The sequence below is a fragment of the Pristis pectinata genome, chromosome 25 (assembly GCF_009764475.1).
Source record: "Pristis pectinata isolate sPriPec2 chromosome 25, sPriPec2.1.pri, whole genome shotgun sequence".
Classification (NCBI taxonomy): Eukaryota; Metazoa; Chordata; class Chondrichthyes; order Rhinopristiformes; family Pristidae; genus Pristis; species Pristis pectinata.
This window is the reverse complement of record NC_067429.1, coordinates 2,536,493-2,656,904: the sequence shown is the minus strand read 5'-3', so window position 1 is coordinate 2,656,904 and position 120,412 is coordinate 2,536,493. Positions and strand designations below refer to the sequence as shown.

At 44.9% G+C, this 120,412-nt stretch overlaps 2 protein-coding genes and 1 non-coding gene across 6 annotated transcripts; 2 read left to right on the top strand and 1 right to left on the bottom strand.

The window, feature by feature from the left end:
- Window positions 1-4,315: 4,315 nt before the first annotated feature.
- LOC127582913 (sorting nexin-11-like) lies at window positions 4,316-96,356 on the bottom strand. 3 transcript variants are annotated; one of them, XM_052038564.1, is made up of 8 exons: window positions 96,298-96,356; window positions 90,439-90,587; window positions 89,115-89,169; window positions 88,279-88,365; window positions 85,962-86,062; window positions 84,464-84,562; window positions 7,440-7,649; window positions 4,316-6,120 (listed from the first exon to the last, which is right to left on the bottom strand). In XM_052038564.1, exons 3-8 carry the CDS (start codon window positions 89,136-89,138, stop codon window positions 6,030-6,032), a joined length of 612 nt encoding a protein of 203 aa, XP_051894524.1. In that variant the 5' UTR covers window positions 89,139-89,169; window positions 90,439-90,587; window positions 96,298-96,356; the 3' UTR covers window positions 4,316-6,029. The 3 variants fall into 3 exon arrangements, with proteins under 3 accessions (XP_051894524.1, XP_051894521.1, XP_051894522.1); XM_052038561.1 differs by having other exon boundaries at window positions 4,331-6,120; window positions 89,115-89,258; XM_052038562.1 differs by lacking the exon at window positions 96,298-96,356 and adding an exon at window positions 96,149-96,296 and having other exon boundaries at window positions 4,331-6,120; window positions 89,115-89,258.
- trnas-cga (transfer RNA serine (anticodon CGA)) lies at window positions 49,872-49,953 on the top strand. The gene has a single exon. It is a non-coding gene; the product is annotated as a tRNA-Ser (tRNA).
- cbx1b (chromobox homolog 1b (HP1 beta homolog Drosophila)) lies at window positions 96,330-114,533 on the top strand. Of its 2 annotated transcripts, none has more exons than XM_052038565.1 (5): window positions 96,330-96,462; window positions 106,558-106,732; window positions 108,994-109,168; window positions 110,451-110,545; window positions 112,314-114,533. In XM_052038565.1, the coding sequence occupies exons 1-5, from the start codon at window positions 96,459-96,461 to the stop codon at window positions 112,453-112,455; spliced, it is 591 nt and encodes a 196-aa protein (XP_051894525.1). In that variant the 5' UTR covers window positions 96,330-96,458; the 3' UTR covers window positions 112,456-114,533. The 2 variants fall into 2 exon arrangements, with proteins under 2 accessions (XP_051894525.1, XP_051894526.1); XM_052038566.1 differs by lacking the exon at window positions 96,330-96,462 and adding an exon at window positions 97,337-97,470.
- Window positions 114,534-120,412: the final 5,879 nt, after the last annotated feature.

Here is a 120,412-nt window from a genome sequence, read left to right as displayed (position 1 = left end):
TTGATGGATAAGTGATTATGACGTCTTCATCGTAGGTCTAATTGCAAAATAATTTCCAGTTGATTACAATGAAAATTCTCCAGCTAATTTCTATTATGCAGGATTAACTGGCAGGGTAAACGGGGGAGCAGAGCTCACCACACCGATGTAGCATGGTGCCAGTCCTCATGTTTTAATGTGGAATTGTGCAGAGTTTACAGCACGATTGGTCTGGCTGCTCCATGCTGGTGTTTCTGCTCCACTCGAGTGTTCCTCCTCTTGTTATCAGCTGACATCTCCCTCAGTGTTTATTCACCTTCCCTTGTGGAACAGCTTCCATCATGTTGCCACTCTCTGGGTAGAAATGTTCCTCTTGAATTCCCCATCGGATTTATTCGTGACTCTCCCTTAGCTTCCATTTCTCTCACAGTGGGAACATCTACTCTGTCAAACCTTCTGTGAAGTTAAACAGGACCTGCCGTGAAGCCTTTCATTTCAAATGCTCTGTTACCTGCATCTGCAGATGTAGTGAACACAGATGTAGAACAGGACAGCACAGGAACAGACCCTTCGGCCCACCATGTCTGTGCCAACCATGATGCCAATTTAAACTGCACGTGGTCCATATCCCTCCGTCACCTGCCTGTTCATGTGTCTGTCTAAATGCCTCTTACACATTGCTATCGTACCTGCCTCTACCATATCCCCTGGAAGGGTGTTCCAGGGACCCACCACACTCTGCGTAAAAAAACTTGTCTCGTACATCTCCTTTAAACTTTCCCCCTCTCACCTTAAACCTATGCCCTCTAGTATTTGACATTTCCACCTGGGAAAAAGACTGACTGTCTACCCTGTCTATGCCTCTCATAATTTTATAAACCTCTATCAGGTCTCCCCTCAGCCTCCGACCCTCCAGAGAAAACAACCTGAGTTTGTCCAACCTCTCCTTTTGGCTACTACTGTTTGCCGCTCTGTGTCTCTGTTCCTCCACCCACGCTGTGTCAGGCTTGGATTTGTATCACTCCCATCCCGGCTTGTGTTCGAACTGCAGAATGAATGTCTGTGGAATTGCTACTCAACAGTTTAACCCATCACGTGCCATGTTGCTGCCCTAAGCCATTGAAAATGAAGTTACAAATGCCACACTCACACCCGTTAAGTGTGATGCTGTGCCACACTCACTTCCTGTGTCACACTGTGGTACAGCACACAAACAGGCCCTTCAGCCCACCACATCCCTGCCCACTCATCTACACAAATCCCATTTACCAGAACTTGGTCCGCAGCCTTCTGTCCCTTGACAATCAAGTGCTTGTCTACATACAGTTTCCGTGCTGTATGGCTCGAACGCTTGGTTGGAGCAAGCTGTGGAAATGTGGCTGCAGTGACCTCATGGTCCTGGTGTGGGCAACTCTTGACAATGGCCCTCAACCCTGCTCCACACTGACTACGGCGCCTATATTCACCGTTAGCAGTGATGCGGTGGAACTGGGTCACACACCGTGGGTAGGTAGCGTCTCCAACATTACAACAACGTCCAGGATTCATTGGCACTGAATGACTGTGGGAGAGAGATCCTGGGGACATTAATTCTTTCAATTTCATTGAACTCTTTATTAGCCGTATGATAAATATAGAAGATGGTGAAACAGTTTGTTAGGTGCCGAAGATTCTAGGATTCTCTCCGGCAAGAGAGGATGCAGAGGAGATGTACCAGGATGTTGCCTGGATTGGAGAGCATGTCTTGTGAGGATAGGTTGAGTGAGCTAGGGCTTTTCTCTTTGGAGAGGAGGAGGATGAGAGGTGACTTGATAGAGGTGCACAAGATGATGAGGCATAGATCGAGTGGACAGTCAGAGACTTTTTCCCAGGGCGACAATGGCTAACACGAGAGGGCATAATTTTAAGGTGATTGGAGGAAGGTATGAGGGGGATGTCAGAGGTAAGTTTTTTTACCTAGAGAGTGGTGGGTGTGTGGAACGCACTGCCGGCAGAGGTTGTGGGGACAGATACATTAGGGACATTTAAGAGACTCTTAGACAGAAAAATGGAGGGGTCTGTGGGAGGGAAGGGTTAGATAGATATTAGAGCGGGATAAAATGTCGGCACAACATTGTGGGCTGAAGGGCCTGTACTGTGCTGTAATGTTCTATGTAAGAGTTGGCAGTCCTTGGCATAGTGCCAAGACCTCACTCACAAGCATAGCTCAGAGCATGTCTGTCATACTCAATCTGCAATATACAAATTGGTTTATGGTTGACATAACCTATAAACATTATTTAGTGTGCAAAGCCAACCCTATCTCCAGACTCCTCCTGCTGAAGGCACTGACTTGTGTCAAAGGTTATGGGGAGAAGGAGGGAGAATGGGGTTGAGAGGGAAAAACAAATCAGCCATGAACGAATGGAGGAGCAGAATCGATGGACTGCATGGCCTTATTCTGCTGCTGTGTCTTATGACTCCCCAACAACCACCCTACCACCCCGCCCCCCCCCCCCCCCATTGTGCTCCTTTGGTCTCAGTCACCTCCCAGAATAAAGGCCAAACCAATGCTGGGAGGCAGGGGGTGGGGGTGGTGTGGGGGTGGGGGGGATAAGTGTCCACTTGCAATTTCACAATATTTGAAGGTTAGTGCGCAGGGTTAAAATCTTCGTGTGGGATTGTGTATAATTTCAGTTTATGTTTTTCATGTGAATGCTGCTTACCTGATGCTCTGTGCCCGTGATGCTGCTGCAAGGAAGTTTTTCATTGCACCTGTGCACACATGGACTTGTGCAGATGACAATAAACTCGACGAAGTGGATTTCTTTTGAGGAGCCAGGACAGGCGTAACTGACTGAATGGACTTCTATGCTGGCAGATTCCGTGATTTCCTCATCCCCCTGCTGGCTGGCTGTTCCAAGATCCCCTGACAATGTGAAGGAAAGCAATATCTTCCTTGGTGCCTGGACAACGTTCCTTGTGAAATCAAAGGCAGCTCACCTGGTCAAAGTCATTCATTTACTGAGATGCTGCTAGAGGGTCCGTGTAAATATACTGGAGGGCATGCATTTAAGGTGGCGGGGGAGGAGCTTAGGGAGATGTGCGGGGCAAGTTTTTTTACACAGTGGTGGGTGCCGGGAACGGGCTGCCAGGGGTGGTGGTGGAGGCAGATACGATAGTGGGGTTTAAGAGGCTGTGAGACAGACAAAGCAGGGTGTGACAGACATGCAGGGAATGGAGGGATACAGATCATGTGCACGCAGAAGGGACTTAGTTTAATTTGGCATCGTGTTCAGCACAGACATCATGGGCCGAAGTTCTCTGTTCTATATGTTCTTTCCTTCGATCGATATATTGTACTCTAAGAATTCTGTGAGAAGCAGAGTGAAGGCTGAAGACACTGGGATTCTCCATCTGGCAGGTTTCAGGGAGCTCAAATCCACCTCGTGAACTCGGTCAGTGAAATAAAAGCTCAAACACTGGCACCTCATACACCAACACCACCAGTGACTGGGCTCTCAGAAGGAGCTCAGGGTCACAGTGGGACAGGAGCAAGGTAGAGCCCACACTGACCATGGGAGGGAGGGAGAGCCCACACTGACCATGGGATGGAGAGGGAGGCCACACTGACCATAGGACGGATGGAGGGAGAGGCCACACTGACCATGGGACAGAGGGAGGGAGAGGCCACACTGACCATGGGACAGAGGGAGAGCCCACACTGACCACAGGGACGGGACTGCCAGGGCCAACTGTTTAACTGGTACATGCTGGATTACAGAGCTTTGACTGGAGGTTTCAGCAGCGGTGATGCAATGTCAGGACGCGAGTTATTGGGGGAGTGACATCCAGGTGTCAATGGAATCGGACATTGGAAGGGACAGGGGAACAGGAGCTAACACTGACACTTGCTGGTGACCAAAGTTGACTTTCTAAGCTGAAGCAGCAAGTCAACAAAAGATTGTAACCTGGGAGGTAATGAGGAGGAATGTGGGCTTTGGGTGGAGGTGTAAAAAGCTAAGGGCATTGGATCAACCACCAATTCCAGATCTCTCTCGGCTCCAGTGCAGTCAACCTCTGGAGCAGTCCTGTTGGGTGGGGAGATGCAGGATTTGGACCTAGCGCTGGTGAAGGAATGTCTGCAGCACCGTGGAGAATCAGGAGGTGCCCAAGCTCCCCATCCTGCAATTTCTACAGTCCTGTCCTGGGCAGAACAGATCACAGGACGGGACGTGTTGTCTGAGTAGCTCTGCCAAGTACAGGCAGTGCATTCTCCACACAGTACAATCTGCAGTCACGGTGCACCGGCAGTGCTGGGAGTGAATGTGGTGCCAGTCAAGTGGATCACTTTGTTAAATATTTGTGCAGGTTCTTTTTATTTAAGCAGCAGACTCATTCTCTGAAACAAAACACAGAAGCAGCATTTGTCTTCCACACAATTACAGTTGTAGTTGGATTAAACTGGCGATACCTTGTCAGCGAATACTGTGGATCCTTTTATGGATTTTGGTACAGTCTAGTTTGCTACAAGCTCTGTTGAAATCTGCTGAACTCTTGTTCAAACTGAAGAGGTGCATCAACCAGATCCTCCGTTGTGGTGTTTTACAACTCTACTTAAACTTTCATTTCTTCACACGATCGAAGAGTTCCAGGTGGGAAGGGAATGCAGCTGGTTCAGCAGAAACCAAGACAGGCACTCCCAGTACGGGACTGTCTCCTGGCCAATACAACCAACCTTACTAATGCCTTTTATCATATATTGTTTGTGGGATCTTGCTGTGTGCAAAGCGCCTACTGGGTCTCCTACATTACAACACTGACTACACTTCACCGGCTGCAGGGTGCTCTGAGACCTGATCTTTCTTCTACCAGCTGCCCTCTGTAGACCCAGCAGTGACAACTTGTCTCTCTGTTGTCCACATGAGTTCAGAACTACACGAGTCTTTGTGCTTCCAGTCTTCAAAGAGAAACAAAGCATTTAGCAAACAGAAGGCACCTCAAAGTGATTTTGTAAAATATCGTTCCACCTCACCCCCTCACACACACACACACGCACGCACGCACACACACACACACACACACACACAGTTGTACAGGGTTCAAGCATTTTACATTGCTAAACTCACAATTAGCTTCTCACAAGAACAGACAACTTTAATGCAACACATTTCAAGGTATTTCACAGGAACGCTGTTAACCTGTCATGGGATAGGAGGACAGGCAGCCAAAGTTTGGTAAAAGAGGTAGATTTCAAATAACAGAGAAACAAACCGGACTGCAGATGATTTCAAACAATGTCTGAAAGGGGTAGTGAGAGGCGGGGTGGTGTGGGGGGGAAATTCGGAACGTAAGGTCTCTGCAGCTGTGGGCACAGACATCAGTGGAATGATTCACATCAGGATCCATAAAAGCTCAGAACTGGAGGAGTGCAGAGATCTCAGTGGGTCTCTGGGCTGGAGGATTTGACAGCAATGGTGGGGGTTGGGGGGGGGGAAGTGTGGTGGGAGCTGAGCACATAGATGAACGTTTTAAACTGGAGGCATTGTTGGACCAAACCAGAGCCCAACAGCGAGAATGAGGAGTGCTGAGTGAAAGAAATGATGTAGGGGCGGGTCAGCAGGATTCGGCGTGAGCTGGTGTTTGCAGAGGGTAGAAGGTTAGCGGGAGTGTTCTGGGACCGTTCATCTTGGGAGGTGACAAAAGCAAAACGTCATCCTCCCTGGAATACGGGGCATCCGGCTTGTATGGTACCTCTCCTGGGAACTCCTACAACCATCACAAGCAACCTGCAGAAGAAGACGTTCTGGGACTTGCTGCAAATTCCTTCCCCAACTACTTTTGCTCCTCTGTTACTGAGACAAATGAATACCAATCAAGTCATAGTCAGTTTCCCAAGGTAACAGTCCAGTGTTTCAGTGCTGTGTTTCTCAGGGTCACACACACACAGCCGGTGTTTAATCCAGTCAATATTTTAAGTCTTTTGACAACAAGAGTGTCAGGACATCACTGCAGTCCGACGACTGGGGTGGGTTCACAATCATGCAGAATATTTCATTCCAACATGGACCTCATGTCCTTCCTGAGGCAGCTGGCTCTTCCAGAGACTCAGAGATCTCTGACGTGCTTTTGATGCTGTTCTCCACAGTGTGACAGGGTGAGCTAAACACAAGCAAAGGGCAAGTTAGTTCCTGAGACTGGCATCAGATAGCATGCAGCACTAATCCACCACAGATAACACGCACTCAGCTACCGGGCTGCAGTGTGAAAGACTTTAAACGAAGCTGCTATTTCACCACCCAGAGAGTTCCAATAAGACAGTTGGGTGCTTCACAGCGACTACACTTCAGATGTAACCTCCTTGGGACATCATAAAGTCATGACAACTGCCTTGAAGTTGTGAGACTTTCTTCCTTTTTGTCCATTAGGTGGAGAGGTTGTTCGTTAGGCTGCTGCCTGCCTGTGTCAATGTCTCTAGGATGGGGCAGATACCACCTATCGCTCATCTGGGTTGCGAGGCATTTGGTAGCTCAGTGGCTAGGGTGATGATAGTGGTCATGTCCCACACAAGAATCCAGAGTTCAAAACACAACAGAATGTGCAGAACTTGAATTCTTTTTCGGAACCTGAAATTAAAGTAGTCATAAAATTAGGATTGTTTTAATGACAAAACATGTGCATTAGGGGAGGAGCCTGCCTTCCTCATCTGCACTGGTCTGTAACTGACTGATGCCACGTATTGACTCTGACCTGTTCTGTGAAATTGCTCAATAAGTCTTCAGTTTTTTCCTCAGGTTCAGTGCTGGCTCAGTCCACTGTGTCCTCAAAGGAACCTGTGAATGTTTCCTTGCACAGTGCACCACACACATGTTTATGGGTCTTTGGAGATCATAGACATCCTTGGGAAAGAGGAACTCACTGACAGTGAGAATCGGGGAGATTACTGCTGATGTAAACTCAGTGGATAAAACTAAAACACTATCCAATAGTACCTTCAGCACAGAATCCACAGGAATAAACCTGGACTTGGGGATGCAGAATAGACAATATAACATCTTCTGCCCATTATATGACCTGTCCAATTGACTACAGTCTGTGGAACTAAATAACAGCCGGGTGTGGGACGCAGATAAACTGCTGGAAGATGCTTCCTTTGACTCTTGCTGCAACAAAGGAAATCACTCTGCCCACTGTGGGTCAGCTTTCTGAAAGAGTGATTCAATTAGTCCCCCTCGCCCATCCTCTCTCCCCACCCCACCCCACACCCCCGAGAAGGTCCTTCAAGTACACAATCCACTCCCCTGTTGGAAGTTCTAGGTGGACCCCTTCCACAGCCCTTTCAGGCATCTGTGTTACCACACCCAGAACGTCGCACTAAACAACTCCTGCTATGTTCCTGGTGATGGATGGATTGAATCCACGTGTACACATGTAACATATCACAGGACAAGCTGCCGTAGCAACCACAGGACACGGATCACCTTTCACACTCGTAGCCAATAGGCCCGAGCGCCTCTGCCTCCTCCCCGCGCGCGATGCTCTTTCCGCATTTGGCACTGTTCAGGATGGCTTCGTTGACGGAGAAGGAAGTGTGACCCTGAACACAAGCCTCGATCTGAGTTGTTGACAGCTGTGTCTGAAGGAAGAGGTGGAGCTGACTGTCGGACAGAAAGATTGTAGTGTGCAGAACCCTAAAACAACAAAAGACTTGCATTTATATAGAGCCTTTTATAAAATGAGTACATCCCAAGGGGCTTTATGGTCCATGAAGTGCAAGAACACAGAGACAGGAGCAGGAGCACCTTTGAGCCCAATCCACCATTCATCACAATTGTGGTTGATCTTCCACCTCAGTGCCACTTTCCAGCACCGTCCCCATTTCCTTGAGCCCATTAATGTCCAGAAATTTATCCATCTCTGGTAAACGTCACCAACAACTTATCCACATGGATACTACAACCAAGAAAGCGCACCAGTGCTTCTACTTCCTCAGAAGACTAAGGAGATTGGGCATGATACCGACGACCCTCAGCAATTTTCACAGATGCACCACAGAAAGCATCCTATCCAGATGCATCACAGCTTGGTATGGCAACTGCTCTGCCCAAGACCACAAGAAATTGCAGAGAGTTGTGAATTCAGTCCAGTCCATCACATAAACCAGCCTCCATCTATGGACTCTTGTCTACACTTCCTGCTGCCTCAGGAAAGCAGCCAACATAATCAAGGCCCACTCCCCCACCGCCACATTCTCTCTTCTCCCCCTCCCATCGGGCAGAAGATACAAACGCTAGAGAACCCGTACCACCAGGCTCAAGGACAGCTTCTATCCCACTGCTATAAAACTCTTGAATGGAGCTCTTGTACAATAAAGATGAACTCTTGATCTCCCAATGTACCTTGTCATGGCATTTGCACTTTATTTGTCTATCTGCACTGCACTTTCTCTGTAACTAACTATAAGACTACATTCTGCATTCTGCTTTTTTTTTGTTTTGTACCACTGCCTGGATGACATGCAAACAAAAGTTTTTCACTATCTTGGTATATATGGACAATAATAAACCAATTACCAATCGCCACAACAACTGAGCCACAGCCCTCTGGGTTAGAGAACACCAAAGGTTCACCACCCCTGAGTGAAGAAGTTTCTCCTCGCAATTTGAAACAGCCAATTTGTTCTGAAACTGTGACTCATGGTCCTAGACTCCTCAGCCGGGGGAAATATCCTGCATCTACCTGCCAAGCTCATGAAGATTTTTGTTTGGTTCTTCTCAGTCCTGTACCATGGGAAGTGCAAAAGCCAATTTGCGCACAGCATGCTAAGACAAACAGCAATATGATTACAACCAGGTAATGTGAATATAATTGAGTGATAAATTTTGACCCGAACACCAGCAGGAACTCCCTATCTCTTCAAAACAGAGATATCTTACACCTCCTAGAGAGACAAGCGTTCAGTTTTAAAATCTCATTGAAAGATAGAACCTCTGGCACTGCTACCAGACTGAAGGTTAGTGCTGAAGTATCTGGTGCTGGACTTGACCCCTCTAACTGAGAGGGAGCAAACCGCCCTTTGAAAGTACAGAAGTTTGCAGCTTGAGTAATGCACATGTTGAGGGAAGGTCTCCGTTCCTGCACTCCCTCATTTGGGGTACTGTTCCATGACCATTGCAGCACCAATGCCAAGAGACTGTTCTGTGGATTTGTACAGAAACTGTGATCCAGAGCTCAATTCATGGAAAGCAATGGAAGCAAGTTCAACAGTCTCAGCTGAGGATCTGAGTAGAGGTGATTAGAAAAAATTAGCAGAGCAATGGAGTAACAAGGGAAAGGGTCTGATTATTTTCTTGAAAGTGCGCAAGGGCTGAATGCATCGTGTCATTCAGTGTGGTCAAGATTATGAAGAAAGGAACAGAAATGACGCTAATGGGGTGAGATAAGGTAAGTTTGTGGGAGAGTGTACGGAGTGTAACATGGGTAACAAATCACATTTGTTTATTAAATCTGGTTCTTGTCACTTTGCTGCATGTGGGATCTTGCTGTGCTCACCCTAGCTGTGGAGCCGCTTCCATTACAACAATGGGAACACGTTGAAGGTCCCCTCCTGCCCTGCAGGTCTTCAGAACTTTTATCACCTGATGATGATTTCCTTTAGCAGACTAGACAACTGCTTCACCAAGCACCTGCACTCTGTCCGTAATGGCCATCTGAAGCTTACATTTGCAAACCATTTTAATTCCTATTCCCACACCAACCTTTCTGTCTGCCTCCCCCACTGCCAGGGTGAGACCCAACACAAACTAGAAGAACAGGACCTCATATTCCACCTGGGTAGTCTACAACCCAATGGCATGAACATTGAATTCTCCAGTTTCAGGTAACCTGCTCCATCTCTGTCTCTCTCCTTCCGATCTCCCAAGGTCCTCTCACACATGCTTCTTTCCAAACCCCACCCGCCATCACCCACTTTCCCCTCCCCTACTCCACCTGCCCTTCACCCACACACTCCTCCCACTGGGTCCCCTCCCCCCCCCCCCCCACTGTTCCCATCTGCCCTCCCCACCTCCCTTATTTGCTTCCATGCTCCACCTTCCTGTCCCATCAGATCCCACCATCTGCAGCCCTGTGTTGCCGCCGCCTCTCACCTCCCGGCCTCTGTCGCCATCCCCACTCCTCCCTCTCCCACTTGACTCCATCTGCCAAACAACATCTCCTCACCTGGATCCATGGGAAGACAAGATATACTGGAATATGTATACTTATCAACTGTGACTGTAATATGTATGATCACTTTTTTTTAAAGAATGATCTAGCTGTGAAAATGAGAAGGAACAAGGCACTTTGGTTCACGGTTGTTTGACACTACAGATAATGGATAGATCGTGCTGATGGCTAGCTGGTGGTGTCTTGAGTCAAGAGGCCTACAGTAATGCTCTGAGCTGGGAGTTGGATATACTCCTCATCTGACACCTCAGCTTTACGTTAATCACGACTGCTGCATCTAAAGCAGCAACCCTCATTCAAAATGGTGGCAAGTGGTTTGTTTTCTATAACTTTAATTAACATTGATAGGAAGTCAATGGTGCCAGAGTGTGGTGAATCACTGCAAGCTGCTCTCTACAGATCTATTCATTACTTTCATTATAATCGTTCTATTCCTTAAATCTAAATTCTATGACTCTAAGATGACCTGGCACCTTACTGTCTGCCTGCACTGCACTTTGTCTGTAACTGTAACACTTTATTCTGCATTCTGTTATTGCTTTTCCCTTGTACTGCCTCAATGTACTAATGTGATAAAATGATCTGTATGGTTGGTATGCAAAACAAAGATCTTTCACTGTGTCTTGGTACATGTGACTATAGTAAACCAATTTACCTTTCACTTGCCAGTTCCTGTCTCACCCCTCCCCCTCAGCTCCTTATACTGGCTATCTCCCTATTAAACTGTCAGTCCTGATGCGGAATTTCGACCCTTTGCCTCCACAGATGCTGCCTGTCCTGCTGAATCCCTCCAGTAGCTCGGTTTCCACCACCTCCAGCCTCATGTGTCTCCGTGATTTTCTGTACATGCCATCTCCTACTCCCACTGCTAGGGTGCTCTCGAATCTACCCCTAGATCTACGGATATTGCTGGTGTGCAAAGAAAAAGCTGGAAGATCAAGACAGTGGAAGGAGATGCTGATGAAATGAGGTAGACTGGGAAGAGGCTCATAAACATCATCATGGACCAATCAGACTGAATATCTTGTTTCTCTGAGTAGATTCCATAGAATGAGACATAATACAATGCAAATAAAACTTGACACCCAGCAGATTTGAATGCAGTGAATACTCTGAGCATCTGGTGAGACCGCTGCCAGTTTCTGAAAAACTGCAGTGGATTGGCATCAATAAACAGAAATCATGACCTTTATATGCATTATTTCTGAGGAATTATTTTAAGGTAAGTAGTCGAAAGTTGAGTTTATTGTCATATGCACAAGTACATGTGTGCACAGATGCAATGAAAAACTTATTTGCAGCAGCATCACAGGCACAGAGCATTAGAGGCACAACGTTCACAAAAACATAGATTAAATATAAATTATATAAAATTATACAAGAACACAATTCAGAACAAATATCCTGATGCAGGGTTTCGGCTCAAAACATAAACAATCCTTTCCCCTACAGATGCTGCTCACCCGAGTTCCTCCAGCAGATAGTATATTTTAAAGTAACCCTTGTCCGTGGAATTGCACTGAGGTTTTGCTGTGAATGCTGTGGATTTAAAGTGAGGTTTGTGCTGAGCAGCTGAATTAGCAGGGCTTTTCTGCGTAAGGAAGGGCACCAGGATAATGTAAAGAAGCAGAGCAGTACCTGGGTATAGTCCCACACTCCTGACTTGGTCTGCAGAAACAAACATGCATATTGCCCACTTCTGTCAAACTCAAAACTGGAAGCAAAATTGTGAATGTGTATAGATTTTTACCGCAATGACCAGTGACTTCAAAGGTCTTCTATGAGATATGTATGAAGACAGGGTGGCAAGAGGTCAGACAATACACCTTTCAACAGCATACTTTGCAACAGCCTACACATCAGTATTTAGTTTAATAAATTCACAGCATAAACAATACTCAGGCAGTAGCTGCTGCTCACATTTCTCCTGTTGCCTAATACATCTCCGCTAAACCTACCTTTGCTCCATCTTTCGCTTTGCGCCATCATCCCTTCCTCCCCACCACAGACCAGCCCCTTGCTTTCCCCTCTCTTTCACCTTTCCCTGCCTCTATAATTGTGACACCTTCAACTACTTCCAGTTCCAACGGAAGATCACTGGCCTGACATGTCAACTCTCTCTCTCTCCAAAGATGCTGCCAGACATCTGGTTTATATTTTATTCAGAGAAGCTAGACAATTTTGTTCTCAAATAGATGTGGAGAAATTGAGCAGACTGACACTTGACGGTGGCAACAGGATAGTGAAGAAGGTATTTGCCATGTTTGCCTTCATCGGTCAGGGCACTGAGTACAAGAGCTGGGACATCATGTTACAGCTGTACAAGACATTGGTGAAACCACACTTGGAGTATCGTGTGCAGTTCTGATCGCCCAGCTATAGGAAGGATATCATTAAGCTGGAAAGGGTGTAGAAAAGATTCATGAGGATTTACTAGGACTAAAGAGCTTGGGCTATAAGCAGAGACTGGATAGGCTGGGACTTTTTTCCCTGGAGCATAGGAAGCTGAGTGGTGACTAAGGTATATAAAATCATGAAGGACATAGATAAGGTGAAGGGCATAGATCAGGACGAAGGATCTTGGCCCAAAATGCCAACTGTCCAGTTCCCTCCATAGATGCTGCCTGACCCGCTGAGTTCCTCCTGCATTTTGTGTGTTGCTATCATTAAGACAGATGAGCTCGTCCCTATTATATTCCTGTTGGTGATATCTTGCTGTGAGACATACCTGCTGCATTTACTAGAGATCAACAGTTGAAGAAGTACTTCAGTTGTGAAGTATTTCGGGGCATCCTGTGACCGTGAAAAGCACAACATAAAGTATGTGCCTTTCAGGAAGGAATGTGAACATACAGACATAGCAAGAAAAATAAATTCCAATTCCGGTCCTTCCCATACACAATTCCCCCGGCAGGGTCAGCAGCAGTCACAAGTTACAACCCCTGGTCTAACTTTTATCAGACCAGTCCGGCAGAAGGTGGAGCAAATCTGCCTGAAACCTGCTTATATCAGATGATAAAAGAATGAGTTAGTGTCAGGAAACAGGCAAGGGAGGAGTGTCCTGATTATTAGGCCCAAGTTATCTTGGACCTTCAGGGTAATTGTATTAAGTATATAGTTTCAAAGTCCATGCACATAATCCACATTTAAGCAGAAGATTTAATGTCCCCTTCAGTCTTACTGCTCTAAGTATTAATCTACTGATGGGAACTAAGTACTCAGAGAGCATGCTATCAAGTGAGCCCAGATACACTGCATTCTCTAGCTACTGGATCATTAAGCCCTATTATTTTCCATTTCCTCTCCCCTATCCAGTAAATGCTCCCTCCTATTTCTCCCACTCCTGACTTTGCTGACCCTCTCTAGTCAACTTCCATTGACCTTTCCCACGTGACTACCCACTGCTTGTAAGATAAGATTTCTTTATTAGTCACATGTACATTGAAACACACAGTGAAATGCTTCTTTTTGCGTAGAGTCTTCTGGGGGCAGCCCACAAGTGTCGCCACGCTTCCGGCACCAACATAGCATGCCCACAACTTCCTAACCCGTACGTCTTTGGAATGTGGGAGGAAACCGGAGCACCCAGAGGAAACCCACGCAGACACGGGGAGAATGTACAAACTCCTTACAGACAGCATCCGGAATTGAACCCAGGTCGCTGGCACTGTAAAGCATTATGCTAACCACTACACTACCGTGTAAAAGTAGAAAGGAACATCAGTAGCTATTTGACCACATGAGCCACACAGGAACACATCCAGTGGATGCTACTGGATCACTACTGGTAAGGAAAGCTCAAGGCATTTCTCTCCTTTATAGCTCAGGTGTTGTATCCCATTCATGCCCAGCTGAAGGCGAGGCTAATGATATGGTGAGTCAGTTGCCAAACTCACTACTTCGAATACAATTGTACAGGATGCTCGTGAGACCACACTTGGGAGTACTGTGCATAGTTTTGGTCCCCTTTAGGAAACATTGAGTGCAGCCCAGAAGAGATTCATGAGGCTAATTCCTGGGATAAGAGGGTTGTCCTGTTAAGAATGACTAAAGAAATTGGACCTATAATCTTCCCTCTTAGCCCTGGTGCAGGGTCTTGACCCAAAACGTTGACTTACACTTACACCTTTTGCCTCCACAGATGCTGCTTGACCTGCTGAGTTCTTCCAGCATTCTGATTTTTTGTTCCAGATCCTAGCATCTATTTTGTCTTCATTGTCCGAGGAGTTGTGATTAGAAATGAACACAACAATCATCAGTGCCGAACTTCTGTCCTTATAATGAAGAAAGGTCAGTGATGAAGCAGGTGCCCTGTCACACTGCCCTGAGGAACTATTGCAGCATTGTCCTGGGGTTGATTGCAAAAACTGCAGCAACCTTTCAATGACATATGTCTCCAGTCATTGGAGTTTCTCCCCCAATACTGAGAAGATTGATTTTTACTAGGTTTCCTTGGTGTGGAATATCCAGCTCCTGATCGTTACAAATAGGACTAAAGCTGGAAAAGTTTATGTGTTGTGGCCACTGGGGCTAGATGTTGGGAAAAAGTCAGTTTGCGTAACACAGTAACTCCTCAGGATGGGGCCAGGAGCAGACAGAGTAATTAAGAACATACTGATTCAAGGATGCAATGGGATTCTGTTATACAAAACATCAACCAAATATGTTTAGAGACTGCAGCAAAAACACTATTTATTACTTATACAATGGGAGCAAACTCTTGCCCAGGAGTAAGCCTTGTAAATCTTTGAGATAGTCCTTTTTTTTTATGGGCTTGATTTGCTGGAGGCTGTTACTTCATAGGGTCACTGAAGGACTCTGGGCTGCCTGCTAGGCTATACAAGAACTGTACAAATTTTCTTCCAAGTTTATGTTGGCTTTGGCTGAGGTAACAGCTCTCACGGGATCGAGAAGTAGAACCAAATCACAATGCAGTTGTGTTATATATAAGGCAGAAATTCAACCAGCTTCGCATACTGCCGAGGATATTCAAAACAGTACAGCACCACTGAGTACCTTTGTTTAAAAGGATATAGTAATCTGTTGGTCCCATCAAAGGATCAACTCCACCCCTAATCACTGCTGAGCACCTGTGTGAATTACATCATTCCAAGGCACGCTAAACTCGACGGACATTGAGAAATGGTATGGAGATTGCAAAAAATAATTACAATATGTCAGCTGTTTGAATGTTGGGACAATGCTAACTGTGTTTTGCCTAAATATTCCAATGATTCTAGTATCTAACCAGTTAAACTTGTTGCAACACACAAAATGCTGGAGGAACTCAGTGGATGAGGCAGCATCTATGGAGGGAAATGGACAGTCAATGTTTCAGGTCAAGATCCTTCATCTGGACAGACCTGAAGTGTTGACTGTCCATTTCCCTCCACAGATGCTGCCTGACCTGCTGAGTTCCTCCAGCGTTTCATGTGTTGCTCCAGATTCCAGCATCTGCAGTCTGTGTCTCCAGTTAATCCTGCTATTCTTCTGCTGAATGCAACAGCAAATGGCTATCTCCAGTCTGTACCTCTAAAAGGGAGTTGTACTCTGGCAGCAGGGATACAGTGAAGAATGCCACAATGTGGGAGAGCACAGGCTCCAAGGTTTTTGCATGCTGTGCTGTAGCCTCAGTAGAGGATGTGAACGATAGTTTCTGTACGAGGATCTAAGGTGCACATTTAATGGATATAATGTGCCGACCAGGTGAACATTCAGAAGATAATGGAAGCCAATAACGATGGAGGTAACCACTAGGAATCAAGAGGGGTATTGTGCATTGCGGTTATGTTGCTAGACTAATAATCCACAAGTCTGGAGTTACAGCCAGCAAATAGACTCAACTCTCACCTCAATAGCTAGAGAACTTTCATTTAGTTAGTTACAGAGGATAAAGTAATATGGAACTTAAGAAAACAATCCTTGTAATGGTGACCATTAAATCATAGGATTGCTGTAAAAACCCACCTGGTTAAACCCTTTTTAGTTCACTCATTTAGGGAAGGAAATCAGCAATCCTTACCTCTTCTAGCCTGTGTGTGGATCCAGAAGCTTTCAAATGACCCAGCTCACCACAGTTCAAGAACAGTCAGTGATAGGCCTTCCCAGTGCTGCTAACATGTCCTGAAAGAATAAACACTCCATTCACCTTGGTGGAGTGCTGTAAGAAGCTTGGTGACATCACAGGAGTGGATGAGGTTAGTGACTGCTTCTTCAGGTGCCATATCCAACCAAATGTCCTATGAGCATCAGCTCCTGCTCAGTACAACACACCCACATCAGTCACCCTCCCCTCTTTCCCTCATTCCTGTGGCCCCCTCACCCCTTCTCTTTCCCCTCCCCCACCCTCATGACCTGGCCATCTATTCCCCACCTCCTTCCTTTTATTCCATGGTCTGTCCTCTCCTACTGGATTCCCCCTTCTTCAGCCCTTTGCCTCTTCTACCTATCACCTCCTTATATCACTCCCTTTCATCCCCCTTCCCCCACCCACCTACCTTCCCCCTCTCACCTGGACTCAACTATCACCTGTCAGCCCGTGCTTCTCCCTCTCCCCGACCTCCTTATTCTGGCTTCTGCCCTCTTCCTTTCCAGTCCTGGGAGGGTCTTGACCCGAAACATCGACTTTTTATTTCCCTCCATAGATGCTGCCTGACCTGCTGAGTTCCTCCACCATTTTGTGCGCGTTGCTCCAGATTCCAGCATCTGTAGAACCTCTTGTGTCCCCATCAGTCACCTGTCAATAATCTCTATTAATCAGGTCTCATCCCTAACAACCATGTGCTTCACTCCATATCATCACACTTAAACACTGCTACAAGCTTCACACCCTAACCTTGCACATTTCGCCAGCTCTTCAACCATGGTGTCCACATCGTCCAGTCAGTTGCACAATACTCAGTGATTTGTTTCCCTCTGCCTTGCAGGACAGAGTGACGCACAACAGAAGGCAGCAGGAACTAAGTGGAGGAGGCACGACTGTGTCACCTGCACCCCCCCCCACCCCCTCAGAGAGGAGACATTATAGGGGCTGCTGTTCCTGTGCCTGAGGCCAGTGTCAAGTCTGAAACCACTGAAGGTGACGTGACCCTCATGCCTTCATGTATATCATCTCCCCCTCAACCCACCCTCTTGTGATTTACAAACTGAAGATATAATATTCCTCTGCCTACATCACCCCGCCTTGTCCCCACCCACTACTCCACAACATAGCCTTACACCCCAACAAACCTGTACAAAGAACAGGGGGGGGGAGAAGAAAGTGGATGGAGCACTTCCACTGAACTTGGGCATAACAAAAGCACACTCACCCTGGTCTACCCTATAAAAGCGTACTGACTAATATTTGGAGATCAGTCCCAAAGTTGGAGTGACTACAGTCAAACAACAGCTTGATTTATAACGGTGCAGGAGATATTATAATGGACGATAAAGAGATGGCAGAGGAACTGCATGAGTATTTTGCATCGGTCTTCACTGTGGAGGACATCAGCAATGTGCTGGTTAGTCAGGAGTCTCATGAAATGGAACTGAGTTCAGTTAAGATTACTAAAGAGAAGGTGCTAGGAAAACTAAATGGGCTAAAGACTGAGAAGTCTCCCGGACTGGATGAGGTACATCCCCGGGTTCTGAAAGAGGTGGCTTTAGAGATAGCAGAGGCATCGGTGATAATTTTCCAGGAATCGATAGATTCCAGCATGGTTCCGGAGGACTGGAGGGTCGCAAATGTAGTTCCACTGTATAAGAAAGGAGGGAGGCAGCATAAAGGAAATTACAGACCTATTAGTCTGACCTCAGTGGTGGGAAAGTTATTGGAATCTATCCTCAAGGATGGGGTTATGGAATACCTAGAGGTGCAAGGCAAGATAGGTCCTAGCCAATATGGTTTTGTGAAGGGAAGATCCTGCCTGACCAACCTATTGGAGTTTTTTGAAGAAATCACCGGTAGGGTGGATAAGGGAGAGGCGGTAGATGTTGTGTATTTAGACTTTCAAAAGGCCTTCGACAAGGTGCCTCATAAGAGACTGATTAGTAAGATGAGAGGTCATGGCAGTACAGGCAGGATAACAGAACGGGTGGAGCATTGGCTGGTTGGCAGGAAGCAAAGGGTGGAAATAAAAGGATCTTGTTCTGGTTGGCTACCGGTTACTAGTGGTGTTCTGCAGGGGTCGGTGTTGGGGCCGCTTCTTTTTACCTTGTACATTAACGATTTGGATGATGGAGTAAATGGTTTGGTGGCTAAGTTTGCGGATGACACCAAGATAGGTGGAGGAGTAGGGAGTATTGAGGAGACAGGAAGCTTGCAGAGAGACCTAGATAGTTTAGGAGAATGGGCAAGGAAATGGCAGATGAGATTCAATGTTGAGAAATGTGCAGTTGTACACTTTGGAAACAGAAATAAACGGGCAGATTATTATCTAGAAGGAGAGAAAATTCAAAGTACAGAAGTACAAAGGGACTTGGGGGCACTCGTGCAGGATACCTTAAAGGTTAACCACCAGGTTGGATTGGTGGTAAAGAAAGCGAATGCTATGTTGGCATTCATTTCGAGAGGTATAGTGTATAAAAGTAAGGAAGTGTTGATGAGGCTCTACAGGGCACTAGTGAGGCCTCATTTGGAATACTGTGTGCAGTTTTGGGCCCCATATCTTAGGAAGGATGTGCTGACGTTGGAGAGGGTTCAGAGGAGATTCACGAGGATGATTCTCGGAATGAAAGGGCTTACGTATAATGAGCGTTTGTCAGCTCTTGGACTGTACTCACTGGAGTACAGAAGAATGAGAGAGGACCTCATAGAGACATTTAAAATGTTGAAAGGACTGGTCAAAGTAGATGTGGCTAGGCTGTTTCCCTTGGTGGGTGAGTCCAGGACCAGAGGGCACAATCTTAGAATTAGAGGGTACAGGTTTAAAACAGAGATGAGGAGGAATTTCTTTAGCCAGAGGGTGGTTAATTTGTGGAATTCCTTGCCAGGTACAGCAGTGGAGGCCAGATCATTGGGGGCATTTAAGGAAGAGATAGATAGATATCTAAATAGTCTGGGTATCAAGGGATATGGGGATAAGGCCGGAAATTGGGATTAGAATAGTTTTTTTTCCTCCCCCCCCCCCTTTTCTCATTTCTTTTTCTTTTTTCCCTTTCCGAATGGCCTACTTCTGCTCCCTTGTCTTGTGATCTTGTGATCACACACAGAATCATACCTATCAGCCAATGGCACAATATCCAAGAGTCACAGAGTTAAACAGCATGGAACCAGGCCCTTTGGCCCAACTCGTCCATGCTGACCAAGGTATCTTCCTGAGCCGGTTCCATTGCCCCATGTTTAGCCCATATCCCGCTAAACCTTTCCTCGCCATTTCCCATCCTGGATAATGATCCCTTGATGTGTGCCATCCTATCAGCAGAGCTGACCTACTATGGGTGGGGCACAATCATCAGAAGTGATGCTGAGAGACTCAACACTAACAGTCATCATGGAATCTCCTGGCTTCAGGTCAAGCACAAGCAAGCCGACCTCCTTCTATCGGTCAATCTCCATTAGCTGAATCAGCACTCTTCTACGTTGAAGACATTTGGAAGAAGGATTGAGAATAGCAAGTCTCTCTGTGTGAGGGACTTCATTGTCCATCATCTAAAATGGTCTGACAGTGCCATTGCCCAAGCTAACCAAGACATGGAGGACACAATTGCCAAGTGATGAGACAACCATGTCCTCACCAATTTACCAGCTGCTTATGCATATGTCTATTATTTTATCAGTGGGAGTTACTACAGCACCAAGCTTGATATGAAGTCTCTGAATATTAGTCAGTACACTTCTATAGGGCAGCCTCTGCTTCATATCAAGATGCCTCCCTCATGGTGTGTGGTACTATAGCAGTGATAAGAACTGAGGAATGTTTGCTCTGTTCTAAGTCCTGGATCAAGCACCTCATCAGAGATATTTCTGTCTGCCTAGATGACATAAAAATTGCATGGAAATATTTAAAGAGCAAGAAGTTACTTCAGTATCTTGCTCAGTATTCCAACTGACAACCAACATCTCCAAGGATAGATTAACTGGAGAATTACAGTTTGAGGGACCACATGGTGTGTGGATTAGTTGCTGTTTTTGGCTGACTAACAACATAGATTAAGTGATTTGTTGCAAATGAGCACTTTGAAAATTCCTAAGGGCATGATTTGGCAGCAGATTTAGAGCAGGATTAAGACTATGAGACAATTCCACACTGCCACAGCAACCTTAAAGAAAAGATGGCACAGAAACTGGATCGCCAGGCAACTGAGCCAGGAATTTTTCATTGAAATTTGATTAAATTTCCACATGATCCAACTTCAATGAAAAGCAAACAGTAAATGAAAATCAATTTCACAATACTTGCACCGAGTCCATGCATTTTATTCTTGGTTCTCTGCACGTCTAATAGGCATGGAAGACCCCAAATGTGCACAGTGGCATCCAACACCATGATCCTGAGGGACCTCAACAGGGTGGATGTTTCCTCTTGTGGGAGAATCTAGAACTAGGGCCATTGTTTAAGACAGAGGTGGCGACAGAGACAGAGAACAACAGGGATGAGGTGACTCTTTTTCTCTGAAGATTGTGAGTCTACAGATCTCTCTTCAAAGAGCAATGGAAGCAGGGTATCAAAATATGTTTAAGGCCGAGGTAGTTGGGAGGTTGATGAAAATGCAGTGATGATCAGATCAGCCAAATTCTCACTGAATGGTGGAGAGGTAGGAAGGGATGAGTGGTCTAATCTTGATCTTAAGCCACATAACACTTCCATAATTTTCAAAGGCATATATGTAGTTTGCACTATCCTCATTAACTCATGCAGAAGATGGAATCCACAGCCACTGCAAGACCTGCGTCTGTGTGACTTAGAGGATCTGATTCAAGGAGGTATTAGACAGGTGCTAATGTGGCTCCCCTTCAGATTCCTGACCCACCGCCAACCTCTCAGGAGTAATCACTGCAACCCAGCCGCCCCACAAGCTAGAATGCCCCTGCGATATCTACGCTACCAACCTCCAACCATCAGCTCTTGACCACTAATCCACCCCACCCATGACCACCACCCTACTGCCCCCAAGTGTACCTTCCCATTCTACCAAGCCTACCCCAGACTACTGATTCTACCTCCCACAAAGCCAACCCTTGCTCTGGCCTTCTACCCATCAACTGGCCTCTACCTCATGCCAGTCTCCAACCAGCCCCAAGCCCCTAAAGCTCCCCCATCCATGGGCTTCTCTTCCTTGCGTCCCTTGGCCAGATACAAGCTAATTCGCACCTGGCTTCTTTTGCGCATTCCACAATGGCAAAGTGTGCAAAAGGAAGGCTATTGAGTTACAGATAATGGCACGGGTCTTGTGTGGGACTGAATAGCCCAACAACATACCCATGAATAAATTATTCATTGACCCACAAAGTCAGAGGCATTACACAATTTCTGGGCAAAAATCTCTAAGTACTTTTTTTCTAGTGTTTTTTCAATGTTGACTTGAGGTAAATTTTTACCAGTTTAACTTAATGGTTTCAGTTATTGAGAGAAACAAGAAAGATGTTTTCCTTAACAAACTACTTATGACCTGAAGTCATTTGTATATAAGGACTTTAAATTATTCAGTAACAAGAGTGAACACCAGAATCCAAGCTACTTCTAGCTATGGCAAAGGTGGGAACCTGAACAGGAAATGAGCTGACAGCAAAAAACCAGAAATGTCAATGAATTGTTATGCATCAGTTCTCAGTGTTGCCCTTAGGTGTGTGAGACCTGTACACCTCTCAGGACGCTTTTGTATCTCCTTAATGAGACAACTCCATTCTCAGAGTGCTGCTGGTACCCTTTGGTTATTTCTGGGCTCCAAACTGTAACGCAACAGAAAGACTTCACCCAATAGCATCTGCATGGATTCACAGTCTTCTAACACCCTGGTCCCAAATCACCTAGGTGGTGGTGAATTTATGCAGCTTTGCAGGCATAAGCAATGCAAGTTGGCTGGTATTCCAGCACTGTACTGAAGGCATGCTGCACTGTTGGACACACCTCATTTGGATGAGGGAGGGGATGGGAAAGATAGGCAGGGGAGAAGAAATCTGGGTTTCTATCCCCTTCCCCATCTGGTTCCACAGACCATCATCCCTCCCTTATCTGGTTCCACTTCACCTTCCAGCCTCTGTCTCTACCTTCCCCCTTCCCTCCCCTCAATTCCCCCACATGGTCCAGCAGTTCATTTATTTTATTTATCTGTTTCCACCTATCACCAGCCATCCTGATGTCTCCACACACCCCTCTGCCCGCCCCAACTGGCTCCATCTGCCCATCATCCCCCCCTCAATCTGGTTCCACCTACCATCCTGTCTCACCGTTCCCTCTCACCTCTTTATACTGGCTATCTACACTCTTAGTCTTGATGCATGGTCACGATCGGAAACATCGACCATCCCTTTGGCTCCACAGATGCTGCTGGACCCGCTCAGTTCTTCTGGCAGTTTGTTTTTTGCACTGGATTCCAGCATCTGCAGTCTCTCTCATGTCCCTGTGTTAACCATTTCACTGCTGGGGAATGCCAGTAGAGGGCTGAGCCTTCAATTAGGCTCCAAGCACAGGGCCGGCAAGGGCAGAGATCCATGTCCATCATGTATCTCTGTGCACATAATGCCTGAATGACTCCTCTTAGTGCCGATTCCACTAGCATTCTCGTTCCTGGGAATCCTGAGCGCTAAACGAGGTAACACTGTATTTGACATTAATTTTAGAGGAAGGGAGAAAGAAGTGGAAATGGGAACTATAATTACAGGATGATTACTTTTACTGACAACACCACCTCAACTGAGTGTCATCCAGCAGAGAGCAGCAGTACAAAATGAAATTAATGATGCTTCACAATTCATTTCCAAACCAGAGACATGTAGCCATGAATACAGGGACACTGACAGCATAAATAAAGGATGGATTGAAACCTGACTCAATGGCAGCAAGGACACGCCATGTAACTTCTGCTTCAGCTTATTCTCCTTCTTGTTTTTTATTTGTCTGAACTTTCATTGGAGCCTTTGTATAATGATTCAATGCAACTTGATTTGTGACCTAACTGTAAGCACCCATTTTTGCCCACTAATAATTACGGTTAACAAAATCTATCTTTCTCATTAAAAATTAACGACTGACCTGGCATCAATTGCCACTTACAGAAGAGGGCTCCAAACTTTCACTACCCTTTGCACAGAGGTGTTTACTAATTTGAAAGCTGAGACGCCTGGCTCTAACCTTTAACCAATATCCCCCGATCATAGACTTGCCAATCAACAGACAGAGAAGGCTAGAAACTGCACTGCCATAGAAACACCTTTTAAACAGCGATGTGCTGGGGATCTATACCAATACCAATATGCACCCCAAGGTCCCTCTGTACATCAACACTTCTAAGGTCTCTGCCTTTTAGTGTACATGTCCAGCCAGTATTAGACAAAACAAAATGCATACCTCACACGTCTGGATTAAATTCCATCTGCCACTGCTCTGCCCAATTTTCCAGCTGACCTATATCCCTCTGTATCCTTGGCAACTATCCTCGCCATCTACAACACCAATCTTCGTGCTGTCAGCAAACTTACTTATCAGATCACAGACCTTCTCATCCAAGTCTTTAAATTAAATGACAAACAACAAAAGTCCCAGCACCGATTCCTGTGGTATACCACTGGTTACTGACTAGCACCCATTCACTACTACCTTCTGCCTCCTATCACCAAGCCGATTTTGGATCCAGTTTGCCAAAACCCCATGGATGGACAAGAGAATCCAAGCTTAGGATCCACCAGTCTAGCTGACAGTCAAGGGTATTGTGATTTTGATCCAATGCATGAATTTTGCTTAGACACTGGCAATGATCAGGGCAAATGCAATTCTAATCTATCTTTCCTCCTACTCAAGCAACAACTTGTTTCGACTTCCACTAATATAGCAGCAGCTTTACAGCATTAAACCATCCCAAGGCATCTCACTAAGCAGACAAAACATGACTTTAAACCAGCTAAGGTAATTAAGGTAATGGGTGATCAAAAGCTTGAAGGAGTCAAAGAGAGCAGTTTAAAAGAGAAATGGAGAAATTTAAACAGGGAGTTCCGGAGCTTTAGACCTAGGGACTGAAGGGCATGGGCTGCAGATGGTGATCAATGAAAAATCAGAGATAAACAAGAGCTGGTGGCAGATGGAGGAGGTAGCAGATAGGGGAGCAAGGTGATGCAAGGTAATAGTAGATTGCCTCTCTGTGCCCCAGCTATGTTTACTCAGTATAGGCCATTCATTAAACATGCAAGTTTACTCCGAGACTAGATATTAGCTCATGCATTCACCTCTCCACTCCTCCACACTGTGGTTTTAATTTTTATTTGTGTTCACATAACAGATACTGAGGCTGACACTTTTACTGGAAGCTTACCTTGTAAGCAAGGTCTTGAAAGGTTTCTAGATAATGCTTACTTGTATAAAGTAGTAATGTTTCTGTTCCTCACAGGCTACCTATTCATTAATTCAAGTGCCAGCACCACTTGAGCTTTCAGCCTCTCTGTTCTAAACCTGATTTAGGAGGTGTGTAGGAGGGAATAGATTACAACTATCACTGGGTTTCAACCAGATCCTATTAAATGAAGGTGATACTGCTGCAGAATGCAAAACAATTAACAAAATGCATTCAGGACAGGTTAGCTCTCCACAGATAAGGGGCTGCATTTTAAAAATATACTTGATAGGATGACAGCACTCCACTAATGGCCAAGGCCTCAGGTTTCATCTCTTATCAATGGAGTGAATCATTTCCCTTTATTCAGTATGTAATGCAGAGGAGTTGACACCCATGAGTTGTACAATATGGAGATATTGTTCCCTTTAACCCATGCAGACCTTCATTGATCTGCATGGGTTAAACTTTTAAAAGACAGTTGGACCGGTACATGGATAGGAAAAGTTTAGAAGGTTACAGGAAAACGCTGGCACATGGGACTAGCTTGGACGGGCATCTTGGTTGGCATGGACCAGTTGGGCCACAGGGCCTGTTTCTGTGCTGTATGTCTCTATGACCAGGAAAAAGCAATGTAAAACTAAAGTGTGACCATGCAGGATAATGTTCGGAAGCACTACCTCAAACAAAGGAGAGTGGAAGTCAGGAATTCCCTTGTCCAAAATGATAATGAGGTTAGGTGGCAAGTGAAAATGACAGAAGTGAGACTGATTTATTTGTTAAGTGGGAGTGTTAAGAGATGTAAAGTGAAACAAGGGGTGGGGGTGGGTAGTGGTCACCCCCTTGCAACTACCCACAGATATGACTGCTATTGGAACCATGGACCCTACCACCCAGCAGAATTCAGCCCCCCCACTGAAGGGAACCAAGGCATGTCGATGGAGACAAGATGTGTGTCAGCTAGGACACTTTATTTAAATGTTTGAACAGGCAAATTACATCCTTGTTGTGTTGCTACCAAGGTTTAATAAACTTCTAGAATGACATGATTTCAGTTTGCTTACTACACGATAGATTCTCAAAGTCAGCCAGGGTTCATTCTCAGAAGCCACTTTCTAATGACTCTGGTAGAAAAGTGAGACATGTGGGGTGACATTAGGATCTGTCACTGATGCCCTCTCTCCCAACGAGGTCAACTAAGCTTCTGTTTGAGCCCCAAACTGCCTCTCTGAAATCCCTTCTCCACAACTAAACGCAAGCATGTGAACGCCCTCAGCAAACTAACCAACAGCTGCTCACAATCCTTTAAAGGTATTTAAAAGTGGGTAATAGATGTTACATTTAACAAGAAGGGCCTCAGGGATTTCTGCTTCAATTGGCACCTTAGATTTTTCTGCCGTAACTCGAAAGAGAAATAAACAGTTCACCTTTGGGAATAAAATCTCCAGCATTATAGGGAGGACTGGTCTCTGTTTTTAAATGGAAGGTTGGAAAATAGATTCCTTTGTTTAACTTCACAGTGAATCAGGTGTGTGCTGCTGTGCTTCAGTTTTATCCTCCTCCTGGCAGGAAGATTAATTCTGTCTGTTCTAATTCCAGACAGGATGTGATCTAAACAGATAAAACAGACTCTGTGCTATTAACTGTGTGCACCCCTTTTGCAGTCAACGTACGGCAGCATCAGAACTGACATGACACAAGCACAAAGCACACAAAATGCTGGAGGAACTCTGTGGGTCAGGCAGCATCCATGGAGGGAAATGAACAGTCGACATTTCAGGTTGAGACCCTTCATCAGGACTGGAAAGAAAGAGGGGAGAGAGCTGGTATAAAAGGTGGGGGAGCATGAGCTAACAGGTGGCAGGTAGATCCAGGTGAGGGGGGAGGAGTGATGTAGGTGAGGCGGGGGGGAGAGTGGGAATGATGTGAGAAGCTGGGAGGTGACAAGTGGAAGTGACCACGGGCTGAAGATGGAATCTGATAGGAGAGGACAGACAACCATGGAATATAGGGAAGGAGGTGAGGGAGGAATGTGTGGGTGATGGGACAGGCAGGGGAGGGAAAAGAGGAAGGACGATGGGGCCGCTGGGATAAGGGAAAAAAGGGGGACAGAGGGGAGTGGTTACCAGAAGTTCAAGAAATCGATGTTCATGTCGTGTGACTTTACTGAGGTGAGTCACACAATTATTCCAACACTCCTGATAAACAGCTCAGAAACAAAGGGTAAGGGGGAGGGGTTGGGAATCCACAGACAGTTTGCCAATAAAAGCAGTCAAGTACAGGGAGGCGGAGAGCAGAATGGATTCAAGGAGGAGGGTGAAGAAAGCTGAATCCTGACCCTTTTGGTAGCTTTTGCCGTTTGGACAATGAAGGGGTTTTGATGAGAGTTTGGGGAAAGGGCACCTATTTACCACACTGGCAGATTTACCTCCAAGGGTAGCATTTTCTCCTCCAAGCCAGGACGTTGTGAATTCAGGTTCCACACCATGCACCTGAACTTCCGGTATCTTACTTAAAGGATTGTTGTTTTTGGATGTGACGTTGAACTGCCTGCATTCTATGGTGGGCATAAAAGACGCCATGCACTATTCAAAGTAGAACTCACAAGTTCTTCCCACTGTCCAACTCATTATTTATTCTTCATCCAAGACCACTGAGAACTGCTGTTTGTGGGAGCTTGCTGCATGCAAATTAGCTGCTGCAATTCTCTATATTGCAACAAGGGCTACACTTCAAAAGTAGAGACACAAGAGACTGAAGGTGCTGTAATCTGGTGCAAAAAGCACACTGCAGGAGGAACTCTGTATGGCAGGCAGTATCTGTGCAGGCAGAGGGATGGTCGATGTTTTGCATCGAGGCCCTGCATCAGTCCTGCAGTGTCTCGACCCGATGGCTTACTCTCAATCCTCCTACATTGTGATTTTTACTACACTTCAAAAGTTCTTGACTTAAAGAACTTCAAAAGATCTTGAGGTCATGAAATTCTATTTATAGATGTGAAACAGAGCAGTAGAATTTTACAGTATTTAATGAGGGCATCCAGTGCATTGTGGCAGTGTCATTTCTTCTGAAGGGCTATCCAATTAGCCCATTCACTTGCCCTTTCTCTACAGAAACACTAATTACCCCCTTCTATGCCTTTATCCAAGTTCTTTTAGAACACAGAACATGGAACAGTACAGCACAGAAACAGGCCCTTCGGCCCACGATATTGTACCGGACTAATTAAATTAGTAATCAAGTGCTCAACTAAACTAATCCCTTTTACCTACACAATGTCCATATCCCTCTATTCCCTGCATATTCATGTGCAAATCTAAGACCCTCTTGAACATCTCTATCGTATTTGCCTCCACCACCATGATGGCAAATTTTGTAAAAATATTTTACAAAACAAAATGTTGTAAATTTTTTCTTGAATCTGCTTCCACTGTTCTATCCCACTGTACATTCCAGATCACAGCAACATGTGTCATAATGAAAGTTCTTTTGCCAAACATATCCCTTGGTTCTCAGCCCTTCTCTCAATGCAAACCATTTCTCCTTATCTTTACCCTATCAAAGCTTTCATGGGTTTGAACATCTTGATGAAACCTACTTGTAACCTCTCACTTGTAAGTTACTATTATGATGAGAGAAGTTAAGTCTTCCTTTCTTCCTTCATAGAATAAGGAGGCTCCTCAGCAAGCCTTCTAGGTGAATGAACTACATTGTAAGGCGCTGACAAAACATTAGTAGGTTTCATATTCAATTTTCTATTACTTTACTAGTTGGTCATGATCTAAATTCCAGCTAGGATACAGTAACCAGAAACAGAACCCTTGGTTTTGAGAGAAGGGAATATTAATTAGCAGGGATGCTTCTGCTGATCAGAATGCAGTGACTCCAGTTGGATACTGAGGACAAGTTTAAGCCTGGATAATGACCTTCCACAATAGTCCAGTATGTTTGCTAACTCTCCAGGTTCATACATGAAACAATTTTGAAGGTCATCTCTGAGGGGACCTGATACTCCAGCGAGAAGTGTAATTAAGTGGGTGATCTTTGTATTAAAACTCAGTACTTCCAAATTGCCTGATGCTGACTTCCTGTTTGACACATCAAAATCATGCTCGCCAGCAAATCCTTCCAGCCCCCTCCCTGTTTCTTCAAACTCCTCCACCATAATCCAATTCTGCACCCTTCAACCTCTGACACTTTGGCTCCTAGCCTCAGCACAAGTGGTTTATCTACCACCTGCCTCAGCCCCTTAGGCAGAAAATGGAGACACAAGAGACTCCAGGTGCTGGAATCTGGAGCAACAAACAATCTGCTGGAGGAACTCAGTGGGTCGAGCAGCATCTGTGGGTGTAAAGGAATTGTCGACGTTTCGGGTCGAAACCCTGCATCAGGCAGAAAATGTAGAAGGGGCAAACACAGAGTGGAAAACTTTACCATGCATACCTGTGGGATGTCAGAAGATGGAGATGCACTGAAACTGTATTTACACTCACCCAGCCAGCTCAGCACTGATCACACAACCTCCTTGACTCAGTATGATTTAGCACCTGGAGAATACTGCATGAAAACAATTGGGTATCCTGCTCTCCTTTGAAAAGTATAAGTTTGTGGGGCTACGGGAAAAGTGCAGAGAAGTGGGACTCACTGACAAAGGTAATGATGATCTGCTCTGCTGCCTCTATGCTCTCCAGTTTAGACCCTGGGTTTGACAATTCCCTTACTAAACGCTCTCTCTCTCTCTCTCTCACTTTATATAAGACATTCAATTAAACCTATTTCTTTCACCAAGCCTTATGTCTTTTATCTAAAATGAATCCCTCTGTGGCTTGGTGTAGCTTTCTCTGGTTATTCTCCTGTAAAATGCCCAAGAGTATTTTACTACATCAAAGCTCCATTAATGCAAGTTGTTGTTGTTGCAAGTGGATTATTGTTTAGCCTGAAGTACTCCCTAACAACCTTGTGAATCCCTGTTACAAATTCCCCTTTTAATCCCTGACTATTAACCGACCAACATTTTCGGCAACAGCCATCAAGGTCTCTCAATATCGGCAGCGCTTAAGGCTTAAAAATGGAACAACATAAATCTGGGGTTATCTCAAAGCAGAGCTTTAACAAAATGTAATTACAACAAACAGAACTCTTTACTCAGATCTGAGGCATTATTAGTGATTGTGCTGTATAAGCAGGCTTTATCTCCAAGTAAAATACTTGCTACTCCAACCCCCATCTCATCTGGTTAGTTTAAGTTAAAGAACATATTGCTGTTTACAACACCAATTAGAACATTAAATCACAGAGATGACAGGGTTCAAACCAGCTGAATATGCACTGTGGTTTGCAAACTTACAGATACAATGCAGGATTATCTGAGGCAAAGAGAGTGGATTCAGCTTTGGCCCATTTAATATTCTCTTTTCCACTTGTTATTCTGTTCACTAGGCTATAAACAAAATATTGCTGGGATAGATTGGGAGGAGGTTTCCTCTGGGAGCCCAGAACAAAAGGGGTATAATCTTTACATTAGAGCTAGATCATTCAGGAGTGACGTCAGGAGACTGTGGGAGTTGTGGAGTGGGTGCACTACCCCGCAAGGTCATTTCATGGTATCTTAACTTGGGAGGATGGATGGGACCTCAGGATAAGGTCACATTGAAAGGATGGCCGTCGATCTAATTCTGTCCTCATCCAAGAGCCATGATGAGGGCTACCAAAGATACTGAGGGCAGAATCTTGCCTGAGAGACAAGAGATTCTGCAGATGCTGGAATCTGGAGCATCACACACAAAATGCTGGAGGAACTCAGCAGGTCAGGCAGCATTCATGGAGGGAGATAAACAGTCGACGTTTCGGGTTGAGACCCTTCATCAGGACTGAGCAGAATCTTGCCTGTTGTTCCACCTTCTCCAACCTGGAAAAATCTCTCACCCTCCTCCCTCCGGTTCCCCACCTCCTTCCCTTTATTCCACGGTCTGCTGTCCTCCCTTATCAGATTCCATCTTGTTCTACCCTCTGCCTCTTCCACCTATCACCTCCCAGCTTTTCACCTCATTCCCCCTCACCTGGCTTCACCTATCACCCACCAGCTTGTGCTCCTCCCCCTCCCCCCACACCTTTTATTCTGCCTCTATCTTTCCAGTCCTGATGAACAGTCTCAGCTCAAAACGTTGACTGTCCACTTCCCTCCAAAAATGCTGCCTGACCTGCTGAATTCCTCCAGCATTGTGTATGTGTGTGTGTGTGTGTGTGTGTGTGTGTGTGTGTGTGTGTGTGTGTGTGTGTTGTCTCTCCACATCTCTGTTGTGCTTTTATTATTTTCCATTGTTGCTCACTTAACAGAGTTACTGCCTTTTGTTGCAAAATTGCATGTGAATAGAGGCACTTCTGAACGCAAAATTGTCACGGTCCATTAGCAGACTTGTAAAGTATAAAACTAGGATTGATCCTAAGGCTAACACCTCCATTAAAACATGTTAAGCTTTTGTAAGTTGATATCAACAGCGTAATTCTGAACTATGGTTTAAAGGGAAATATAGAGAGAAGTCTGTTAATAACATTCTTGTCTGCAACAAATTTTTGAAAATTAATCTCTCAGATGCAATTCAATTTGCACAACTCAGTAAAAAAGCCTCTGTGAATGCACTGACAGCACCTTGTAATCCAAGGAACATTATTCTACACACAATGGTAACTGTATGGCCACAACCAGACTGACAGGCTCCAAGTCTCTAAACTTTAGCCCTCCAACAAAGAAAGGCTTGCATTTACACGGCACCTTTCACAACTTCAGCATGTCCTGAGGGATTGACAACCAGTGAAGTACCTCTGGAGTGCAGAAACTGTAGAAGCATATCCCATTTACAAAACTTGGAGTCTACTTGCTCACACCAAGTTCCACAAACAGTAATGTGATGACAACCAGATCCTCTCTTTGGTAGCTGTGAGATAAATATTGGCCAAGACACTGAAAGAAAGCTCCTCTGTTCATCTTCATAATGGTATTAGGGCAAAATTTATGTCCAATTGAGAGGCCTGCTTTAAAGTCTCTTCTGATAGACAGCATCTTCAAAAGATCAGTATCTCCTCTGTACTGTGCTGAGTCTTAACCTAGGCTTGCTGCTCCATTGTCTGGATTTAACCTGCAACCAACTGATTCAGATGCAAGGGGTCATTTAATCCGCAAGTGAGATGTGAAACCAAGGTCCTACTGGTTCTACCGATGTCCTGGTGCATGTGAAAGACTGTTCAGCACAAAGGCAGAGTATCCTTCTCATGTGCTGGACACCATGAGTCTCTCAATCAGCAGCATCACAAAATAAAATGAGTGCACTCCCACCCCCACAATCTGAGAGATCTTATTTTACACACAGAAGCTACTGTTTTTCCCTACATAAGTGGCACTGTACTTCTAAGCAATACAAGAGCTTTGAGATATTGCTGAAGTGGTGTACTATAAAGGTAAGTTTTTCTTTGTTCATATTACATTCTCTGCTGCAGGTCTGAAAGGTTCAACTGATATTTATAAAACACTGCCAAGGGCTGTGTGACCTCTGCAGTTGTACGGCAACATACTTCCAGAATTCTAATAGTTTATTACTTAAATGCCATCCCTGTTCAAGGAGCAGGAACAGCCAACTCTCTAGATGTGTCCCGGAGTATCCACTAATTTTCAAATTTACCAACTCTGGGTGATTTGGGGATTATCTCTAGGTCAGAAAGAAAGGAAACTTCCTGTAACCAAAGAGGAGATTGTGTTGGCTTGACAAGAGAACTCAAGCCATTTGGTGTATGCATGTGCCTAAGGCATCAAAAGTTTGTCCTGCCACCCCAGAGCACCAGGTGCTGTCTGAAACCATTTGAAACCTGCAGGACAAAGGGTCAGAGGTCAGCAAAATACAAAAATTCCCAAGTTGGCACTTTAACTACAATGAAAACATTTGAAAGCCTCTCTAGCTAAGGCTGCAGTAAGCTGACATGCTCTGTATAGGAACAGACTAGCCTAAGTCTGCTGACTGAACTCCAATGACAAGAAGGATTGTCCACTTTGATCACTCCAAGACTGCTCATCCTCAGAACAACACAACCTCAGTAAGCCTGAGGTAAGAAACATAAAGGGATCACTTTTAACAGATGCCCAATATTCAAACGTTCATTCGATCATGCAGAAATGCATTGGGCTTTCAAGCCATACAAATCTAAGTATATACAGAAACAGGGAAGATCTGTATAATCAGCCATGACTCGCACTATAATGTACAGGGAGCACTGCATTGTCAAATGAGCACCTTATGGTTGAGACTTCAACTCGAGGTCAGATCTGTCTTCTCAGGTGGTTAAAAGATCCCATCACATTTTAATGTTGCACAGGTAGTTCTCCCCAGTGTCCTGGCCAATATTTATCCCTCAATATCAATGAAACAGGTTTTTCTCCAATCACTAAAACAAATGATGAGGTCATTATCTATTGCCCTTTGAGGGATTTTGCCGTGCGCAGATTAGATATCCAGTTTTCTAAATTACACCTTCAAAAAGTACTTTGTTCATTGCAAAAGAGTATGGCACTTTCTAAGGCTGTGTAGAAATGCTATTCTTTCTTTCCTTGTCTATGATAACTGAATGAATGGCTCAAAGAAAACAGGAAAACGGCTGGATGCAGCTTTGGGTTTGAGCATTAACATATATTATCCATTAGTCACAACACCTGGATAGCAGGTGCTTTTATCATCATTTTCTCTACCTTCCTCAGTCTGTGATTTTGAATCAGGTTTGGCTGGCAGGAACCAGGATCAGTTTCCCGTGGGATCATTGGCAAGTTACCCCAGTGACATATTATAGACTTTTTAATCCCACTTCCACAACAACTGAAATGATTGCAGTTTATAAAAAGTTTACAGATTAGTTTGAAGACATTATGGAATGGTGAAATGGAACTGGCCAGAAAAATGTATAACCTATGTTATAAGATTCAAAAATATTATTTGTTGTATGGCTGGCAATCCTTCGGAAACGATAAATGTTCAAAAGAAATGAAGTGAGCAAATGGCTGGCGTATCAGATGCAATTATGTAGCTTGTTTTATTAAGAGATGCTTCATATGATAGCATTCACTTTCTGGGTTCCTACCAGAGGTGTACAGGTCCAAGATAATGTTACCTTTACCATGGCAACTAAAACAGACACTTCAATTTTATTCCCTCATCAGCACGAACATATATCAGTGGGTCTCAGCACTCCCGGGTCAGAGAAGGAGAGGGACTGAAGGAATAAAATGTGCCAGCACTTCACCCCTAATATACAGTAATATAAAAACTGGAGCACAAGCACAGATGAGAAACAGTATTTGGCCTTTCAACCCCTACTCTTCATTAATCCTTCAACCTGTATCACTAAATCTGATGATCTGGTCGTTATCAGTTGCTGTTTGTGGGACCTTGATGTGTGCAAGTGAAATACTGTTTTTCCCTACTCTGTCACAATGACTACACTGGCTGCAAAGTATCTGTGTTGTCCCAAGTTATGAAAGACACAATTTCGATACAAGTCCTTGAAATTGTCTTCATCAGTATCCTGGCCCTCCCATGTAGCTGGATCTGGAATTGCTCTAATAGGTCTGTCTCCAAACAGACAGATTATTCCTAATACTTGTTACGCTTTGAAAAAATAAAATTTGCAGTGATTGGTTTCACAGAATCTTTCCTCGAACTGTATTGAACTTAGTCCTGTTCCTCTTCCTCACTGTGAAACGATATTTTAAGCTACCGTATCTAAATCTAATATAAAATGAAGTCCCGGTGAAAAAAGTGAGTTTGAAGCATTTGAGGATGGGATTAGGTTTGACTGCGATAGCTTGTGATTGAATAGCCAACCAAAACTCATTGGTGGAGCTTACAGTTGAAGGATGTTACTCCATGAGGTCCCAAAGAGTCTGTGGAACATTCCCATGTCAGAGGGGGTACCTTCAACAGAAGGGGCAAAATATTTCTACTTTTGGTGGGAGTTCATGCCTAGAATCCTGTAATGAATTCAAGAGAAACTGATAGTTTGCCGAGAATGTAGTGAGAACATGGAAGTCACTCCATAAAGAGCGAAAGAGACAAATACCACAGATACATTGAAGGAAGGTGGATGAAGGTGGGGAAAAGGAATAAAGGATATGCGGATGGATGTGATAAAATAGGATGGGAACAAGCAGACTCGTGCAAAGCATGAACACCAGCATGGACTAGCCGGGCCAAATGGCCTGCTTATTTTACACAATCAATGGAATTCTGTGAAGCAGAGAGTAAATGAGATGAAACAAACATCTGTTTTCTGGAGGATTAGTAAAAACAGGGGCAATATTTCTTTTAATCATACTCACTTTGTGACATCTTGCACAGGAAATTGCCTAAATCAGTGGGTATACACATGGAATATTTCAGTTTTGTAAAGAAGGTTCACGAGAGATTGTAATCAATTCTGAGACTCAAATGGTTGCAATAAAATCTTGCAGATATACTAAGTGAGTTAACAAAGTGGTTGTCAGTTGCAGTTCAGTGGATTGTACTTCAACGTCTGAGTCGGACAGCATTGGGTTCAAGTCCCAATTCAGAGACTTGAACATATATTCCAGGCTGAAGCTGCAATGCAATGCCGAGGGAGTGCTGCACTGTCAGAGTGCGAGTTCCAGATAAAATGTTAGAACTCAAGGACCATTGTCTCTACATTTTGAAGATCCTAAAACACTATTTTGAGATGGTATTTTCTGCCAGTATTTATCCCTCAATCAACACCTTTAAAACAGTTTATCTGGCTGTTTTGTCATTGCTGTTTGTGGAATCCTCTTACACCAAGCTAGCTGAGTAGTGTCCCCCACTGCATCTGTGACTACACTTCAAAAGTACTTCACTGGTTACAAATCAATTTACGCTGTGAGCATTACTACAAAGGTTTTAGTCTTTCTGACTTTCTCACACCAACTGCTTTAAATGCCATTTAATCTGACTAAGGCAGTTGGGTACTATCTGTGCTGAGTTTGAGTTTTTTGAATGAATGTGATGTACATCGGTGCAGCTGCATGCCCTTTTGCTGTGTGAACTATGCCAACTCCTAGCATACAATTTTATAATTTTACTTGGCTGATAATATGGTTACTTAAAGTGTACTTTTGCCCACCTTTTTTGCTCTAAATTGATCCTTTAAGGTGCATTGCAAAACGTATTTTCACATTTAGCTGCAAAGCAGACCCAGAGTTTGAAGGGTTAAAACCACATCCTGTTCAGGATTAACTGGTTTGAAGCATTCCAGCTTACTTACATTAACCACTAATGATTAAAACTTTTTTTCCAATTCATGCAGCAGTTCAACAATATACAAATCTAACAGTAATGAGCTTCTCTGTGTGCATGTCTGCGTCTATGTGACCTTGACTTCTCTCTTACCTGTTTGTGTGTGTATAAAATTTGACTTTGTGTTTCTCTCCATTTGTTGTGCATGTCTCTGTATATTTATGCCTGTACTTTTAATGAGTACTTTTCATACACGTGTCACTATGACTTCAATAATTCCTGCGTTCTTACTCTCCCTCTTTATTGTTATTTGCTGTCTGTTCAACACTTTATAAAAAAACAAACATTCCTGTTCCTTATCCTAAACTATTTTGTACTTATTTATCTTTCGATGTTCAGTTTTGTCAATAAAATGCATGTGCCTTTCATTATTTCTGCATTTAATTATTATTCAGTACTACACTTCGTTCAGTACTGAGATGGTTAAGGCCTATTTAAAATATTCTTTCTGCCTTCTGACTGCTAATACACTGGGAGCCTGTTGGAGATAAGCTGCTGCATAGGATCAACTTAGTGTGTGCTTTCTTCCTCTCTCAATTACAATTTTTTTTATATAAAGAAACCACAATCCGCTTCCCTTACATACCACTGGTGGCTGATAAGATCAACATTTTCATAGTATCATAAGTGTAGGTCAGCAAGTTGGAGATGATCTTATCAGGGCTGAGCTGTGGTATCAAATTTCAGATGAGATCACTTATTTTACATCACAAAGCACATCCCTAAAGCCTGCTCAGCATCAACTTCACGTTTCACAGACCTCTTTGTTCCTGATCTGTGCAGCACAAGCTGAGAAGCACATTCTTTCTCCACACTCTGCAAGCAGCCACATTGGAGCCTGTTAGCTGCCATTATGCCTGTGCTGTAACTGCTGTCTGACTCCTTGCTCGTACAGAAAAAAGCATCCATTATACAAACGCACTGGCTGTCAGGCATTTTAAAAAAGGTGGATTATGGTTAAGAGTTTAGAAGCTCGCTTTGTGTAAACACTTGCTGCCATTTCTGTGCTGTTGCAGTGTGGTATGGAAACCCCGATCAAGATCAAACGGACCGCCATCACCCTGGCTCAGAAAGTCCAGATCATCTTGAAGCTGAATGACCCCTCCTTCAAGCAGAAGGAGATCGCTCAGGAGTACGGGCTCACTGCCTCCGCCATCTCCAAAATCGTCAAGAAGAAAGAGGGGATTCTGGAGGAATGGCTGCGTGGTGGGAACCTGGAACGCAAGCGGAAGCGCGAGGGGAAGAACCAGACCATCGACGACGCTCTGCTCAGCTGGTTCTGGATGGCCAGCAAGGAGGAAGGCCCCATCTCGGGGCCGGTGCTGATGGCCAAAGCCAAGGCCCTTGCCGATGAGATGGGGATCGAATTCAAACCCACCAATGGGTGGCTGTGCCGTTGGAAGAACCGCAATAACCTGGCCTACAGGCGGGTGCCGAGGGAGAAGGCCGAGTACAGGGCCACGGGCGACCAGAGGACCGGTACGATATTTCATTTTGCTGATCACCTCACCCTTCATCCCAGTAAGATCGTTACCTCTCCAAACTCTCACTTATCCTTTCCCACGCACTACTTGCCCTTTCTCTTCATGGGTCAATAATAAACGGCCAGAGCAGCAGAGTTTGTTTTATCTTGGGCAGAATAGGGTTACCACTTGAGAGAACCCTGAGTTTCCAGGGAGAACTCCCAATACTACTGCAGAAACCTAATGAAGAAGAGGTTAGTGGGAGGGTGGAAGTGGAGAGGAGGATCAACTGCAAACATTCAATTCATGTCAGTGAAACTACAAATTCCAACTCCTTCTGCATTCTGGAGCTACAGTACTCAAGTGTGTTTGGTGTGTAGAGCATCCAGTATGGAGGAGCTGATTAGCCCATATGATGCCTACTAATATTTATACTCACTAGCTTCTTGCAACTTTCTTTATCTCACCATATCTTTCTATTCCTTTCTCCCTCATCTAGTTTTCCATGAAATACAACGGTTAGTCTTCATGTGTTTCAGATAGTAGAGAATTCCAGACTCAATCTCTAAACAAAGTGCTTCCTGAAATCCTTTGTTGATGATTTAGTGATTATCTTATACTTAAGGGCCCTCGCTCCAGTCTTACACACAAGTGGAGATACTTTGATGTAAGATCATCTAAAATTCTGCATCTATTTCTTAAACTATCCCATTCACCCACTATCCTTGTAGCCACTGACCTGCACCTGCTCCTAACTAAGTAACACCTCAAATTTAAACTTCTCAAGCTTGTTTTCAAATCTTTCCACGTCCTTGCCCCCCCAGTCCTGGTCTTTGTCATCTCCAGCCCTACAGCCTTCCAAGATGTTCCTGATCTGCAATCATTGTGTTCCTCTAATTCTGGCTTCTTCACCTTTAATGGCTGGACCTCTGCCCGGCTCTAGAATTCTTTCCCTGATACTTCCTACAAGGCACTTCTTAACAACCTTCTCGAGGGCTAAGTATTTAGCTATCTGGACTAATATCTCCTTATGTATCAATTTTTGTTTGACAATGCTTCTGTGCAATGTTTTTTTATGACAAAAGCATTATATAGATGAAAGTTGCTGTTAACATCTGTAGATCTTTGACCTTTCCTATCCTAGAGCTCTTGCAATGATGTATTCAAGCCATTTCATTCTGAACAAGACATTTCAAGTCTCACATGTCAACTATATTAAAGCTCAGAAATATACTTAGACATTGATTATAATATTTGCCTCATTTTGTGACTTGCTGATTCTGCTGGGATGGGGCTTTGCAGATGCAGACTTCAGGTGCCTTTTCTCCATGATCAGCGAGTGTGGATGATGAGCTTCAACAGACTATTCCACCACCAGATGCAGGCCAAACCTGACCCTGTCATACACAGCTGCAAATAAGGAGTTTCTGACAGTAATCGGTCATGGGATTTTCCACTGAATTTCCCTTCTCTCCAAGAGCCATCTGTGTTACAGCACGTTCTCCCTGTGACCTGGTTTCCTCCCACATCCCAAACACATGCAGGCTGGTAGGTTACTTGGTTACCGTAAATTGCCTTTAGTATGTAGGTGAATGGCGGAGCCCACCTAAACGAGAAAAGAAGTATTGATGTTTGTTGGCACAGTAGAGCACATTCTCATGTTTGACTGTTCAGTTACCACCAGCCTGACTGTTTTGATGCGTAATGTTTTTAATGAGGAGAAAGAGAGGGGCGGAGGCCGGTTTGACACGTTACACCCCACATGGTAAACTTGATGATCAGGTTGGCAATTTAGTTTATTTTCCATGTACGTCTATAACTCCGGCCAGGAATCTTTTCTGGGCAGCACAATGGTTCAGCTAGTAGAGCCACTGGCTCACAGCACCAGAGACCTGGGTTCAATCCTGACCTTCAGTGCTGTGTGTGTGGAGTTTACATGTTTTCCCTGTAACTGCACAGGGTACTTGATAGCTCACTTGGAAACTGTGAATTGCCCCTAGTGTGTAGGTGAGTGGTAGAATTTGGGCTGGATGGGGGGGGTGGGAATTGATGAAAATGTGGGGAGAATGAAAATGGGATTAATGTAGAATTCCCTAAATGAGTGGTTGATGGTTGGTGCAGACTCTGGGCTGAAGGGCCCATTTCTATCTCTCTAGGTCTCTCATTCAGCTTTATAGTGTTGGCTGGTGGCACAAATTCAGTCAGAGGGGCTCTCACCTTGGATTTAAAACTTCAGGGATGGCCTCTCTCCAGACCCTGGACACAAAATCCTAGGCGAACATCCTTTTGGATGAGACATTAAACCAAGGTCCTGACTGTTCCCACAGGGGGAGAGACAAGACCCCATGACACTTTGGAAGAAGAGCAATGCTGTTTGTCTGGTGTCCCTGGGATGATTTATTCCTCACTTAACATTACTAAAAACAGTCTGGCCAAAAATGCTATCCTGTAGCACAACATTTTATGTACATGTGCTGCGTAGCCACTGGGCATGCACAGGGAAATCAGATGCCTTACAATGCTCGGGTTAATATGACTTACACAACATTCTATTGCTCATCCAAAGCAAAATCATATGGATGTAAAAAAATCTGATATCAAACCAGAAAACAAGTCTCATCCTCCTTCCCCACAATTCAGCCTCTGGCAGATTCTTAGTTCTCCCTTCCCATTGGTAGCTGTGCTTGCGGCCCTTCTCTCCACAGACCTCTCTACCTCTCTCCCCTCCCTTGTCTCCTTAAAAACCCCCAGCACTTTACTAAGATTTTCATTTCTTGTCCTAATATCTTATTATGTAGCTTGGTGTCAAATTTTGTCTGGTAAAGTTCTTTAAAGCTCAGAATCAGGTTTATTATCACTGACCCATGTTGTGAAGTTTGTTGTTTTGTAGCAGCAGTACAGTGCAAGACATGACGACATAAAAATTACTATAAGTTACAAAAATAAATAAACAGTGCAAAAGAGGAATAACGAGGTAGTGTTCATGGACCAATCATGTATCTGATGGCGGAGGGGAAGAAGCTGTTCCTGAAACGTTGAGCGTGGGTCTTCAGGCTCCTGTACCTCCTCTCCCCGATGGCAGTAACGTGAAGGGACATGTCCCGTGTGATAAGGGTCCTTAATGAATTGTTTCACTGAAGTTGGTTTGTTTGTTCATCAATGAGCCCCTGGATGGCAGGTGACACTAATGGACAGTAACACTGCAAAAATCAGCTGTATTACTGTCCATTAATAGGGGTATGAGTTGGCCATTCAGTCAAGACTATTCATCAATGTCAACTCCAAGGAAAAATATTCCTCATCTCAGTCGTTTATGCTCATACTGTGATCTCTTGGTCCTCTAGCAGGAGGGAATGCTTCTCAGCAGGAGGGAATGCTTCTCAACATGAGGGCAGGAGTGGATAAAATGTGGTAAGCAGGAAGAGTACATCTGAGAGTCATTTCAACAGCAGCCAGGAAAACTATCAGTTATGTTTTCAGAGTCTGCTGAGCTTCTAATGTATGTTTTATACAGGAGACAATAATCAGGATGACTTAGAAGATAGAAACAGGAACAGCACAGGAACAGACCCTTTGGCCCACGACGTCTACGCCAACCACAATGCCAAATTAAACAAAATCTCTTCTGCCTGAACATGATCCATATCCCTCCATTCCCTGAAATATTCACCTGTCTATCAAAAGCTCTCTTAAAAGCCACCATCATACCTGCTTCCACCACCACCCCTGGCAGCCTGTTCCAGGCACCCACCACTCTCTGTGTAAAAAACTTGCCCCGCACATCTCCTTTAAACTTTCCCCCTCTCACCTTAAATGCATGTCCTCTGGTATTTTACATTTCTACCCTGGGACTTACAAGAAAATTGCGAAGAAATTAGATTAAATGCAGTTGCAAGGATGTAAATGTAGAAAAGACTTAGCATTTCCTGAATGGTACACTTACAGTAAAGTACAAAAATACTTTGTAAGATGAGGAAAGATACAGGATTTAAGTTCTCAGTGCTGGGAATGCCAGTCTGCAGGACAAAGTGGTCGGGATGAGGTGAAATGAGGGTAAAAGAGGGTGAAGTATAGACTGCACTACAGGCTGACTGATTTTCACACTTTGGCAAAGGGCAGCACACATCTCTCAGGATGCACTGTTTTGAGTATGCTAATAGATTTGGATGCAAATTGAATGTATTGAATGTACATCTACTGACTTGAAGGGGCGTCTCACTTGGTCCACCAGTCCTGTTTGAATTTGAAGACCGAGTACTGTGATCAATTTAATGCAGTTATAAACAATGCAGTTTCTTTTAATGTTTCAGTACATTTGTGAAAGATTTTGAATGTCCGTTGTTGGGAGGCATGGCTCAGGATCCAAGAGATAATAGTCACCCAATTAGCTTTAATCAGTAGTTAGGGCTGGAGGATGTGACTGTGCAAGGATGCAGTATGCAGAACCAGGATGCAGTGAATCAGGAACCTCAGTCTTTGACATAGCACAACAATATAAGACCCTTGCTGTTTGCATGGATGAAGACAAAAAGATGGGACATCTGATCATGCCACCATGATGCAAGAGACATCCAAGGGAGAGTAAAATATAATTGACAGCATGGTCAGGGGAGATAGATGCTGTGATTAGCAGTGATGCCACCACGGCAGATTCCATAACATGATTTCACTCTCTTTTAGTGTTTTATGAGGTTACAAATTCAACATTTTCAAATTAATGTACACAAATATTCCTACCTCCTTTAATTATCTCAGTGCTCTGCAGACTGCAGTTGTGCTGCTAAAGCAGTTTAAAAATATGCATTTCGACAATATTTTAAGTTCATGAGACGCACTAAGGAGACAATAAGGTGCATCTACACAAAACGTTGACTGAACGATCCTCCAACTCTGCCCTCTATCCTATTGGTGCCACCCTTCAGTTTGCAAGGTCCGAAGTTTTGAAACTCCTACTTTAGGCCCAAGTTTTTAACCAAGCCTTTGGTTAGCTATCATAAAATCCTGCTACGTGTCTGATGTCCACTCCTGCATGGCACGTCTGTGTGACTGAAGCAAGTTTATGTAACATGGGAGGGAGAAGGGGATAAATGGAAATGAAAGACACGCTCCCCATTAGATCCAGGGAGGTGCACCCGACACTCAGAGCCTGTTCCAACTTCGAACACAAAAAACCTCCCCAAGTAACGCACAGCAATGCAGCATTTATAAGGTTAATGGCACAGCCAAAATAAGCCAACAAAGGAGGATCTTTTTACAAGTTATCTAAATTAAAAATCACATCCTGTTGTTTTTTTTATACTTCAACAGTCCCATGTCTGATGAAGGGGAAAAAACCCTCATTCTCTACTGATAAAATCAAGACCAGTTTAAGGTCACACTGTGCGTCAGTGAAATAGAAGTTGATCTTATCAGGGGGTGAGGCAATGTTTGGTACGTGAGACCACAACCACAATGAGAATTCAATGTTAAGTTGCCGTTTGTTGCATTATACAGGTGATCTTACCAGAATTCAGCAGTACCAGGAATTGGGCCACTTTCCTTTCCCTTTCTTTGTAAAAGACTAGAATTTTTAATCCTGTTTTTGTGCTGAAGCACAGCAGTGCTGCTTTTGATGTTGGGTAGCTGAGAATGCCTGAGTGGTTTGACATATGTAATGTGATCAAGCCGGCACAAGGGGTTTATTCAATCCTCTCCACTCAGACCACCCACTGTCTCCTCTCCCTCAAATATTACTTTTTAAGTCCCTGAAGGTTCTCATGTTTCAGAATAATAACATTTAATTCCACATTCCTCTTCCCAATAAGAGGGTGGCATTGTAACAACTATCTGCTAAAATTACATCAGCAGCAGTGAAATGGTTGAAAGTTAAAATGAGATATGCAAACTGGTTCAGAAGACCAATAATGCATTTAACCCTTGAAGCCCCATACACATTGCAATGACAGAGCAGGAAGAGAACCATTAGGGCCTTTGGAAGGGCTGTCCAATTAGTCCCATCCTGACGCTACTTGGAATTGGAATTAGAATGGTTTATTATTGTCACATATACCAAGATACAGTGAAAAATATTTGTCTGCATGCCATCCAGGCAGATCATTCCATACATAAGTAAATCTAGATAGCCAAACAGAATGCGGAATACAGTGCTACAGTTACAGAGAAAGTGCAGTGCAGTATTCATCCAATTCCTCATCCCACATTCCCATTGAATCTGCTTCCACTACCTCTTCAGGCAGCACATTCCATTTCATAACTTCTCACTGTATTACAATTTTCCATTTCTTCAGAGTCTAAGAATCATGGAGTCATACAGCATGGAAACAGGCCCTTTGGCCCATCCTGTCCATGCCAACCAGCAGGTACCCACCTGTATGAATCCCATTTACCAGCACTTGGTCCAATTGGGTGGTCATGCTGGGGATGATTCAACAGGTAATAACTGACCTCTGACACCTCACCCAATTGGATGCCTTGGTGATTCATGTGCTTGTCTTAATATTTCTTAAATGTTGTGAGAGTCTCTGCCTCCACCACCCTTTCAGGCAGTGTGTTCCAACTCCAACAGGGCAATTTCCTTAAATCTCTGCGCTGCGATCAATGAGACCATTATTTGCTTTAACAATTACATTCACGATTCTGAACAGCTACTTTCCTTCAACCATTCGGTTCTTGAACCAACCGGCACAACCCTAATCACTAGAGTTTAGCAACGCTATGACCACTTTAATCACTTTGCATTAAAATCGACCTTTTTTTTTGATCTAATTGTGTTCTTTCTTGTAAAAATTGTATTTATGTTTAATTTATGTTTTGCTTGTGAATGCTGCTTATAATGCGATGTGTCTGTGATGCTGCTGCAAGTAAGGTTTTCATTGCACCTGTGCACACATATACTTGTGCATGTGACAATAAACCCGACTTTGACCCTTCAAGAGATCTCTTAGCTTTTTCACAGCAATAAGAAAAAGAACCCAGCTTCCTCAGTCTCTCACGTAACTGAAGTCTCATATCCTCAGTGGCCATTTGGTAACTCCTTTCCTCGAGGCCTTCACACCCTTCCTGTGGCGCCGAGATTTCAACACAAGCTTAGTTGTACCTGCAAGGCAATGTTCACGCTGGGGGTAATTCAACCAGCACAGCTGCTGTCTGACATCTCACCTGTATGTTTCAAGCTGAGCTGATATCTATACAAACAGTTTTCATTCAGTTAGTGGGCAATGACCAGGAGCAGAGCTGATTTTTTAAAATTTCCTTACCTTCAACTGAGATAAATTCACTCTTACTTCATCTTATATCAATTTATTCAGCAGTATCCATAGTTTTAAACCTAAGCCTTTCCTATGCTGAAAAAACATGGGTCAGTGGGCCATACTCTGGTACATATGAACATAGAAACAAGATAGGACATTTGACCCCTCAAACCCATGGCTGATCTGAATGTTACCTTAACTCTGCACTCTCTTCGCCCCTTTGCTTGTCACGAGTCTAATTACTCCTGTCTTAAAAATATTCAGACAAGAAGAGTTCCAAAGATTCACAAGCCTCTGAAAGAGAAAAAAATTGCCTCCTTCCTTTATTAAATGGGGACCTTTATTTTTGTTTTAAATTGAGATGCCTAGTTCTACATTTTCCCACCAGAGGAAACATCCACTTCTCATTCACCCTGTCACGACCCCAGTCTTATTCTTCTAAACTCCAGCAGATGCAAGCTCAGCTTGTCCAACCCTTCCTGACAAGGTAACCTGCCCATTCCAAGCATTAGTCTAGTAAACCTTCTCTGAACTGCTTCCAACACAGTTACATCCTTCCTTAAATAAGGAGACTAACACTGTACACAGCAGTCTGAATGTGGTATTAAAAAAGCTGTATATAACTGAACCATAACCTCCCTACTTATCCCTTCAATTCCCCTCACAACAAACAATCACATTCTGTTAGCTTTCCTAATTACTTGCTGCGATCTGCGTACTAGCCTTTTGTGAATCATCCACTGGGGCACACAAACCCCTCTGCATCTTAGAGTTCTGCAATCTCTCACCATTTAGATAAAATGCTTTTTTACTTTTCCTGTTAAAAAGACAATTTCAGTATATAAGGAACTGTATGTAAGGTTTCCAAATTTGCCGATGATCTGAAAATAGGTGGATGTGATATGGATACTGCAAAGGGATATAGGTAGACTGAATGAGTGGGCAAAAGACTGGCAAATGGAGTTCAATGTGCAAAATGTCAGATCATAGAAATCAGATGGCAGTTATTATCTAAATGGAGGGAGACTAAGAGTGAAGTTCAGAGGGATTGAGGTGTTCTAGTGCATGAATCACAAAAAGCTAGCAGTGAGGTCCAACAAGTAGTTAAGGCGGCAAACAGCATTTTGGCCGTCACTGAAAGGGACTGGAGTTTAAAACTAGGGAGGTTTTGTTGCAGTTGTACAGGGTATTGGTGAGGCTTTAGTTTTAGTCCCATTACCCAGAAAAAGATGAAAGTAACACTGGAGGCAGTCCAAAGGAGAGTCACCAGGCTAATTCCTGGGATGAGAGGGTTGTCCTACCAAGAGAGATTAAATAGTTTGGGTCTGTACGCCTTGGAGTTTAGAAGAATGAGGGGTGACCTTATTTAAACATACAAGATCCTAAGGTGCTTGACAAGGTAGATGTTGAGATGTTTTTGCTAGTTGGAGGGTCTTGAACAAAGGAACAAGAGGCCAGTCATTCAAAATTGTCGAGACCCTTCATCTGGACTGAAAGATATCCTTTCACCTCTTTATACCAGCTATCTCCCCTCTATCTTTCAATCCAGATAAAAGGTCTCTATCCGAAATGTCAACTGTCCATTTCCCTCCACAGATGCTGCCTGACCCGTTGAGTTCCTCGCGCAGTTTGCTTTTTGCTTACAAAGTATTTCACTGGCTATAAGTCATCCTGAGTGGAATGTGAATGGTGGTGTTATAATAAGAACTCTGTTTGTCTTCTATCATGTGAAACTCTCAGAGGAGAGCTGATCAGGTCAATAGACTATTTAGTTGAGAAAGCGAATTAAGGCTAGAGGGTTAGAGCACCATCAAGGAATTTCTGACTCTGCGCCCTTAACCCTGGAGTGCACCAATCTAAATGCATCACGTTTCTCCTTCTCCTCCATCACAAGTCACAATCAGTCTTGTCATTCGCTGGTTACATTACTGTTGATATCAGTACTCAAAACTTATTTTATTTGCCAATTTTTTCTTGGAAATCTTTCTTCTCAGCTGGCTTCTTCCACATCCACTGTCTCAGAACAATGATTGTCAGCAGAATGTGCAACTGCAGGCAGGGGCATCAACAGAGAGCTTGGGGAAAAGGGAGGGAGCAAGTAGACAAGTAGGAATAATCACATGTGAGAGTAAGACCAAATAGCCTCTCCTCACTTCTGTTTGTTATGCTGTTCACTATTACCATTTGATTTATTCACTTTATAAAAGGATGTCCTTTAAAAATAGAGCAATGCAAATGATTGCAGATGTAGGAAGAATGAGTTATGAGGAGATTTAAAAAGGCTCAGTCAATACAGGGTAAAGAGAGGATAGTTATGAGGGATCTGATTGAAATATATAAAGTATTAAATGGACTAGGTAGTTGAAATCCTAAATATTACTTTACAATATGGCAGAATGATAGAAGCAAAGGTCACATTTGAAACTGGGGAAAAATAAATTCTGAGTGGATTATAGAAGGAACTTCATCACACAGAGGATGATAAATGGCTGGAATAATCAGGCAGGCCATGCAGCAAAGGCAGGCTTACAAATCAAGGCTGGGTGACAAGGAGGCAGAGCAGAATGCCAAGCAGTTACCATAGTTTTCAATGATGAAAGGACTCCTTTAAAATGTATCCTACAGTGAAATATTTCCTCCAGTGTTTTAAACTGATTTTTCTAATAGTGCTGGACAAATGGGTTAGAGAGTCTAACCACCTATGTTGACATTCAATAGCATTACCATCACCGAGTCCCCCAGCCATCAATCGCCTAAATTATTGGTAACTCAAATGGACAAGTCACATAAATATAGCGGCTACAAAAGCAGCTCAGGCCAACTCAGCTCCTCACTCCCTGAAGCCTTTCCACCATCTACAAAGGAGAAGTCAAGAGCGCAATGGAGTACTCTCCATTTGTCTGGATCAGTGCAGCTCTAATAACACTCGAGAAGACTGACAGCACCTAGGACAAAGCAGCTTATCTGGCACCCTAAACATTTGTTCCCTCCACCACTGTCACACAATGGCTATGGTTAATGCCATCTGCAAAATGCACTGCAGTTACTACCTAGTTGATTCCACCAGTGCCTCCCAAACCCTACCACCAAGAATGCCAATAGCTTCACACAGCATCTGTGTGTTCTCCTTCAAGCCACACTTGGCAACGTTTCACCATTCTTCATAGTCATAGGGCCTAACTCTTGGAATTCCCTACTAACTGCACTGTGGGGAGAACCTTCATCAGAATGACTCAGCACCACCTTCTCAAGGACAATTAGGGACAGGCAATAAACGCTAGCCTTGCCATCTATGCCCAAGTGCTGATAAATATAAAAAACTGTAACCCTCATCCAAGCTTTTGTTACATCCAAGTACAATCATTCCTTCACTCTCCTGGTGAGCCCCACATCTTAGAGTACAAGAGCTTATCCAAAACTCTAATGTCCGAGTGTCAACTCACCACTGATGACCATCTCACTGTGCTTGTTGATCAATGTTTGATTTTAATGTACCCATTCTTGCATCGGCTCACCTCTCACCATCTCTGTAACTGCATCCAGTCCTGCAGCTCAGAGGTCTCCTTCACTTCCCTGATGTTCATCACACCATTGGCAGCCAAGCCGTTAGCTGCCCAGACCCCAAAGATCTGGAATCCTTTTCACCTCTCCCCACCTTTAAAGCGCTCTTTGAACCTATCCTAATATTTCATTGCATAGTTCAGCGTTGCATGATGTTTTCTAAAGCTTCTTAGATCGTTTTATTGTTAAAGGCACTATATAAATGCACAAAATTGTTGCATTGAGTATAGTCATTTAACGATAACTTTAATCTGTGTGAACAATCATTCCTAAAATGGATAAGGATTAACACGTAGACATAGGTGCACTCAGGGTAGATTATTTCATTTCTCGACCCTGCTCTGCTGTTCAGTGAGATCATGGCTGAGGCTCCAGGATGTCAGCAGGAGGCTGTTACTGAAGGATACCCAAGCTCTGACCTGCTTTTGTAGTCATGGTATTTATGTGGCTGGTCCAGTTGACTTTCTGGTAACTGGTGACCCTCAGGACATTGATGATGGGATCTCAGTGAAAGTAATACCACTGAATGTCAGCACAGGTGGATCTAACCATCGAACACCTGACCTTTCCCAAAATCTTCTGTTAACAAAAACTGACCAATCTCAGATTTAAAATTCAGAACTTACCTAGCATCAATTGCTGTTTGTGAAAGAAGGTTTTCAAATTCAATCACCCTCTACATGGAACACATGATTGAGAGATAGTAGAATGGGGGTGAGAGGAAAGGGACAGTTTTGAAACAAAGAGCTTTACAACTGAACCCAATTTGATTCCCTGCATGTCCAGAAGGTGACAAGAGCTTCACTAATAGGCAAAATGATTGGAGGGGGGAGGCGGGTGGACATTCAAGAAAAAATATTTTTCACCCAAAGAATGGTGAAGGCAGAAGCTCTCAAGGTACCTGTTTGAGTACTTGAAGAACTGTGACCTATAAGATGAAAGACCATGAAATGGGAAGTGGAATTAATTAAAATACTCCTTTTCTTTATTGGATGGGTTGAATAGCAACAATTCTGTGAGGAAAATTACTATCATTTTCTGTGATACTATGTAAGCACACCCCAGCAGGAGCTGGGACCTGTTTGCATTACCCCTTCAGCAAACGTCTGCTCAATCACAGTAGACCAGGGTTTCAACTTCTAATCTGTACAGCTCAGTTCTACACTTTGGGTAGCATTTACCCTATAGCATTAGGGAAAGCTAATTTAAGTGTTGCTGAAATTACACAACTTCTTCCTTGAGCTTAAGCTCTGCTTGTGTCTTTTAAATTTGTAAAATCCACCAAAATGTAATTGACATCATGCGGACTAGTAGATTCATGTTTCATTTTGTTGCATGCTATATTGTCTGCTCTCAGCATCAGAAGCAGTTGAGTCACTACTGTTGACCTGCTGAGGTACAGAGGAAAAACATCAGCCTAGATTCCTGATTGTTATCCACTAACCACCGCTGCACAGTCTGGTAGCCTGGTTATCAGATGTGCAGAGGATGAGGTCCAATTCTGATGCTTCCCAGAATTGACTATCCTGCTAGGATTCCCTCTCTCAAGTCAGGTGGGTGAAATTCCAAAGTATTAGGTTATTCAGTCCAGCATGTCCGTCTGTACCTGTGCCCTATCTTCAGTCATGGTGGCCGAGTGGTTAAGGTGTTGGACTCGAAATCCAATGGGGACTCCCTGCACAGGTTTGAATCCTGTTCGTGACAATGCGTTCTTTTAGGGCAGGCACGGTAGTGTAGCAGTTAGCATAACGTTTTACAGCGCCAGCAACCCGGGTTAAATTCCGGCCACTGTCTGTAAGGAGTTTGTACGTTCTCCCCGTGTCTGAGTGGATTTCCTTCGGGTGCTCCGGTTTCCTCCCACATTCCAAAGACGTACAGGTTAGGAAGTTGTGGGCATGCTATATTGGCGCCGGAAGCATGGCGACACTTGCGGGCTGCCTCCAGAACAGTACACAAAAGATGTATTTCACCGTGTGTTGCGATGTACTTGTGACTAATAAAGAAATCTTATCTTATCATAGACATACGTCAGTACCTTCGGTCCCTTTCCTTCTCTCTCCCACACTCTTCATCTCCCACTGTTCCATATTTGCCACAGTCCGCAGTTCTTCTTTGTCCCAGGCCATAAAATAGATCCACACCTTTTACCTTCACAGATGTTGCTTGACCCACTGAATTCTAGAGTCATACAGCATGGAAACAGGCCCTTCAGCCCAACATCCATGCCAAACGAGGTGTCTTGCTGAGCTGGCCCCATTTGCCTGCATTTGGCCCACATCCCGCTGAACCTTTCCTATCCATGTACTTCCCCGAATGTCTTTTAAACATTGTAACTGTACCCACCTCTACCACTTCCTCTGGCAGCTCGTTCCATATACCCACCACCCTCTGTGTGAAAAAGTTGCCTCTCATCCCCTTTAAGTCTTTCCCCTCTCACCTTAAATATATGCCCTCTAGTTTTAGGCTCCCCTGTCCTGGGAAAGAGACTGTGACAATCATCTTATCTATATCTGTCATGGTTTTATAAATCTCTATAAGGTCACCCCTCAGCCTTCAGTCCAGGGAAAACAGTCCCAGCCTGTCCAGCCTTATAACTTAAGCCCTCCCAATTCTGGCAACATCCTTGCAAATCTTTTCTGCACCGTCTCTAGCTTAATCACATCCTCCCTATACTATGACAACCTGAACTTCATACAATAATCTAGGTGCCACTTCATCAACATCTTGTACAGCAGTAACATGATGTCCCAACTCTTGTACTCAATATCCTGACTGATGAAGGCAAGCATGCCTTACTCCTTCTTCACCAAACTGTCTACCTGTGTTGCCACTTCCAGGGAACTAGGTATTTGTACCTCTAGGTCTCTCTGTTCTACAACAATCCCCAGTGACCTGTCATTCACTGTGTGAATGTCCTGCCCTGCTTTAACTTCCCAAAACGCACTTGTCCAAGTTAAATTCTATCTGCTATTCCTTTGCCCACTCTCCTGGTTGATCTAAATCCCTCCAGCATTCCAGTTTTGGTCTAGGTTCCAGCATCTGCAGTCTCTTTCGTCTTCATTTTGTACTAGCTTTTTGTTACTGTAATTCAGTACTAATTTGTGCTTTACTCTCGTCATAACTCTGCATCTTGTTCTTCAAATATTCATCCAATTTTCCCTTAAAGGTTGCAGTGGTTTCTGCCCCAATCAATCCCCATGGTGAAGCATTCCATGCTCCATCAAATCTTTGCAGAGAGATCTACTACATTAGCGGAAATGCCAATGCATGGAGATGGCAACAGTTGCCACGATGACAAGAGTTTAGAATGGCAGGCGGAAAAAGCACAAATATTAATGTGCTCTCGAATACACCGTTTCAGGTTTGCCTATGCTTGTGACTCCATCTCTCTACTTGCAAGACGGACAGCCTGGCCAAGAGTGTTATGGAGGAGGAACACCAACACAACCACTGGAGGAAGCAGAGGAAGACTCCCATGACCAGACTGCAGAGGGCATGGAGCAAGAGGAACAGGATTCACCTTTCTACACAGGCAAGTCTTGTATATCCAAGCAAAGCTGAGTGGAAACTGTTAACTGGATGGCAGAATGAATCATAAAAATTCTTTGGATCAGGGTGTATTTCACTGAAAGGAGCAGCAATAGGAGGGGTGTTTCTTTGAAAGTGGAACTCCACCCACCCTGAAAACCTGCACTAGCCCTGATGCAGGGTTTCGACCTGAAACGTTGACAATTCCTTCCCCCCACAGATGCTGCTCAACCCACTGAGTTCCTCCAGCAGATTGTTTGTTCTCCAGATTCCAGCATCTGCAGTGTCTTGTGTCCCCACTCACCCCAGCCCCATTCCCCTCTATTTTGCAGGATACAGAACAAAACTAGGGATGAGGATCTGCCACTAATGATTGTTGGTGAACTTTCAGCATGACAACTGAGCTGTACATTAGCAAGCCCTGTGTTCGGTGTATCCCAAGATAGTCCTGTTTTCAGTCTCTTATCTATGCTGTCCATTCTGAGTCTAGAGATCAGCTGAAGGCAGGATCAGGTTTGAACATGGCGGTCTCAGTGCTCATTGCCTGAATTTTCAGGGAGAAAGAGCCTCTTGAATGGTGGCTAAGCTTATGAAGTTTCTTACGATTGCCAAAGCTGTGTGTCCTGGAATGCTACAGCTCTGTGCCCAACGCATTAACATTTAGGAACATGCAGTGAGGAAGGGGACATTCAGCCCCTCAAAAAAATTTCTAAATCAAAGAAAAACTGCAGATGCTGGAAATCTGAAATAAGAACAGAAAATGCTGGAAACACTCAGCAGATCAGGCAGCGCCTGTGGAGGGAGAAACAGAGTTAACACTTCAGGTCACAGATCCTGCATCTGCTGAAGAGACATCGAACTAAAACGTTAACTGTGTTTCCAACATTTTCTGGTCCTATTTCAGTTTGAGTCTGGCACAGGGATCCATGAGGTTAAAGGTAGATGTGCAGCTCATGCCATGACTGAGACCATGACAGTGTCTACATCAATACCAAGTCTGCATGGGTGTAGAAGGACAGAGGGAGACATCGAGTCCCTCAAGCCTGCTCAACCAACCATTTTGATCATGGTTGACCTGTATCTTAACTCTATTTACCTGCTTGTTTCCATATTCCTTAATACCATTGTCGAATAAAAATCTGTTTTGCCCAGCTTCAACAGCCTTTTTGGGAAGAATATCCCAGATCACCGCTCTTCTTTATGAGAATTTCCTGATATCCCCCCTGAATGACCTTGGCTTCAATGTTAAACTTATGCTCCCTAGTTTCAGTGACTAGCTTTGCTCAGGCCATAGCTGAGCAGGGCTGGTTGAATTTTGCGGCCATGATATAGTTGTTGACCAGGGGCATTCTTATTCCAGGCGCTGCCATATTTCCTCCAGTGTCCAGTGTACAGCGTGGTCAGTGGCAGGCAGCAGTGGCTGGGTCGTCCGACAGCTCTTCTGACGAGATGCCAGCAGCATGCCCCATAGAACAGCAGGATGTGGCCACTCAGCATAAACCCAAACGGATCAAGCAGGAGGGGGTCCCCCTGCAGTCTGGCCCCAGCTGTCAGTCTTACACAGGTGGGTGCTGCTCTGGGTAGGAGCCGGAGCTTGGCTAAAGCTCAGGTCACTTATTGTCCCCATTGGTGATGACAGCATACAACAAAGAAATAGGAAATCAGTCCCAGCCGATCCATTCTGTGCTCATCCTCCACGGGAACCTCCTCCCACCCTACTGCATCTCTTATCAACCTATCTTTCTATTCCTTTCCCTTAAACATATTTCCCTCCACTGGCAGCAAGTTTCACAACCCACTGCTCACTGGGTAAAGAACTATCTCCTGAAGCTACTGAATTTATTAGCTACCAGTCTTTAGTTCTAGACCCACCGAGTGGATATATGTCAAGTGCATCAAATCTCCTCATAATTTTAATGTTCCCTCTCAAGTAGCACTTCAATTCCCTTTTATAGAGGAAAAAAAAGTCCAGCTTAGTCAGTTATAAACTCTCAGCTCTGGTATAGCTTTCCCTCATCTTCCTGATAGCCTCAATATCATCTATTTTCATTCATCTATTTTATATGTCATCCAGACCAATCGTCTGGAATAAGCCTTTGCCATCCTCGCCCAGTGACACCACGCCCTTTTTGTCATTCAGTCTCTCTTGGTGTTCACCTTTTAATGATAGCTCTATTCTTTCCACTCCCCCCCCCCCCCCATACTGCAGTGTAAAACGTGTTTTATTTCTGATGAAAGGTCATCAAAATGAAATAGTCTCACCACAAATGCTGCCTAACCTGCTGAGTATTTCCAGCATTTCCTGCTTTATTTCAGAGTTCAGGCATTTTCAGTAAATGAGCTTTATTCTGTGGACCAGGTGTGTTGATTTTTCTGCAAAAGGTGTTAAGGAGGAATGGAACCCAATAACAACTCCAATAATGAACTACACTCAATCAGCAGTGTCGATCTACCCCTTGTTCAGGGGACATATTTGATGTAACTTCACTGATGACTATGCATCCTAGGATAGCTAATACATACATCATATAAAACACAAAAAGATAAATTGCCCTGTTGAACTGTGTGATCAAAACGCTAGACATTTAAGTGGAGAAAAACAGATACTTGGGAGTGTTTACAAGACATTGATTTAATTGTTGTGGGGGTGGGAAAGGGGGAGGCAGGGGAGACAAAGTCACAGAGAGCAAAACAAGAGCAGTTTATACCAGTCAACTGAACTCAGATTGGATTACATGGCTTGCAATCATTTGCTGGGATCACCTGGTGTTTTTGCATATATAGTTTCAATTTTATCTGGCAAGGAGGTTCAGTTCTTAGTCAGTATTTCGACTGCCATCAACATCCTTGGTGGGAATGCAGAAACACCCACAATACTTGATTAACAATTGCTATGTTACCACTACAATTTTAATTAAGAAATAATGTAATGATTTTTCACCCACTCCCTCTCTTTGTTTACACTTAAAGCAGTCTGTATATGAGTCACATAGAGTGGGAGTGCGAGATCCTGCACTAGGTTAGTTGGTCCCAGGCAGCAAATGCATTACAGTAGGGCTTAGTTTCCAAAATTAGGAAGAAGGAAATCTAGATGGGTTTTTACTTCCAATCACCATCTCCAAACCAGCGTTGTGACTGTGTATGTGTGAACATCGGTGGGGACATCATTCAGCTTGCCTGTGATCTATGGATCCCCTCTGAAGAGGTTTGAGAGCCCTTGGAACTCTTTGTCAAAGACCACAGAAGGAGAGACTTTGAATATTGTTAAGGCTGAGGTAGATGACTATCAGATAAGCAAGATGTGAAAGATTACTGTGGGTAGACGGGAATACAAACCAGATTAGCGATGATCATATTAAATGGCAGAGCAGACTTGAGGGACTGACCAGCCTACTCCCAACCCTAATTTGAATATTGCACTACATGAACCTGCCAATTTGGTTTATGAAGAATAATCAGGGTAATGAACATTTGCACCGGTGAGGTAATTGTTAGAGATGGGTAAAATACATTGGGGTACCATTCAGCTATGCAGAAGAGGAATGCCCCGGATGTTGTCTCTATTCTGAGCATTAAATGACAAAGTGATCAGATAACAACACTAGATATAGCTCCCTATCAAATTTAAGAAATCCTTTCAAAATACGTATCTGAGAGTGCAACATAACAGAAGGACTGGGGAGAAGAGGGAGCTGAGGAAGGACATAGAAGGGAGAGGAGGAGGGAGGATAAAATGGAAGTAAAAGACAAAAGTGAAAAGAGGACAGAATGCAAGAAGTGGAAGGGGAAAGGGTAGAATGGGAGGAAGAACAAAAGAGAACTGTGCAAGGAGAGGAAAACAAAGAAAGTTGGGAATAGGGCACCCAGGGCAGGAACAGACAATAGCAAAGTGCGAAAAGGATAGATAGTGCAAGGCAATGGAAGGAAGGGAGGGAGAAAAAAAGGGACAAAGGAAGAAGGCAAGTGAGATAGAAACAAGTACATCAGACAAACAGTGATGAGATGAAAGACGAATTAATATACATTGTGGTGATATTTACTGGGGGGGGGGGGGAGTTGATTACAGAATCACAGGAAGTTTACAGCACAGAACAATTTATTCAGCCCATCTGCAGTTTGATCAGAGTTTTAGCAACTACTCTAATACTTCCTTATGGGGATTTGGTGTCAGATTTTGGGACGTTTTCTCATCTTTCCCTCATTTCTAACAACACCGAAGGAGGGCAGTGAGCCTCTGTCAGCTCGCAGAACAATCCCAACATTCTCAGTCTCCCACTGATTTCCCTGTAACCTATTCTCCCTCAAATGCCCATCAACTCCCCCTATTCTCCTGCCACCCACCCACATTAAAGGGCAATTTACAGCAGCCAATTAACCCACCAGCACCTCTTTGGGATGTGGGAGGAAACTGGATCATCTGGGAGAACCCATGTGCTCCCAGGGAGAATGTGCAAGCAAACTCCACACAGGCAACATCGAAGATCAGGATCGAACCCAGGTCACTGGAACTGTGAATTGGCTGAACTAGCTGCTAAATTACTGTGCTGTCCTTTACTAGATTAATGCAACTTTATATATAAAAATGCAAGTTTTACATTTGATGGAGTATGCTGCATGCAATTACACTTGTTTTTCACTGCACCTTCCCAGCACCATTGGATCTGCGAAGTCAACAGGAGATGCCTGGAACATCACGTGAAACTGCAGCAACAGGTATCCAGGGTAAGGTAGAGAGAGTCAAGACAGAGGAGAATTCTCGCAACTACACCTATCAGTTTTATAAAGGTAAGATTTCCCATTTAATGAGAAGGTTTTGGCCTTAAAATATATGGCAAATGTGAAATAAGGCAATGTCACATTAGGACCTGGATCCTGGATGAGCGATAACTACTTCTCGGTGATTAGTGGGTGCACAGTTAAGGGATCTGTTCAGGTTAGTGTCATTTTATGAAATTTGCAACCAACACCAAGAGGAACAGATAACAGAAAATTACTCTCTCAACAGCCAGGTCAGAGTGTGCTGAGATATAGTGATACAGTACAAGCTGACATTGGTGGTGCCTCCCCTGCACAGAACTAATCTCAGCTGGGTAGCAGTGCCATATAGAAGAAAAGTTTTAAAAAAAACTGCAGATGCTGAAAATCTGAAATAAAAACAAAGTGTTGGAAGTATTCAACAGGTCAGACAGAACCCGTGGAGAGAGAAACAGTTAAATGCAGGCACAAGAGACTGCAGATGCTGGAAATATGGAACAACATACAAAGGAGTTGGAGGAACTCAGCGGGTCAGGCAGCTCCTTTGTGTGTTGCTCCAGATTTAAATGCACTGTTTTCTTTCTCTCTCTCTCTCTCTCTCTCTCTCTCTCCAGATGTTGCTTGACCTGTCAGTATTTTCAGAACTTTCTGTTCTTATTTCAGATTCTGAGTACCTGCAGAATTTTTTTGCTTTTGATCCTGACCTCCAGTGTTCTCGATGTGACATTAACATACTCTCTGCCTGACCATATGAGTTTCCTTCGCGTGCTCCAATTTCTTCCCACATTCTAAAAGCATGCCATTGTAGGTTAATTGCTTACAGTAAATTACCTCAATCGAGGGTAGGTGGGTGGCAAGAAAATTAGGGGAGAGTTGATGGGCATGAGAGAGAATAGGTTAAAGGAAAATAAACTGGAGAATGTATATATTCTCCACCTTCACCCTCCCCACCTGCCTCTCTGTTATCTTTGTCCGCCTCCATCTATCATCCACCTCCCTCTGTCTCCCAAGTGCATCCCTCCCTCTCTCCTAACCTGGCTCAATCTGCCCCTCCTCAGTCCACCTGTCTCTCCACTGCCTCTCTCCACTCTCAGTCCTGATGCAGGGTTTTGGACGAGAATGTCGATAATTCCTCCCACTCCACAGATGCTGCTCAACCTGCGGAGTTCCTCCAGCGGATTTTTGTTGCTCCAGATTTCAGCAGCTGCAACTTACATTACAGGACGTCAATCAGTCCATCAAATTTATGCCGGTATTAATGGGATTGCTCTGAGCAAACACAGACTCAATGTGCTGAATAGACTCCTCCTATTTCATAAGTATGAGACAAATATGATAAAATATTTCAGAATACCATCTAGAAATTGGCATTGGATCACATTGATGAATGGAGCAATTAACCCAGCTTTTTTTTAATCGCTCTGCTATTCAAGGACACCCCATCCACTGCCCAACTCACCCCCTCTCAGTTTGTGTGTGTGTGTGTGTGTGTGTGTGTGTGTGTGTGTGTGTGTGTGTGTGTGTGTGTGTGTGTGTGTGTGTGTGTGTGTGTGTGTGTTTATGCATAGACAAATAGCCACACCAACTTCAACGTCTAGGCTTAAATGTGAAGAGTGCCACCTGTGTCTGAAATCAGACAATCACACTTGCCAGGTGAACAAAACATGATCTGGGTTCCCAAGAAAGGACAGAAAAATGACCTGAAGCGCATTTAACTGGCTTCCTGCAGAGCTCAGTGGTTCAATGCATCATATACAGCCCTGGTCTGTGCTGAGTCAGCTAGTCTCCAGGTGTCATTACAGGCTTCAGCTATGAGGAAAGACTGGATAAGCAAGGGATGTTTTCTTTGGAAAAGGGAAGGGAGAGTTTAATTAAGGTGTATAAAATCATGAGCAGCCTTGACAGAGTAAATAGGGTAAACCTATTTCCCTTCACAGAATCAAAAACCAGGGGCATAGATTTAAAATACAGTAAAGCTCCAATAATTCACTATCCTTTGGAAATCCTGACAGTTTGGATTTCAGTACACCTGACTCTGTTTTCCATGCTCCCCTTAAACTCACTGGGGACCCTATTTCCTATGTTCCCTTTAAACTCAGTTGGTTCAGTGGAAAATTTATTACACTACTATGTAAATTCTTTTAAAAAAAGCAAATTAAATATGTGTTGGTGCATTAATACGAGTAATGTGCATTAATCCAGAATATCTCCCAATTTGGTACCATCAAAGTCTCAAGGGTGCTGGATTATCAGAGTTTTACTATAATTAGTAGAACAAGTAGAGGGGATACGAGAAAAATATTTTTCAACCAGAGGGCAATGAGAGTCTAGAACTCACTAACTTAAAAGGGGGAGACCCTCATCATACTTAAACAGTACTTGGATATGTACTTGAAGAGCCGTAACCAGCAGGGTTACGGATGAGATTAATTTGGATAGCCTCTTTTGATGGACATGGACACAATGGGCCTAAAGGTCCCACTTTGTGGTAAATTTTCGATGAATCAGTCTCCTTATACCAGGAGGGAGGGAGGTTCTGATAAGTAGGTAGTGTCCCTGCTCTTGATCTAGTCACCTCTATTGGTAACAGTGAGTGAGGATAGGTTAGAGTTGTGTTGTGACTCTTGCTCAGCGAAAAGGCTTATCGACACTTACAGCTGCAAAAAAAAATCAATAGAAATATAACTGATTCATTTCTTTAAATCTCCCTTGGAAGGTCAGAGCCACAAGGTAAAAGGTCTCAACAATTGGAATGACTGGAATGGAGCAGCTGTCCGCCAGGAAAGAGAGATTGTCATTAGCCGTTGCAAGAATGCCCCAAGTTGTTTGCTCTAATCAGCTAACAAAGTGAACTCTGAGCGTGGGGTTCATGTGTTCCCTTTTAAAAGTAAACAAATGAACTGCAATCAAAGCACCTTTCATGATGTCAGGATGTCCTAAGGCACTGTACAGCCAGTTAAACATCTCTAGTGTAGACACTGTTGTAATATAGGAAATGGGGCAGTTACTGTGCTCAGCAAGCTCCCACAGTGCAATAATTACAAGATAATTTGTCTTATAATAATATTGATTGAAGATAGCATTGGCCAGGGCAATAAATAGTGCCAAGGGACTTTCACCACCACCTGAAGGTATAGGGAGAGAGACTTGGTTTAATGTCTCACCTTAATAATGAGACCTCAGAGTGCAGCACTCTACGTTAGGTACTCCCTCAGTACTTCAATGGGAGCAATGACCTAGCACTTACGCTGAAGTCTGTTGTATGAAACAAACCTCCTGAAGCAACATCAGTTCCCCACTGAGTCCTGGCTGATAACTTTGTGAACTTATCTCTGAAATAGTTATTTTATGGGCTCTTCAAACTTTATAAAGCTTGTGGCACTCACCCCCTTTTTGCTTCAATCCAAAGTCCCTTCAGGCCAGCAGGAGCGGCAGTTTATCTCGGACTCGTCAGACACCTCATCTGATGAAGCCTCACTGACGCAGCCCCCTATTCATCAGGTAGCAAGCACCCATCACCCTGCAACTCAGGTCAAGCAGGAAGAGGGCTCCCAACAGCTATTCTATAGAGGTAAAATCATTTTGTCTAACTCCCAACAGACAGAGCAGCCCATCCCCAACTACAGAGTAATTAATGCAGGCAAGTGGGATTAGCATAGATAAGCATGATGATTGGCATAGACATGGTGGGCCAAAGGACCTGTTTTTATGCTGTACAACTCTATGACTCTATAATTGCTCATCACTTTCTCCTGGGAAAAGGTTCAATGTGTTATTAACACAAATGTTTTGGATAAAGTTTAAAAAGGTAGAGTATGGAGGCCAGCCGGCAAACATAGAGTCTGCAGAGTTTGAGCAGGAGGTGGGCAGAAGTGACCAGCAGCAGGGAGATGGGACCAGGTGGTCATTGCAGTGGAGGGGATTTGGGTGGAAGCTCAGTGGTGACAAACAAGATGCCAAATTCATATATAGTCTGGTTCAGCCCGAAGCCAGGGAAGGGGAGCAATGTGATGAAGGAAAGAAGCTTGTGATGAGGCATGATTTTGAAGGCACGTTTTTTTTTATATATATCAGACTGTTCAGATAATAGCAACCATGGCACACCCAAGACATTGTTATCCATCAACAATTCCTTCCCTCACAGATGCTGCTTAACCCGCTGAGATCCTCCAGCAGATTGTTTGTTGCTCCAGATTCCAGCATCTGCAGTCTCCCGTGTCTCCACCCTTATTCTTATTTAATCATTTTTTGGGATGAGGGCATTGCTGGCAAGGCCAGTATTTTTGGCCCAGCCTTAATTGATCGAGGAAGTGATGGTGAGCCACTTCTTGAATTGCTCCACTCCCTCTCTGAGGGTAATCCCTCAAGACTAATGAGCAGGGAGTCCCAGGATTTAGACTGGACTCTGGACAAACAGTCTGACATCAAAAAGCAGTGGAGGGGTAGAAACAGATGGTAGAGAGGAGAAACCGAGCAATACCAGGTCAGATGCCTATGGTTAATGTCTGTATGTAGTTGAGGGAAATGAGGGCATCAAGGATGGATGCTTGAGAGAACGAAACTATGTGACGACAACCACAAGAGCTGGTTATCAGAAGCGGGTGTTGAAGGAATATGGAATTGTTGACTGTTAAAGTTAAAGTAGGTTTAAGAAAGATGGGGAAGAATTTTAAATGGTCACAATCACAGGAAATGCCATTTACAACACTGGGCCGGCTGTTTCAGCGCTAGATGAGGTGACTTTCTGGCAGAAAGAATTCAAACAGCAAGTTGGAGAGGGGTCACTGATCTAGGAGGAGGAATTTTCCGAGGGGGGGGATCGGGGGGAGACACAAAAGGGATGTGAGGGGCAGCTTTTTCCCACACAAAGGGTGGTGGGTATATGGACGAGCTGTTAGAGGCAGGTACAATTACAATGTTTAAAAGACACTTAGACAGGTACATGGATAGAATAGATTTAGAGGGAATGGGCCAAATGCAAGGAAATAGGACTAGCTCAAGTTGGCATGGATGAGTTGTGCTGTATAACTCTATGACTTTATAAAAAAATGTTGAAAATGATGCAGTAGTCAATCGAGGCAAAAGAGCTTAAGGTGGAATCTTGAGGAAAGCCAAGACGAATATGGGAACCATTTATAGAGCCAACTAGCTTGGGGTGCTGGGAGATTACTGGGGAATGGGGCTGAAAGTCTGGTGGATGAGATTGAGAGGAAATTGGAGAAAAAAACTAAAGTGAAATGAGGGTTCACAGTTAGGGAAGGTTTGGGTTCATGGGCGAAGGAGAGGAGGAAAGCAGCAGACAACTGAACAAATGTCACCTATCTAGAGACAGCATGGAAGAGGGGTCTACAGAGCTGGTTGATTAGAGAAAGGGCCCTATGTTGTATCATCTGCTTGTACCCAAGAGAGCAGATGATTTCACAGTTTATTATCATATGCCAATGAGTGCATGTCTGACAATGTAGCACACCCTCAGTACGAATGTCAGCTTAGATCATGTGTCCGAGTCACTCAAGTTTCTTCCACCTCAGAAACTACCTGTAAATTAAACTAGGTGAAGACACAAACAGCTAGATAGACAGATTACCAACATACTACCTTCCACTGGGTTCCAAACAGTAGAAAGAAAAGTTAGCTGAGAATCCACCTCCTCCTGCAAAGTGTCCTCCATCAGGACCTGTGGATGTGTTGTGAGGAAAGAACTGGCTGTGAATGCCAGGAATTATAGTCAGGCTCAAAAGTGAAGAGTCACTAACTTAGGGATAGATAACACAGGGCTGCTGATAAAACTGCATCTCAGAAAGAGTTGCTTCCTCCAGGAGGATTGAGGGACAGAGAAGAAAACTGGAAAAGGAAAACTCCCAGGTGCTGTTAACTTTCACTGCTGGTCCCCTAAGTCCAGGGAAAGATTCAAGTAGAATGGGCAGTAATTCACCAGGTCAGAGATCACTTCAATGCAAAAATAGTTTGTTGTGTTTGACAGGCCGGGAAAAATCACCAGATCAGAGGCACAAACCATGGCTCACAGACAATCAGTCGGATGAGATCATGAAGACCAAGACCCCAATTTATCGCACAGCTGCAGCACGCAGCAGACATGAGCGAATATTGCAAGAAGAGGAGTCCCCATCTGAAGGGCAGCATAACCAGAGCACACCATACAAAGGTACTGTCATCATATCGATCCACAAATAGCAAACTGTACACTCCCGTAAATTTTTTAAAAACGCAGATTCTGAAAATCTGAAATAAAACCAGAAAATACTGGACACATTCATCAGGTCTGACACAGGGCTTTCAATCTGAAATATTAACTCCGTTACTTTTTCCACAGATGCAGCCTGACCTGCTGATGGTTTCTAGCATTTTCTGTTTTTATTGTAAGCTCTTGTAGTTCAGCTGCAGTGCAGTAGGTAGCACCCTTGACTCTGAATCACATGGCTCTATTTTTAAATCATGCTCTTAAACTGATACTCCAGAGTAGTACTAAGGAAGCACTGCACTGTCAGATGTTTTGACTCACAGTTGAGACATTAAATAGAGGTCCGATTGGATATAAAAGATACTGTGGGATAACTTTGACATTTCCACAATGTCCTGACCTACATTTACCCCTCAACCAACATCAGTAAAAAAACAAATTATCTGGTCATTTGTTGCATGCTATTTGGATTCATATTTCCAATCTTACAGCTGTCAATACACTCAAAAGAACCTCATTGACTGTGAAGCACTTTGGGACACTCTGCAGATTGTGAAAGGTGCTACAGAAATGCATATATTTATTTTCTTTCAGAAACAAATCTTCCAAGTGACCAGTATCCTGGGACATAATACTTTCCTTTCTGTGGTTTAGGAAGTACAACAAACTGATTTATACCTAAACACTGGTTTGACTCATGGATGGCACCTTGTTCACCTAGAGAGTGAGGCACTGCCTGAAAGGATGGTTGAAGCATTTAAGTAGTATCTTTTGCAAGAAAGTAGTAGCAAAAGTAGACCACACAACCCCCTGACCCTGCTCTGCCATTCACAAAGATCACATCGTATCTGACATAGAAATGGAAAAATGCTGGAAATACTCAGCAGGTCAGGCAGCATTTGTGGAGATTGCAATAGATTTAATGTTCCAGATCAATGATGTTTCTTCAGAACTTGGAAAAGTTAGAAATAAAACAAGTTTCATTTGCAGAGAAAAGGGGTGGGGGTAAGAGGGCAAAGAGGAGGAGGAGAATGTCTGTGATAGGATGGAGACCAGGACACTGAATGACACAAGTGGTGGTGGTGTTGGATTGAGTGAGGGTGGTGAAGGCTCATGAACAACAAAAGCTTTGTGTGCAGAAGATGTAAATATTAGGAGGCAACTGAAATCAGAAATCCCAGAAGAGGACTGGGGGTTCGGTTGGGGGGACGGGGGGGGGATGGAACGTTGCTGGGAGGGTGGAGGGAAATAAATGCTGGAGATCTGAGATCCAAGACTGGAATGGTTGGTTATCTGAAATTATTCAATTCAGTATTGAGTTATAAAGGCCATCCTGTGCCGAGTCAGAGGATGAAGTGCGGTTCCCCAAACTTGCATTGAACTCTATTGGACCAGTGCAGAGAGGTCAGAGTAGCATGGGACCGAGAATTAAGTGAGCAGCAACTGGAAGCTCATGGTACCCATGCAGACCAACTCCAGTTTCCCGTCATTTTAATTTTCCACCCCATTCCATCCTGAACTCTCTGTCTTAGTTTTTCTACACCAATACACAAATGGTCAAAGTAAGCTTGAGGAGCAACCCCTCATCTTCCGACAGCACGTTACAATCACCTGGACGCAACAGTGAATTAATAATTTTAGATAATTAGTGATGTCAACATAGAACATGTCAATCTTTTATTTCACATTTGCAGCATTTAGTTCTTTGTTCTCTTCTGGTGTTTCAGATTCTGTTTGTCTCCTGCGATTAACATCCCGACCAGACATGGCTGAGATTATTCAATGGCCTTTCCCATCCTTTTTTACCTAGCATTGCTATCACTCATGTTGTCGCATCTCTGTTGGCTTCATCCTATCACCCACCTTCCCTTTTGTTCCCTCCATCCCTCCCTCATTTCCTACAACTTAAAATTTGTTTTATTTTTATCTTTCCCCAATCTGATGAAAGGTCATTGGCTTCAAACTTTAACCTCGTTTTCTCTCTCCACAGATGCTGCTTTACCTGCTAAGAACTTCCAGCATCTGCATTATTTTGCTCTGACTTTATCCTCGACTCCACCTCCTGTTGGTTCCCAAAATCCTGGATTCAACAATGGTCAAAAAAATCAAGCTCAGCTTTAGCATATTCTACTCAATGACTTGACATCCTCAGCTCTTTGGAAAAATATTCACAACCCTCAAAGAAAAGAAATTACTCCCTATCTCAGTCTTAAATAGTCCAAGGTGGTGAATTCCCCTGCTACAGGAAACATTCTCAAATGCAGGTCATACCACTTTCCCTCAGAATTCTAAACATTTGAATGCGATCATCTCTCCTTCTTCTAACGTGTTCTAATTAATCTAAATTTCCTCATAAGAGAACTACCACACACACCCCATCTCCTCCCCAATCCCAGGAATCAATCCAGTGAACATTCTCCGAACTGCCACTGAGAATATGTACCCCCTCCCACCCGTTTGCAGTACTCCAGGTGTGGTCACGTAAATGTCCTCAACAATTGCAGGAAGACTTCATTTTTATTTCCTCTATTTTCCCTCCCTAAAGGTCAACATCCCATTAACCTTCCTAATTACTCGCTGTACTGCATATTGACTTTTTGCTTCTTGTGTGGGAAACCCAGATCTCTCTGAACACAGATGTTTAATGGTACCACACCATTTAGATAATAATCTGCTTTTCTATTATTCCTACCTCAGTGGATAACATCATATTTCCCCCCATTATACTCTGTCATCTGTTTTTCCTGCTCAGTTGAACTGTCTTTATCCCTTTGCAGATATTTTGCATCCTCAAAGTTTACTTTCCCACCTGTATTCATATCACCAGCAAACTTGGTTCTTTCATGTCATTTATATAGATATAAATAACTGAGGTCCCATCACTGATCCATTAGGGACCTCAATAGTTATATCTTACCAACCTAAAGATGACCAATTTATCCCAACTCTTTTTTTCTATCTGTTAACCAATTCTCAATCCACGCCAATATATTACCCTGAAACCCATGAGACTTTATCCAGTAATAACCTAGAGAAGAGATGTGCACTTTTATGGAACATTTTACCACTCTGGATATCTCATAGCTCTTAGCCACCAATTGAGTACTTTTGGAATGTAGATATTGCTATAAATGTTGGAAATTTGACAATTTTCACACAGCAAGTTCCTATAAGCAGCAAGATGGTAATGTGTAGATAATCTGTTTTCAGAATGTTGGTGGAGTGATAAGTGTTGGGTGAACTCCAAGAGAAGTTTCCCTGCTCTTCAAACTTTTACAATCACCTATTATCCCATTCACAAAGCAATGAGAAGCCTGGAAATTTACTATTAACACAAAGAAATTGCAACATTGGTGCTAACGTTGTCACATAAATAGGAACTCATGGATCTGATCTGATTTCGAAGCAGAAAGGCAGAAATAAAAAGTCTCAAACCACTTGGGTTTGATGCTAGACCAAGTGTAGTTCTGAAGATAAGGTTTACAAAGCTGTCTCAGGGAAACAATAGTCATATCTATACTGTACGCAACTGTCCAGATTCTAAATGTTAAGCAGCTAGGAGACATGCCTCTACATAAATAAAGCTTCCCCTCAGTTACATTTCAACCAACAGCCCACACCCTGGAACTGTACATCAACACTAATGGAAATGCAGGCAGGTGAAGGAAGAAGAGACAAATAATATCCATTTCTTGTGTTATTCTTTCTTCTAGGGAAGCAGACACTCACACAAGTCCTTCAGCAACTGGGGACTCAACGTCCTTTACGAGGCTTGTACAACGAATTCCCAGGGTCTTTTGAAATGCCAGAAGAACTATCCCACGACCAATATAGAGCACAGAGAAGCGAGGATTCCATATTCAAGAGAAGAAATCAGTTTTGTAAAGGTACATTCATGTAGCAGAGTTTCAATGCACGTTGAAGTATTTTACCAATGGGTGTGCAGATAAGATTTCTAGCCTCCTACACAAGCTATGAAAACACATAAACTGAGGCTCTTCTCCTGACCAATCATCCTCTGTGCTTGCCTCTGACGTCAATGACTCCATAAAAATTCTTTTTCAATCCCTGACTGGTCCCGAGGTCTAACGTAATGTTAGATGATCTCAACTCAGAGGCAGCATGAAGATGCTAAAACTGATGTCAGTCCCGGGGCTGAAGGAGAGAAGGTAGCTCCCTGGCAATATTAAGTGTGCTCTCCTGGAAGTTGCGTACATGAGTTCCACAGACAGCCTTCCCGTACCAGAGCCTTGATTTCAATCACTGTTAGTCAAATACTAATGTGGGCATTACCCAGCTATGCAAACATGACTTACTGCATTTAGAACAAGAGGGAACAGGTTGCAATTCCTTCAGACGCATTTCTCTCTGGCTGGCAATCAAGCTATGGGTCAGAGGGCAGTTGAGGATGGTGCAGGGTGGGGGTGCGGAAAGGAAGCAGGGGTTGGAGAGAAACTTTCCAGCTAGTTTGCGTTTTGATCTTTGTTCCACCTTTCTGAGGGGATGATATGGTGGGATGTAAGTACCTGCACTGTGCATTACCCCGGCTGGGGAAGGTAATGACTCTGCGCCTGTCATTCTGATGTGTCTGCTCATTCATTAAGGTGTTTGAATGAGTAGCGGTAACATCAACATTAATGCAGCTGGAGCCACAAAAATCTGGGCTTGGTGGCCCAGGTTCTTTCGTGGGGAGAGGTTTGAAAAGCACACGAAGCACTGACTAACATGGGGCAGAATCTCTCTGACGCTTGAACTGAATGCAGTTTCCATTCTGTTTTGACACTTTAGGTGAGAACAGTTACAGAAGGGAGCTGGCCCCTGCTCCCAAGGTGCCAGGGGGGTGCACGAAGAAGTCCGAGCTGGCCGCAACTTCTCTCCTGCGCAATGTATATTTTGCAGCCAAGGAGATGATCCCCAACTCTTCAACCGAAGCTCTGAATGAGTTGTGCTTGATTCAGGGGCTGGGTGACCTGGCAGACCAGCTCAGCATCTACCAGCGCGACAAGTCGATTGAGGAGTTCCAGCAGGCCATTGCCGAGGTGTTGGAGGAGGGAATCCTGAGACGGGCACGCTCCTGTAACTGTTTCAGCATCCTGATCGACCAGTCTGAAGACTGCTTCGCCGAGCCCTGCCTGTTCCTGTACCTTCGAATCATTGAGCACGTTGCGGGAGGGTATGAGCCCAAAACCTACTTGCTGGCGGTCAAGGAATTGCAGGAGGAGGTGACAGCAGAGAAGATAACAACAGGGTTAACTCAGGTGCTGAAGGAGAAGGGTCTGGACTTGAAGCTGATGTGCGGGTTGGCGATCGACGGCACGGCAGTCTCGGCTGAGTGCAGGGGCAGCGTGGTGGCCGAGCTGAGGGCACAGGTTCCTGGGCTCCTGTCCATCCGCTGCATTGCTCACAGACTGACCCTAAGCTGCGTGTCTGCAGCCGACACCGTGCCCTACCTGGTGAAGTACCAGCAGGTCCTCCACTCCGTTTACACGCACTTTGCGGAGTTGCCCAACGGCGGAGATGGGCTGGAAGCCATGCAGAAAGTACTCAGCGACCGAGACAAGCAGAGCAGCCCCTTCAGAGACATATTTCCGTCTAGGTGGCTCACAGTCAGGGCTTCGGTGGAAGCAGTAATCCGCAACTTTGGCAGACTCATCCCACTGCTCCGGGACGGCCGCTCAGCCAGGGGTGCAAGGCTAGCAAAGACTCTGTGCACCTACAAATTCCTGCACTGTAGCCATTTTCTGGCCGACGTTCTCCACCAACTCGCCATCCTGGGGAAGAGTTACCAGAGCCCAGACGTCGACTTCTCCATCGTGCATCCTCTGTTGAAGTCGACGGTGACCACCATCAATAAACTGGGTGCCGGCAGCACTGGGGAGACACTCAAGCACCTTCTGGCCGCACTGCCGGCCAGTGCATGTCCCCCTGACGGCTCCTTCACCTTTCAGAGCCAGCTGATAAAGGACGGGTCCCGCCAGCGAAGTGAGGCGGAGAGCACCTGCGCCGCCTTCCTGGAGAACCTCACTCAGGACCTGAGGGCCAGGTTTTCGGAGGCTCAGGACGCCGACACGATGACAGCTATGACTGCTGTCTTCGACCCCACTCACCCCTCAGACTCCAAGACCCGGCACATCCAGACCCTGACCGACTACCTGTCTTCTCTGGGCAGCCAGCGTGACAAGGACCACTTTGAGATGAGTTGCAAGCAGGAGCTGATCAGTTTCATGAACTTCGTGGAGTCGCGGCCAGGTGTCCACACGCTCACCAACGCCAGGGACGTGTGCCAACTGGCCCTCAAGCAGAAACTCATGTTCCCCGTGGTGGGATCGCTGGCGGAGCGCTTCCTCACCCTGCCCATTCCCACCGCCCAACTGAAGGGACTGTTCAACAGGCAACACACGCTGCGGAGCAGGCTGGGGGACTCACTCACCACCACGTCGCTAGAGAACCTGCTGAAGATCACAATGCACGGGCCTCCCATCAAGGAGTTCAACTTCAAGGCTGCCTACCAACAGCTGGCGCTCCAGCAGAGCTAACTGCAGCTGAGCCACAGGCTGTAACTTGCACAGGGTCTTTGCTTGCTGCCACTGGTTTACAAGCCAGAACGAAAAGGGAAGCCAATCTATCGCCAAAGTCTTGGAACCCTTGGATATGACATGGCTTCTCAGTGAGACTTGTGCTTTCTAGTAGCCAAAATGTACAGAAATTCTGGATAAAATATTTGTGATCTGACCAAAAACTCTCCCTCACTCTTTTTATTTCAAGTAAGTCGACACTATCGATGATCAACAAACAATGTGCTGGAGGAACTCAGCAGGTTGAGCAGCATCTGTGGGTGGGGAAGGAATTGTCAACGTTTCAGGTGGAAACCCTGCTGCTGGACATCATTTGTTGTTATTTCCATTCTCCCCACAGATGCTGCTCGACCCACTGAGTTCTTCCAGCAAATTGTTTGTTGCTTCAGATTCCAGCAGCTGCAGTCTCTTGTGTCTCCAGTCACCACTAGGGGTAATTTACAGCAACCAAGTAAACTATCAACCCCAAGCACCCCCAAGAAACCCATAGGGAGAACACACAAACTCCATACAGACAGCACCAGAGGTCACAATTGAATCCGGGTATCTGGAGCTGTGAGGAAGCACTCTAACCACTGCACTGCCTCAGCCCTTTTAACTCTCAAATTGCTTTCTGGGGGAGTGACAGAACCCAAAATAACAGCTTCCTTTTAAAAGAAGGGAAAGGCTTTAGTTATAAATTTTAATAGTGGGGTTACATTTGGTACTTTCCAATCTGTAGGAACCATTCTAGAACGTAGAACATAGAACAATTACAGCACAATTCAGGCCCTTCGGCCCACAAAGCTGTGCCGAACATGTCCCTACCCTAGAAATTTCTAGGCTTACCCATAGCCCTCTATTTTACTCAGCTCCATATACCGATCTAACAGTCTCTTGAAAGACCCTATCGTATCAGCCTCCACCACCATTTCCGGCAGCCCATTCCACACACTCACCACTCTCTGAGCAAAAATTCTGTAGGAATTTTGAAAGGTGACAACCCACGTAGCGTTCATCTTTTGAGCCGACTCTTTCAAAGCCTATTAATATCCCTGCAAGGTATATTGCAAACATAAAGGGAACTATATTGCGTGTCTGCTCTTGTGTACATAATCTGTGCTCATATCGCACCCAGGGAGATCCCATAAACACTGGCGGGCTCACTATCAGACCGACTTAGCAACATTGGTCAAAACAGGAAAATAGATTTTATTGCAGTGATTCAATGTTCTGTGAATCTCATGGTTTCCAAATTATTTAGACCTAGAGCACAGATCCTCCCTTTTCCACTCCCAAGCTAAAGAACATCAAGACATTAGAAGCAGAGTCCTCTTGTCTGCTCAGCCATTCAGTAAGATCATGACTTAGCTCAGCACCACCTTCCTGCACTAGCCCCATATCGCTTGGTTCCTTTAATATCTAAAAATCTTATCAATCTCTACCTTGAATGTGCTTGGTGACTGTGCCTCCACAGCCCTCTTGGGTAAAGAACTCAAAAGAGTCACGATTCTCTAGGTGAAGAGATTTCTTCTCATCTCAGCCATGAATAGCAGACCCTTAATGTTGAGACTGTGATCCCTGGTTCTAGACACCTCAACTGGGGAAATCAACATTCATGTACCCACCCTGTAAAGCCCCAGAACAATGTTGTATATTTCTCCTCCATCCTCCACCTTTCTATTTCTTTTATTGAAGTGGATGCCACACATTTTTCCATATTCCTGTCTATATCCCCCTGAAGCCTCTCTGCATCCTCCTCCCAGCCCAGCCCAGACCACTGCCCAGCTTTGTATCATCAGCAAACTTAGTGTCCTCATCCAAATCACTGATATGGTTGTGAACAGTCTATGCCCCAGCGCTGATTCCTGCAGCGCCCTAACTAGTTATGAAATCCAGATTTGAAAATGACCCATCTATTCCTACTTTGTTTTCTGTTTATTAACCAGTCCTCAATCCACACCAGCATATTACTCCCAATACCGTGCACTCTAATTACCTTTGAGGGCCTTCTGATAGTTCAGATACATCACATCCATTCACTCCCCCTCATCTATTCTGCTACTTGCAACCTTAAAAAAATCCAACAGATTTGAGAAACGTGACTTCCTTTTCATAAGTCCACACTGATTCTGTCCGATTCTATTATTATTTTCCAAATGCTATAATAAATTCCAGCAACTTCCCAACCACCAGTCAGATAACTTGGTGCGTGGTTCCCTGTTTTCTCTCTCCCTACCCTCTTTTTCCACCTTCCAATGCGTAGGAACCATTCTGTATGAATTCTGAAAGGTGATAACCATGTATTCACTATCTATAGAGCTGACTCTTTCTAAACCTTAGGTGTTAGTCATCAGGTCCTGGGGATACACCGGCTGTCAGTCTCATTAATTTCTTCTAAGCCATTTTGTTTTCGTTAATGCTAATACCTTTCAACTCCTCACTCACTCCACACTTTTGTTCTTCACTGTTTCTAGGAGGTTTCCTGTGTCTTTTGTGAAGACTGACAAAATATTTGTTTACTATCTCTGCCATTTCCTTTCTTCCCAATGTAATTTCTCGTGTTGGGGCCCACATTAACTTTTGCTAAGCTTTTCATATATGCTCTTTTTGGGAACGTTATTGGCTTTTTCCTTTGATCTAAAAGTATCTTTAACCTTATTAGCCAGGGCTGGACCACTTTTCCTTTTTGAGATAGGGATATAAAGAGCCTGAAAGAGACAAGGCACAGAATGACTCAGATATTGATGAACATAAACCACGTGTCTGTCCAACAAGGTCTCTCCTAAGATGCCAACTACAACCGGATGTACTCCTGGAGGTTTCATTACATAACACGATTTCTTCTAAATTTCCCTATGATTTTTGATATGGTTTTGCTCCCACAAGTACTTGTAGATTCATCATTTAAGTCTTGGAGAATCCAGAGCTATATTGGTGGGTGGCAACCCTACACCACCCATGGTAGTTCACCTTTCAATAAGTCAATGTTACCTTCTGCATCTTCCAGTGCTGCCTGACCTGCTGGGTGTTTCCAATAGGTTCTGTTTTGGTGGCATGGTTGCTGTCTTGCAGGCTCAACTCAAGCATGAGGACCTCTTTCACTTGAACCCAGCATGCCTCTACAATACAAAGGGCATGCTGCACCGAAGAAGGTGGTATTCACCTTCATGAGTAATGTTGGACCAAGATGACACCTCCCATTCTGGAGTTGTAAAGATGCAGTACATTATCTGGAGTGTTTTCATTTTTACTTCCACTCTGGAAGAAGCTGACATGCTATCTTAACCTCGGACTCACTGTGCAAGGGTCAATTAGACAGAAGGCCCTTCTGATTAGGCTCTTCCTCCCTGATTAACTCAGTTTCTCTTTCCACAGAAGCTGCCTGACCTGCTGAGTGTTTCCAGCATTTTCTGTTTTATTTCAGATTTCTAGCATTTGCAGTTTTTTGATTTTCATTGCTTAACAAAGTGTCAGGTTGTAAACACCAGCAAGAGCCAGGCTGGTTACAAAAGAATCAGGAGTGGAACTGAAAACTAAAATAAGAAAGGCAGAGAATGCTTATGAGAAAAGATTAGTTGTCAACATAAATGGGAATACGAGGAGTGGAACTGATTAAGGACAAAAACGAAAACGTGTGTATGGATGCAGAGGGCAGTGTTGAGGTACTAAATTAGTACTTTGCATCTGTCTTCATCAAGGAAGAGGGTATTTAGTCATAGAGTCATACAGCACGGAAACAGACCCCTCGGCCCAACTCGTCCATGCCAACTGTGTTGCCCAGCGAGCTAGTCCCATCCGCCTGTGTTTGGCCCACAGCCCTCTAAACCTCTCCTATCCACGGACTTATCTAGATGGCTTTTAAATGCTGCTAATGGGCCCACTTCAACCACTATTTCTGGCAGCTCATTTCAAATACGCACCACCCTTTGCATGAAGAAGCTGCCCCTGATGTCCCTTTTAAATCTCTTGCCTCTCATCTTAAACCTGTGCCCTCTCGGTTTTAGCACCCCCTCCCTGGGAAAAAGTCTATTTCCTAAATAGTAGTGGAGGAGTTAGCTGAGATACCAGGTACATTAAAAGACTGGAAGAAGGTTAATAGTGGTGTTCCCCAGAGATTTGGTGTTGAGACCAATGTATTTTTTGATCCCTGTTAATAATGTATTCTTGGGGGTACAAGCCACAATTTCTAAATTTGCAAATGGCCCAAAACTTGGCAGCACTGCGAACTGCGAAGAGGATAGTGATACACTGCAGCAGAACATAGCCAGGCTGGTGGAATTGGCAGATTAAGTTTAGTGATGAGAAATGTGAGATGCTGAATTTTGGCATTAAGAATGAGGAGAGACGACAGGGAATAAAGAATACTGTTCTAAGAGAGTTGCTGGAGCGGGTGAACCTGGAGGAACGGATGCACAAGTTGCTGAAAGTGGCAGGTCAGGCTGAGAAAACAGTTACTAAGGCATACGTAATTCTAGGCTTTATCAAAAGGGGCACAGAGTGTAAAAGTAGGAAGTCGTGCTGAAATACACCAATCCAACCTCAACTGGACTTTTGTGTTAATAACGGTTGCCTCATTATTGGAAGAATGTGAAGGCATTATAGAGGGTCCAGATGAGATGCAAGAATGGTTCCTGGGATGGGGCAACTGCAGTTACAAGGAAGGATTAGAGAAGCTGGGACTGTTTTCTTTACAAAGGTTAAGGGGAGATTTGAAAGTTATATAAAAAGAATAACGAGGTGTCTGGACAGAATGGGCAGTGTGAGGCTGCTCCCATTGGTGGAGAGGTCAAAGACTAGAGTTATAGTCATAAAATAAAGGGGAAGAGAATTAATAGTGGGAATAGGCATGAGGAAAACTTTATTTTACATAGGGTGTGGTTTGAATCTGGAAATAAGCTGCCTGCTGATGTGGTGGGGGAAGGTTTAAGAAGGAATTGGATAAATACACCGTGAGGAAAAATTTGTAACACGACAGAGAAGAGGCGGTTGGGGGGGGGTGGTGGTGGTGAAGGGAACTAGCGAATTGCTCTGGTTGAGAGCCAGCACAGACACAATAAGCCAAGTGGCCTCCTTCTGTGCAGTAGCCCTTCCATGATTCAATCATCTATGATGCTATGAATCTCATTTTAGGAAGGGATGGGGAGAAGGGATAGCACAAAGACTTTCAAAACCATAGACGTGAACTGACACAGATCCACAAGCAGGCGCGGTGTGCTCTGCTACAGCTAATGCACTATGGGTAAAGGCATCCTCCTGGAGGCTGTTGTCTCCCTACAGTAACTGACAATGTTTCACAGATTACTTATTATCCAATAAGTGCTTAAATCTTCTGGTTGAGTTTGTTGCCTGGAATGGAAGATAAGGATGAAGTTGTTTATATTGATGCTACCCACTACAGATAGGATTCATATCAGTCTGGCCAGGATATCCCATGGGTCATTGTAATCTGATTCACCAAAGGTCCAGGTTTTAAATACAAGCTTGTTTTCCTTTCCCCACTTACTCCTGTACTGCACTATAAACAGAATTAGCTACAAAGAGCTTCACTTAACGAAGGAACCAGAGGAAGTGAAACTGTTTATCTTAAAGCTGCAGAATTTAAGGGAATATTTAATCAAGGTGCTCAGAATCATCAGGGGCTTTGATAGAGCAAACAAGGGCTAACTATTCCCATGGGCAGAGGGTGAGTGGGAAAGCACACAGATTTAGGATGGCGAGAGCGAGAGAGAGAGAGCGAGCGAGAGAGAGAGCGAGAGAGAGAGCGAGAGAAACAAGGGACTGCAGATACTGGAATCTAGATGAAAAACACGATGATGCTGGAGGAACTCAGCAGGCCAGGCAGCATCCATAGAGAAAAGCAGGCGGTCAACGTTTTGGGTCAGGACCCTTCTTCAGGACTGAAGATAGGAAAAGGGGAAGCCCAATGTATTGGAGGGAAAAGCAGAGCAGTGATAGGTGGACAAAAGAGGGGAGGTGGGGTGGGCACAGGGTGGTGATAGGTAGATGCAGGTGAGAGACAGTGAAAGGCAGGTGTGGGGGAGGAGGGGAGAGCAGATCCACCAGGGGATGGGGCAAAGGTACGGAGAGAAAAGGTAGAGAGGCTAGGAAAGGGAAGAAAAAGAGGCATGGTTGGGGGAACAAGAGTCTAAGTAAGATAAAGAGGAAATGAAGGAAATTAATATTAGTTAAGAAATAGTGCTAGAGAAATTAATGGGACTAAAACCTGATAAATCCCAGGACCTATCTTCATCCCACAGTACTGAATTGGAATCGGTTTATTATTGTCACATATACTGAGATACAATGAAAAATTCTGTTTTGCATGTCATCCATACATCATTTCATTACAACAGTACATCGAGGTAGTACAAGGGAAAACAATAACAGAATGCAGGATAAAGTGTTACAGTTACAGAGAAAGTGTAATGTAGGCAGACAGTGTAAAAAGCCATAACGAGGTAGATTGTGAGGTCAAGAGTCAAGAAAGAGGTTGCCATTGGAGTGGTGGATGCTTTGGTTGCCATCTTCCAAAATGGGGGTCATATTTATTGTTCAATCTGTTGGCTCATTCCAGCAGATTGAAAGATTAATATAATTCCCATATTCATGAAAAAGAGAGAAAACAGGGAGATACAGACTGGATAACAACATTAGTAGTAAGGAAAATAAATGCTAGATTCTATCATGAAGTATGTAATAACATGTTTAGACAAAGTCAACATAGATTTACAAAAGGGAAATCATGTCTGACAAACTTCATGGAGATTGAGGATGTAATTCATAAAATAAGGGAGAACCAATGTATGTGATGTATTTGGATTTTTAGAAGGCCTTTCATAAAGTCTCATGTAAGAGGTGTGTAAGATAAAAGCACACAGGATTGGGAGCAATATGCCTGCATGGCTTGAAGATTGGTTGACAGACTTTCTCGAAGAGTGCATACTGGAAGCAGATTCAATTGTAGGGTTCAGAAGAGAGCTGGATAAGTACTAGAAAGGAAAGAATTTGCAGGACTGTGTGGGGAAGGCTGGGTGAGCGGCTCCGGCTGGATTCCTCCTACATAGATTCCTCTTTCAGTGCTGTAATCATGAAGTGATTCTGTAACGATAAAAGCCACATCCTCAACCCTTGTGCCATTTTGTCTTTCCTGTGAGAATTTGACACAAAAGGCAGCAGCACTGGCAGCCAGTTAGAGAATTTACTGGCTGCCTTTGTATGGAAAGAAATAATTAGATTTCCAGGTCTTTCATACACAACTGGAAGACTTTGTCGGGTCCACTGAGCTGGGGGGGGGGGGGGGGGGGGGGGGGGGTGGGTGTGGGGAGCTGGATAAAGATTATAATTATAAGCATTCCAACATTGTTTAACAGGATGTCCTAGGACATGTATTTCATCATTCCATGAAAATTTAAAATTAGTGGTTTTCCAAAATAGATGCTGAAGAAAGATCTTCCCCTGAACTATTTACTCTCTTTAGATTTGACGTCAACTTCCAGTACTTCTTTTGCCATCCCTAATTTCCAGTACTTGCAGCTTTTATTTTACAATTGATGGCTATGGTAATTATCAAGCCACAATCGGTTGTTGCAGTTAATTTTGCAGATTCCACACAATTGCTAAACACACAGATTTTCTACTTTGGTTTAAAAAAAATAAACAATTTCCAATGTGGCTGAATGTTACAGACCAAGGTCCAGTATCTTGTGGTTCCATCTTTACCATTTCCTGTCTTCCCATTCTGTTTATTTAACATGCAAGGTCTCAAAGGATTGGAGAGTAGCAAATATTGTGCCTTCGTTCAAGAAGGGAAACATGGATAAACCAGGTAATTATAGGCCAGTGAGCCTCACATCAGTGGTAGGGAAACTATTGGAGAGGATACCAAGGGATAGGATTTATGTGTATTTGGAAAGACATGGGCTGCTTAGGAACAGTCAGCATGGCTTCATACGGGGCAGGTCATGCCTTACAAACTAAGACCTGCTGAGTTCCTCCAGCACTTTTTGTGCATTGCTGCAGATTCCAGCATCTGCAGAATTTCTTGTCTCTCCCAGGCTTTTAGATAGACACATGAATATGAAGGGAATGGAGAGATATGGATGAAACACAGGAAGAGGACATTTGGTATAAATTGGCATCGAGATTGGTACAACATCATGGGCCGAATGGCCTGTCCAGGGCTGTACTGTGCTATGTTGTTCTGAAAACTGCCTCGTCCTGTCAGTAGCTTCTTTTGTGTCATTGAATGTGGAACACCAACCGCCCACACCTCCACCCCCAAACCATGTGATCAGACGTCACTCCCCTTCTCAGCCTTTGGCCAAAGAGCGATGATATCAGGTTCACAGTACAGAGCTGGTACACTTCACTACTGGGGTAGCAGCTGAAGTAGCTTCACGTGGACCATTCACATAAGAAATGCATCCACTGCACTCCATATAGTTACACAGTCAGAGGTACAGCATGGAAACAGATCTTCAGCCCACTGAATGTGTCTCAACCATCAGCCAACCATTTACACCAATCCTACATTAATCCCATTTTTTTTTATTCTCCCCACATTCCCATCAACTCCCCCCAGATTCTACTACTCACCTACACGCCAGGAGCAATTTATAGTCGCCTATTAACTCTACCAGTTTCCACATCTCTGGGATGTGGGAAGAAACCGGAGCAGCAAGACGAGACCCACGTAAGTCACAGGGAGAACAGGCAAACTCTACACAGACAACGCTCGAGGTCAGGATTGAACTTGGGTCTCTGGCACTTTGAGGAAACAGCTCTATGGGTTGTGCCATTGTGTGTGATGGAATACAGATCAGAGTCAGTCTGCCTGCACAATGCTTGTACAAAATAACCAAGTGCCGCGTGCAGTATGGTTCATCTTTGTGAAATTACTGTGCTGTTGCTTTTGAGTCTCTCTCTTGTTGGCAGAATAGTTGTCACTGATTCAGATGGCTGTGGGTTCAAGTCTGCCCCAGGACATTCTTGGGGTATCACCCATGCAGAGTACTATTATCCACGTATAGCGCTGAGGAAACTCTTCATTGCTGAAGATCCCAGACTGCAGGCGAGTTTTTAAACCCAATCCTCATTTCTCTGTTCTGGTCGCTGTTCAAACTCCTATTATTTGAAAAATGACAGACTTATCCCAGAATCCTGGCTGTTCACCAACTATTGCTGCATTGACTACAGAACAGGTGACCACACTTCAAAGTAAATAAAGATAGAGTGTTTCAAGGTATTCCTGAGGGAGACAGTGAAGAGGTCAGAACTAACACAATAAGGATTACCAGTCCTCTAGTACTATGCTGCAGTTTCCAGAAACTAAAGACAGGACCCTGCCATAAGCATCCCATGAGGAAAGTTCATCAGCAATCAAACAATAAATTTAGTTTGTTTTAGATTTGTTTTGCTTCAGATTTGTTTTGCTTACTGATGTTTATTAATATAAAAATATTGGAAGCATAAAAGCCTGTTTGCCTGAAAAGAGAGCATGCTGGAAATAGAAACACTCCGATAAAAGTTCCAGGAATAAATCCAGCTGGAGTTGGCAACGCCACACAAGGACTGTTTGCTTCAACTCTGCACACTGAGCTAATGTCTGATGGATAGGTAGAAAACAGCTTCAATCTCTGACTAATACTGCGTTAGCTAGGGTGCACATACAGTGGCCTGCAGAAGTTTGGGCACCCCGGTCAAAATTTCTGTTACTGTGAATAGCTAAGCGAGTATAAGATGACCTGATTTCCAAAAGGCATAAAGTTAAAGATGACACATTTCTTTAATTTTTTTTATTACTTTTTTATTTTCATCTTCTACAGTTTCAAAATAACAAAAAAAGGAAAAAGGCCCAATGCAAAATTTTGGGCACCCTGCATGGTCAGTACTTAGTAACACCCCCTTTGGCAAGTATCACAGCGTGTAGACGCTTTCTGTAGCCAGCTAAGAGTCTTTCAATTCTTGTTTGGGGGATTTTCGCCCATTCTTCCTTGCAAAAGGCTTCTAGTTCTGTGAGATTCTTGGGCCATCTTGCATGCACTGCTCTTTTGAGGTCTATCCACAGATTTTCAATGATTTTTAGGTCATGGGACTATGAGGGCCATGGCAAAACCTTCAGCTTGTGTGCCTCTTGAGATAGTCCATTGTGGATTTTGAGGTATGTTTAGAATCGTTATCCTGTTGTAGAAGCCATCCTCTTTTCATCTTGAGCTTTTTTACAGATGGTGTGATGTTTGCTTAGAATTTGCTGGTGTTTAATTGAATTCACTCTTCCCTCTACCAGTGAAATGTTCTCCAAACTTTCCTGCATCCTCACCACAAAATTCAGTATCAGAAGTTTGCAAAGGAAAATCTAAACAAGCCTGATGCATTTTGGAAATAAGTCCTGTGGACTGATGAAGTTAAAATAGAACTTTTTGGCCGCAAAGAGCAAAGGTATGTTTGGAGCAAGAAGGGTGCAGGATTTCATGAAAAGAACACCTCTCCAACTGTTAAGCACGGGGGTGGATCGATCATGCTTTGGGGTTGTGTTGCAAATGAATTCAATTAAATACCAGCAAATTCTGGAAGCAAACATCATACCGTCTGTGAAAAAAAAAGCTGAAGGTGAAAAGAGAATGGCTTTGTACAACAGGATAACGATCCTAAACACACCTCAAAATCCACAATGGACTACCTCAAGAGGCACAATCTGAAGGTTTTGTCATGGCCCTCACAGTCACCCAACCTAAACATCATCGAAAATCTGTGGATAGACGTCAAAAGAGCAGTGCATGCAAAACGGTCCAAGAATCTCACAGAACTAGAAGCCTTTTGCAAGGAACAATGGGTGAAAATCCCCCAAACAAGAATTGAAAGACTCTTAGCTGGCTACAGAAAGCATTTACAAGCTGTGATACTTGCCAAAGGGGGTGTTACTAAGTACTGACCATGCAGGGTGCCCAAACTTTTGCTTCGGGCCCTTTTCCTTTTTTGTTATTTTGAAACTGTAAAAGATGGAAATAAAAAAAGTAATCTTGCTTAAAATATTGAAGAAATGTGTCATCTTTAACTTTATGCCTTTTGGAAATCAGGTCATCTTTTACTCGCTTAGCTATTCACAGTAACAGAAATTTTGACCAGGGTGCCCAAACTTCTGCAGGCCACTGTATGGCCACAGGGTGAGAAAGAGGAGGATGTGGGGTGAGGGGGGTTGGGGAAGGGAAATCAGCCTAGATTGTTGCTCCTTATTCAGAAGCATTTGTTGGAAAGAACATGTACAGACATTTGGTAATGAAGACCCTAACCCTAACTCAACCAATTGCCTAATTCAATAAACTATCCACCCTTAATTCAGTACACGTTTTCTGCTGTTCAGCTTTTACATTCAGTGCCACAGATCACGTGAGGTGGATTTCACATGCCACAAGTCCCAGCTGAATTCTCTCTCTATTCACACTTTTAAAAAAAGACTTGCAAAGACAGTCTTGAATTTCTATGCCCACAACCATAGGAGATCCCTAGGTGCTTTACAGCCAATTAAGTAATTGTTAAAAGTAGTGTAGTCACAGTTTTAATGTAGGTAATTTCAGCAGCCAATTTGCATATAGCCAGATTCCAGAAACATCAATATGACAATGGCCAGATAACCGACTTTACATGTTGGGGAAGGGATAAACAATACCTGGAAAACCAGGGGGGAGCTCCACTACTGTTCTTTGAAACACCCCTACACTATCTACTATGTCACAGCCTAAACTGACTTGTATGCAACAAATAATCTGCTTGAGGAGCTCAGTGGGTCAAGCAGCATCTGTGGGAGGCAGGCAGGGTTTCAACCTGAAACATCGACAATTCCTTTCCTCCCACAGACGCTGCTCGACCCACTGAGTTCCTCCAGCAGGTTGTTTGTTGACCCAGATTCCAGCATCTGTAGTCTCTTGTGTCTCCATTGTATGGTTATATATTTGTCCCTGACAGTGGCACAGCTAGTAAAGCCATAGTCTCACAGAGCTGGAGACATGGGTTCAATCCTGACCGAGTGTTGTCTGCATGGTGTTTACACGTTCTGCCTGTAACCACGTAAAATTCCTTCAGATGCTCTGGTTTCCTCCCAAACCTCAAAGACATGCGGACTGGTAGGTCAATTGGCTTGCAAATTGCGCCTGTGTAGCTGAGTGAGAGTCTGGGAAAAGTTGACGGGCATAGGGGGAGAATAAGAGAAAGTGGGATTGATATAGGATTAGTGTAAATGGGTGGTTAATAGTCAGAGTGGTACAGGTGGGCTGAATGGCCAATTTCCATGCTGCATCACTCTATGACTATTATTTATTAGTCACATATACATTGAAACACACAGTGAAATGCATCTTTTGTGTAGTGTTCTGGGGGCAGCCCGCAATTGTCACCACGCTTCCAGCGCCAACATAGCATGCCCACAACTTCCTAACCCGTACGTCTTTGGAATGTGGGAGGAAACTGGAACTCCTGGAGAAAACCCACACAGACACGGGGAGAACGTACAAACTCCTTACAGAAGCCAAAATTGAAACCGGGTTGCTGGCACTGTAATAGTGTTACACTAACCGCTGCACCGCCGTGCCTTACCTCACAGATAGGTTGTATAGAACATAGAACAGTACAGCACGGGAACAGGCTCTTTGGCCCACAATGTCTGAACCGAATACAATCCCAAATTAAACTAAATCTCTTCTGCCTGTACATGACCCATATCCCTCCATTCCCTGTATATTTATGTAACTAACAAACAGTCTCTTAAACACCACTATCATATCTGCTTCCACCACTCACCCCAACAGCCTATTCCAGGCACCCACTACTGTGTGAAAAAACTTGCCCCACACATCTCCTTTAAACTTTCCCCCTCTCACCTGGTATACTGGTTGAAAGGTATACATGAGCACCTTCTCAGCACTTAATTTAAGAGAATCAATAAAGGCAAATGGAAATATTAAACAATTGCTCAAAGCCTGAAACAGAATTTGTAGAAGCTTTTGGACATCTTCATATCCTATATTATTTTAAAGCAGAAAAGAAACAGAGTCAATGCTGGAATCAATGCAACATCTTGTTGAGTGTCAGAGTTCCCAGGCTCAGCCACTAGAGGGTGGCCCAAACAATAAATTACAATGGATGGAAACGCACTCACATCAACTTACCGGTGCAGACCTGCTGTCAATCTTAAAAATGCAAAATACTTATAGAGATCAACTCTGAGCACATGCTCCCAGTAGTCAATAAACAAGAGTGGAGGGTTCATGAATGTCAAAAAATGCCTCGGTAACAAAGCAGGAGAGATGAACCTCAAACCTAGGTCTGGGCAGGTGGTTGGACAGTGTCTGGTGATATCCCCCAAGAACAGAGCAGTATTTGGAATCAGCAACCAGTTCAAACAAAGCAAACATAGGACATTGTCAGGGTTCTTCAAAGGCTACATACATCTTTGGACCAATGAAATGTACTTCCCGATGTAGCCAATTCCCATTGAAGCAGATGTCAAGGGAGAATCCCAAGTATCACTAACACCAGTTCCCCATTCATGCTAATATCCACTTCATAAGGATTTGGGAACAGAGTCAATGACAGGCAAGAAGCTCCTCACTGCAGGGTTCAAGGAATTCAACTTCCCAATATATTAAGCTAAAAATCACTTCAAACTGAAAAAACAAACTGCTGGAGAAACTCAGCAGGTCAGGCAGCATCCGTGGAGGGAAACAGAGAGTTGACATTTTGGTCGAGACTCGAAACGTCGACTATCCATATCCCTCCACAGATGCTGCCTGACCCACTGAGTTCGTCCAGCAGTTTGTTTTTCACTCTAGATTCCAGAATCTGCAGCCACTTGTGTCATCATCACTTCAAACTAACTAAATTGGACTAAGAATGCCCACCCAACTTCAGCTTGGCTCTGTGTTTATACTAAATCAAAGTTTGTGAATTGAAGCTACAGTCACTAATACTCTAAATCATGAGAAGGACAAGGAAGCAGTTTCAACACTTTCAGGGGTGTTTCTCCTCACCCAGGGAGTGAGTGGCACTTGGAATGAACTCAAATACAGTGGCAGAACCAAAACACCGGGAATTGGTTGGTTGTTGTAGCAGAAGTATTGGACTTCTGTATGGATGCTTTAAAATGGACAAAAATCGCCTTCATGGTTTTCATTCGCCAATTTTATAATGAAACGCAAGACTTTGTTGCTGAAATTTCCTGGGGTATGGCCCTCTGGTCTTCAAAGTCCTGGTACTCAGATTTCCACTGATTCAACGAATTAAGGTGGCAGCAGTACAAAATTCCAGGGTCAACCTCTAACCCCTTCTGAATCGGATATAAAACTAAAAGCAATGGCACCAGTGCTTTTACGCCAGTGATCACATAGGGAAATAGCAAACAGAAAGCCATTCGGCCCCACATATTCCAGCTCTATCATTATCATGGTTGACCTTAACCTTTGTGGAGTCAAACGAACCATATAAGGAAAACTGGAAATAGAATCAAAGTACAGCCCTTCAAGCAGATGGAAGCAGAGCTGAAGTTTTTAATTTGTTTTTCCATTTGGGTGTTGCCGGCAGGTTCAACGCTTGTTAGGAATGGCTTACTTACTACAGCATAGGAGGCCATCTGGTCCATTGGATCCATGCCAGCTTTCAGCAGAGCAGTCCCATTCCATCACACCTGCCCATCAACTCCCCTTTAATACTTTTTTTTGCCGTCCATGTTACCAGGTAGTTTACAGTAACTGATTAACAAACCAGCACATTTGCGGAATGTGGGGAGGAAACCAGAGCACCCCGGGGGAAGCCCACATAGTCACAGGGAAAAGGTGCAAGCTCCACAAAGATAGCACCGAGGAGGAGGATCAAATTGCTGGAATGTGAGCCAGCAGCACTAACTGCAGCATCATGATGTCACCCTTGAGAAGGTGAACCGCCTTCTTGAACTGCTGCATTCTTTCTGCGTCATGTGCACCCACAGCACTGCCAGAGAGGGAGTCCCAGGATTTAAACTCAGTGACAATGAAAGACAGCAACTTGGATGGGAAGTTGGCTGTGGTAATCCATAACAAATAAAACTCCAGCTTTAAATATCATAGTGCTCTCAAAAAATTGACACGGCATCTGTGACCCACAACAATGCAGGTAAATGACATTAATCCAATCACACTGCACTTACTTCTGCAGAAATTGCTGCAAACCCTGTCGCCTCCTCTCTATACCTTCAGTGTCATTAACTTGGAGAAATGGTTTCTTGCCCGGCAGTTCCGGGAGAGATCTACGAAACAATAGCAAAGGGAAATTAGCATATACTGGAAGGATCTGGGACTCATGTCCAGGACTGTGAAGAACTTTGGTTTCATTTTTCAGGATTGTTCATCTCCGACAAGACCAGCTTTTAGTTCCCATCCTTAGTTACTTTTGAGGAGGTGAAGGTGAGCAACATCCTTCACTGCTGTGGTGTTTCTAGTGAGGCTGCGCCCATAGCCTTGAGTGGATACTGCCAGGATTTTGACCTGGTAATGATGCAGGAATGCCAAAATATTTTCAAGTCAGGATCGTGTGTAACTTGGAAGAGGACCTGCGGGTGGTGGTGTTCCCTGCATTTGCTGTCCTTGCTCTTCAAAGTGTATAGGTCATGGGTTTGGGAGGTGCTGTTATAGTAGCCTGGACGAGTAACTGTAGTGTGTTCTGTAGACAATACACACTGCAGCCACTGTGCGATGATGGAGGATGGACTGAATGTTTAGCATGGTCAGTGGGGTACCAATCAGGCAGGCTACATTGTCCTGCGTGACGTTGAGCTTCTTGAGAGTTTTTGGAGCCACACTCATCCAATCATGTACGGAGTTTTCCAGCACAGTCCTGACTTGTGCCTAGTAGATGATGGAAAGGCGTTGAGAGTCAAGCAAGTCATTCTCTGCAGAATACACAGCATCTGACCTGTTCTTGCAGCCACTGTATTTATGTATCTGATCAGTTGAGTTTCTGGTCAATGGGGACCCCAGAATGCACAAGGCTAGTGACATGGTGATGGAATGTCAATAATGGGTGGTTCAATTTATTCTTATGGAGATATCATTGTTAGGCACTTGTGTGGTCCAAATACTACTGCCATTCATCACCCTTGATTGTCCTTTATTAGGGTCTGGGACTGGGGAGGGATGACTGGGAAGGAGGGGACTGGGGCCAGGGGTGTGGATGAGTCCAGCAGTGGGACTGCAATCTGTGTCTGCACCCAGTCTAAGCAAAGCCACGTGTTCAGCTTTGGCAGGGTTTTTGAAGTCTGCGGATGTCTCCAGAGTAAGTACAAAAAAATGCACTGATGGATTTAATTCATGGCTCAGTTGGTGGCTCTCTTCAAAGGCTGTGGGTTAGAGATGCACTCCTGAGACCTGAGCATAATGTCCAAGCTGGCAATCCCATACTGTACTGAGTGCTGCACTGTTGGATTCTCCCAGTTTCGGACGGGAGGTCAAACCAAGGACTTGTCTGCCGTCTTGGTTGAACATTCAAGATGCCATGACACCACCAAATGAGCCACCATCGGCACCACAAGGTGTAATGAAGCCTCTTCCCATCGACTCCAGCGGATCGGAATTCAGTGCAACAATCAGTGCCATTAATTCTACGTCTGTACACCATTGGATAGAAGTCATATTCCAAGCTGTACTTACACAAGTCCAGCATTCTTCTGCAGCCGACGTCTCAGCCACTCAAACTCTCGATACCGCCTTCGTACACAGGAGGTTTTCACAGTAAACGCCTTACTGTTTGTCTGAAAGAGTGCAGCAAAGAGCCTGTCAGTTAACCTTGTCGATGTTTACTTGCATGCAAACAACAAAATTTGTCCCTGCAGGTGACTTAGTAGCCCATTCTTACATTACAGGCCATTTGTCCCACTATAGCTATGCTGTACTTTCAGAGGGATATTCAATTAGTCCCATTCACTGAACCAGAGAGTCCTGCAAACAATTCCCTTGAAACTATTTGTATAGGTTCCGTTTGGAAGTACCCACTGAATCCATGTGCACTGCCTTCAGGCAGCACATTCCAGATCATTACATCCCCCTCTGGTTGCCTTTAGTTTACTCGCCATTCACCAGAAGTCCAAACACCTTTGATAAATGCCCTGCCTGGCCCATTGACAGTATTGAGCCCCAGAAAGAAAGTTCCTGATCCAACCACTGGTTTGTTCTGGGTCTGGCCAGGAATACGTCATGATTATTAACTTCAACATCGCTGGCCTTGGGGGCAAGGTCAAGAAACCATGGTTTCAGAGGGAGGGAGGGAGGGAGGGAGGGAGGTAAAAGACAGGAAATTATAGGCCGGTTAGACCACTAAAGTCAGGCTAACCGGCCTATAATTTTAGGCCATTATAATTTTAGTCCATTATTAAGGATGAGGTTTCAGGGTACTTGGAAGCAAATGATAAAATAGGCCGAAGTCAGCATGGTTTCCTTATGGAGAATATCTTGCCTGATGAATCTGTTGGAATTCTTTGAGGAAGTAACAGGCAGGATAGACAAAGGAGAGTCTATGGATGTTGTTTATTTGAATTTTCAGAAGGCTTCTGACAAGGTGCCGCACACGAGGCTGCTAAACAAGATAGAAGCCCATGGTATTAGAGGAAAGGTACTACCATGAATAGAAGATTGGCTGACTGGCATAAGGCAAAGAGTGGGAATAAAGGGGGTCTTTTCTGGTTGGCTGCCGGTGACTAGTGGTGTTCCGCAGGGGTTAGTGTTGGGCCTGCTACTTCTCACGTTATATGTTAATGAGCTGGATGATGGAATTGATGGTTTTGTGGCCAAGTTTGCAGATGATACAAAGATAGGTGGAGGGGCAGGTAGTGTTGAGGAAGCAGGGAGTCTGCATAAGGAATTGGACAGGTTGGGAGAATGGGCAAAGAAGTGGCAGATGGAATACAGCGAAGTAGGGAAGTGTACGGTCATGCACTTTGGTAGAAGGAATAATTGTGTAGACTATTTTCTAAACTGGGAGAGAATTCAGAAATCAGAGGTTCAAAGGGACTTGGGAGTCCTAGTGCAGGATTCTCTAAAGGTTAACTTGCAGGTTGAGTTCAGTAGTAAGGAAGGCAAATGCAATGTTAGCATTCATTTCAAGAGCACTAGAATATAAAAGCAAGGATGTAATGCCGAGGCTTTATAAGGCATTGGTCAGACCACATTTGGAGTACTGTCAGCAGTTTTGGGCCCCATATCTAAGGAAAGATGTGCTGGCATTGGAGAGGGTCCAGAGGAGGTTTACGAGAATAATCCCAGGGATGAAAGGGTTAATGTGTGAGGAGCATTTGATAGCTCTGGGCCTGTACTCACTGGAGTTTAGAAGAATGAGGGGGGATCTCATTTAACCTACCAAATATTGAAAGGCCTGGATAGAGTGCACGTGGAGAGGATGTTTCCAGTAGTGGGAGAGTCTGTCAGAGGGCACAGCCTCAGAATAAAAGGATGTTCTTTTAGAACAGAGATGAGAGGAATTTCTCTAGCCAGAGGGTGGTGAATCTGTGAAATACATTGCCACAGATGGCTGTGGAGGCCAAGTCACTGGGTATATTTAAAGTAGAGGTTGATAGGTTCTTGATTAGTGTCAAAGGTTACAGGGAGAAGGCAGGGGAATGGGGTTGAGAGGGAAATAAGTCAGCTATGATGAAATGATAGAGCAGACATGATGGGCCAAATGGCCTAATTCTGCTCTTATGTCTTATGGTCCATTCCCTTTAATGTTTATCATTTTATTGAAAAACAAAAAAAACTACAGATACCAGAAATATGAAGTAGAAGACAGTGGATATACTCAGAAAGTCAGGCAGGAGAAAGAAATGGTTCAGGTTGATGATGTAGGAAGTGATGAAAGGTCATCAAAATTCTTCAGTTTCTCTCCATAGATGCTGTTTGGCCTCCTGAGTATTTAAACCATATTCTGTATTTATCATCTTATCACTTCCGAGAAAGCAACGATGTCTATACTTACATAGAGGAATATTTTATAATCCACGTAGGAGGCCCAAGAACTCTGATCTTGGATTTGTGGATCCTGCACTCGTACAGTGATGAATTCCTACCAAACATAACGTTTGAGTGTTAAGTACATAAAGGAGAGCAGCTCTATTCAAAGCTGACATGCTGTGAGCTTTTGCCTTTTCATTCCTGCCTGCATTTGTGAACTGTATACATCAGCCATATAAGAACCAAAAAAACTAAAGATTATGCAAGTCATCATTGATCCTGATGGACTGGGTAAGAAGACAACTTGTTTCAAATCAGCTTTATGTTTACATTTCCAAATAAAATTTATCAATCCGAAACATGATTTTTTTTCTTTTATATTCATTCAAGGGATGTGGACTTCACAGACTGAGCCAGTATTTAATTACCCATCCCTAGTTGCCCTTGAGAAGGTGGTGGTAAGTTGCCTTCTTGTAGGTGCTGCAGTCTTTGAGGTGTGGGTATATCCACAATGCTTTTCAGGAGAGAGAGCCAGGATTTTGACCCAGTGACTTTGTCTCCACAAATATACTGGGTATTTCCAGCATTTTTGTTTTTATTTTAAGTGTAACTCTCAATTTAGAACTCCCACAAGTATAAATATTCATTTGATGTTTATCCTACCAAACCCATACATAATTTTAATTACAATCATGAGATCATCCTTCAGCCTCCAAACACAAAAACCTCCAGCCTACATACTTCCCATCGTCCAGCAGTGTGCTGGAACTTAGCTGGGTTCACTAGCAAAGAAAAAGTCATTTGTGCTGTCAGCAGGCAGACATTCTTGAGGAGAAGAAAATATCAGGGAAGAATTCTCACCTCTTCCTCCTGATCATTCATCATTTTGTTCTCAGTTGAAGTATCAGGGCACCATCTGGAGGGCATGGACACATAGAAACAATTGTTACATCAACTCTACAAGTTCTTCTTGTTGCCCTTTACAATTTTTAAATTACGAATCACCTGAAAGGCAATAAAAGAAAGAGCAATTGGGTGGGGTTGTTGGGAGTGCAGGGAGATAGGATATGGGGGAAATGGGATTGCTCTGTGACCTGGCATGGAGTTGACAGGCCAAATGGTCCCTTTCTATGTCACAAGGAATTACAGTAAGGTGTCATGAAAGTAACTTCTCATTGAAAATACTTTTGTAAGTTTCTTGTCCCCATCTCCAAGAGCACTACAATCACAGAGTAGGTCAGAATCCGACAGGGAATATTTTGAAGGGCTATTATCCAGCTGAACTCTACTCAATCTGCTGTTGAATCATGATTAGTCTCAGGTCCCCTGAGCCAAGTGAAAGAAGGTCAGGGATGCCAAGAGAGCATTTTTCCCTGATGCAGTGTTTGGGACAGGATTGGCAGAGTAACGAAGCGCCCACATACGCATAGTCTGTCCTGTTGGCAGTCACCATCTAATACTTGTGGAATACCAGAGTAGATTGAGGCACCAATGATTTGACAGAATCGTTTTACTACAAAGGTTTAGAAATACAAAAGAAGACGATTCTCAATGTGGAGGGCCAGCAGGAGGCCTTTCAATCCCTTGAAATTGCTCACCACTCAGTTAGTCCAAGGGTGATCTGTAGGACCATTTTGGGAGAGAGCTCAAAATTTCCACTGCAGTTCGTGTGGGGAAAATGTCCTTCCAGAATTCACCCTTGAACAACCTGTCTCTAATATTAAGCCGAGCTCTTCACCAGAGTAAACTTTCTCTCCATAAACCCTATTGAATCAACTTAATATTTTGAACATCACGATCAGTTGATCCTTGGGGTAACGTGAATTGCAACTTTCTGTCAACCATCCCCATAACTTAACTGGACCGACAAACAATCTGCTGGAGCAACTCAGTGGCTCAAGGAGCATGTTGGAGGAAAGGAATTGTCAACGTTTCAGATGGAAATCCTGCATCAGAACTCATAATTTAACTCTTTAAACCCTAGTGTCATTATAGTGAACACAGTGTTGACTGAATAAAGCATTAAAAAAAATAACGTCCATTGCACAGACAAATATAACACTTACTAGATAAACGTGGAAGGGAAACTAAGAGAATACTCTTCAGTCTCTATAATTCTTTGACCAAGATAATAATACTGTTTACACCATATGTGATCAAGACTGAAAAGAACAATTCTGCTCACCTCCAGGTCTCCAAATGAACAATCAGGCAACTGTTAGCTTTTCAGCTGGCGTTCCAGTCACTGGGTTCCTATCCAGAGTCTCAGCAGCCAACCTCTCACCTTGCTTCCTCATCCAAATGAGGATGACAACCAGCAGCAAGTTTAAAGCTCTGTTCAAAAACAAAATTAAACAAAACAACTTCATGCTACCTCATTATTTCACAAGCTGCAGTCCACGTAGAGAGCAGAGGCAATGTGCAACAAACTGATAAAATGTGATCCTCCCACCAAACATCAGTTGGCAAAGATGCAGCCCTCTCTGGACCGATCCCCAGCCAACTGAAAATGCCGAACAATCACACTGCCAATAAGAGACAGAGTAAAACTAGGGAGGAGGGTGGGAAGTAGGGGGTAAAATCTTGACACATTTGCTCTTGGTTCAACAATACCACAAATTTAAAACTGAGACACAAGAGATTCTGCAGATGCTGGAAATCTGCGGCAACACACACAAAATGATAGAGGAACTTGGCAGGTCAGGCAGCATCCACGGAGGGAAATAAATAGTCGACGTTTCGGGTCAAGACCCTTCATCAGGACTGGAAAGGAAGAGGGCAGAAGCCAGAATAAAAAGGAAGGGGGAGGGGGAGGAGCATAAGCTGGCAGGTGATAGGCGAGTCCAGGTGAGAGAGGGAAGGTAGGTGGGTGGGGAGATGAAAGGGAGTGATGCGAGAAGCTGGGAGGTGATAGGTAGAAGAGGCAAAGGGCTGAAGAAGAAAACTGATCTGTTTTCAAATTCTTCTTTGGCTGCACCACATTTCTCTCTCTGGCCCTCTAAATACTTCTGTGGTCCCCCAATTCTGGCATCTCACGCATCACCAATTTTATATGCCCCACAATCGTCAACAGTGCCTTCAGCTGCCCGGGCCCCCAGCTCTGGAATTTCGTCCCTAAACCTCTCCATCTTAAAATGTTCCCCAAAACTGATGACTTAACCTTGTCCTAAATATGGCCCAGTATCTAGTGAAGGGCCATATGACATTTTACCACATTAAAGATGCTATACAAATGCAAATCGTTCTTCTCAACAGCCTGTTTCATCACACTTAGGATATTTACTTTGGGAGACAAAAATCTGCGAGATGAACAATGATTGGTCAACCGTCACCAATTCCTCTCTTTTGCTGATCTCTTAAGACCCACTGATCTCTTTTGTAGCCAGTACAGCTTACACAGAATAGCCACTTGAACAAGGTATCAAGGAGTGGCTGGTGCCTCTGGAATCATAAGCCAGCAAAAATCAACACCATCAGAAAACGCCGTAAGAAAATTATAAATCAAAAGGGAGTGCAAGCTCACACTAGTAAATCATCTCGTGTAGGGACTGGGTGGCATGGAGAACGTTGGTGTATTTGGGAGACAAGCCGAGAGTTGACACTGTTCAATGCACAATGACGGCAAATAAATCTACACATAGTAATGACACTAAGGGCCTCGCCGGGTTACAAACACCTGTACATAAAAACGAGCTCTGAAAAATATTAGTTAATTCAAAAAAAACCTGTTTACATGCAACTCCCTGCAGTAATGAGGCACCATTGTCTCTTAAGAACACAGGCTGCGCATCGCTCTGCAGGAAGTCATTTAAGAGATTTGCTTTGGAAATTGACAGGGCAATCCATGCTTGATATTTCTGCAATGATAGCAATGTGGCATTCACTGATACTTCAAGGCCATCAAAACCAGTTATTGGGTGTGGGACACCACTGTAACTAGGCAGGGGCAGAAAATAAATAAATGTTCATGTTAATTGGCTCTCACTGAACCTCCCACGATGAGATCAGAGAAGGCATTAAGTAGCCACCTCCTACATTAACACATACTTAAAGACATATCCCTGCCACTTAATGCACAATTCAGTACATGTCTATTTTGTCACTTCAGATTCTGCTGTTTGTGTATCCAGGGAGCCATCCCTCAACACTGCAACAAAGGAGGTGTATTTTGGGTGTCTGGAGTTTTGCGTTCCGAACCCCTCAGATCAGCCACTGCTATTTGAATATTCAAAAGGATTCTGTCAGTTGGGATGTTCTCCCATTGTAAATATGTAATTCTGCAAAGTTACCTGTCCAAACTCAAGATGTTAAAGTAGGTAATTATAACCACTGAAACTGGATCGCTTATTGTTATATTCATGTTTGAAAAGTATAAAACCTCACTGAAAGGGAAAGGAGAGGAGAAATAGATCCTCTGGAAGACCTGCTTGTGCTGAATAAAGATCTTTTTACATCTAGCAGCTTCAGTCTCCATTGGTTTATTCACAACATTCATTACATTATTATGGTGGTACAGTTACCATATCGAGTGATTCTGTGTATTTTTCCCAACTTATGGACAAAACTGACTATGGACATCTGTAAAAAAAATGGAACCCATTCGCAATCTGGAGACAGCCTGTGCACAACAGCTGCAGAGCCCAAGACATGGTTAGCGAGACACAAACCACGGCAGATGCAGGAGATCTGAAATAAAGAGAGAAAAAGCTGGAAACACCCAGCATCTGTGGAAGGAGAAAGAAAGTTTTTGATTGGCATGAAATGTAAGCTCTGTTTCTCTCCCCATAGATGCTGCCTGACCTGCTGAGTATTTTCAGCAGTTTCTATTTTTAAGACATAGTTAGCAGTGAACAGCGGCAGACAAACTTAAATGTAAAGAAAACTTGCATTTATATATTAGCTTTCAGGATGCTCCAAATGCTTTGGAAATATAGCACTGTATCAGCAGCGACATACACAAAGAAAACTCTCAGAATGTTATTGGTTCTTCTGGGGTTGCCTGTTTTATGTCTTTTTTGACTTTTATCTTAGAGGTAAAAATCTGGAGGGATAAGACCAGCAGACTGATATTAATGAGAAAACATGGAATAACTCTCCTGTGCTACTCAGAAGGTACACTGGTCCTCAGTTTAACATCTCATCCAAAAGGCAACACCTACAATGGTGCTGCGCACTCACTGCAATACACTGGTAGCTCCATCACAGATTTTCAAACTAAGAGGTGAGGGCCCAAATGGTTGACCTTTTTGTTTCACCACACAGTACACATTGAGCATTATACTGAAACAATGGGATAGTCGGGTAACTTCGTACAAAGAGATATGTTATCCCTAGTTCTTCCTCACTAAAAGTGTGGAGAATAGCTTGTAACAAATCCAAAGGTGAGGGAGAGAGAAAATATTCTGACTTTCATCCTTTCACTGGTTTAGACCAGATTTTAACTGATGAATTTATTGTCATTTTTAGAATTGAAAAACAACAGTGAAAGGCCACAGACTGAAGTACAGACCACCAGCAAGGTTGGAACAAGTAGTAAAGTTGTGGAGACCAGTAGAAACTGCAGAGTTGTGGACACAACTCAGCACATCACAGACACTAGCCTCCCCTCCACGGACTCTTGCTGCCTCAGTAAAGCAGACCCCGCCAAGAAAGCTCACCAGCGCCTCTACTTCCTCAGGAGGCTAAAGAAATTCAGTTTTTCCCCTTTGACTCTCACCAACTTTTACCGATGCACCATAGAAAGCATCCTATCTGGATGTATCACGGCTTGGTACCGCAAGTGCTCTGCCCAGGACCACAAGAAATTGCAGAGAGTTGTGGACACAGCCCAGTGCATCACGGACACCAGCCTCCCCTCCTTGGAATCTATCTTTACCTCTCGTCTTGGTGAAGCAGCCAGCATAATTAAAGACCCCACCCACCTGGGTCATTCTCTCTTCTCTCCTCTTCCATCAGGTAGAAGATACAGGAGCCTGAGGGCATGTACCACCAGGCTTAAGGACAGCTTCTACCCCACTGTGATAAGACTATTGAATGGTTCCCTTATACAATGAGATGGACTCTGACCTCACGATCCACCTTGTTATGACCTTGCACCTTATTGCACTGCACTTCCTCTGTAGCTGTGACACTTTACTCTGTACTGTTATTGTTTTTACCTGTACTACATCAACGTACTCTGTACTAACTCAATGTAACTGCACTATGTAATGAATTGACCTGTACGATCGGTATGCAAGGACAAGTTTTTCACTGTACCTCGGTACAAGTGACAATAATAAACCAATATCCCGGACATTCTCTCTTCTCCCCTCTCCTGAAGATACAGAAGCCTGAAAGCACGTACCACCAGGCTCAAGGACAGCTCCTATCCCGCTATTATAAGACGAGTGAACAGTCCTCTTGTACGATAAGATAGACCCTAGACCTTGACACGATGGAAGTGAATGGTCGATGTTGTGGGCTGAGACCGTTCATCAGGACACTTCCCTCCACAGATGCTGCCTGACCTGCTGAGCTCCTCCAGCACTGTGTGTGCTGCCCCAGACCTCAGGCACCTGCAGCCTCTGTGCCCCCCGGCTACAGGGGCACCCGCGCCCTCTCTGCCCCCCACCCCCCCCCCCCGGCTACAGGGGCACCCGCGCCCTCTCTGCCCCCCCCCCCCGGCGACAGGGGCACCCGCGCCCTCTCTGCCCCCCCCCCCCCGGCGACAGGGGCAACCCGCGCCCTCTCTGCCCCCCCCCCCCGGCGACAGGGGCACCCGCGCCCTCTCTGCCCCCCCCCCCCGGCGACAGGGGCACCCGCGCCCTCTCTGCCCCCCCCCCCCGGCGACAGGGGCACCCGCGCCCTCTCTGCCCCCCCCCCGGCGACAGGGGCACCCGCGCCCTCTCTGCCCCCCCCCCCCGGCGACAGGGGCACCCGCGCCCTCTCTGCCCCCCCCCCCCCCCCGGCGACAGGGGCACCCGCGCCCTCTCTGCCCCCCCCCCGGCGACAGGGGCACCCGCGCCCTCTCTGCCCCCCCCCCCGGCGACAGGGGCACCCGCGCCCTCTCTGCCCCCCCCCCCCGGCGACAGGGGCAACCCGCGCCCTCTCTGCCCCCCCCCCCCGGCGACAGGGGCACCCGCGCCCTCTCTGCCCCCCCCCCCGCTACAGGGGCACCCGCGCCCTCTCTGCCCCCACCCCCGCTACAGGGGCACCCGCGCCCTCTCTGCCCCCCCCCCCGGCGACAGGGGCACCCGCGCCCTCTCTGCCCCCCCCCCCCGGCGACAGGGGCACCCGCGCCCTCTCTGCCCCCCCCCCCGGCGACAGGGGCACCCGCGCCCTCTCTGCCCCCCCCCCCCGGCGACAGGGGCACCCGCGCCCTCTCTGCCCCCCCCCCCGGCGACAGGGGCACCCGCGCCCTCTCTGCCCCCCCCCCCCCGGCGACAGGGGCACCCGCGCCCTCTCTGCCCCCCCCCCCGCTACAGGGGCACCCGCGCCCTCTCTGCCCCCCCCCCCGCTACAGGGGCACCCGCGCCCTCTCTGCCCCCCCCCCCCGGCGACAGGGGCACCCGCGCCCTCTCTGCCCCCCCCCCCCCGGCGACAGGGGCACCCGCGCCCTCTCTGCCCCCCCCCCCCGGCGACAGGGGCACCCGCGCCCTCTCTGCCCCCCCCCCCGCTACAGGGGCACCCGCGCCCTCTCTGCCCCCCCCCCGCTACAGGGGCACCCGCGCCCTCTCTGCCCCCCCCCCCCGCTACAGGGGCACCCGCGCCCTCTCTGCCCCCCCCCCCCGGCGACAGGGGCACCCGCGCCCTCTCTGCCCCCCCCCCCGGCGACAGGGGCACCCGCGCCCTCTCTGCCCCCCCCCCCGCTACAGGGACAGCGGCCGCCGGCCCTTCTTTACAGCGCACAGGACCTGCATTCCTCTGGCGCCTGTCACCTCCTGGGGAGGAGAGCGCCCCATTCCGTTTGCGGTCACGTAGGAACTTGCCATTTAAAGCCGGGGAGGGTTTGTGAAGCCGCCGGTTATTTTTACAGCAGACGCGTTAAACGCCGCGGATTTACCTGACGGCCGCTGTCACCCGTCTCCCCTTCTACTTCCGGTGTGCAGCGGCGTCGGGTTCCCCGCTCCCCGCCCAGATCCGTCCCGCCCCAGGGGTCCGGGTACTCGCCCATTCCCTCACATTGGTTCCTCACCTCTGGCGGCCACCATCTTCAGCGGCAACATGGGTAAAGCGCCTTCAGTCTCTCTGCCTCGGCGACGCTGTCTCGTTACCCGGAGGAGGAGGGGGGGGGGCGGGGAGGGAAGCGGGCTGGAATGGGAGGGCGGCTGCTCTGCGGGTGTGCCGTGTTGGGCGAGCCGGGCCGGGTGTGGAGGGGAGGCGGCGGGCGGCCGGGCGGGGTCGGGCCGGGCCGGGGGCCGCGGTTATTGTCTCGGATCGGGCGCCGCTCCCTCGGCCTAGGCCGCTGCCTCACACTCGGCGCGGATCCCCGCCGCCTCCCACCGCCGCGCCGAACCCCCGGCCCCCGCTCCTGGTTTTACTTCTCGCCGCCAGTTTTATAATTTAAAACCGTCCTTCATTTTTTTTAAAAAACCTGTCCGTAAAGTTGCTTTGGCGCGCATGCGTGGGGCGATATAAAGAATGAGTTTAATGCTGAAATTAAACACTTTGTGCAGCGGGTTTTCAATGCACATTAACCCCCGGGGAGCAATGCTGCCGATGCATTTCTCTGTTTGTGCCCGCGGGGTTTAAATTTGTTTTAAAAAAGGGAAAGGTTGTGCCGCGCGCGAGTGTAGTCCATCCGCCGCCGCGCATGCGCGGAGGATTCCGCGGCAAATAAGGTCTAATTGCTGTTTTCTGCCACGTCAGCCGAGCCGGGTCGGGCCGTCGGGCCGATCCGGTCCCCCCATTCTCGCTCGGCGTTGGGTATATTCGGGATTAAAAACCCGTCTCCTTTGCCGAAACGGGCCAGCCGGGTGTGGAGCACTCTGGGAGCCCCGGACTACAAATCCCATCATGCTCGGCGCAGGGGGGCCATGTTGGCGCCCCGCGCGCGTGCGCAGTGGCTGCAGTCGGTCTCGGTGGCGGGTTGTGTGGAGCCTTTTGTTTGTGTGTTTCAGGTTATTTTCATTTTGCAGAGCAGGTTGCATTTACAAAAATAGACACAATAGCCGTGGGATTAGAAGACGGTTTAAAATACATTATTACCGTCGGGCACGTCTATTTTTTAAAAAAGGTATGGGTTTGCATTTTAATCGTTGCCTTTTTAAAGTTGCAAACACCACCTGCAGGTTCAGGGCACTCGACCATGGGCTGAAGTATGCAATCCACCAAAACCCCCACACTCGCTGCTAGCCGTGGCTCAGCGAGCAGCATCCTCGCCTCTAGTCCAGCAGGCTGTGGGTTCATGCCCGACGCCGGAGACTTGAACCCGTGTATTCCAAGCTGACTCTCCACTGCAATACGGAGGGGGTGCTGTATTGTCGTGTGGTTAAATCCTGCCCGCTCTCTCGGGTGGGAAGAGCGAGGGAGGTGAGAGCTTCTCCCAGCCTGGCTGATAGCACAGATACAAAATTCAAAATAAAAACAAAATGTTATAAATACTCAGCAGGCCAGGTAGCATCTGTGGAGAGAGGGAAATGCACGGTCATCAGTTGTTTGTGTACAAAAGTTAAACACCTGGAGATGCTAGAAATTTGAAATAGGAGCAGTAAGTGCTAGAAATGTGCGACAGTTTGGGCAGCATAGGAGAACAAGGGGTGATTTTGTAGATGTGCATAAAATTATAAGGGGCATTGATCGGGTGAATGCGGACAGATTCTTTCCCAAGGTTGGGGAATCGAGAATGAGGAGGGCATAGGTTTAGGGTGAGAGAAGGGAGGATTTAATAGGAACCTGGATGACAACCTTTTCACCCCGAGGGTGGTCATTATCTGGAACAAGCTGCCAGGGGAAGAGATTGAGGCGAGTACTTGGACGGGTACACGAATAGGAAAGGTTTAGAGGGATGTGGGCCAAAAGGGCAAATGGGACTAGTTTAGAGGAAGTGTGACTGGCATGGACCGGTTGGGCTAAAGGGCCTGTTTCCATGCGATATGACTATGTGGTGAGAGAGCATTAATGTTTCATGTCAATTGAAAATGATAATTCTGTTTGCATCTCGGCAGATTTCATATGATCTTTGTTGTCATCACGAGAACAGATTATCTGCTTGTTATGGGGACTTTTCCAGTAAACTGACAATAATGCAGTGGATTGAGGGTTTTAAATCCATGTCCTTCTGGCTCTAAAGTAACACATACCGTAGGAACAAGGATTCTGTTGTCACCTGGCTCATAAGTGACTGGCAATAGATTCTCTGCCTCTGGTGTCACAATATATCTAGAACCTTGTAACAAGCATTGTGTACAGTATGCTTGCCTTTATTAGTCGAGGCATTGAGTTCAAGAGTCAGGAAGTTACGTTGCAGCTCTATAAAACTCTGGTTAGGCCGTATCTGGAGTATTGCGTTCAGTTCTGGTCTCCCCATTTCAGGAGGGATGTGGAGGCTTTTGGACTGGGTGCAGAAGAGGTTTACAAGGATGCTGCCTGGATTAGAGGGAATGTGCAATAAGGAGTTGGACATAGGATGGTTTCTATCAAGTAGCAGAGGCTGAGGGAGACCTGATATAAGTTTATAAAATTATGAGAGGCATAAACAGACAGTCAGTAACATTTTACCCAGGGTTGAAATGTCTAATACCAGACGGTATGCATTTAAGGTGGTGGTGGGTGGGAAGAGTTCAAAGGAGATGTGCAGAGCAAGCTTTTTTACACACACACTGGTGGGTGCCTGGAATTGGCTGCTGGGTGGTTTTGCTGGAGGCAGATATGATAGAGGTGTTTAAGAGGTTCTTAGATAAGCACATGAATGTGCAGAGAATGGAGGGATATGGACCGTGTGCAGGAAGAAGGGATTAGTTTAATTAGGCATCATTAGCTTAATTAGTTTGGCCCATCGTGGGCTGAAGGGCCTGTTCCTGTGCTGTACTGTTCTATGTTCTATAAGTGCTTCCCAGACAATGCCATTGAGGTGAAATTACTGTTAATGCCAGTTTGCAGATACCAACTCCTGCAATTGGCAAAGAGGTACTGGCCAGGAAATGTGTTCTTAGTTACCTATGCTGAGGCTTATATATTGGTAGAGGTACAGTGGGGAACACCCCTGCACTCCTTGCAAATTGTTGTGGGATTTTTGTGTTCACTGGGAGGATAGAATACACCTCAGTTTTTTTTTATTTGTGCGAAAAGCGTTAGATCTGACAGTGCAGCACTCGGTTGGTACTTCATTGATGGTAAAACCTGGGTGACTGAGACTTGGGGAGTTGAATCTACAATCTTGTGCTGCTAAGGCAAGAGTGCTACTATTGAGACAGAGTGCTACATTGAAACCTTGTGCTATTCTGCAAAGGAGTACCTGCTGTCGATCATCTCAGTGAGGTGATACACTTGCGTTACTGTGCTTTGTGTGATTTAAATAGAATTGTCAATGGCAGTGTTGCCAGGATGCAGTGGAATGTGCCATGCTGTACCGACAGTGTGAGAGTGGAGTGATGGAGCCCAGAGTCACATTAGATATGCTATTAAAACCAACAAGGCTGTCAGGTTATTTGGAGTTCAGCTCCAAATATTGAGCCTGAAATTAAAATGAAGCACCTAAAAATGTATGCCTTAGAGGAAAGTTTAGACTTTTACTAAGAAATCCAAAATGGTTTTGTGACTTGCAGGTTGAAGTGAAGCGTATACTGTTGCTGTTTTAATCCAGACTCCAAGAGATGCAGATTGTGAACTAGTTTCCAGGAGTTTTTATGCTGATAATTCTCCCGGTGTCTTAATCACCTACAAACTGCGAGTGGGTTAAGAGAACCATGTTCCGTAATAAACAAAAATGGCGCATGACACTGATCTCAGAAATAAGTAATGGTCACTCAAAAAACAACTTTAACAGATAAATTTGTTTGTGCTTCAGGGTCTGAGTCAGTGTCACCCTCCCTGAGGAGGGATCTAATTCACTAAGTAGATTAACCTTAAAATTCCAACAGGAGTGAAGTGGCAGGGCCCAGCTCAAAGTTGCTGCAGTATGCACGATTAAGCAGTTTTTATTGCACTTTAAATGTACTGTGAATAATCTGTGGTGTGATTTAAATGGCCTGTAAAATAGAGTTTTTGCATTTATAGTCATAAAATATCTGTTTTGTCACCTGTGCTAGGATGTGGACTATAAATTCCTGTTAGCTAACATGGCAGTACATCGGGGCCAGGGGGGGGTGAGAGGGTAATCCTTCTGTGACAAGAACACTCAGTACACCAGCTCGCCTGTAATATCTCCACAGCTGCTGCAGCTTCTAACTGCCTCAGTCAACTTTAACTTTTGCCAATTCTTTTTGAAGATTCATTTGTCTCAGGACAATCTGACTTTCTTAGGCAGGGTTAGCCAGGTGATTTGGAAATCAGTCCATTGACCACCAGTGCTGCAGTGTGTGAATATTCATCTCTTGCACAGCTAGTCTCTGGAGGAAAGGTTTTACAAAATTTTCAATGAAATTTGTTGCTGGTTTAAATCAGGAGAGAGTGTCAGCTTTTTAAATGAGATGTGACACTGAAATCTCTGAATCGGTAATGAATGTGGTAATTGAAGCTCCCTGGTTCTTTTAGATGTTTGCTTTCACTGGTTTGCTAGCATAATTCCTTTTTATATCTAGTGGAGGGGGTTCAAATTCTTTTTACCTAGTGGGTTTTGTCTAACGTCCTGCTGCATTTGGTTTTAAAAATAGATAAACATGCTCTTGCATCTGATTTGATTTCCCACATTGCAATAGTGATAATATTTAATTGCCTGCAAGTTCTCTTGGACACCCAATGTTGTTGGTGACACCATCAATAATTCTTTTGTTGCAACTCCTCCGTGCCTGTCACCTCTTCAGCAGCTCGCTCACTTTTCAGGAATCCCAAGCTCGGTGAATACAAATGGACTTCCTTTTGTAGCAATGATTGAGTGCTGGGCGGCACTTGCTGTCCATGGGGCCCAGCCTTCCCCTCACAGATCCACTAGTTACACGTTTACTGTGAGCATGTCTCCAGGAAAGACTGGCTGACATGAGGAGGAGAGGATTGTGATTTAATTTCTCTTCTCTCCTATTTTTGATTTGTTCTTGAGATGTGAGGACAGTTGTTGCTTGTTGCCTCGTCCCTCCTTGGCCTTCAGCAATTTGGTTCTCACTGAAAGAGAGGTTTGAATATCAGCTTTCACAATTCTGGTTCTGCTGCTCAGTGGGACAGTGGTACCTTGTTTTGAAATGTAATCACTGTTGTAATGTAGGAAATCCAGCAGTCAATTTTGCACCAATTCTACAAACAGCACTGTGATAACGCCCAGGTTATCTTTTATCGATTGTGATTGAGGGGTAACTGTCAGCAAGAACACTGGGGCGGAGTGGTGGGAGGGGTGCCCTGGCTCTAGTTCGAAATAGTGTGCTGGGTTCACGTACACCCACTTGCGAGAGCTGACAGGGCTTCAATTTAAAGACTCCTCCAAAAGATGGTCCCTCTGACAATCCAACAGTCCCTTGATGTTACACTGAAATATTACCCGGACTGTGGCTTCAAGTCTCTGTGGTGGGACCTATTCCACGACTCTCTGACACAGGAAGCCATTTGACCCATCTAGTCTGTCCCAGCTCTCGTGACTATTCCATTGCTTGTCTCTGTCCCCACTGCTCTGACTATCCAGTTCCCCTTTGAAAGCTGTGATTGCTCCTGTTTCTACACCTCTACTTGCAGTTAGCCCAGTTTGTAACTGCTCTGTTTTTTAAATGTTTTCTCACACTCTCCCTGTTAACTTCTGGTGAAAATGTTAAATTTGTGCCGGTTGTAAAACTGGGCCATCTTTCCACCCTGTTGAAACCAGACATGATCCCATGCACCACGGATCTCCAGCAGTAATGCAAATACTAAAGATGGACAGAGATTTAAACAAACAATTGAAGTTTTATTCAGAACCACAGCAGTGTAAGCAGAGGTGATAAAGGAAACCCAGTCACTGGGCCTTAGTATAACTCAGCAAGTGACAGCTGCTGACATCTAAAACCAAGGTACGGTCCATCTTCCTCAACACACAGCACCAGTCTACTGGCAGCACACTGAGTGTAACCCGGAAGAGAGTTGAGGAACACCACACCAGTGGTGATAACAATGTGGAGACACAGTTAGAAAGCAGAGAAAAACTTCTGTCAGAACAGTCTATGTAAATTTGATGCATGATATTAAATGCATTTCGAACAGTAATTTTCCAGATAGCTTTTTATAACTGACAATAACCAGGGCAACAATTTAAAATGTTGGAACTATTTACAGTTTGAAAGGACCCTCAGAAGCAGCTGAGAAGGAGATTGAGGACATGCATTCTCTTTGTGGTTAGAAAATCATAGTAGTAGAGAGCAAAGAGATATGTGAGTTAATACCCACTCAGTGGTGGTGCAAAGAGTATTCAGAGCAGCCAGTAGACTGCTGGGCCTTATCTTGAGATGGAAGTAATGCTTCAATGGTACAGACCCATCCCAAATCAGTACTGGACGCTGTCTCTCAGGAAGGATATAATGGCTGTGTGGTGCATGCAAAGTCACTGGAACAATGTTGGTGTTTGAAGGGGTGAAGTTGTGATGATGGGTTGCACAGACCTGTCTGCCTTTGAGTGAAAGATTGTCATGTGATCTGAATGAGGTGCATTGATATTTAATAGGGTGGATATGTAGAATCTGTCCACTTGTTCATGACTGGATAAAACTATCTTAACAATTGGAGGGCATCTGGGAGCAAATTCAGGAACACTTTTCTGTGTTGAACTCTTCAGTCAGTAGTCGTTATCACTTCACTGTAGGAACTTGTTTTACACTAATTGGTTGCAGTGTCTCCTGCATTAATCCATGAATCACATTGGGCAGCTTTAGATCATGAAAGGCACATTCATTTAAAGAAAAGGTTTCTTTCTTCCAGCAAAGTCTGTCGATGCAGAGGGCAGTTGAAGCTTTGAGGAGATCATAGATGTTTAAGGGTTTGGCATAGAGTGGGTAGATGGAGTTGAGGTAGAGAAGTGACAGTGGTGAAGCTTGCATTGCCTGCCTGTTCCTGTGCACTGGCACATGATCCCTTGTGAACCTGCGCTCTGAAAATGTCATTAGATGGGGGTTGGGAAGCTGGTGGTATCGGATGCTGCTCCTTGGGGGGTGGGGGTGGGTGGTATACAAGTTTGATCTGATTCCTGAGTTAGAAACAATGCTTGGCTTCATTGGAGGCTGGCCCTGTGCAGCCAGGTCGTCTGGCATGTGTGTGGTTGTGGTGCTGGGAATCGCAGCCTTTCTATCTGCGGTACAGTGGGTCCCGGCACAACTGGTAATTGTAAACTTCTGTTCAATCAGTTATCACTGCAGAGAAGCTCCATCTCGCCGGCAGTGAACTCCAGGTGTTGCAAGTATTCCCAACACATTTTGAATATAGAAGTTGGGATGTTATGTTGCAGTTGTACAAGGCATTGGTGAGGCCACATTTGGAATATTCTGTTCAGTTTTTGTCATCCTGCTATAGGAAAGATGCCATTAAGCTGGAAAGAATGTGGAGGGGATTTACGAGGATGTTGCCGGGACTCAAGGGACTGAGTTACAGAGGTTGAGCAGGCTGGGACTTTATTCATTGGAGCGTAGAAGAATGAGGGGTGATCTTATGGAGGTGCATGAAGTCATGTGGGGCACAGACAGGGTGAATGAGCAGTCATTTTCCTAGGGTTGGGAAGTCAAGAACTAGAGGGCACAGGTTTAGGGTGAGGGCAGAGAGATTTAATAAGAACCTGAGGGGCAACCTTTTCACTCAGAGAGTGGTCAGTAACTGGAACGAGCTGCCAAAGGAAGTGACTGAGGCAGGTACATTAACAACATTTAAAAGGCACTTGGACAGGTATGTGGATAGGAGAGGTTTAGAGGGATTTGGGCCAAATGCGGGCAAATGGGAATCTTGGCCGGCAAGGACGTTGGGCCAAAGGGCCTGTTTCCGAGCAGTATGACTCTAAATGGGACCTCCCCTAAGTTGACTCCCAGTCATTCTTACCTGGCGCCTGATGTTATTTTAGTCATATATGTGGTCAAAGCAACCACACTACCTTTCACCCAGTGTGCTAGGCCCTGTGGTAATGGCTGCCAGTGAAAGAGGTGGTGTGGCAGCTAGTTCATTGGGCTGTTTCAGGAACGGGCAACGTTCTTCCAGAATTCTTTCTGTCACTGGAATTCTAATTTATCAACTGAAACCAAAAAGGTGGCAAATTGTTATAACTGCTAACCTTTACACTTCTCGTGTGCTCTACGAACTCTAACTTCTGCTTTCCAGTTCAGGCCTTTCTCTTTTGGGAAAGAAACCTATGACCAAGATGGTATTGGTTTATTATTGTCACTTGTACTGAGGTACAGTGAAAAACTCGTCTTGCATACCGATCGTACAGGTCAATTCATTATACAGTGCATTGAGGTAGTACAGGGTAAAAACAATAACAGAATACAGAGTAAAGTGTCACATCTACAGGGAATTGCATTGCAGGCAGACAGTAAGGTGCAAGGTCACAACAAGGGTTTAGTGGAAAGAATAAAGAAGACAGTTATGAGGATATTAAACTATCTATAGGTGAGGGAGGGCTGGGGGAAAAGATATTGGGCCATGAGGGGAGGGGAAGTGCTGGCAACTCAACAGCAGGCTGCTCACGTTTTTCTGCATCAATGCCACTAAGTTTGGGATCCTCGCACAAGTGAGGAAGAAGCAAACTTTCTGGTCACTTCTGGTCACTGCCTCCATCAATTTGGGAGTTGTTCCTTAGATTTGAAAACTGCACTCTTTCTTTTGTTTAAGAAAGTTGAGCAATGGAAATCAAAGAGTTAAAAAAATAGTTAGCCACTCATCTGGTTCTGAGAGATCAAAGTCTGTAGTTAAAGACCAAGTGACCTGATACTTTAAAACCCAGCATGGATTTAGGAAGAGAACTCAGCGGGTCAAACAGCATCTGCAGAGGCAAGCTGTAAGCCGGTGTTATGGGTCAAGACAGCAGTCCTGATGCAGGGCCTCAACCCAGAACGCCAACTTGCACCTTTTTCCTCCACAGATGCTGCTTGACCTGCTGAGTCCTTCCAGTGTTCTGTTCTTGAATCCAAATCTGGGTCTGCAGCATTGATCATTGGCCATTTGTGACCAGCAGCACTAATTTCAGCTGATCCACTTGACAAATTATCACACATCTAGTGTGGTATTACTGGAAAGCACAGAGTAACTGAATGCAGTAACTAACATACTGCTCTGGTTTATTCCAGTCCAGTATAAAGTGATTATTGACATGACTGTCAAGCAAGGCAGCATTGGATCTGCAGCAAAGGAGACTGTTATTCCCATGGTTCTGATTCTTTTCTCCTTTCTTTCGGAGGGCCATCTTATTGGGAATTGAAGCTCAAGAGAGTGGGGAAGGTACTTGCGGAAGAATTTTTGTTTTAAATTGAGCTGTCGTGAGCAGTGTCAGGTTTGAAGTGAATGTTCTGCTGCACTGTACTGACAGTATCACTGTCTTTTCATCACTGCCCTCTATCTCCCCCACCACTCCCGATCTTCTACTCTGTTGAACATGTACAACAACAACCTTGCGTTGATATCATGTCTTGGTGTAGTAAAGCATCCTAGGACTTCACAGGAGCATCTATTTTTCAGACAACATTTAACACTACATTGTAAGCAAACAGGTACAGTTGACAACAGCATAGTCAAAGAGGTTGCTTCAGGAACGCCTTAAAGGAAGAGAGGTTGAGAGGGACCTCAAGATCAGTGGGTCTTGGCAAGTGAAAGCATAGCCACTGTTTTGGAACAGTGGAAACCGGAGATGTGCAGGAAGCAAGGAGTGGCACAGAGGCCTCAAAGGATTGTGAAGTGGGAGTAGATCATATAGGAGAGAGGCCATAGGGATTTGAAAACAAGGATCAGAACTTGCAAACTGTGTCAGTTCCACACACATTTATCCCCTAAAGTCACAGTGTGTGCCCTGTTTCCAACTGTACTATGGTTTCATGTTAGCAGCCTGGAGAATTCCCTCCTTTAAAAGAAAGCTGTGGAATAATGAGCACAAATACAAACTGCCGAAGGAACTCAACGAGTTGCTGGGAATTCAGAGGGAAAGTTATGTTGAGTTCTGGTCATTATTCTACAAGCTCTGAGCCTTTTTCATTACTTTTCAGATTCTAACTGTAGTTAAACTTTTCTTCTTAAACAGCCTCAGCCTCACTTCTCAATTTAAGACTGGACACAATGGGGAAAAAGCAAAACAAGAAGAAAGTGGAGGAAGTTCTGGAGGAGGAGGAGGAGGAGTACGTGGTGGAGAAAGTGCTGGACAGGCGTATAGTGAAGGGAAAGGTGGAGTACCTGCTCAAATGGAAAGGATTCTCAGAGTGAGTATTCAAAACCTAGGGGCTGGCTTTGTGTTTCTGTGCTGAGTGGCCTCTCTGGTCACAGGATCAGTGAGGGCACCAAGTTTGCTTTCAGATTTAGTGGCCAAAGCAGAAACTGGATCCCAGGAACGAAAGGCTTAACATGAGTGCTTGATGTCTCTGGGCCTGTACTCGATGGAGTCCAGAAGGATGAGGGGGATCTCATTGAAACCTACCGGATAGAGTGGACGTAGAGGGGATGTTTCCATCAGTGGGAGAGTCTAGGATCCAAGAACACAACCTCAGAATAAAAAGACGTCCCCTTAAAACTTAGATAAGGAGGAATTTCTTCAGCCAGAGTGTGGTGAATCTGTGGAATTCATTGCCACAGAGGGCTGTGGAGGCCAAGTCATTGGGTGTATTTAAGGGAGAGATTGATAGGTTCTGGATTGGTAAGGGGGTTGAGGCTTACAGGGAGAATGGGGTTGAAAAAAATCAGCCATGATTGAATGGCAGAGCAGACTCAATGGGCCGAATGGCCTAATTCTGCTATTTTTTATGGTCTGATGGATCAGGATTGAGTAGATGGAGTAAGGAGAGAGTAGGGGTACAGGGTGAGGAACTAGGGTTTGAGTTGTAGTGGAGGCAAAACCCCAACATGGACGAGTTGGGTTGAATGGCCTTTTGTGAAAACCTGGAATAAATAAGTTGTGCAGTTAATTTGATGCTTTGTAGTCATGAAGGGAATTGATAATGTGGATAGAGGTAAACTTTATTCACCAGGTAGAAAATGCCCAGGGCAGAGGAACAAAAGGAGAACTTGGGCCATCGAGGAGACATTTGTAAACTTTCTTCAAAGGCTTTTGGAAATGTGCATCATCCACTAAAAGCACCAGGCGCCAACTCAATTAATAATTTTAAACCTGAGATAGTTGCTTGGCAGAGGTATAAAAGGAGATGATGGCATTGCAAGGAGATTGAACAATGGTACAGATTTGGTATGATCTAATTGAATGGGAAAACACAGACTGGCAAATTCCTGCGAGAGTTGGCATTAGGAGGTTGTTCTGGTGTTTGGAGCTTTGTGGCCACGCTGTGTCAGCCTTGCTCGAGTTCCCCACACACATTTACTGTCTCAGCTCGCATACGAGGAGGGGGATACCAGGAGATTCCTTTGCAAAGTGTTGGTATTCATTCACACACTGACTTCATTGGGACAAGTAGTTGCCCGTCCATCACTGACCAATTCAGTGAAATCTCACCCACCGCCCCCCCACCCCCCCCGTAACCCCAGTCAGACTATCCCAGAACATTAAAGCATTCAGTACATCCCAAATCTTGACCACCCACCTCAGCACCAACCAGAGGTTAAAGTGAGACCCTTCTCTACCTCTTGGGTCTCCAGCTCTGTACATTTACGCAGTGCAGTCATCTGCTCAGTTATTCTGTGAATAGGTCAAATGTGTTACTGGACTGGGAGCTATTCAGGGTGCACAGGCAATGTTGCTAGGTTGCCCCTAGCTGTGGCGTACTGTCGGGAGAGTGCAACAGTGAGTCTTGTTCTGTTCACGTCTCCCAGGTATGGACATGTCACTAGCAAAGTCATCCTCAACTCCAAGGTACCGACAAGAAGCAGTAGTGCCACTGGCAGTGTCCACACCACTATGTGTAGTTTGTTCTGTGCTATACTGGGGCATGTTCAGATCAAAATGTAATGTCACACATGGATTCCTAGATTTGTCCTCTGACCCAGAACCATTGCCATAAGATATAGGAGCAGAATTGGGCCATTCGGCCCATCGAGTCTGCTCCACCATTCGATCATGGCTGATTTTTATTCTCTTCCGCCTTTTCCCTATGACCCTTAACCCCCTTCCCTTACCTATCAGTAGAACCTATCAGTCTCTGCCTTAAATACACCCAATGACTTGGCCTCCACAGCCCTCTGTGGCAACAAATTCCACTGATTCACCACCCTATGGCTGAAGAAATTCCTCCTCATCTCAGTTTTAAAGGGACGTCCCTTTGTTCTGAGGCTGCGATGCCCCTTTCCCTCTCACTTTGCTCCAGATACCCTGCTCACCTTTTAACCCTGCTCTACGTAGCTCCCTGCTGTTTGACACCACTCCAGTGATATGCAATGTTGTTTTGATGCCGTGTTCCTGACAGAACTGAGAGCTGAGCTATGAGCTGCCCCAGGTCTCTTTGCATCTCGCAATGTGGGTGTTGTTTATAAATTGGTTCAGTGCTCCAGTCGTTCAGTGAATGGAACTGTTTTCCAGTGATGACAACACATGGGAGCCAGAGGAAAACCTCGACTGTCCCGACCTCATCGCGGAATTCTTACAGTCCCAGAAAATAGCGCACGATGGTGTAGATAAAACGGAGGGACCAAAGCGGAAAGCGGAGTCTGATACCGAAACAGAGGAGAATAAAAACAAGAAGAAGAGAGAGGAGGTCAGTGAAAGTGCTTCTTGTGTCTCCTCTTCCTTCTCTCGCAGCCTGGTGACAGGCAGAGGGAGTGTGGTAAATGCCGTGGGAAATCTTCAATGCCTTCCATCAGGGAATGGGATAAATAAACTTGCTGTTAATTCCAGCAGCAAACCTCACTCCGAGTTGTTAAAGTGATGAGGAATAGTTTGTATTTCTGGGACTGGAATGGGTGGCAGCTCCTTCTGTCCCTCCCTCCCGTTCGTCTGGCTCTGCTGCTTTTACTGTGGTCCTTCTGGGGTTTGTATCTCTTCACTCTTCTGTGGAACTGTACTTGGAGATAGAACTGTGGGTCTGTTCCCAACAATGGGTTGGTCAGCAGGCTACAACGTGCCCAGCTGGAAGACGAGGTGTATCCCATCCCATGAGAGGTGTGTATGATATGTTCCTTTATCCCCAGACACCCATTCCCTACCCTACATGGGTGATCCTAGAGGAAAATGTAGATCTGCTATTGAGAGAACAAAAATACATTTCATTGAGAGCAACTGAAACCTCAGTCCCTCGGGGAAGCTGGTGGTGGGGTAGGTGGGTTCACTGCTGGATTGAAAGATTCAATCTCTCGCCTTGTTCCGCACCAGAATCCATGGCCTTGTTGATATTCCAATCAGTCTTATAGAGTTGTACATTACAGAAACAGGCCCTTCAGCCTAACTCGCCCACGCTGACCAAGTTGTCTGTCTATGCTAGTTCCATTTGCCTGCATTTAGCCCATATCACTCCAAACCTTTCCAACCCATGGACCTGTTCAAACGCCTTTAACCATTTGTAATTGTACCCACCTCTGTCACCTCTTCTGGCAACTCGCTCCACATACACACCACCATCTGTGTGGAAAAGGTTGCTTCTCAGATCCCCTTTCAATCTTTCCCCTCTCACCTAAAACCTGCGCCGTCCAGTTTTAAACCCCCCCTACCCTGGAACAAAAAAGACGGTCACTATCTACCATATCTATGCCCCTCAGAATTTTATTAACCTCCTTTGCTCCAGGGGAATCAGCCCAACCTACCTGATTGCACCTTATCTCAAGCCCTGCAGTCTAGGCAACATCCTTGTGAAGCTTGTCTGCACTTTTTCCAGCTTAATCACATCCTTTCCATGGTGTGGCGGCCGGAACGGCACACAGTTGACCATCCTAGGGAGACCCTGTCCCCTTTGCTGGCTTGACTGCAGATTTCTTGCTTGGACGTGGTCAGATTCCAGTTAGTGTTCCCCTTACCCGCTGAACCTTTGTGTATTTCTCTTCCAGCAAGAGAAGCCGAGAGGTTTTGCCAGAGGACTAGAGCCAGAGCGTATTATTGGGGCAACGGATTCAAGTGGAGAACTCATGTTCCTCATGAAGTGGTGAGTTCCAGCTCTAAAGCTGATTTCTGTCGCATTTATAGCCTCTCTTGAATGAATGTCGAGTGAACTCGTTGTACAGTGTGCAGAGAGGGAAGTTATGCTTTAAAAATTAGCATGCTGAAGGCCAACAGTGCATGAGGGGGGAGATCAGAATAGAACCACATCACAGACCAAGGCCATTAGGCCTGTTACTCCTTTGCTCTCTCTGTGAATCAGCTACTCTGTTTGTTCCCATCCCCTGTCCTCCATTGAGTGACCATTCGAGATGGCTGAGCTCTTAATCTGCAAGGGGCTGTGTTGTTTTTATTTGAGATTTCCAGCATATGAACAATGTTGGAAACACTCAGCAGGTCAGACAGCATCTGTGGAGAGAGAAGCAGTTAACATTTGAGGTCCAGGACCCTTCATCAGAACTGAGAAACGTTGGGGAAGGTGGGGGGGAGGGTGTGATGGCTGGAACTGATGGGGTGAAATAATGCCACAGTTTAAGCTTTGTGTGTTGCTAATGTTGTCTGGTCTGTGTAATGTTGTATGGTCCACTGATACAATCAAACAGAAGGCAAGTACAGGACGGCTGACAAACATGGCTGGTTCTTGTACAAACAGCGAGTTATCTAAGGCTGTAGAGCTTGATATCAAGTGCTGCAAGTTGTAACGTGCCCTGATGGAAGGTGAGGTGTGATTTTCTGGGGTGTTTTTTTTATAGTCAGTCTGTACAGGGTTACACAGACTCTACAAGGTTAGCCACACATTACACAGACAAAGAAACCTAAACTTATTTTGACTGTTCCATTATTTCAGCCAATCAGAGACATTCCCTTTGTTTCACACCCCCCCCCCCCCCCAACAGTAACTTGTTTCTCTCCCAGTTCTGATGAAGGCTCCCTCCCCCCACCAGACTGGAACATTAACTGTTTCTCTCCACAGATGCTATCCTGAATTTTTCAATGCTACCTTTTAACTGGAGTATTTAACAAGGTTAGAGATGAAAGGTCTTGGCATGAAGCATTGTCTGTCCATTTCCCTCCACAGACACTGCCTGACCCGCTGAGTTCCTCCAGCAGCTTGTGAGTTGCTCCAGAACCCAGCAGCTGCAGTCTACTGTGTCTCTGTTTAACAAGGTTACTGTGGGAGTTCCAATGCCCTTGCATCGGTTCCTGACTCTGAACATCAACATTTTTTAAAAAGCAACAAACAGAGTCTGCTGGGGAGGAACTCAGTGGGTCAGGCAGCATCTGTCGGGGGGCCAGGAATTGTCAACGTTTCAGGTTGAGACCCTGCATCAGGATTCTAACTGTGGATCAGCTTAAAAATAAAATAATTTCAAAGCCATCTAGATAAGTACACAAACAGGAGAGGTTTAGAGGGCTGTGGGCTAAACACAGGCAGATGGGACCAGCTCACTGGGCAACACAGTCGGCATGGACCAGTTGGGCCAAAGGGCCTGTTTCTGTGCTGTATGACTCTAAACCTGTGCTTATGTGGCAGGTGTACACAAAATGCTGGAGGAACTCAGCGGGTCAGGCAGCATCAGTCCAAGTGAAGGGTCTCGACCTGAAGCATCAACTGTCCATTTCCCTCCAAAGGTGCTGCCTGGCCTACTGAGTTCCTCCAGCATCTTGTGTGTTGCTCCAGATTCCAGCATCTGCCGTCTTTGTGTCTCCATATGTAGCAGCTGCTTTGAGTTTCCCACTCAGATATGTAGCTGCGGAAACCAGAGCAGCTCAGGTTAGAATTCCTCCCTAACAACAACCTTGTTCCCCTGCAGGAAAAATTCCGACGAGGCTGATTTGGTGCCGGCGAAGGAGGCGAACGTGAAATGTCCCCAGGTGGTTATCTCGTTTTATGAGGAGCGTCTAACGTGGCACTCATACCCAACCGAGGAAGAGGAGAAGAAGGAGGAGAAGTAACCGAGCGAGAGGGGCTCACGCACCTCCCCTTTAATACTTTACACGATGAGAAAATAATCCCGACATTTCCAGAAGTGGTTTTCAGTTGTACAGATGTAAAGTTCTCTGGGCGTTACTTCTCAACTCCTTTCGGACATATATCATTGTCTCTGATAGGGAGGGGCGGGCGGGGCAGGTTGTGTTTTTAAATCCAGCATGACTTTTTTTATTTCATTGTTTTTTTTCTCTCTCCGGGTTTTGGGTAACAACTGATTGTAGAAGCCAGTGAATTGTAGATTAGTTGTCTTGGCTTATAGCGTTGGGTTGGAGCCCCTGAAGGCAAAAGGAGTCTGTGGGTGCTGACATAAGTTGCAGCCTCTTAGTACAGCGTTTGGCGGTTTTAGCTCAGATTGATCCCCACCCCTCGTTTCCCTTTGCACGTTCTTAGATATGAAGAGCAGCTTGGATAGACTTGCATCTTGCAAGAGGTGGCAACTTTATAAACCCCTATCTAGATGTCTGATGGTTTCACAGCGAGTGGGACTGGGAGAGTGGTGGAATCTGGTGGCTCTTACCCGTGAGTATCTCACCATTGGGAGCCTGCTCTGCCCCCTCCCTGCCTTCTCTCTGCGACACCCTGGTGCTCTCCACAGCGAGGCTGAGGAATGCCTGATAACAAGGGACTGCTTGATATTTGAACCAACCTGTGGGAGGTTTGGTGACGTACACTGCCTCCCTTCCCCACACTTCCTCTTCGTTCTTCAGTAGTGTTTCCGTTGTAGTGAAAGACTCTCCTTTTGTTGGTCCTGTGCTGGCTGCTTTGCATTGAAGCAATAAAGCACAGTTAGTGGGATAGGGCTTCGTTCTTTACAGTTGAATACTGAGGCTGCTAATGGCCTTCTGTCTGTTACTTGATGTATAGTTTGCATCAGTGCCACTCTGTTCTTGCTCTCAGCCCTTTGTTGGACTTGCATTAACATCTGCTAATTTTTTGTAGTAAGTGGGTTTCTGCTACTCAGTGATCAGGTCTGTGAGGGGTGTGGAGGTGAAGTGCAGACAGAACAGAGAAAGATGTACCAGTCTGCGGCTCTGTGACAGAGGCGTGATCAGTCAGTGTTTTTGGGTATGGGCAACTTTCTTTTTCCTCAGTCAGAGGTTTACACCTGGAACACCGGTCTCGTATGTTCCTCTCTCTGTCTCTCCAGTATTTACTGCTCATTATGGTTACACTGGGGCAGATTGTGACTTTAAGTGTTCGCCAAGGTCTCAGTCTCACCATCAGTGAAGCGGGAACTGTTGAGGATGTGCTCTGACGATCCGTTGTTTATTTTCGTGCAGCAGCACAGAGCGAGGCGCGGTGCAGCCAGACCCTGTTGACTCCATCGGCAGAAGGAAGTAACAATGGAGTAGGTATTAGGAGTTGCTCCGCACGCTCTGGGAATGACAGCTGCCTCCCTTGGGGACAAGGGCATCTCATTCGGTCCCAGGATACCACTGCATTATCAACAGTTGTTTCTGGTTGGTGAAACTCCTTCCCATTCTCTTCAGTTTATTCGTTAAAAATGCCTGGGAGGAGGAGCGGTGGGGAGTTGTGAAGATACCAAACACAGCACCAGCTTACTGATCTGCATCCCTGCCTGCTGCACACTCCCTCCCCTGGGCAACTGATCTTGGGTTTGTAGCAGTCAGTAGATGACAATAAGGGGGGTGGTGGAGAAGTCTAGCTTGCTAATAACAGCCCACCCAGGCTAGTAGCAGAGTCGCAGATCAAGCTGAAAGGAGTGCGCTTGTTCTCTCTGTAGGGTTGTATTATTCTGCTGTGAACAGTAGCCACACAAGAGAAGGGTGCGCCTAGGTTTTGTATTTTACTTTCTCGGGGAGAGGAGACCAGGGGCAAAAGAGAGAATGCAACATCTGATACAATCCATGTACTGTAGGCTCGGGAGAGGGAGGAGACTCCCCTTCCGGCAAGGTATTTCAGAAATCCATTGTTCTCATGCAGCAGACCTATTGATTTTACAGTGTTCTTGTGTTATTGGAGTAAGACTAATTATGTGTTCATTAGTACTTTTTAAACAGGATGGGGAGGGAGGGTGGGGATATGTTTGTGTCTGAGGTATTTGTGGAAGGAAATTACAAAGCATGGAAACTAAAGTATTAGTGTCACTTTCCTAGTTTTCATACATTGCAGCTCTTCTGTTTGACTCACATTTAATCATCAAGTGTTGTCTTTTAGAGGGGAGAACTGATTTTAGCTGGTTTTAAAGGATCTGTTTTTGTAGAATTCCTATTGAGTATTGTGATAACTGCTCCTGCAGCACTGCACCCTGTGTGTCATTGAACAGGCGCGCAAATATTATTGTGTAATAAAACAGGAAAAAAAGAATAGCCTCGTCTGCATGTGGTTTTTAATCTTTGAAACTGGATGTGACAAGTGGAACAATCTGCAGGAGTTGGGGTTCCCTTCCCAGATGTCAATCACTGCAGCATCTCCGCTGAGAGTTTCAGGTACTTGGAATAGAAGGCCACCATCAGAGACGTTAATTCTGCCTCTTTGGCTTTCGTTAGTTTAATGTGACAGGATGTAGCTGGGGTGCAGAGAAGGAGCTCAGGCAAAGGGGCCAAGTCTGGTTCTGAGCTTTAGTGAGAGTTTAAAAATAGCAGACAAGGGCTCCCCCTACTGGTTCTGGCCATTACTTTGACACCTCCTGGCAAACGTGGAAATTCAAAATCATTTCTTCCTTGATAAACTGTTGTGTTGAATTATTATCTGACAAATGAAAGAAGTTTTGCAATGCAAACCTCCCAGCTGCTGTTAGCGGTGGTGCAGTTAGTAGAACTGCTGCCTCAGCTCCAGCAACCTGGGTTCAATCTTCACTTTCTGTCCATGTGGAGTTCGCACGTTCTCCTTGTGACTGCATTAGTTTCCTCTGAGAGCTCCGGTTTCCTCATCCTGACAACATGGCTTGCAGAAAAGGAGCTTGGTAGGTTAAATGGCCCCTGTGAATTGACCCCTGTGTGTAGGTGAGTGGTAAAATCTGGGGGGGGGGGGGGGGGGGGGGGGAGTTGATGAGAATTCAATAACTGGATCAGTGTAGATAGGTGCCTGATGGTCAGCAGGGACTTGATAGGCCGAAGGGTCTGTTTCTGTGCTGGATTACTCTCTGAGAGTTCTAAAGATTCAGCACCAACTGGATGAAGGAATTTCTTGCTGTTTTGAGACTTGTCTGGTTTGTGACACTCACAAGAAACAACATCCAAGATCCTGAGTGGTTTTACTGTGTGGTTGTGGAGAGGCAAGTGCTATGGGTCACAACGTAAGGTAGAGAAAAGCTTCCTCATCTCTATGATGAGTCTTTCAAACATTTTCTCAAACCCTTTACTTCCATGGTAAAAATATTTATAGATGCTGACCCAATCAGCAAGGGGGTGAAAGGTTACCAGCAAGCTTGAGGAGCCTACTTCGGCTCCCAATTTGTATGTTTCAATGAGATCACCCCTTGTTCTTAATGAATGAGTATAAGTGCAGTCTGCTTAACTTCTGTGGGACAGATCTGCAATCTCACAAATCAACCTGGTGAACCTTCACTGCCCTCTCTATCATGTATGTTCTTCCTCTGGTAGGGAAAGCAGATCTGTACACAATATGGCAGATGTGATCACACCAGGGCACCCTGAAATTGGAGCAAGAGATACTGAAATCCTCTTGCATAGTCCTGATGTAGGGTCTTAACCTGAAACTTTGACAATTCCCCCACACAGATGCTGCTCGACCCACCAAGTTCCTCCAGCAGATTGTTTGTTGCAATGTACTGTCTGCTTGCAGTAGCTGCATATTAGTTGTCAGTGATGTGTACCGGGATGTGCAAGTCTGTCTGATCACCAGCACCTTTCAGTCTCACCATTTAAAAAAACTCTGCATTTCTATATTTTTCTTAGCAAAGTGGATGTCTTCATACTTTTCCACACGATATTCCAGCTGCCATGTCCTTGTGTTGTATTTGCTGGAATGGGGGGAGGAAGTTGGAAAATGTTCTATGGAGTCTGTTATTTAAGATATAAATTATCAGATAAGATGGGTCATCAGATTCATGAAGGGAATCACGTTTGACAACCAGCAGAATAGATAAGGCAAACTAGTGGACTGTGTGTTTAGACTGTTTGATGGGCTTTAAGGTGCCACACGAGAATATAAACAAAATTAGTGTTTAATATTGTGTGTGGATTGAATAGTGATTAACAGAAAAAGAAGTAAATATAAATGAGTTATTTTTGGGTTGAGTACTGCAGGGATCAGGGTCAGACTCTAGCTGTTCGGAGAGATCAGCTGTAATGTATCCAGGGTTGTTGTTGATATGAAGCTGGGCTGAGAAGGATGCAAGGCAGATTAAGTGACAAGGAGAGGATTGAACTTGTGTCTGGCTGAAGCCAAATTTTTGAAAGTAGCCTGTCTGAACTTCATCTTGAACTAGTGCATTAATTCAAGGGTGAGAAGTCCCAGGTTTGAAACACACATGCACTATAAGGCAGTGAAAATTGGATGGTTCAGCTCTAAATTGCTCAATGTCAAGAGCAGAGGTCATGGAATCCTACAGCGTAGAAACGGGCCCCTCAGACCAGACTTCACACCAATCCCATTTAATTTTCCTCACGTTCCCATTAATTCACCACAGATTGTAATCACTCAACTACACACTAGGGCCAATTTAGTGGCAAACTAACCCTGCATGCCTTTTGGATGTGGAAGAAAAATGGAAGTACCCAGCAGAAGCCCACTCAGTCACAGGGAGAACATGCAAACTCCACACAGAGGTCTGGATTGAACCCAGGTCGCTGGAACTGAGCCACCTTCATCCGGGGCTGTGGTATCACTTGTCCCTCTAGTGGTGATTGAGTACGCTACAGACAATATAGTGACTTTTACCTCGTGCTGTTGCTGTACCATAACAAGCCCATGTACCCAGGGATTAATCAGTTCATTAATCACAACTAGCGATTGAAGCAGTTTTAAAAGGTAAGTAAGCTCATTTCTATCCAGGTACACATTGCTGCTTCAGAACACCTAGCCTGTCGATTCCAGTGGCCCAAACCTATTATTCTTGGAGAGATAAGAAGCTGCTGGAGGAACTCAGTGGCTCAGGCAGCAGCTGTGGAGGAAAATAAACAGTCAACAAATAGCCAGATGAAGGGTCTTGACCCAAAGCATCAACTGTCTATCTCCCACCGCAGGTGCTGCCTGACCCACTGAGTTCCTCCAGCTGGTTTTTGCTTCTATTTATTCTTATCATCCAGTTGCACTGTGGGAAAATGTGAGATTATTTGGTTGGAAGAGCAGAAAGCTACTGTACAGAGGGATACGAGACCCCTTAGAGCTGGCATAAGTAAAATTGATTAGTAGGAAAGTAAAATGAATGTTATCCTTTGGTGCAAGCAATGGACCGCAGATGTAGACAGGTATTGCTAAAGCTGTAGAGGGCACAAGCGAGTTAACTCCTGGAGTACTGAATAGTTGTGATCTTATTTAGGGAGTACTTGCATCAGAGGTTATTCACCAAGGGTTCCTAACATTGATTAGAGCTGTACAGCATGGAAACAGGCCCTTCGGCCCAACTCATCCATACAGACCATGGTGCAGTTAGTCCCTTTTGCCCAATATCCCTCTACACCTAGGAATGAAGGGGTTTAAGTAGAGACATTCTGGCCCTCAAGGCAGTCATTTGGCCCAGTAAGGCCATTACTAGGTCTGAAGAAATCTTGTCAATCCCATTCCCTTGCTCTGAGCACACCAATAATGAGACAAGCCATTGCCACTGCCAGGATCTGGAGTAAACAAGGAGTTAGAGGAACTCAGCAGGTCAGGCAGCATCTGTAGAGGGAAAGGGATGGTCAACATTTCAGCTCAAGATGCAGGGTCTTGACCTAAAACATCAACTATCCCTTTGCCTCCACTAATGCTGCCTGACCCACTGAGATCCCCCAGCAGCAAAAAGGCCGATATCTGAGTTGTAAAGACCACGCAGAGGGCTTGATGTTACCACACAGTAATTAAGAGTTCAAATCCCACAGCAGTTTTGGAATGTAATTTAAGTGGTTGGTGCATGGAATGTGCTGCCTGGGGTGGTGGTGGAGGCTGATATGTTGGTCAAGTTCAAGAGATTGTTAGATAAGCATATGGAGGAATTTAAGATAGAGCGATATGTGGGAGGGCCTGTATTGTTCTATGGTTCTAAAACTACATTAACAATTTACTCATTAGTAATGATGATCACAAACACTGCTGAGTGTCAAAAGCTCCTCCCTGGACCAGACTGTTTGAGACTCCAGACCCACCACTCTCATCAACTCTTGAATGATCTCCACTGATCTAGCAAGCCTCTCAGTTCAAGACAATTCAAGATGGACAATAATTGCTGGCCTTGACCTCGGGGGCTTTTGCATGGACTTCAGAAGAATGAGAGGTGATCTGATTGAAATATTGAGGGGCTGTAGACAGATGCCGAGAGAACATTGCAGAACCAGCGGGTGTAAGCTCACCTATTTAATTGGGGGGGGGAATTTCCTGGTGTTTGGAAATCCTTAATTCTCCACTGCAAGGGCAAATTATTTTCAAAGTCAAAACTATTTTTGGACCTTCAGGAGTTAAGTGCCATGGGAAACAGGTAGAACCAAAGCCAATATTAGATCAGCCATGATCTTATTGAATGGCAGAGCAGGTTCAAGGATCCACATGGCCTACCCCTGATCCAATCATTCCTCACCCACACTCCAGTCCAGGTGTCTCAGCATGTGTAAAATAATGAAATCAGGCAATTATATTAAGGAACCCAGGGTCCTGCAGACTCACAGCACAGGTTGTTTCTTCAAGCCAATTATCACAGTTGATGAGACACGAAGGTTAGGTAAACCTGGATGCTGCTTAATGTCCTTTTCATTTTCACTGAGGGAAATTTAACACCCCCCCCCCCCCCCCCCCCCCCCCAAGGACAAAACAGTTTCTGTCCATTCTGTTGTCCTGACAACTAGGCATTAAATTAGGAATGGCAAGGGGTCCATACCAACACTGCACTGTGGTCAGAGTGCCAGAAATCTCGTTTTACCCTGGTGGTAATATGCAAATTCTGGTGCTCACAGCAGCACATTGCTATAAATGGAACAAACTAAAAATCTTTATGCTTAGAGTGCTTTCAGAGCGTCCCAAGACACTTTGTAATCAATAAAGTGCTTTTAAATGCCACCCCTGCTGTAATGCTGGAAATGGGGCAGCCAAAATGCAGACTACTCACTCCCACAAACAATGAGGTGACGACTAATCTGTTTTGAGGAATAAATATTAAGTCCAGGATCAAAGTAGTGGCAAGAGATCATTTAACACGAGACTCCTGGGAAGGATGGGGAGTTGCAGGCAGAATGACACCCAATTCTTCATTGAGCACAGGTTTGGAATGCTCTGTTGTGTACCATTCACAAATGTAGCAGGTATGTTGTGCAAGATCACAGACAACAAATTAATGGTGATGTTGATAGTGAAGAGGGTAGCTTTCATCTGCAGGACAGAATGGGATTGGTAAAGTGGGCAGAGAAATGGCAGATGGTAATTAGTTCTGGAAAATTTGTGGCATTTTGGGAGAATGAGTAAGATTAGGATTTACACTGAATAGTAGGATCTGGAGTACTGAGGAACAGAGAACTGTGGTGTACAAGTCAAAATCTCTGAAGGCAACAGCAGAGCTGGATAAGGTAGTGAGGAAGGCTGATGGGGGTACTTGCTGAGGCATAGAGTACAAGGGGAAGTTGTTCTACCAAGTTATACCACAAGTCTATAGGGAGGAGCAATGGCACTTGAGGATGCAGAGAAGATTCTAGGACATTTTTTGGGGGTGGATCTTTCAGCCAGGAGGTGCATTGACTGGGTTTGTTTTCCTTAAAGTGGAGAAGGCCGATGAGGAACTTGCTTGAGGTACATGGCATTATGAAGGGC

Coding starts and splice junctions, on each gene's coding strand:
- LOC127582913 (XM_052038561.1), bottom strand. CDS start 89,180: ATGCCCTCCAGATGGTGCCCTGATACTTCAACTGAGAACAAAATGATG. Junction 86,063..88,278: donor ATTATAAAATATTCCTCTAT/GTAAGTATAGAC, acceptor GCACTCTTTCAG/ACAAACAGTAAGGCGTTTAC. Junction 84,563..85,961: donor CAGAAGAATGCTGGACTTGT/GTAAGTACAGCT, acceptor ATTGTTTCGTAG/ATCTCTCCCGGAACTGCCGG.
- cbx1b (XM_052038565.1), top strand. Junction 109,169..110,450: donor ACAAGAAGAAGAGAGAGGAG/GTCAGTGAAAGT, acceptor TTTCTCTTCCAG/CAAGAGAAGCCGAGAGGTTT. Junction 110,546..112,313: donor CTCATGTTCCTCATGAAGTG/GTGAGTTCCAGC, acceptor GTTCCCCTGCAG/GAAAAATTCCGACGAGGCTG.